Here is a 144,179-nt window from a genome sequence, read left to right as displayed (position 1 = left end):
TCCCTTCTCTCTTCCTGTTCTGCCCACCTCCTCCCCTTTGATTCTGTTGCTATCACACCTACACTTGCTCTGCAGTGACCTCCTGGCTCTCTAGAAGCCTTGGAAGGGAGCGGCTGTAGCTCAGTGTTTGAGTGCCTGCTTCTCATGTTTGAGGTCCCGGGTTTGATCCTCAGTACCTCCTAAAAACAAACAAATGGGGAAAACAATCAAGCAAACAAACAAAAACCAACTCTCAAACTCTCCTTGGGGAGCAGATGTGGCTCAGTGGTTGAACACCTGCTTGCCATGTTTGAGGTCCTGGGTTCAATCCCCAATACCCCTAAAAAATAAAACAAAAGCCCTTTAGTGTGGCCTAGGTTAATGACTGACTTGCCTGGCTCACACTGTGGAGGGCCCACTTGGCTCCTGGTGAGCAGGGATTCACCAGCACTCTCTTCTCTGTTTCACTGAAATGCCCTTTCCTCACTTCTCAGTCAAAGGTGCTTCTCAAGACTTTGCTTAAAAGCCATGTCCTCAAAGATGTGCTTTCCAGTGTTCCCAGGAAGAATTAGCCCACTCCTTTCTCTGGGCTCCCCTGATACTCTATGTACACGTGGAACATTGTGCTTATCACATTATTATGATAATAATCCAGAACTTATCTTAATGGACCTAGACCCATGCAGGTCATCAGGGCTTGCTTCCTAAGCGGCTGAGCAGTGAATGGAGGCTCTCTGGCTTTCACTCAGACAAGGATTTTGTTGTTGTTGTTGTTAATATAAAAAGTAAGTTCATGTAGGTGGGAGATTCAAATTTTATTTCTCGTGATTTAAATATATACAGTTGAATATAAATTAAAGGCCAGCTTGCACACCAAAGCCAAGTCCTTTGGGTGGTTCAGTCAAAGAGGTAGGAACTCCAGCTGGGGGAAGTGGACTTGGCCCAGTGGTTAGGGCGTCCGTTTACCACATGGGAGGTCCATGGTTCAAACCCTGGGTCTCCTTGACCCGTGTGGAGCTGGCCCATGCGCAGTGCTGATGTGCGCAAGGAGTGCCGTGCCACGCAGGGGTGTCCCCCGCATAGGGGAGCCCCACGCGCAAGGAGTGCGCCCGGTAAGGAGAGCCGCCCAGAGTGAAAGAAGGTGCAGCCTGCCCAGGAATGGAGCCGCACACATGGAGAGCTGACACAACAAGATGACGCAACAAAAAGAAACACAGATTCCCATGCTGCTGACAACAACAGAGGTGGACAAAGAAGAACATGCAGCGAATGGACACAGAGAACAGACAACTGGGGCGGGGGGAAGGGGAGAGAAATAAAATAAATAAATCTTAAAAAAAAAAAGAAACACAGATTCCTGGTGCCGCTGATAAGGATGCAGGAGGTCACAGAAGAACACGCAGTGAATGGACACAGAGAGCAGACAACTGGGGATGGGGAGGGAAGAGGAGAGAGAGAGAGAAAAAAAAAAAGAACTCCGGCTGGCTCATAAAAGAAGTGTCCATTCCATGGCCCAGGTTTTGGAATTTTGCTAGCCTTGAGCTCATTGATAATTTCTTCAGTATCCTTTGGAGTCAGATCTTCATGGTTGTTTCCATTTCATTTGAACCGTCGGTGCATTCTGGGTTCCAGATGCTGATAACCTAAGGGACTCTAACCACAAATTGCACCATCAGTAACAGAACAAAGTTTAGAAATGTGCGACTCCTAACGAGGCTGAGGTTCCTCCTTCCTGGCTGGGTGATTCAAACCCCTGAGGTGTATTTATGGCCTTGTTACCCCTGATTACCTTATTAATTATTTTATATCCTGCACACTTTGACACTCTTTCTCAACGTCACCTGAACTTAGGAATTAGTCTCCCTACCTAGAGTGGCGCGCTGAGTGGTAGTCCCAGGTGATAATCACCACAGGTCCCTCTGCAACTTGTTACTAGTTATAAATAGGGAGAAGCTTCGCAGTGTTCATGATACGTGTTGTTCAAACCCAATACGTAGTCCTTACAGAGTCCTTACAATACGTAGTCCTTACAGAGAGAATAATACAACCCTTACTCCCATTGTTTATCTGAGCATTCCCTTTTCATTGCTTAATCTTCTAGATACTGACCTGTGAAAGCATAGAAATCATGTAAGGACAGGTTAGATCTTATCCAAGGGTTGTTCCCCCCCCCCCCCCCCCTCCGCTGGCTATGCCAGGAAGAGCTCATTATAGGAGCTCTGGTCCCATGGCACGGCCTCTAAAGATGGTGCAGGGCCAAGTGAGGCTCCAGCAAATGCTGGAAAGTCTAACAGTTGTCAGGGGTATAAAACTTAGGCAAAGTACCCAGGTCTCCACTTGAGATGCATGGCCCAAAACACAAATGATGACCAGCATTATCTTATAACTAACTGACAATAATTTGATAGTCAGAAATCAGAACTAGCTTTGGTTTAGAGATGGGGATATCTACCACCTTCTGAACAGCAGCGTGACAATGCCCCACAGGAAGGATTTCAATGATTCTGGTTTTTTAAAAATATTTTTTGGTGCCCTCAAAATATTTTATTGGCATTCAAGCCTTATTAATTCTGTATAGAGACAAGGAAAACAACATTAAACATTTTGACCAAGACCACAAGAAGGAGGGACTTTGCAGGTAGGTAGCCTTCCAGCTTGAAAAGGCAATGTTTTATATGGCAGGGGCAGGATTCTGTTTCCTGCAGAGCAGCTAGAAGTGCCAGTTGGGTTGTTGTGGCCAAGGTCATGGGTTGTGTGCCCAGCTGGCTCATTTAGCCTCACACAGAGAAAAATGAGACTGTTTCACCCTCATCCCTACCATGACACAGGGTTTCACAAATACATGTCATTGGTGCTTCAGGCAATCAAACTTTGTTGAATATCTCCTAGATGCCAGGCTCTGTGCTTGGTGCTGGAAATACAGAAATTAAAGACACAGGCTTTCCCTCAAGAAGCTTAGAGTTTACTAGTGGAGACAAACAGATACAGTGTGATAAGGACTTTGTTAAGGTATGCACAGGTGTGAATGGAGCCAGGTGAAGCATCTCTCCCTCAGAACGGAGGCTGGAGTCAGCAGAAGTTTCTAGAAATCTCCTGATCATGCAAGTCTTGAAAACTAGTTAGCCAGGCTGGTTGGAGCTGGCCAAGAGGAAAGGCATTCCAGGAAGAGAGGCCCGTGTGTACAGGAATGCATTGTTTGAAGCGGTCTAGCGTATCTGGGAAATAGCAATGACACAGCATGGTGGGAGCTTAGCCAGACAACGTGAGGTGGGAGAGGCAGGCAGCGTCCAAACTGAGGGTGATTTTGGGCATCTCACTGATGAGCTCCACTTTATGCTGACTGTTTTAATGAGCCATGAAGGATTTTGAATTGGGGTGGGTGTATATTTCATAAAGATCCCTTAAGAAATCATATGGAAGAGGAATAGGAGGTGAGCAAGCATGGATGCAGAGGTCCAGGGGGTTGTTAGGAGAGGGTAGGGGGAAAATGTCAGAAAGGGATAGAGGATATCACTGAGGTTCAAGTCCGTCCAGTGTCATGGAAGGCCTTCTGTGTGCAGACACCATGCAAAATGTTCACACATTATCTAAAATCATCCCCATACCAACACCAGGAGAAGGGAATCAGCTCTTCTCATTTTATAGATGGTAAAGCTGAGCTGTGTGCCACACAGTTCATAAATGTTGGGGCAGGGGCTTGAACTCAGCCTAAAGATTAACTCCAGAGCCGGAGTCTAACTTCTCTGACACATTGCCCTTTTGTTGAGGATTGGCCTCATCCAGAATGCAGAATTAGACCTCTTCTAAGAGACTGAATTTTCAAACTGGGTACCTCACAGATTTTCTCCATTATGTAGTGATTAGAAAAGGGATTCTCTGTATTACAAGCCAACAATTGGTAAGAATTCCAGAAGTGGCTTGTCTAAGACTACATTCTCCATCTTTTGACCAGCTAGGACACGACAGTGAAATTCTTGTTTTTAGTTTTTTGGTGTTTTTTTTTTTTAAGATTTATTTTATTTATTTCTCTCCCCTTCCCCCCGCTGTCTGCTCTCTGTGTCCATTTGCTGTGTGTTCTTCTGTGTCTGCTTGCATTCTTGTCATGCAGCACCGGGAAACTGTGTCAACACAAATATTTGTGCTTTTTTTGTTGTGTCATCTTGCTGCATCAGCTCTCCACGTGTGCGATGCCACTCCTGGGCGGGCTGTGTTTTTTCGCATGGGGTGGCTCTCCTTGTGGGGTGCACTCCTTGCACGTGGGGCACCCCTATGCAGGGGACACCCCTGTGCATGGTAGCGCCACGCATGGGCCAGCTCACCATACGGGTATTGAACCCTGGACTCTCCATATGGTAGGTGGACGCTCTATCAGCTGAGCCACAACCGCTTCCCAGAAATTCTTGTTTACTAAATGGAGCTGGGATTGGGAAAGCTCAAGAACAAGATAGAGTGATAACTCCTTCATATTCTGATTGTGTCTAGCAAATCTCTTCTTTGAGAAGTTGTCATGCCATGCTGCACCCCCACCCCATCAAGGGCTGCAGTGGAAGCAGCCATGATACAAAGTGACCCAGATCACAAGCTGGGCCAAGGCTTTGGGATGGCATACTAGAAGGGAGTTGGTGAAGGCACTTTTTCCAATGGGTGAAGCGACAAGATGAACTAGTCAGGAGTGGTTGGTGGGTAGGTTTTCTACCATGGTGAGAATACTGGACTTCAGAGAGAAGTAGGATGTTCACCTCCTGTATCAAGAAGCAGAGATGTCATCCATTCTGGGGGACAGTTTGGTGGTTTCTCAAAAAGTTAGCTATACATTTGCCATATGACCCAGCAATTCCACTGCTGGGTATATACCCAGAGGAACAGAAAATAAGGACACAAACTGATATATGCACACCAATGTTCATAGCAGCATTATTCACTATTGCCAGAAGTTGGAATCAACCCAAATGCCCATCAACAGATGAATGGATAAATAAAATGTGGTATATACATACAATGGAATACTACTCAGCTATAAGAAGGAATACAGTACAAACACATGGGATAACATGGATGAATCTTGAGGACCTTATGTTGAGTGAAGCCAGCCAGGCACTGAAAGACAAATACTACATGACCTCTCTGATATGAAACAAGCAAACCAAGCTGCCTCAGAGAACTAGAGACAGGAAGATAGGCTTAAAGGAACTTTGGTGGGGAGAGGAAGGTTGCAAGCTGACGCCTATATGGGTGAAGTCTATGATAAGCTGGAGGTTAGTATTTGTACAGGGAAGAGATAAGACGGGGGCATAAGGATACCATTGGGCAGAGCTTTGCAGGCTTGAGGGGGGCTAGGGTTGGGAAGATGGGTCAGATGGCCCAAGGAATTGAGGGGAGGGCCGGGGGAACAGTTGAATATGGGAGAATCTCAGGTATATGGTTGAAACTATAAGGTTGAGAAAACTCTTTAGAAAATATAATAAGGAAGGATCACATGTTTAAGGTGCTCAAGAGGCGGGGGGCATCTGGCACAGGGGCAGGCTGAAAAAAAAGAAAAAGAAGCAGAGATGGAACCTGTGGCAGTTTGAGATTATTTTATGAATCCCCAAAAGAGAAAGATTATGTTTGTAAACTGTTCTACTCTTCTGCGTGCAATAACCTTTTATTGCATTAAATTCAGCTGAGGGGTCTTTCATTAGATTACCTGATAAAATCCCTTTAGGGATTCGGATTGGACTATGTCAGTGGGGTGTGACTCAGGTTGAGTCCCCGCCCCCTTCCTGAGTCTGATATAAACAGACTCCCACAGAGACAGAGGGATAAAAGGGAGCTGTCATATTTGATCCAGCAATGTGAGAGAGAGGGGATTGTTTAAGCATGAAGTAGGCAGCTCATGAGATCAGCTCTGCTATATGGCTAGTAGCTTACAGCTGAACTTGGGAAGAAAGCAGAACAGCCGAAATTGACAAAGGAGACCCAGAAAGAGACAAGCCCTATGCCTGGTTGTGCAAAGCTGAGCACTAAGAGACGGTAGATTCTGGAGGGGAAGGCTGAAACCCCTGCAGAGACTGGTGGCCATCTTGCTTCACCATGTGGGATCAAGAGTAACTGACTTCCATGAGAAAGCCTCTCTTCTGATGCCTCGATCTGGACTCTTCACAGCCTTGGGACTGGGAGCTTTTAACCCAAATAAATACTCTTTATAAAATCCAACACATTTCTGGTACTTTGCATTGGCAGCCTTTTGGTAAACTAAAATAGAGCTGCAAGTTTTAAGTAGTTTGTGAGGTATAGCTCTAGGCCAGCCTTTCCTAAGACTAGGCTCTGATTCATTCTTGGAGTCCATTAATTCCCTTGATACCTTTCTAATACATTCTTTGCTTAAGCTAATTTGAGTTTGGTCCTAACTAATTCAACTTTTCCATTCCAAATCCTCTGAATAATAATTGGCTCCCAGTTTCAAAAGGAGAATGATTTGGGGGGAGATAAAAGATGATCACTATTGTAATAAGTCCGCCTCAGTGTGGGCAGCTACATATGAGGTCTCAAACAGAGAATCAGTAAGAACAAATGTCTGTGCCTGGTCTGTTTCCTGCTGTTTTTCAAAAAGTGGCTCTACTGGAGGGTGGCTCATTAGTCCCTGTAGCCTGACGGCGAAGATGAGGTGACCTCTTCTGTTCTCTGGGTTGTAGCTGGATATCTGAAAGAGGTGGGATTCTAGAGAGAGTCAAGTAACTGTCCTTTCTGGTTGCATTTTTGTCCAATCCTCTGTGTGGAAAGCTAGAACATGCTTACCTGTAGGACTCACTGGTGCCCTTTTGCTGGGGTGTGGTCATGGAGAAGCTCAAGGGCTAACACAAGTCCCCTGCTGATGTGAAAAGCAAGAAAACAGAATTATATCATATTCTCCCAGCACCCAGGAATAAGGTACAAAGCCCAAAGGGTCTTAGGCAATCTAGAGCAGAATGGAGAAAGGAATCAGAGCCAAGTGGGAAACAATGGTGGGCAATCTAAGAAAGTGACTGATTGCCAATGGGACTGGCAAGCCCAGACTCACTTTGAGTGGTCTCTGACCTGTGTGTTGAGGTGAATTTATTTAAATTAAAATGCTGGTTTCAGGTGGACAATTCCAGTAACCCCTCAAAGATGAAGTTATGTAATGTAGAATGAACCTTGCATGGGCTGGGGTGGGGGGGAAGAGGGAGGACCTGGTGTGTGCACACAGTGGAGACGAAGGGAAGGGCTGCAAATTAACCAGATTAACACATATGCCCAAACCTGGTAAGCCCTCACCTTCCCCCTTCTTAGCTCTGGAAGCTACATAGCCATGAAATGGAACACAGTCCAATAGAGTTCTGTTCCATGTTGATTTATGTTAAAGCAACAGATAGGGAATTTAATACAACATCTTTATTTATCCAAACATTTGGCTAGTGTGGGTGAAGATAACAAGCTTTATCTGGGCTCTCTGTGGAGGCTTGCCATGACATGAATAGACATAGTCACCCAAAAGAATGATTGTGTTCTAATAGCTGTCTGGCACTCACTAATCAAGTCAGTTGAATAAATAATGCTTTTCTCTGACACTCACTATATCAGGCATGGTGTCTGTATGTCTTTCTCTTCTCTCAGTCAAAGGAGGAATTTTTTTTTTCCACTCAAGAAATGGTTGTTGAATCAGCCAAACTGGGACGCTGAGCAACTTTCTTGTGAAGAAGTGAGTGGAGGGGGCAGCAGGTTGACCCAAAAGTGATAGGAATCAAATTGGGGGATTTGGCCACCAAAAGAAAGTCAAAGGAAGCTAGTGGGAGGTGGCTGAGGAACTTACCCAGCGAGCCCTCAATCCCATGTAGAAAGCAGTCCAAAGCTTGGCTCCTTAGCTGCAGAGATGGCTGTTTCAGAAATTGAATCAGAGGGAAGGTTTGGACACATAAGGAAGGCAAAGTTTTTGCACTGCCTAGAAGTTGAAAGTTACCCCTTTGTTTCTGTGGGGGTGAGCAATGGAGAGTGCATCAGAGGCCATGGTCAGCTCCTTCTCTGTTGGCTATGAAGAAATAATGGGTGGTCAGTGATTCAACAGACACCCACTTCTCTTCCCCTTTCCTCCAAAAGTAGGATGTGGTACAGTCCTCCAGGTCTTCCCTCTACCTAGCCACAGTGCCACATAGTGCCAGAGCGATCTTTCCAGCCTCCAGATCCTGTCAGGTTCCTGACTCGAAGCCTTTGGGGGTCCTCTTCTGTTACAAGACAGTTCTAAACTTCAAGCTGCTGTTCACGGCTCACCCCAGGGTGGCCGCACCGGCCTCCCCAGTCTCAGCAACCAGCCACGGTCAGTGCCCACATCACAGAAGGCTCTGGCCTTCCTGGATGTGTTGGGTACGTGCTCTGCCCTGCACCCCCATTGCCTCTCGGTGCACTTGATTAAGACCCATCCATCCTTTAAAACCCAGCACAGAGAGTGTCTCTGAGAAGCCATCTCTGATGCTCCTGACCCTTTGCCCAGTGAGCCCACTCCCCTTTGGGATTCCCTTTGCCCATCGACATCCCTTTATTATCTTAGGCAGTCCTTAAAATGACACTGAAATGCCCTAATCCACCCCCATGCTCCCCCAGTCCTCATTAGGTTGTGAGTGAAAATGAGGTCACATTTACAGTTAAGCTAGGATAATGGCAGGACCTCAACCTTCCGCCGAGTGTCTTTCAGTGGGTCTTCAGGTGAGTTCTCAGGGTCATTGCCATGCTGCAGTAACTTCCCTGAGGTTCTGGAAATGCCACAGCTTCTGTGGCCCCAGGCGATGCTGATGTCTGGGTACAACTCCAGCCCAGAGAACACAGGCTTGTCCTTAATTCTATATCCCTGAAGGTTATGGGAAAACAGGAAGGAAAAATAGACCAGAGAAACTTCTCCCTGGCTTCTAGATGTGGCTGCTCTTGGTGCCCCAGGCACAGATCTTTTCCTATGTTTCCTTACAGGGGCTTCCCTGCTCACCCTGCTGGGGCCTCCCTGGTCAGAGCAGCTTCTCTCACCACCACTGGCAAGGCCATCTAGCTGTAACTCTAGGGGGCACGGTTTTCATAAAATACAAGATGACAGGCACTTGTATGTGCAATAAGTGAGCCCTGGTGCACCTCTCTCCCAGGCTTCTCAGGGCACGGGCTTGAGAGCAGGGGTCTTAACAAAGGGTCTGTGAGTTTGAAATGAAATTCAAAAACACATTATTCTTGTGGGGATGTGTTGGTGCAGGTGTGATCTATTTATTAAATAATACACAGGCTAGGGTGGGCTTAGTAAGGGGTCCATGGTTTTCACCTGACTGGAGAAGGGATCCGTGGGCCAATAAAGGTTAAGAACCTCTGCCCTAGAGAGTAAGCCCAGAAAGGCCGGGAAGTTCTTGCCTCTCTCCTGTCAAAGCCCTCCTCCCAAGCTGTCACTGAATATTTTAGTGTCTGCCTCTTCCCGGTATCATTGACAATGGGATGTCTACTTCCTCAGACGACAGGAAGTGGGGGTGCCTATGGGCTCTAAATATTGAGTAAATGTGTACAATCCATGATCAACTCCTCTTACACAATTATGCATTTACATGTCGGTCTCTCCAACTAGACTGTGTACTTACTACCTGAGGGCAGGGACTAGGTCTTTTTCATCTTTATATCCCCCAAAGCCTGCACAGTTAGTAATTGGTGAGCGAACGGATGAACAGATGAATGAAACTTAATAATGGCATTAGCTTTAGGAGGCCCAAAGTCATCAGCGGGTGAGTTCTGAAAACTCCAGATCTCCAGGTCTTGGTCTTCTCCTGCCATTTCTTCTGTGACTCCCCTAAGGATCCTTGTCACTGGTTCCTCCTAATCTGCCCCTTTTACCTCCTCAGCTAGGCCCAGAATGGCTTAGTCCAGTGCTAAGAAAAGAGCAGACTTAAAAATGTGCTGATGCCCAGCGCCTGCCCAGACCAGCTAAGCCCAGCGAGCAGCTGAGGTTGTGAAGCTCTACCCAGGGCCACTGGAAAGGTCCGCATGGCACATGCCCGAGGCGGCAGTCTTTTCAAAAGCATGGCTTGGCGCCCACGGTCTCAGTAGATGCCGGAAGTCCAGAGCGGGTTGATAAACAGCAGGAAGGGAATGAAAAAAATCTCCATGCCGTGGATGAGGGCCTGCCCTTATCCTTTAGTTTAATTGGCATTGGTGTCCTCCCACGAGGTCACGCTGAGGTTGTTAGCTGACTATCCAAGGGCCTGGCCCGCTTTGGAGGGCAGCTGGGTAATTGCATAATAATCAGGGCCCCGCGGCCGTACCCTGGGGCTGGCCGGGCTGGCTTCTGAGCATCTAGGGCAACTTCATTTTGACTTCTCAGCTGCCACTGCAGCTGTGAACCTCTGGAGCTCTGAACCTCTGGAAAACTACTCATTAACTCTGCATCAGTGCTGTCTTCTCTCCAGCGGCCTGCTGCCAGGCTGGCAGAGGCTTAATGAAAGACCCTTCACCTTTTGAAAGGAGCGCTTTAACTGGGTTCTGTCCAGAGAAGTCAAGTCAAACAGCAGCTAAGTATCGATTAATTCCCAGGATGGTAGAATGTTGGAGATGGACTCTGCCACGTCACCTAGAGCAGAGGTTCTCATCTGGTAGCATAGTACTGAGTGGGGGTAGCTTGGTGAGGAACGCTTGCCTCACCCAGACCAGGTCCCTGGTTCAATTCTCAGTATCTCTTCAGAGAATGACCCAGTGGGATGTCAGGCACCCAGCTGGTACCTTGTGACAGGAACTTAGAGACTGAGATTTTATTTAGAAAATAAAATGAAATAAAAATAAAAAGTACTGATAGGCGGGCTGACTAAATCAGCATCTGCAGAGGTGGGGCTCAGGCGCTGGTGTTTTCAAGGCCCCCTGGGTGATGCCAGCGTGGAGTCGGGGTTGAGAAGCATTCACTCACTAATATTGCTTTATTTTCCATATGAGGAAATTAGGAGAGAGGTGTCTGGGGCAATTCTGAGCTGCTGACCCTGCTTGGGTGTCCAGGGTGTGTGAGGAGCCAGAGCAAAATGGCAGTCAAGTCTGCTCTTTCCGGCCAGAGATCAAGCAGTCATTTGCCTGCTCCCTGGCCTTCAGTTTCCTCCCTGGACTTGCATTTCAAGTCCAATTTCAGAGGGTACAGTCTCTATCTTCTCCTAATTTACAGATCAATAGGTGAGCCAGCCCCAGAGTGCCTTGCCCTGGGCCACTCAGCAAGGGGCTGTGTCCAGGCCCCCCCCCCCCCCCCGTGGGCTCCCCCTGCAGGCTCCCCCCGCAGCCATCTGCTGAAGCTTGAGCTCTCACGGAGGCTGGCAGGAGGATGGTCCACATCTAGTCCTGGTTCAAAGCTGGAAGCTGGGGACACTTAAAACCACATCAGGGGAAACGGACTTGGCCCAGTGGTTAGGGCGTCCGTCTACCACATGGGAGGTCCGCGGTTCAAACCCCGGGCCTCCTTGACCCGTGTGGAGCTGGCCCATGCGCAGTGCTGATGCGCGCAAGGAGTGCCCTGCTACACAGGGGTGTCCCCTGCGTAGGGGAGCCCCACGCGCAAGGAGTGCGCCCCCGTAAGGAAAGCCGCCCAGCGCGGAAGAAAGTGCAGCCTGCCCAGGAATGGTGCCACCCACACTTCCTGTGCCGCTGACGACAACAGAAGCAGACAAAGAAACAAGATGCAGCAAATAGACACCGAGAACAGACAACCGGGGGAGGGGGGGAATTAAATAAATGAATAAATCTAAAAAAAAACAAAAAACAAAAAACCACATCAGGTGGAATGGGAGAGAAGTGAAAAATGTTGGGATTGGTTGACCTGCTTTCATTTTGTAGGTGCTAAATTGTCCAGATGATTCTATGGGGATGGGTGGTGGAAGGGAAGGAGGTAGGACAGGGCTTGGATTAGGGTGAAGCGAGCGAGGGGTCTAAATTTAAGGAGGGGCTCACTTTCCAGGTCATGTTCCTGCCCCCTTAAATTTTGTGCCGCAGGCCCCTCATGTGCCTCATGCTAGACCTGACTCCCAGGCAGGAGGAGGGAGGGGTGGGGAGGAAGGAAAAAAGTATTTTAGCTGAAGAGCTAAATCTAGAGTTTTTTCCAAGTTAAATAGTTGGAAAGCCGATATGTGAGTCTCAGCTTGTCTCAGGCACTGAGTCGAGCTCAAAGGGCAGAGACCTTGCAAGAGGCTGAGATGGTAGTTGGGAGGGCCCCAGAGAGCCTGAGGCAGCTCTGAGGCAAGTTCGACTTTTCTCCCTTCTGACAGCGGCCCTCTCAGGCCTCCACCACTTCACCAGCCTCCTAGAGCCTCTGGGCGAAAGAGGTCTACAGAGAGGCAAAGAACAGAGATGCCTCCTCCGCAGCAAGGCTAAGTGTGTCCTGTGTGTGTGTGTGTGTGTGCCTTTGGCTTGAGAACTTGTTTCAGAAATAGACTTGGTTCCTGAGGCTTCGTATTGCACCCAGCGGGCAGGGCAAAGAGTGTAACTTCAGGCCTAGGGAAAGCCTCTCCTCTCATGTCTGGAAATGCTCAACCTCTGGGTCCTCTCTGGTCCCAGAGTCCAAAATTCGAGCTTCACACTCTTGTCAAATGTGAAAAGCAAATTCCTGAACCATCTCCAGAGACTGGAATGCCCACAGATCCTGCCCACCTTCCAACAACCACACATCCTTCCAGACCCCAGGCTCACCTCTTCCGAGATGCACGGCCAGGCCTGTCTGATCCGGGGACACGCTCTTGTTACATCTGCATCTGGCAATGATACTACAGGGTTACCCTGTGACATTTCCTGTGCTGTTATGTTAAAATGCATTAATGCTCAAGGCAACGTGGATCCTGGAAGAGACCACGGCCAGCAGTGGGAAAACGGTAAAATCTGAACAAGTCTGTAGTATTGTACAGTGTTGATTTCTTCATTTTAACAAAAGACGCCAACATTGGAGGAAATTGGGTGAAGGGTACGCAGGAACTCTTTCTACTATCTTTGCAACTTTTCCATAAATCTAAAATTATTCCAAAATTTAAAAATATTTTTAAAAACGTATTAATATTTTGTCCTATAGTGAAGTTGAAAGACTGGGCCCAATCACTTACCAGCTGAGGGCCCTTGGGCAAATAAGTTAACCTGCATCTGTTTGCCTGGTTAGAAAGGGGGTAAAACCTATGTGGTCAGAATTGCTACTTGTCCACCAAAACCCGTTTTCCCCTTCTGCTGCTGCTCTAGAACCTCACTGCCCACCTTGCAGTTAATTGTGGTCAGATGACTATTTTGGCCTATGGCCCATACCCGACCAGACTCAGGAGTTAAAGGAGTTAAAGGAGTCAGTGGCGGTGGACTTGGCGTGGGTTTGGATTAGAGCAGTGCTTTAGCCCTTGGTGATATTCAGTCACCTGGGAGCTTTAAAAACGCCCTATGTCCCCATGCGCAGTGCTGATGCGCGCAAGGAGTGCCGCGCCACACAGGGGTGTCCCCCGCGTAGGGGTGTCCCCTGCGTAGGGGTGTCCCCCGCGTAGGGGAGCCCCACGCGCAAGGAGTGCACCCATAAGGAGAGCCGCCCAGCGCGAAGGAGGGAGCAGCCTGCCGAGGAATGGCGCCGCCCACACTTCCCGTACTGCTGATGACAACAGAAGCGGACAAAGAAACAAGACGCAGCAAAAAGACACAGAAAACAGACAACCGGGGGAGGGGAGGGGAATTAAATAAATAAAAATAAATCTTTAAAAAAAATAAAAAAATAAAAGCGCCCTATGTCTATGCCCTGGAACAATGAAATCGGAATCTCTGGGGACACGACCATGGCAGTCATAGTTTTCCAAGCTCCCCAGGGGACTCCAGTAGGTACCAATATTGAGAACCAGTGGACTAGATGGTCTGTAAGATTCCCTCCCAGCCTGAGCTGCTGCATAGTGCAAAGCCCATGTTTGGGGGCTTTAGAATGTGTTTCAACACCAATCAGTAACAGTGTGTTTAGGAATTCAAAACGTACTGAACAGTCTTGAAGTCACACACTGAAGGGCTGACTTAGGAGGATTTGGAAATGTTTGTTTCCTCACTCTGACCCCTTTCCAATCTTTCCTCACTCTCTTCTCCTTTGTGCACAGAGCCAGTATAATTTTCAAAATGGAGGGAATCACCAGACTTCGGAACCATCTCTTTTTTCAGGATTGGGAGAAGTAATTAAATCAGCTCCAGGGAGCTTCAGGCAATAGAGAGAAAGGAGATTAGTGGGGTCAAGAAAGAATTTTCACTACAACAAATTTTACTACTTAGAAAAATATGCAAGCTAGTTGTAAACATTTGGAAAACAGAGAAAAGGACAAAAAGTAAAATTTAAATCATTCATAATTGCACCTTCAGAAATAGGAACTATTATACTTTGGTACATTTATTTCCTTTTTTATTTACATAAAAGGAGGATGACAGTGAGTATAATGTTATGTGCCCTGCTTTGCCACTTTTTTTAAAAAATTCATTTTTTAAAAATATTACATTCAAAAATTATGAGGTCCCCATTCACTCCCCTCCCCCCCCACCTCACCACTCCCCCCACAGCAACACTTTCCCCCATCATCATGACACATCCATTGTATTCGGTGAATACATCTTTGGGCATCGCTGCACCTCATGGTCAGTGGTCCATATCACAGCCCACACTCTCCCACATTCCATCCAGTGGGCCATGGGAGGATCTACAATGTCCGGTAATTGTCCCTGCAGCACCACCCAGGACAACTCCAAGTCCCGAAAATGCCTCCACATCTCATCTCTTCCTCCCATTCCCCGTGCTTTGCCACTTAATGGTGATGTTTTGCCTTAAATATTGCAGAAACCCTAATTTAAGCAACTGCATAATACTTTATCATATGTTGTTCCAAAACATATTAACTGTTTTTATAAGTATCATTACATGTTTTCTTTTCAAATTTACTTTTATAAATGGATATCTTTGGCCAAAGTGCCTTTAAAAATTGCCTTTCCATGTGTATTTGTGTGTGTGTGCGTGTGTGTGGTTGAGGCACCTTCAGAAAACTGAGGACTTGTTTTCATGTACAACAAAAAGCTGCTCGTGTGTATTATTTGGGAAAGTCCTACATGTTTTCTTAGAGAAGTCTGGAGCCCCTAACAAATACCAAGGATTTCCTTCTATTCATTTCATATATTTTGGTCCAAAGATTTCAAAATTCCATCCCCACCCTGGCTATTTCCTAGGACTGTGAGAGAAAAAGAACATGATTTTTTTAAAGAGCAGGGATTATTTTCTTTTCTTGGCATGTTTCCCTACAAAGTACTATGTACACTTAAAGTTATGAATAAAAAATGACACAAATTTAGATCTTATGGGGGAGGGCTCTTGCCTGCTGTCTTCCTAGGGCCCAGTGCGACTGGTTTGCTCACATGCCTATGAATCGAGGCTGGTTTGTGCTTTGAGTTAGGACCAAAACGAGATTAAGCATACAATACTTTGGTTGTTACAAATGACACTTTTTTTTTTTAAGGAAGAAGATGAGGAAAGGTGAAGAGCAGGAGAATGAAAAAAAGAAGAGAGATGTGGTATTGAGGGCCCCAAAAAGGACTAGAGCTCAATCTAATATGCATCGGCATCCCCTGGGGATCTTGTTAAAAAGCCGGCCTTGATTCAGTTAGGTCTGGAGTGGAGCCTGAGACTCTGCATTTCCAACCTAGCATGGTTTGCACAATTTTAGAAAGAGTACGAAGGCCCTCTCCGTCCTGGCTGCTGTCCTTACGTCCTGGTTCTCTCTCACACTGATCATCTCCCCCATCACTAACGATGCTTTTCTGTGCTTCATGCTAACAATGGGGAAACTTTTATGCAGCTCCCCTCAAAAGTTCCTCCAGGAGCTTCTCCTATCATGATTTTTGATTTCTCAATCTCGATCCCAGTCCTTCCGTGGCTTGACTCACTCATTCATTCAATTCTTTTGCCATTCTCACTCCGCCAAACCTAGTTATATTTCTCTGGACATTTTAATGCAAGTCCTTGCATCTGATCATACGTTCATCTTTTCTTCTGGGTCTCACCTCAGAACAAAATTTTAAATGTATCTCCTACAGGCTGGTGAGTTTAGATTAGACTAAATTTGTAGCTTTGGTGGACAGCTTTTGTTCAGTGCCAGACTGTTTCATTATGAATTGACTTTCACCACAATATCTGCTTTCTAGACAGTCTGGAGGAAGACCTGTTTTCCCAAGAACACACTTTCTATGTCACCGTGGAAAACAGGCATTTCAGACTTGCAGTCAAGGAAAGCTTTTAAAATTCCCTTTGGATGATACCAGTCCCCAAGTTTTCCCAACTCAGAATCTCAAGGCTTATTGTCCAAATATTTGTTTCTTTCTCCTGAAAACAATCATCTGGGTGTGAATCACTGGCCACACATCTCAATGTCTAAGACCATCCTCTTACCCACTGGGGACCAGCCGAGAGTGACTAAACTGACAGAACTGGAACAAAACTTTCTAGCTCTAAGTGTGTGTTTAACTCATAAAACCTTAAAGCTGCTTTTGGCGATAACTCCATTAGATCGTTCCATGGTGTGTCGATTCGTAAATGAAACAGTATTATTCAAAAGTTGGCTTTTGAAGCATTCTCCCCAATGGAACTTTCTATTAACTGCTATTTGCACAAATTATGGTGTAATGGTAAATGGTGTTTTGAATGATGAGCCTGAAGCAATTGCAGTAGTGCTTTCTGAATCACCAGAGAAAGATGCCATTTATGCCCTGTAGTTTTTGGTGTTAAATATATTTAAGTGCTCATTCTTGGGAAACTGGCCATTTATGGCTATAATACCTTACATTGGCAGATCATTTTATAAGTTTTCCAGTGTTTTAGATAAGAAAGCATTATGACACACATTTTAAAGCGGAAGGAACTGAAGGAAAGTGACTTGTTCAGAGTGCATAGGCAGTAGTTAGTGGGAAAGCCAGGACAAAATCCCAGGCCTACTGCTTTCTTTTACGGTCATTCTTTATTGGATTAAATGGAATACCCTGCCAAGTAAAGTCAATGAATGTAATCCCAGGTCTAGTGTGCCTATAAACTAATGAGACAAATTTGATTTTACCCCCGTACACACCCTCTGACAGAATTTCCACTTCCTTTAAAGTGATTTACCTGGGGAAGAGGCATACCTCTTACTTCATTTTTCTTCTCAGGCTATTTATGAGTTAACAAGAAAAAAGAAATGGTTGTTATTTCAGTCACAACACTTTCAATTCGATTGGATCCCACAAACATCAGGTAAGTACCCGTCGTGTGTCATGCACAATGCTGGGTGTTGGAGTATGAAGCCCTGGAGAGCTTTAGAGACTTGTGAAATAGGTGAGTTTCATGGAGTGGGGCTGAGGCCACTGTAGCGGCCCAAGGAGGGAATGGCCAAGGAGGAGGTTCATGGGGAGGTGGGGAGAATGCTGCAGCAAGCTTGGAGCTGAGCCTTAAAGATGACCAGGTGGTTCCCAGGTGTGGGAAGGGTGGGGATTGTCCCACCATCAAGCTGGCATCTGGTTACCACAGGTGAGTGTTTGGAGGTCATGTCAAGAGACAGGGCTGGGTCAGGCTCTGTGCTTCACACTAATGGCCCCATTTGACAAGAGGGAGCCAGGGAAGGGGTTTGAGTAGGAAAGCCACTGTGAGTGTAATATTTGGCAATTCCAGGTTTTAGCCCTCATGAGGGTACCTTTCTCCTCTTCTCTCACTGGTTACCCTTGCGCCCTGACCAGATGTACTTCGTGCTCCTCCAGGTTCATTACCAGCCAGCTCCCACAAAGTGCCTGGGAGCCGTCCTAGTCAGGGCCTGCTCTGACCACACAGACGGTACGATCTCAGGCCCCAAATCAAATTACCCATTTAATCATGTGATTCACTCACCAGACTTGATCTCAGTGGTTAATCACATTTCTTTACAGTCAAGACCAAAGAAGAGGGGACTTTCCACTAAACAAAACCAAGTGTGAATCTCTGTTCTAGAAACTTAGACCTGTCCTCGGCCCTTCAGGAATGGCGAGTTTTAGAGATCAGTAGATTAAGTAAATGATTTCCAGAGAAAGTCTTTTATTTGCTTTTTGACTGGCTGTTGACCAGCAGATAAACTACCACTAAAAATAGAAATATCCAGAGTCAGTCTTCCTTCTCCTTTGGGGCTTGGGCCTCCTACCACAGGCTCTTAGAGGAAGAGAAAGGTCCAGACCCGCTTGATGCCTAAACGACCTCCTCCTTGGCCATGCCCCACAGGGCCATGTCAGGAGCAGCTTCAGACCCTCTCCTAAGGGGACAATTTCCCCGGGCTCTGCTCCCACCTTTGTCTTTCTGCTTGGCCTCCCCAGCATCCACCCAAGCCGCTGAAGCCACCATACCACTACTCTTCAAGCTGCCCCTCAGTTTATAATCTGCCTGGCTTGGCGCAGGGTGTTTCATGACAGAGCCTCTAGGATCACCCCCCTCTGCTCCGGGCAGAACTCTTGGAGGTCAAGGGACACTCTGCTCTCATCCGGCCACTTGCTGTCCACTCCTGTCTGGCTCAGCAGGGAAATGGTCATGCCACATCTGTGAGCCATTATGTGAATAACATGAACAGTCTCAATGATTTTTGCTTACCTGAGGATCACCCAGTACACTAACAATGTTTATGAATATAAAATCACCTGCGATTTGTGGAGTACATATGAGTTGTATTTATTTCATAGGTATTCAGGGTTCTACAAACTCTATCATTTCAATCTGCTAATTTTTTTTTTAAGATGGTCCCAGGGATTGAACCCAGGACCTCATACATGGGAAGCAAGTGCTCAAACACTTGAGCTACATCTGCTCCCAATCTGCTAAATTTTTAAAGTAGAAAGATTCCTGCCCCCACCCCCTATTGGGGCAGCACAATATTTTATAATTTAAAAACTATACAAATACAATTCTTATCAACTTGTACTCCCTTCACTGATACTTTAATTACCTTTGATTCTTCCTTTGAAGAGTGAAAAATTTTAAGCCACATGGTTCATATTTCTTTTGAGCCTTTTGTCTTATGCCTTTTTCGTTTTTGCCGATATTTTTAGAGAAAGCTATTAAAAACTGTTGTATCAGTGCTGGGGACTCCCAGAGGGGAGGTGGGAGTGAGTTGCAACCAATGGTGAATCGCGCGCAGAGGGAAGCTAACTGGGAGGGAATGGCTACCACGCTGCACCCCAGGAGGGGTCCCATGGACCAAAGCACGGGGCTCAGGAGAAGGAGCCAACCTGAGTCAGATCCAGGCTGGGCTGGTCTCTGGAGGATTCTTTCTGGGCTGAGCAGGTAAGGCACAGTGGTGGGATCATTGAGGAGAGTTTGGGGTGCCTTATACGTAGCCAAAAAGTTTATTAGGGTCCATCCCTCTTTGTCCTGGGGAAGTCTCTGTCCTGAGAAAGAGACTAGAATGGACAGGGCTCCAGCCAATAGAACCAGAGTTCTGGGATGGATTCTGGTATCAGTGGGGAGCTGGAGAGGGAATTGGAACCAGAAACCATGGTGGAGGACAGTCAGGAAGATGGGCCGTATGACGTGGCTTGCAATATGTCAACGTTTCTATGGACAACCAGAGGAAGATTCATTCTTTCTGAAAAAACTGGACACTGGGAATGGAAGGCTCCATGTGCCCTTATGTGCCTCCCATTGCATCAGGGCCCAGGCAGGAGGGAGCCTACAGATCTCAGAGAGCTCTTTTGTTCCTATTTGGAAGAGCTTTCCATTCCTCTTCCCAACCATTCACTCTACATTTCCTATAGTCACTTTACAGTTTCCAAAGCAATTTCCTATGTCCTGACTGAAACGGAATCTGACACCAGTCTAGTAGGATCAAGGTCAAGTAACTTTACCAAAGTCACACAGTTAATCCTGTTATTTTGCACTCAACTCAAGTTCAGGGCTACTCATATTCTGAGATCAGTTCAAGGAAGTCTAGAGAAAGCTGCTAGCTCAGGTTGTCCGGGGTTCTGGATGAAGCCATGTTGTGACTCCCCTCAAGTCAGAGTCAGACACTGTAAAGCCTTAGCTGGGTGAGTCGCCAGGACACCCCCGCCCCCTTCTTTGGTACCCAGACTCCGATGGGCTTTTCCAATCTCCTATAGCCAGAATCTGCAGTGTGCCAGGGCACCCTGCCCCTCCCTCTCTTTTGTGGAAGGGGCCAGTGGACTGGTTATCTCTAAATTCCTCATTGCCGAGGGTCTGGGAGAGCAAGCACTTGGGTGATGAATAGTTCCTTCCTGCTCCACATTTCCTTTCACTCCATGTTGTTCCTCCTTCATGAGGAATTTCTTGCGTGTCCTTTTTGATGATTTAAAATTATGTCTTTCTTAGCGTTGGTGGTCTCACCATGGTGATTACCCTGCTGAGAGTTGTTGCTTTCTGTGGGACGTGGAAGTCAATCTCCACACCACACGCGGGAGTGCTAAAAGGCAATGGTGGGTTCATTTCAAGTCACAAACTGAGTCAGAGGTGAAACAGATACAGGCTCTAAATCTCTTTACGCCTCAAGTCTGTCCGTCTCTAAAATGACTGACAACATTGCTGAACTTGGCGTCCTCTTCTCAGCCAGAGCAAAGAACGAGTAATAAGTCTCCTGCAAGTGGCAATGCCAAAATATGATCAAAATCTCTTTGTTTGGTCACTTCTCATTGTTTGGTCTCCTTTCTAACATCCAAAGCAAACATTTCAGAGGAGACACTTAGGCGTGGCTGGTCACAGTGTATTCAGCGTTAACGCCTTCACCTCCCACTCATTTATTCCAAAGGAACTCATTACTCTTCATCTATGGACTTTGTACCGAAGCCATGGTGAGCCTCAGACCAGGCTCCGGTGATGGAGTGAGAATACACATCTTTGCAGTAGCCTGAGAGTTGCCTGTGGTGGGTCTCAGAGCCCCATGGCTTTATTAATTAATTAATTAATTATGTATTTATCCCCCCCTCCCCATTGGTTTGCGCTCACTGTCTGCTTGTCTTCTTTTTAGGAGGCACGGAGAACGAACCCAGGACCTCCCATGTGGGAGTGAGGCACCCAATTAGTTGAGCCGCATCTGCTCCCTGCTTGTTCTCTCATTGTGTCTCCTCGTTGTGTCTCCCAGTTGCGTCAGCTCCTTGTGCCAGTCCCTTGCGTCAGCTCCTTATCTTGCTTGACTTCTTTAGGAGAAACTGGAATCCAACCAGGGCCTCCCATGAGTTATTACTTAAATCATAGCTGCTTCCCGCCCCATGACTTTTTGACTGTGCTTGAAAATAGACCTTGCAGGCTCTGAGGTAGTGAATAAGCAATACTCTTCTTACCATTTTATGCCTTAGGTCGTTTCCCCTAGAAGCAGAGCCTCGGATGCCCGTGGCTAAGTGGGGCAGTGCGCTGGAAGGGAGTGAGGGAAGCAGACTGAGGCAGGGGGAAAGAGCTGAGCAAGGCGCTGACTCTATCTTCATTCTGATGCAAAAGGGAATCTGGGGTCTGAATTGCACCGCGGAGCTGCTCCCACCTTCAGGCAAGTGCCAGGCGCTCTGCCGAGGGAGCCGCCTCCACCCGCCAGACACTGGTTGGCTGCCCGGTGTGGGGGTGGGGGCTCCCGCGCAGCTGGGGCGATGCTCTGGGGAAGGGACCAGCTGTGAGCGCGTCGCCGTCATCGGGACCGGGCCCCCCGCGGGGTCCACCCACCTGCCGGGGACAAAGAGCATCCCCACCGGGCCTGGCCTGCGGCAAGGCTGAGGTCTTGGCGACGCCTGTCGCGTTCTGGCTTCCTGCTACTAGGCAGGGCAGGTGTCATCAGGGGCGTGGGCCAGATTTGTGGGTGCTGACACTTGCTACAATTATAGAAGTCGACTTGAAGTAAAAGCACACAAAATTGTTCTAAATTAGTTCACGGCCTGTGGGAGTGGCATCCTCCTCTCTGGTGCTTGAGCTCCGTTGTGCAGAAGAGTGTAAGTGAAATTGCCCAAAGACAAATCTTTGGGAAGGTTTATGGGAAATGGCTGGCGCTAGAACTCTTCCGCCTGGTGGTCCAGAGCCCGCCCCTGTGCTCACTCTGTACAGAGGACTGCTGTTAGGTCTGCTGTGAGGAACAGAAGATAATAAATGGGAACGTGCTTTGTAAGCGCTCCCTGAAGTGCCATGTGGCTGGAAGGCATTATGATTAAATAATTAATCTGTGAGGTGAGATGTCGCCCACTTGAATAATTTGGGCAAAGGTGATCTTTATTTTTTTCTCTCCTGAGTTTTCCACACAGACTTTCTAGGTTTGCACACTGCTGTTTTACCATCCCTGTCCTGACACAAAATTGCAAGCTTTCAAACTGGCAGGTGTAAGCTACCAATAATCTCCTAGGCTGGTGGCCACTTGCCTGAGCATGTAAAAAAGGGAGGCTTTACCATAGAGAATAGAAGTATTCCTCCTTGTCATCCTACTAGCATGAATAATTAATGAATGCTCAATGTTTTTTGTTTGTTTTTTTATTTGTTTTTGTCTTTAATTTAGGAGGTACTGGGGCTTGAACCCGGGACATCATACATGTGAAGCAGGCACTCAGTCACAGAGCTACACCTGCTCCCCTCAAGGGTTCCTAAGAGGCAAGGCTGAGGAGATAAGCCACGTGAGGGAGGACTCCTGACTTCATGGAGCAGAGCAATGCTAGAGTGTCCAACAGGCACAGCTCACTGTAGGTTCTGGATGCTACTGCTTATCCCCATCAAGGCTTCCCTCACTACGTTTTCATCAGCCATGTGGTGAAGGGGCCCTCCAGCCCCCTGAAGATTACTGGATCTCATTTGGTTGGGATTATGGTGATCTCTTTGGTTCTTCTCTGCGGGCTGAGCAGCTAGCTATATTGAATTTGGGGACAGCTGCTCAATGAAAGAATTGAAGAGTTTTGTTGAAAAAACCCTTCTTTCATGGCTGAGGCCAGATCTTGGTTGGCCTATGTCTGCTAACAGAGGACATTCTATGCTTAGCTCCTTTGAGCTGTAAGGTCTATGGAGATTAAAGGCATGAGGACTTAAGAATTTCTTATTTACGTCACTGGCCCGCCCGTCTTGCATGATTAACATGCTATTTCTGCATCACTTCCTATCCCTTGTTAGCTTTCACACCAGTCAGGCCCTTTTTTAAAAGTGACTCTCAGTTCCTGGAGAGGTGGAGGAGGGGGTGGCGCATGCCGGCATTCTCTCTCATTTACACTTAGATTATAGAACCACTTTCCGCTTGGCCTTGGAGAAGGTTCTTCAGGACCGTGAATGGTGGGCATGGATGGGGAAGTGAGCATGGGTATGCGCTCATGGGTCAGATGAGGCACAGAAGGCAAGGAGACTGGGTTTTCAAGATCCTGAGATTTTAGGACCTGTTGACTTGAAATATGGTTTTTATTGTCCAGGCTATCCATTGGAAATCAATTCCTTGAAACAGGAGGGCGTCATTCACTGAGGCTAAAATGGGGGCCAAAGAGGGAAACACATCTCCTCAGCTTTCCTTCTTTCTCTCTCTTTTAAAATACATCCCAGAATTCTAGGTCAAGAGCTGCAAACAGAACTCTGAAGATTTGGAACTTTAGAGAAGCAATATCCCTGAAGCCAGTTCAGGGAACTCCAGTATTAGAATGTGTGTTGTTTAGACCTTTGCCTCTGGTGTGTGACACTGCTTGCTATGCTGAAAAAGAACAGGGAGAAAACAAATGGATTTCCTCCTTCTGTTAAATGGCACAAAAAGTTGGGATGTGAATTAGAAGGCCTGGACTTTAGAATTCAAGGGAATCCTTGAGGGGGGTAAATCCCACTGAACTGGAAACTGTGAGAAAGGAATTTTGCCTGTCATATTCACAGACATATCCCTTGACGAACAGTAGGTGCTTTATACATACCTGTCATATGAAACGTGTGGCTAAATGAAAGGCATGTCCACAGAAGCTCAGATCCAGAGATTTGCTTCTGGGCTGGGGTCAGTCCTCTTGAAGTTCTGGGGTCTGGGTTGGCAGTCCTTGGGAGGTGTTCTCTGGGATTTGGGAGTCTGGGCAGACTATTTCCCCAGGGCAGCCTTTCTAGAACCACAGATGCAGGGATCCATCCAGAAGAATATGTGGCTGGATTCTGAAGGCTGCTTGTAAGAATGCATTAAATCCCACAAGATAGCATGATTGTTCAAAGAAATATATCTATTCTTGGTATTAAGCCCAGAATGAAACTTCTCCTGAGGATCTTTATTAAGAGGGTCTGAGATGGTGAATAAGCAATGGCCTCCACCGCATCCATGCAGGAGACACCATGGAGACATTCTATGGCTCTTTCTTATGGCAGCATTCAGTAGAGGTGGATGATGGTTTCCAGAAGTTTGATTAGAAATCATGAGGCTCAACCTTTGATGTCACTGAAGAGGTGGCTCCCTCTCTGTTTTGTCCATCCCTTCTGCCTTGCTGACTCATTGTGTGATTTACCCTCTAAGAGCGATTGGCTACCCTGAAGAGACTTCATTCTTGGATTATTCTGAAAGCAGCACTAGAAAATTCACCACACATGTCTATGCATTTAAGCCTCCTCTTGGCCCATTACTCATCCTGAAAGATGCTGGATCTAAAAGACCATTCCACTTGGATGGAGCCAAAAGAAGTTAAATAGATCTGCCACTTTCTTAACAAAATGATGGGAAATGCAAGAAAAAACAGCTGAGCAACAGCCACCCAGTTTGTTACTGGTGCCCTTTGTATTGATGTAAATTTGGGACAACCACTGCTCAAAAAAGAAATGGGACAGGACCTGGTCCCATGGAAACATAAGTTTTCATTCTGTCAGGTGTGTTTTGCCTGGTGAGGCAGGGGCTTGGAAAAGCCAGTTGTTGAAAACAAACACTTCTAAAATTCTCAAGCCCATGGGGAGTCTTTCGATTTTCTAATGGAGCAGCAAAAAATAAAAAATAAAAAAATAAAAAAAAAATTCAGACCTACCATTTGTTGTTTAAAGTCCCAGAATCTAGAGCCAGAATGATTAGGGATGCTGGCAGAGTTGCAGGGATAAAGCTCTCTCTCAAGACCTTGTTCTGTTCCAGGGAGCCTTCCAGTTCTGTCTGTATGTGCGGCGAGAGACCATGTAATTCCAACAGCTTGAGACTGTGCAATTCCAACACCCACGAGAGCCTGCCAACCTTGAAAAAAACTGCCTTCTTCTTTAACCTGGTCCTGCTGGTCCTCAAAACAAAGAACCACTTCTTGGGCCACATTCTGCTGGTTTTAGAGCTATATAATCCACCCACCTAATTGGCACAGGTGGCTAAGCAGGTGCGCTTTTCTCATTTGTGGACAGAACTTCTGAGCTATTTGGGTTTTAGCTTTTTCTCCCCCTCAAGTGTAACAAAGGAGAGGACAGAGGATATGACCAATGTTGTACATCTCCAGTGACGGTGGCGCCAGAAGTGACCTGAGACTCCAGCATGGCAAACGTAGATGATGTTTGCAGAAGAGCCTCCTGCCAGGACAGTGGTGGACGCTAGGAACGCATTCCTGGTCCCCGGGGGCCGTGGGGGGAGGCCAGGCAGCTCCGGTTTCTCCTTTGAAGTGGACCGCACTGCCTCTACGTTATGAACTAAGGGGTGCCAGGGAAGTTCTGGCCCTACATTTTTATCTTTTAAATATATCCACGGTTAGGATTTGGTTTCTTATTGAAAGCTTCTGGGTCTTAGAGACTACCGGGTTAAAATGTACCTTGTGTGTGGTTTTCACCTTAAGCATGACCAGTTTTCTAGTAGTGCCACTAGCAAGGAGGGAAAGACTGCAGGGAAGGGCGCTCGGGTGGGGTCAGGCTTGGACTAGAGGAGAGGAAGAGATGGGGTTGAAATGGAAGAACATGTGTCATCTGGGGACAGCACTGCCTCCCAGGGCCAGCAGGAAGACAAAACTACGCCCCAGGGTCCCCTCTGTGCCTCCCGCAGTTAAGGATCTAGGCAGGTTGAGGAAGGAAATGGAGGAGAAAGAAAGAAGAGGAGACAAGAAAGGAGAGGGGGAGAAAGAGAAGGCTTCAGGTGCGGAGGCTGGGGTCTAGCCTCGGCAAGGTCGTTGGGGGGCATGCCCAGCTGCGCCCCAGCTATCGGCTGCCAACCCGGGTGTGGATGTGTCTGAAGGGGTGGACACAGGTGTGGTGAGGGGGAAGTGGCCCTGGCCTGGACGACGGGGTTCTAATTCCGGTTCTGCAGTTTCTGGCCAGTTGGTGGACCTCTTCCGGTTCTGGTCCGCAACAGGAAGGAGTTGGCCTCAGGGTATCAAAGCTTGCTTCCACCTGGAGCAGCTCTCCAGTTGTGAAATGCTAAGGATTTTGAAAGCTCAGCGGTTCCCCAGGGTAGAGATCCAGAGCTCACCAGAGGACATCTGGATGGACCCAAGGGGAGACGGTGGAAGTGCGGCCTAGTTCCCCAGGCTGAACCTTGCGGTTGGTAGAAAGCTTATAGGAAAGTGCTTGGAAGCGGCTTGTCTTAATTCCTTTCTTTAACCTTGAGATAAGAATGCTTTTGTTTGAGTCTCAAGTTATGTAACTCACTTTTATTAAAACCCTCCCTGACTGCTTTATATTCAACTTTTTAGCTGCCCTGGTTTGGGCTTTAATTGAACAGGCGGCCTTGTGTTTATGCTAATTTTCCCTCCTGCTCTTTCGGAATCTTGACAGGTTAATCCCTTCGGTTTGTTTATAAACACTGAGACCAGCTCCACAGTGGAGCCGCCTGACAAATGGCCTACGGCTGTGTGGGAGGGCTTTGCTTCTAGGCCAGGACTTTAGGCAGTTTCCAGGGGAGCAAGCCCCAGCCAAGCCAGAGCTTCAAACCTGCCTCTTCCCCAAGCCCGCTGCCCTCTAGGCAGCCAGATAATTTTGTTCTTTGTTGAGCAACAAATAGGGCAAGATTCAGGTACCATTTACTCCTTTTAAGAGAGGCCAGTCCCTGACACCCCGCTCAAAGTAGCTCCTTCCCCCAACCCACAGTCCTTTTAAAACTGTCTTCATAACATTTACGCCTATTTGAAAAATCATTTAATCTTCTTGTTTTTCTTCATCATACCTGTCTTGCCCCATCTGGCACTGCAGTGTGAGCTCCCCCAGAACCAGGCCCTGCCTGCTCTGTCCACTGCTATCCAGCAGTGTCCACAACCAGGCCTTGTGTGGGGCAGGGGTACAATCCTGCCATGAACAGCCATTTACCAAGCGCCTAGTATGTGCTAGGTGTTGGGCATGCCGGGACGGAGGTATGTGGCAACGTTAGAAGTTTCCTCGTGCTCTTTCCTGGTAAGGATTTGGGAGGATTCTCAGGTCACTGATTTACTCCTTGACATTGTGCTCCTGGGCTGGGGACGTGAGCGTGTAGGAGATGATTTAAGGTGAGCAAGACATGTTCTCAAGGAATTCACCTGTCTGGTGGGGGTGTGGGCTGCAGCAGGAGGGCAGACAAGCAAACAGATGAATTGAAGTCAGTAAGATAGTGCCTTACTAGCGTGATGTACGCATGTTTGTTTTTTTTTAAGATTTATTTTTTATTTATTTCTCTCCCCTTCATACCCCGCCCGCCCCCCATCTGCTCTCTGAGTCCCTTTGCTGTGTGTTCTTCTGTGTTCGCTTGCATTCTTATGAGTGGCACTTGGGAATCTGTGCTCTTTTTGTTGCATCATCTCGCTGCGTCCGCTCTCCATGTGTGCAGCGCCATTCCTGGGCAGGCTGCACTTTTTTCGCCTGGGGTGACACTCCTTGCGGGGCGCACTCCTTGCGCGTGGGGCTTTCCTACGTGGGGGACAGCCCTGCATGCCACAGTACTCCTTGCACGTATCAGCACTGCACATGGGCCAGCTCACCACATGGGTCAGGAGGCCCTGGGTTTGAACCCTGGACCTCCAGGTGGTAGACGGATGCTCTATCAGTTGAGCCAAATCCACTTCCCTGTACACAGTGTTAAAGGAATCCAAGGAGGAGGATGAGAAGACTTCAGCTGTACAGAGCATTAGGGGTCAGTGGGAGTCTGACAGGAGGAAAAGAGGTGGATGAGCATCCAGGGCACAGGGAACAACATGTGCAAAAGCACGGAGCCAGGAGGTTTGTGTGTTGCAAGAACTGGGCGAAGTTTGTGACTCTTTACACAGGTGTGGGGAAGGCAGTGGAGGTGTTGGAAGGAGGCGCTTGCTGAAGGATGCCGGTTGAGTTGGGGCCGGATGGCAGAAAGTCCGCTCCTGGACCTAGTTAGAAGAGAAGTTGTGAGTAGGGGCGAGCATGGAAACATGAGCCCTGGGAGGCATGTGTAAAACCCACAGGTCCCGATGTGCGGCTGAAATTCTGATTACAGACGTGTGCAATGGCATTTGGGTGCTTCAGGCATGGGGGCAGGCTTGGGGGAATCCTTTAAAAAAAAAGAGAGAAATTTGATTACAAGATTGCTGGCTGCCTCCCAGGGCCATAGAAGTCGCCTGTGTAGGTGAGGGGCTCTTAGCTTCACAAGATGCCACCTCTGGAACCACTGCACGACATTTTTCCAAAAGGCTGCAAGTCAGAAGGAAGGCCCGGTTTTATGATCTCGCAGCCATTTCCCTGGGACAGACACTTCTGCTGCCAGCTCTGCCTCTGCTGTAAACAGGTCTACCTACACCCTGACCCGGCTCCCCAGCCTGAGCCCCAAGGCTCTTTCAGTCTGGCTCCCGCCCCCTTCTGACCTTTTCTCTCCCCTCTCTCCCTGCTCCCGCCACACTGGCTTTCTGCCTGGTCCTCATTCACGTCAAGCTCCCTCCTACCTCAGCAGCACAGCTCGCTGGGTCTTCTGTTTGGAATGCGCTTTCCCCAGAACTTCCTCCTCCCCCTTGTGACGCAGCTCACACGCCACCTTCCACGAGGTTCTCAGGGAGGTCTTCTCTGATCACCTGATCTCAAGAAGCCTCCTAGTCACTTGGTTTTGTAATCTTCATAGCACTTCTCACGAACCCTAACCATCTTATTTCTTGTTTGCTGTTTTATGATCCTCTCCCATAGGTAAGCTGTTTGAGAGCAGGGACCTCATTTGTCTTGTTCACTCTGTCTCCAGCATCTGGAACGGTCCAGACAGACATTCATTCTAAAAAGAACCCAACAGAGTTCACTGCTAGCATTCCCTCACAATTTCAGTGTATATTTGTATAGCATTTTCTAGGTTTCAAAATAATTTTACATACATAATCTCATTTTTACCTCCAAACAACCCAGTGAGATATGTAGGAGAGGAACTGTTATGTCCCCATTTTAAAGATGAGTAAATTATTAGCCATCTGGGAAATACAAATCAACCACAATGAGATACCATTTCACACTTATTAGAATGACTGCTGTTAAAATTTTTTAAAAAAGGAAAATAACAAGTGTCAGGGAGGAAGTGGAAAATAGGATCATTCGTTCATGTCGGTGGGAGTGTAAAATGGTGCAACTGCTGTGGAACACAGTTTGGTGATTCCTCGGAAAGTTAAATATAGAGTTACCATAGGACCAGGAAATCCCACTTCTAGGTGTATCTCCTAAAGAACTGAAAGCATAAACTCAAACAGATATTTACACACTGATGTTCATAGCAGCGTTATTCACAATTGCCAAAAGATGGAAGCAAGCAACAGATAAATAAAATGTGTATATCCAGGCAAGGGAATATTATTCAACCATAAAAAGGAATGAAGTTCTGATACATGTGACAACATGGATGAAGACATCATGTTGAGTGAAATAATCCAGCCATGAAAGAACAAATATTGTGTGATCTCACTGGTATGAATTAATTAGAGTGAGCAAATTCACAGGGTCTCACAGTAGATTATAGGCTACCAGAGACCAAGGCAGGGGTAGGGGATGAGGAATTTATGCTTAATTGCCACAGAATTTCTGTTTGTGGTGATTGAAAAGTATATTTGAATGTGGTTAAAAGGGGAAATTTTAGGATGTATATATGTTACTGGAATAAAAAAAATTTTAAATCCCATAGTACTGAAAAACACAAGTGGTGAACCCTATTGTAAACTATGACAATAATTAATAGTATAATTATAATAATAATGTTTCATCAATTGTAATAAAAGTACAACACTAATGTAGAGTGTTAATAATAGGGAAAACTGTGTGTTTGGAGGGGAGGTATATGAGAACTCTGTACTTTCTGCATGATTTTTCTGTAAACCTACAACTTCTCTAATAAAAATTAATTTTAAAATATTAATTACATTTGTCACTGAAATTCTTATTAAAATATCCAAAGAGCCTTCAGAAAATAAAATTTAGAGTACATTTTTCATTTAGAGATTTTTATTAACAATATAAAAAGTGAAAACTAATGTGGTAGATATAGTTTTGTTTTTTTTTAAAGATTTATTTATTTATTTCTCTCCTCTTCCCTACCTTCCCCCCCAGTTGTCTACTTTCTGTGTCCATCTGCTGTGTGTTCTTCTGTGACCGCTTCTATCCTTATCAGCGGCACTGGGAATCTGTGTTTCTTTTTTGTTGCATCATCTTGTTGTGTCAGGTCTCCATGTATGTGGCGCCATTCTTGGGCAGGCTGCACTTTCTTTCGGACTGGGTGGCTCTCCTTATGGGGTGCACTCCTTGCCCGTGGGGCTCCCCTACACAGGGGAAACCCCTGTGTGGCAGGGCACTTCCTGCGTGCATCAGCACTGCACATGGGCCAGTTCCACATGGGTCAAGGAGGCCTGGGGTTTGAACCGCAGACCTTCCATGTGGTAGGCAGATGCCCTATCCATTGGGCCAAGTCTGCTTCCTGATATAGTTTTTAAGAAAGTATTTTTATTATTTGAGAGTTAATTACTATTTGTGATTTTTTAAATCTATTTTTGTTATTTTCAAAAAAAATGTAAATTGAGATTCAGAGAGGTAGGGTGATGCCTAAATTTATGTAGTTAATAAGCAACAGTGCCTGGTCTTCCATCAAGACCAACTCTCTTTCCATTCTGGCTCATATTCCTAAGTCTTAATATTTCTTCTGGAGTCTCAGAGCAAAAGAATCCATCCCTCCAAGGAATGCGACTGTACCGCCCCCCCTCCCCCCCATTGCCCTGAGGGAGACAGAAAAGAGGGATTGGCCTGGACAGGAAGGTTCCTGAGAGACAGCCCAACTTTCACCTGTGGGCCAAAGAATCAAATTAATCATTAAATAGTGATAATGAGTAAGCTTGGACAATAACACAACATACTCCCTATGTGTGATATAATTTTGTTACTTATTGTGGAATGCTGAGAGACTTGAATTTTCATTTTGATTTAATGTCAAAAGCATTGACTGCTGTTGCAATTTCTCATACTTCATCCTTTAAGGCAAATCTATTAGACGGTGAGCAAAGAATGAGAGCCAACCTTGATGTTTTTAAAAATAGTGGTGTATTAGTCAGCCAAAGGGGTGCTGATGCAAAGTATCAGAAATCTGTTGGCTTTTATAAAGGGTATTTATTTGGGTAGAAGCTTGCAAAGAGTCCGACTCAAGGTTGCTTTCTTACCAAAGTAAGTTACCACGTGTTGAAACAAGATGGCTGCTGATCTCTGCCTGGTCTCTCAGGGCTTCCTCTATCAGTCTCTGGCATCGGGCTCGTTTCTTTCTGGGCCTTCTCAGCTGCTGAGGTGCTCTGTTCTCTTCAGATGCAAACTATCAGGTGAATGGCTCATCTCTCCACAGGTGTAAGATCAGACATGACAGATCTCTCTCTCTCTTCTTGTGTCTCCCGGATCAAAACTGACAAAGTTGTCTCCTCTTTAATGTGTGTCTTTTTTTTAAAAAAAAGATTTATTTTTTTCCCCCATCCCCACCCCTGTTGTTTTGCTCTCGCTGTCTGCTCTCTGTGTCCATTTGTTGTGTGTTCTTCTGTGTCTGCTTGTCTTCTCTTTAGGTAGCACCAGGAATGGATCCTGGGACCTTCCAGAGTGGGCGAGAGGTGCTCAATCTCTTGTGCCACCTCAGCTCCCTGGTCTGCTGCACCTCTTATTATCTCTCCTCTGTCTCTCTTTTTGTTGTGTCATGTTGCTGCGCCAGCTCTCTGTGCCAGCCAGGACTCCTGCATGGGCCAGGATTCTGTGTGGGCCAGCATGCCTTTCACCAGGAGTGCCCAGGAATTGAACCCTGGACCTCCTATATGGTAGATGGGAGCCCAATTGCTTGAGCCACATTTGCATCCCACGTATGTCTTCTTGAGGGAGTGTCCACTTATATCAGCCCACCAAGGGGGCGGGGACTCAACCAGAGTCAAACCCCATTGAAATGATTGAATCAAAAGTCCTAAATTGATTTCATCAAGTAAACTTAAAACCTTTGAATTTAGTGCAATCAAAGTATACCACACCCAGAGGAATAGATTAGTTCACAAACATAAATCTTTCTCTTTTTGGGATTCATAAATAATCTCAAACCGCCACAAGCGGTAATGAAAATAATGGTATCCTAAATTCTCTAGAGAATCAATGACAGAACAGGGAGTTCAAAGAAATTTCAAGTCTTAGTCAAAGACTATTGGAAGCCAATTTCTATAACTCTTCTAGGCTTCAATTCTCTCATTAACAGAAATCTTTAGGAAATATTGATCTATTTGTAATACATGAATGTGACCCTTTTGTGGATTTTTAAATTGACAAATAGCATACATTTAAAAGTGTGCAAATCACATAGAGGTCATTGAATTTTCACAAAGTGAAGACAGGCATGAAAGCAGCTCCTAGATTGAAAAAAAAAAATAGGTCATTACCAGCACCCCAGAAGTTTCATCCCAATAACTACCTTCCTCAACCAAAGGTATCAACTCTGCTGACTTCTACCATCATAGATTTGTTTTGGCTGCTATTGAGCTTTTGTACTGTGCCTGGTTCTTTTGCTCCACATTATGTTGGTGAGACTTATTCATATTGTTGGTTATAGTTACAGTATGTTTATTCTCACTGCTCTAGAGCATCTTATTGCCCGAATATACCACAATTTGTTTATCCATTCCACTATTGTTGGTTGTTTGGGCAGTTTCCAATTTATTGTATTATGAATAGTGTTGCTGTAGGCATTCGTGTACACACCATTCGCTACAAATATGTGTGTATTTCTGTTGGGTATCAATCCAGGAGTAGAATTGGTGAACCGTAGGATATACATATATTCATCGATACTGCCAGTTGTCCCATCATTGATGTATAAGAAGTCCATTGATCCACATTCTTGTTAACACTTGGTTTTATCTCTTTTCTCGTTTTAGCTAGGCTTGAATGTGACCCATGATAGATTTTAATACCTTTAAACTACACTTAATTTAATTTATTATAATTTAGTAAATATACTTGTGGAATGGTACATAAGGAAGCTGAGCCATAACCTACTGCCTAGAAAGAGATGAGACTAACTTTAGTGCCTAAATATAGTCCTGTCTTGTGTGGTCTCTAATTCCTTCATATGTATAGGTTCAAAATAAGAAGGGAAACTTCTTGTTGTAGGCTCCTTTTTAGTTGTCATAGCCCTTAGCAAAGTGCTGGGCACAGAGTAGGTGCCAGTAAGAGCTGATTAGATTGGGCTGAACTTAGAGAGGCAAACCCACCAGAGTCTGTGGTGTGTCTCTGTTCACAGTTCCCTCCCTAATCATCCCATTTTCAGGCACTTCCTAGGGTGATGAAAGTACTAGGAGAGAGGAAATCTAGAAAATATCCAACTCCTTTATGTTCCCCAAAAGTCTACATTTCTCATGCAGAAAATCTTCAGGTAGAATGAGTGCTTCTCTTTTCAATGTGATTTTCCTGGGGCATGTTCCTTAGATTAGCAGAAAGGGGAACAGACAGAATGTCTCATCCGGGGTTGTCAGGAGAGAGCATTGTTTGTCTTCTCCATGCTTATTGCACTAGTCTGATTTCCCTGTAGCTGGATCCAGTTTAACAGAAATTTCTCCAAAAGCCATAGTAAATGCTAGGATACTTAATTCCCCCTTTTTCTTTTGCTGATATATTTTGCCTATCTTAATTTTTAAATAACTGTTTCTGTCATTTATCAGCTAAAGGATCTGTATTCAATTACACATTTCACATGTAGAATTGTGTTGTGCTATGGACGTTTTTTGTTCATATTAAATATTGGCTATTTCTGGATTGACATACTGGGACGAAAACCTTGAATTTTTTTTTTTCAGGTACGGGAGATGGGGGATTGAACCTGGGACCTCATATGTGGGCAGCTGGTGCTCAACCACTGAGCCACATTAGCTCCCCTGAGTTGGGTTTTATAATTTGTTTTGTTTGTTGTTTGTTTTTGTATATTTTGCCCAGGAGGCACTGGGAACCGAACCTGGGATCACTGTGTGGGAAGCAGGCACTCAGCTGCTTGAGCCAAATCCACTCCCTGAAAAGCTAGTACATTTTAATTGCTCTGATTTAGTCTGGAATTAGGCATTTACAGAAAACAATTGGTAGAAATATCCCTCTTGGCCTTTCTTTCAGATTTGGACACTGACATTCAGCAAGGAAGATGGGTTTTAATGGACATGATCATGAGTTGCAAAATAAAGGAGAAAAAAATGGACCTTGAGAAGCATGTATAGAGAAATGATTTTTCTAAAAAGTCTATTAGGGCCAGATTCCACACTCTGTCTGGGCTACCTACCATCAGGCATATTGAGGTGGTGTGTGTGTGTGTGTGTGTGTGTGTGTGTGTGTGTGTGTAGGAGATGGTGGAAGAAATCCTAAATGTCTGAAAAAAAATAATGTGGTAAGATCCAGAAAGCAAATCAGATGGTAATCGTTTATTCAGTTACAGGAAAGATTTGTTCTGCAAGCTGAAATCATGATCAGCAGGTAATCAGATCTAGTGCACTGGGGCCTCTTAAGACACAGAGATTGTTGTAGACTAGACCAAGAAACAAGGAATGTTTGAGTGTCTCCTCTTTCCTGCCTATCAGGGCTGGCCAGCTTCCCAAGATTTGTGGTGAGAGGGAGGAAAGCTTTGTGTTTCAGAATGTTTCTACTCTGATGATGGCCTCATGCCTCAGATCTCTTGATAGGTCCTTCCCACCATAAATGTATTTTCTGTCCAATCTCAGAACGAACTGTCTAGAACTCTTAGGTTGATTGAATTCAGGCCCATTAGGCAACTCCATGGGTATTTTCAGTTAGGTAGACAGGGGCATGGACTCAAATGCTTGCGGTGGGCCAGGCAGGTAACATGAATGGAACTATTTCTTGACAAAGGAGGAGCTGCTATTCAACTCCAGAGATGGCCACCATGCGGCTAAGCTGGCCCAGAGTTACATTTTTTCAAGAAAATCCAGAAATCCAGATTTTTATAAATGTGTATAACTTTCTGATTTTTAAATGTTGGTCATTAATTTAAAAAATTTTAAAAAGTCACTTTGCAGGCCAAACGAAACAAATCTGTAGGTCTCATTCAGACTCCCAACCTGTGGAACTCCAAGTTAAACTGATTTTTTTAGGGGGAAAACTCTAGTGCTTATTCAAGTTCTTTCAGGTTGGGGAGGGGATATATTACAAAGGTATGTATAGGAATAAGATAAAATGGAATCTCAATCATGCAACAAGTGAAGGACAGGAACAGCCACCTGACTAGTTCTTAGTGAGAACTGTAAGGTCCTCTGTCATTATAGAGGGTTTAAGTTATGCTCTTCAATTGGTGCATTTTTTTTTTTTATCACAAGACACACATGACTCTTTAATTTCTCTGGTAATTTCAGAAATCTTGACTGGGTCTCATGGTTTCCCATCTGCTCCTAGACTCTTGTAGAAGGGCCTTCATTACTTCTCCTATGCTCAAATGGGAGCCTTTTCCTCATGGCACGTGGAAGGCTGGAGCAGAGGAGGAGTTGCTGTGAGGTCAAGGCATGTTTGGATGTCAAACCCATGGATCTTATCTACAGCAGATTTTATGGACTACTTACTTGTTGGCCGTTCCTTCTTTATTTACTGCTAACAATTCTCTAGTTTTGCTCAGGTATCAAGTAGCTTCAGAGAAGCTGGTCCAAGTGTAGGGTGGAACTTGATTGCATCAAAGCAATGATGGCAAGTCCATTTTCCATGCCAGAGATTAGTTTAGGAATGGGTACATATTGTGATTCTGAGCAATGAGGCGGATGGAAAGTATGGAGGAAGGTGGCTACTGGGAAGTTTTTCTTCCTCATTTAACAGGGCTTCAAGGGAGAAGGAAACAGATCCTTTTTTTTTTTTTTGAAGTCCTGGGGATTGAACCCAGGGCTTTATATGTGGGAAGCTGGTGCTCAAACAGTGAGCTACATCTACTTCCTAATGAGAGTTGGGTTTTCTTTTAAGATTTAGTTTTTTTATTTCTCTCCCTTTCCCCCGCCCCCAACCCCAGTTGTCTGCTCTCTGTGTCCATTTGCTGTGGGTTCTTCTGTGACCACTTCTATCCTTATCAGTGGCACCGGGAATCTGTTTCCTTTTGTTGCATCATCTTGTTGTGTCATTTCTCTGTGTGTGCGGTGCCATTCTTGGGCAGGCTGCACTTTCCTTCCCACTGGGCGGCTCTCCTTTCGGAGCACACTCCTTGCGTGTGGGGCTCCCCTACGCGGGGGACACCCCTGTGTGGCACAGCACTCCTTGCGCACATCAGCACTGCACATGGGCCAGCTCCACCTGGGTCAAGGAGGCCCGGGGTTTGAACCGCAGACCTCCCATGTGGTAGGCAGAGGCCCTATCCATTGGGCCAAGTCCGCTTCCCAGAGTTGGCTTTTTTGTTTGTTTTGGTTTTTTTTTAGAAAGTACTAGGGATCTAACCCAGGACTTTGTACATGGGAAGTAGGCACTCAACCACTGAGCTACATCTGCTCCCCAATGAGAGTTGGGGTTTTTTGTTTGTTTGCTTTGTTTTTAGGAGGTACTGGGGATTGAACCCAGGGCTTTGTATATGGGAAGTAGGCTCTCAACCACAGAACTACATCCGTTTCCCCAAGAGATCCTCTTTTGCTTACACCATTGTGTCTTATGGGGCATTTAAAACTTTGGCAGACATTTTGCAATATGGAGGATAAATGCGTGGACAAAAGTCAAAGTATGGAGAGTTGGGGGAAATGCAAGCTGGGGTGATGTAGGGACTTGCCTATCTGAGGGGCCACAGGAGAAAAGGGTTAGCCATGTCATCCTTGATCAGAAAGGTGGTCAGCACCATGAAAGCCCCAGGGGCCCTTGGTCCCTATGGTCGAGCTGTGTTAGTCGACTGCACCATTTATATTTCAGGGTAGCTAGGCATGCACCCTTCAAGTGGACGGCTTCTGCCAAGAGGGGTGATGGAAGAAGGTAAATAAGCTCTTAAAAACATGGCTGAAATTCTGAAAGCTGTGGGCTGTGATTCACTAATGTGCTAAAAACAACGGTTTTGCTGGCTGACATAAATTATTTCAGTGCTGTCAATGAGATCTACAAACAGTATTTCAGGAGCAATTTTCCTGCTACAGCTGCTTATCAGGTTGCTGCTCTGCCCAGAGGGGGCTGTGTTGAGATTGAAGCAGAAGCTGTCCAAGGACCTCTGGCAGCAGCATGACGATGAATGGGCCCAGTCTTGTTTAGCCTAGAATTCTCATAATACTTCAATTACTGTATTAATTTTTACAATTGATGTCGGGAAGTGTCAGTTTACTAAAATATCTGAAGTCTTATTATGTAAGTACCACATAATAGGTACTTGCACGATAAATATGGGGACTTGAACATGAATTGAAGATTAGATGATGAATCCAATTATGGATAAGTTACATTTATGCACACTGATATTACTAAATGTGAAAGAAAATACACTCATTACAGTTACTCAAACAGATAAAAGTAAAAGGAAACAAACAAAAAGTCAACCTATGGAGGATAGAAAAGCAGAAAGTTGGACAAAATCCAAGTGCCTTAATGTTATCACTAAGTGGTGAATTAACCAACCCTGGAATCATCCTACTTTGAATTTACTGTTATATGAGATACTACATTTACCTTTTTTGTTGGCAATATTTTTGGTTCAGTTTTCTGTTACTTTCAGCCTAAAGCATCTTAACTGAAACATATTATTCCACTTAGAATATTGCAGTCACTTACCTTTCCCCCTCAAAATTAGACTGGGTCCACAAAGTGCTCACTAGAGGGAGTCTGCGTGTTTTGTTTTGTTTTTTTCTTTTTTAGGAGGTAACAGGGATTGAACCCAAGACCCAATACATATGAAGTAGGCATTCAATAACTAAGTACACCTGCTCTGCAGCCTACGTGTTTTAATGTTGCCCTTTATGCTCAAGGAAGACCCCTCTGAAAGTTCCGACTGTCTACGAGTGGAAGAACCAGCTGGAAGCTTGTGGGTGTGCTCCCAGGTCTCACTGGCAGGAGAGGGAAACTGTCTTGGGTATCCATGGAGGACTGGTGGATTGTACCCAACACTACCCTGAGATATACTGCCTGGGGAATCTGGGACAGTCTTAGATTTAAATCACCCATGCTCATTGGACTGCACATGATCTAAATCATTCTGCAAAGGATCTGTGATCCTACAGAGTTGACTTTTGACATGATCACTATTTGCAAGCCCACTGCAGACCCCCTTTGGCTCAGCCTGCCTGATCCCCAGCTCATTGTAGATCACTGCCTCTGTAGATCTGTGCCTTCCCAACAGTACTTCCCAAGTCTCTCCTCTATTTTAATAATTGCCCCTTATATTGTCCTTACGCCTTTCCTTCTCTGCATTCTCCCCACATCCCTGCCTCTCAAGGGGAAATAGCTCGTCAGATTGTTTTAGTGAATTTGGAGAGGATAGACTAGAAGCTATCTTATTTTTCATTTCCTTTATTTTTAATTTGTTAGAATTCATTCTTCTTTTTAATCACTGAGTTTCAGTTTTTACAAATACTCTTAGAACAATTCAGGTAACTAAGGTTTTGGGGGAGAACAGTTCTTGCACATAAAGAACTCTATTACATGCTCCATTTTTCTGCAAATAACTCTATTGGTTGGATTAACAAACTGTTACAGAGACAAAGTGTTGTTTTTTTAAGCCATAAATCACTATATTTATGTTTACAAAAACCAGGAATAAACATGCATTTTTCCTTTATTAGGAGGACTTAAATAGATGTTTAAACATTAAGGCAGTGATGATTCTAAAACATAATGAAATTCTAAGTTAAGTCTTTGTTTTGAAACCCATATTCATAGGCAACTGTGAGCAAAGCAAACTGTTTCATCTACTAAAGTGAGCTCATCTGCCCAGGATATATGGTCTTTACCCATTATCAACATCACATCTATCTAATGCATGTAATATGAATTAGTAACAGCACCACCTTTTCCTCCCATTGCTAGGTTCATTTCCTTTAGTTCTGTCTTGCTTGTGGAGATTAAAAAACATCATTTTTTAGTGAAACAGATTCAGATTCTTCAGAATCATACGGGACTCTAAGGCATTCCATTTATTTATTTATTTTTGGCTTCTGAATTTTTGTTGCCTGATTTCTCTTTTTCCCCCCTTGACCCACAGTAGGGATATTTCTTGATTATATTCAGCCTTTTCCCACTCGGATAATTCTAACTTCCTTTTAGTCACTCTTTCCCATTCCTGATCCTCACAACTAGCTCCTTTATCCTATAATCCCTCTTCTCTTGTTTTTTCACGAGAGTTCCGTTATTTTTCTCCCACCTCCCCAAAGCTCTGCATGTGTACCTGGAACTGCAGTTGTTTCCCAGAACTCCCCTGACTTCATTTTGGGAAAGAGCCATGTATCTGTCTTACGCATATAGTGCTTAATTGCCATCATTTTCAGCTCCCTACCTAGCAGTTACCAACTCCCCAGTCCTCATACAAGCATTATGAAAGATTCTGAAACCATCCTGGGAAAAGGTTTCCTTGTTCAAGTACTGGATGAAAAGATTTCGTGTTCTTTCATACAACTGCAATGTTTATAATGAAAGTTAAGCTGCTTATTTGTATGAACTTCCCATAGTTTTCCTTCACTGACCAGAATGTGGCAAGTCCTATCAGTCAGCATCAATTTAAAAATGAGATAACAAAATGAAATAAAACAAAACAAAACAAGGGAAGCAGATGTGGCTCCCACCTACTACATGGGGGGGTCCCTGGTTTGGTTCCCAGTGCCTCCTAAAGAAGACAGTGAGCTGGCATGACAGGAACACATGGCAAGTTGACGCAACAAGAGACACAAGAAGAAAAAACATAATGAGAAACACAACAAAGCAGGGAGCAGAGGTTCCTGGTGCCTCCTAAAGAAACAGGGAAGACACAGCAAGTGAAAACAATGGGGGGCGCGGGCAGAGAGAAATAAATAAAATAAGTCTTTAAAACAAAACCAAAAACCCTGAATATTTGTGAGAGGAGAGCCTCATTACAGGATATAGGATGTTGTTGGTCTTGACCTTAAATATGAGCTAAAATAATAATAAATAAAATAATAATAATAAAATAATGAGCTAAAATCTAAAAATGCTGATTTCCCAGATGGACATATACATTTTTGGTTCTGCACACTTAAAATAAGAACGGGAAGAAAATCTTTAATTCATGCTGAAGTGTCTAACATCTGTCATAGGGCAATTTTGCCCTGCTGTGCTGGGGCCAAAATACAACTTTTACCCAGGATATTAGCAACCATTGTTATCACTAAGGTACAAAGTTTAGTATTGGGCAGGTCAAACATCCAAGGTATTTTGGGGAAGGACAGGCAGGTTTAGTTGAGACCAGAGCCTGAGAGGTGAATGTTGGAGGAGAGGAAAAGCTTCTGTTCCTGCCTATCCACTTGGCAGGTGTCAGAGCACCACCTCCACTCCGCATTAGATGGCTGGGCCCAGAAACAGAGGAACTGACTTCATGAGAGACTTTGAGGCATTCCCAGCAAGGGGTGAGAGTCAGGAGCTCAAAATTGTTCACTAGAGACTTCGGGAATCTTGAGACACAAGCAGAGCCATTTAGCAATAAAGGGTGGCAGGGCCGTTTGGAGGCTGATCTCAGCTGCCTCTGCCTGGAGTTCTTCTCAGCTGTGGTGTCCAGTGGAGCTTCCAGGAGCGTCAGCAGCCTGCACACTTGGCACAGACCTGGCTCTTCTGTGGGCAGCGAGGCTGTGGCTCTGTCTTCAAGAAGCTCTGAGGAAAGCAGATGCTGATGGGGGTGAGGGTGGAGGGAGCTGGCAAGATTGGCTGGAAGAGATATACATTTAATATCAATACTTGCTCAAGAAAAAGTCAACCCACTGGCCAATAAATGAGAATGGTATGTTGCACCCGCTTTAGTTTTGAAATGAAAATAAAGGAAGGTTAAATGCATTTTCTTTTTTTTTAAAGATTTATTTATTTTATTTCTCTCCCCTTCTCCCCATTCCTCCCTGCCCCAGTTGTCTGTTCTCTGTGTCTATTTGCTGTGTCGTCTTCTTTGTTCGCTTCTGTTGCTGTCAGTGCCACGGGAATCTGTATTTCTTTTTGTTGCATCATCTTGTTGTGTCAGCTCTCCGTGTGTACAGTGCCATTCCTGGACAGGCTGCACTTTTCTTTCGCACTGGGTGGCTCTCCTTAGCGGTGCACTCCTTTCGCGTGGGGCTCCCCTACACGGGGGACACCCCTGCGTGGCAGGGCACTCCTTGCGCGCATCAGCACTGCGCATGGGCCAGCTCTGCACGGGTCAAGGAGGCCCGGGGTTTGAACCGCGGACCTCCCATGTGGTTGACGGACGCCCTAACCACTGGGTTAAGTCTGCTTTCCTAAATGCATTTTCAAAGGCTCTTATCAGAGTCAGAATTGGAATCTGAAGTTCTTGCTGCTTTGTTTTCTGAGGTATCCGCATCAGGCACGGGGATTTCTGTGGATTACATTCCATGGATGAAAACACCCTATGCTAAACAGTGACAGCTTTGGTCTGCTCCTAGGTAGGTAGTCTCTATATGCTTGCGCTCCTCATCCCTTGCCCCTCCCCTGGTCTAGATTTAACTTTCTGAGGAATTGCCAACCTGTCTTCTACAGAGGCTGCACCATTTTACATTCCCACCAACAGAATGAATGTTCTCATTGTGCCACATCCTCCCCAACACTTGTTATTTTCCTTTTTAAATTTTTTTACAGTAGTCATGCTAATGAGTGTGAAATGGTAGCTCATTCTGGTTTTGATTTATATTTCCCTAATGGCTAATTCACTCGTCTTTAAAATGGGGACATAAAGGCTCTCTCCTTCATATCACACTGGGTTGTTTTGAGGTAGAAATGAGATTATGTATGTAAAAGTATTTTGAAATCTAGAAAGTGCTGTACAAATATATACTGGAGTAGAGTGGACTGCTAGCAGTGAACTCTGTAGGGTTCTTTTAAGAATGAATGTCTGTCTGAACCATTCCAGATACTGGAGATAGATTCAACAAGACAAATGAGGTCCCTGCTCTCAAGCAGCTTACCTAGAGGAAGAAGAAGATCATAAAACAGCAAACAAGAAATGCTTGAGCGGCTCCAGAGGCTTCTGAAATGGGCAAAATGAGCAGAGAATGTGCAGTGTAGTGTCCATAGAGTGGTGGTGACAAACGTGCAATGCTTCTCCCACAATAGGCATCTCTCCCCTGAAGCAATTTGGGTTCTGGATTTGAGAAGCAGACTACACTGAATTCTATGTGCTAGAACAGCAATTGCTTTTCTTCTGAAATCTGCCAATGGAACTCTATATATAGATATTTGAGCATGGCCTTTGACTCAAAAATGGAGAGAGGGGGAAACGGACTTGGCCCAGTGGTTAGGGCGTCCGTCTACCACATGGGAGGTCTGCGGTTCAAACCCCGGGCCTCCTTGACCCATGTGGAGCTGGCCCAAGCGCAGTGCTGATGCGCACAAGGAGTGCCGCGCCACGCAGGGGTGTCCCCCACGTAGAGGAGCCCCACGCACAAGGAGTGCGCCCCGTAAGGAGAGCCGCCCAGCGCGAAAGAAAGTGCAGCCTGCCCAGGAATGGCGCCGCCCACACTTCCTGTGCCGTGGACAACAGAAGCGGACAAAGAAACAAGACGCAGCAAATAGACACAGAGAACAGACAAGGGGCGGGGGGAGCGGAACTAAATAAATCTTTAAAAAAAAAAAAAATGGAGAGAGGGCAACTCTTGGGATTGCTGGTTCTTTTGAAGGGCCATAAACCCTAACTCAAGGAAGGGACTTGTGATGGAAGTGAACCGGGGAACCTTGAGGAGCTATTGATATCACACACCTGGAACTCCTCAAGCTACTGGGGGCAACAAGGCTTAGTAGGTCAGAGTGTGAACTTGAGCGTCCTGCCTATGGGTTCAAAGCCCAGCTCCAGGTTTACAATCCAGGCAGCCCTGGGCTAATTATTCAACTTTCCAGACTTCAGTTTTCTCAGTGGTGGAATGCCCAGGGTCAGAGGTTAAAAGTGTCTAAACAGGGCCCAGCACCAGCAGTATTGGATAGCACAGGAAAAGTAATGTTTGAAACGTATGGGCATTCAATGAGCCAGTAACTCGTTTATGAAAAATTCTTCCACTCACTAGATGTGTAAAAATGTAAACAGAGGATTTGGATCTCATCAAAGGAGACAGGATCTCCTGTCAGGAATATACTTCATGAGGCAGCATACATAATTACAAATGTGCCATGCATTTTCAGTCCAAAGAGTATAAGAGTCACTGAAAGGAACTTGATATGCCTTAAACCTGAAGCTGCTACAGAAAAGAAACTGATAGAGGTTTTCCTGAATTTGGCAATCATCCTAAAAATTCATATGACCTCAGTAATAAAATGTTATGAAGCTGAAAGAGGCTATTCTAAATTTTCAATAAATAAAACTTTAAAAAATTATGCTAGAGAAAAAACTAAATTGTCTTTCTGTTCTCTTCAGAAAATTATATCACAAAATTGGTGTACCATGAAAAGTCACTAGAAGAGTAAAAAGCCAACAAATTTGACAAAAAAACAAGTATTAGGGAGGTATGCCATGCAATGTAGTTAATCAATACAAAATATTGCTATTTTTCTGTCTGCTTGTGATGTTTGTGATATGTGCTGGCTTTATAATATTTGTGATTTGTTGATATTTTCTTCCTTCTAAACAAATATTCACATTCATATCTAATTTTGATTCATAATTTGTTTTCTCAAGAAGTTCCCCAAATTTGAAGATGCTTTAGGCCCTACAAATTCTGGATCTCTTCCTGATGGGAACTGCCTGGTCCATAGTGTAACTTACAAGGGCCATCAATGGATATTTGGGCATGTCCATGGGAACACATCCTGGGTGAATGCCATCTCTCATTTATATTATCGTCAAACAAAACAAAACAAAACAAAACAAAACAAAAAGAACAACCCTCTAAACAACAGAAGCAATCAGATGCCTTTACCAAAGAGTGACTACCATGATCCCGAATTCAGTGTTTATAATTGTCACAAATTTGTTCATACTTCTGCTACATGTGTAAGTTTATGAATTAGTATTGCACCATGTGAACATGTTCTGGTTATCTATTGCTTTATATAGCTCATTACCTCCAAACATAATATCTTGAATCAACAACCACTTTATGGTATCTTGAATACCTTACCTTCTTGGAGGGGGATCAGGAAAAGCTTTGTGGATAAATATTTGCTGGAGGGAACAGGTGGCACCAGGTGCTGATATCTCAGCCTAAGCAAAGAAATGTTAGGGGAACCTTAGAGAAGGTGTGCATTCTGAGCATATACTCGAAGGCACACCCCGTGGATGTAGGTGTGGGGGATGGCTGGAGCTGGGGGGAGGAAAGTTTTGAAGTGAGGAGCAGATGTCTATGAAAGATCTATGAAGAACTAAATGTCACAGTATAATCCAGATGAAACTGTTCTAGGGGCGGTGAATCCAAGGATTAAAAAGGTTACAGCAGGGACAATTAGTGCTAAGAGCATTGTCAAGGTGGAGTGTTTCTGCCTCTGCACCAGCCAGTCAGGTTTTAGGAGAGTGGAGTTCAGCTTAGGTGTGAGATGGGAAGAAACCACTTGGCTGTTCTCCAGTTACAAAGAAAACAGTTTGATTGTAGTAAGGTCAAGGTAGATACTGTCCTAATCTTAAAAGGGGCCAAGATAGGCAGTTCCTTCTATAAAGGATGGATTTCCCACTAACTTCCAAGACATTTCCTGAGGGTGCGGATGTTTTGGGGGGGATGTTGGAAGTGGTCTGGCTTGAGGTGGATATCACTTATTATCCTCCTTTCAGGGGAGGCTAAAGCACGTGGCTGTGCTTGCTTTCAGCTATGAGCACGTTTTCTGGACCAAGATGCCTACATTTTCACTCCCTGGTTATTATTTTTGAAAAACTGTTATAGAATATTATATAGTTCCTAAAGAGGTTTTGCCAGCATTCTTTTTTAAGGATAATTTTAATTTAAAAACCCAGTCTCTGTCTACTTTTCCTAATGTACACAAGCCAGTCTAGTTTATGAATTTGGAATATTTTGCTCCCACTACTGAACTACTTTAGTGACTACAAGACACCTCTGAAGTCTGCATGAGTCAGTCATTCAGGCAGCCGTCCCTGGGATCTCAGTGAGGGCTGCAAGCTCTCCTCGGCCTGGATTGGGGGTGTGTGCGGCTCCACTCCTGGAAATCTCGTTACTTAGTGGTCTCTAAAATGGTTCTTATGATAGAGGTTTCCGGGCTTGGCCTCAAGGCCAGTGTGTTGTCAGGAGATGCACAGACAGACCTGGGTTCAAATCTCAGCTCCTCGATTTACGAAGTCCTGTGACTTTGAACAAATGATGCAAGCTTCTGATGTAATTTACATTATTTTACAAGGAGCCCCATTTTCTTCCTTTGGAAAAGGATGACGATGCGCAAGAAGCTAATATCCTTTGCCTCATAGAGGTATTTTGTAGAGAACATGAAATTATGACCAGGTAAATGAATCGGCGTTTCTGCCCTTTCATCCCTTTTAGGACTTGAGAGAGCTGCCTCGCTGGAGCAATGGTAACGAAGGCTCTCCTTTACTGCCACTTTGCCAGCCACTGGGCTACGTGCTTTATCTACAGTATCTGCAATCATCATGACAAAAAGTGCTTGGAAGAGACCTCTGCTCTACGGCAGAGGAAACTGAGGGTCAGAGAAGTAAATTAACGTCCTCAAAGTCATAAAGCCAAGTGGCGGAGCTGGGGTCTAAACTCCAGAGCTGGTCTCCTTTTCACTAAGCCACACTGACGCTCAGGTATACCAGGTCATGTTATTGTCCCTGAGGATGAGTATGGGTTAGAAGGGTCAATATTTACCTCTTACATTCCTGAGGGACAGTGACCCTTGTTCTGGAGAAAAATGGGCACATACTATTCAGCAGCAAGCCTAGGTGGAAATGCATCTGCCCACAGCACTCCAGCTGGAGCAACCGTCTTTTTCAAGAGGTCCCCAGTGCCCAATAGAAGACCAACACAGACAAGCTGGAGTGGCATGCACCCATGTCCAGGCTCCTACATGAACGCTGGTCTCAGACCTTGATGGTTGTTTTTGTTTGTTTGTTTGTTTTTTCTTAGGTGCTAGAGCCAGGGATTGAACCTGGGACCTCATATGTGAAAGGTTTCTCTCAAGCACTGAGCCACATCGGCTTCCCCGAGTTATTTTTTTGTTTGTTTTGCTTGTTGTACATTTTTGTTTTTATTTTTTAGGAGGCACCAGGAACCGAACCTAGGACCTCACATGTGGGAGGCAGGAGCTCAACTGCTTGAGCCACCTCCGCTCTGTGGTGTTTGACTTGATCTTCCTTAGCAGGTATAACTCGATGACCCTGGCTCACCAGCTTTGGATATAAATGAAGTCTCCCTGCCAATCGATAACCTAGAGTTCCTATTTTTGTCCATTTCTACTGCACAGGGAACTCTCATTTCCCTCTCTCCCCTCAAAAAAGTTCCTCTCTGGCTCCCCCACCCCCCTGAAAATGTTTAATTCTGAAGGAAGTCTCACATGTGGAAAATCGGTTTGCTGTTTCTGGGATTAATCAATGGCCACTACCCTTGGGATCAATGACAGGACTGTGAGAGTCCCTCATGAGAAAGCAGGTGACTGGGTCAAGGGCCCTGTTTCCTAGTGCCCCCATCACTGCCTGGTCTCCAAGACGCACGCCCCAGCCGTTTCCTGCTTTTTGTTGCCGGGCTCAGAAGCAACTCTGTGCCCAGAACTCCAGAGTCTCATTCATCTTCTCAGTCATTCTTGCACAAGAACAAGCTCATCTTTACTAGAAGGAGCATCAGTTTGCAAGCATGGTGTGGTTCAAATGGTAATTCTGGAAAAAAAAATCACGGAAAAGATAACAAGGGCTGCAGAGATGCATTCTGCCTCCAACATAGGCAACATTTTTTTTTCTGAGAGGGCAATTTATCTCATTGGGCTATAGCAATATCCAACACCTTTTCTAGCGTGATCACAGCTTCCTATTTGTTTACGTGTTCCCAACCCTAACCCCACCCCATACATCTGATTTCCCCCAAATCAAGGAGCTGCTTCCACCAATGGGCATCAAAATCTCTCCCTCTTACAGGACAGCTATTTCTTCTGCCTTAGTCCATTTCTATGACCGTTAAAATGATCGTAGGGCAGATTTCAGTTAGTTTTCATACTTTGGGTACCTTGAAGTATCCTTTCTCCATAGAAAACTTGTAAGAAAGAATTATCTCCCTGAGATACAACAGTGGAAGGCTTTCTTTCGAGATCTTTGCCGTATTTCTCAGCAGCCAACTTTTTTTTTTTTTTTTTTAATAGGGGTTTGACTCATCTTGATTCAGGTGGAGTGTGTCTGGGAACCAAGCTGGGCAGAATACCAAAAAGGGAAAGAGAAAGAAAAGCAAACCATATGGAGTAGTAAAACAGATGGATAGATTTGGATTCCTTAAAATTGAAGGCAGAGTGAGGGAAGCCATAAGGTGTCTCTTTACTTATAAACTGTCTGAATCTTCTAAAAGAATACCTACACTAAATAGTAGAGGCGGAAATGACTTAGATGAACCTTACAGTTAATAAGAATTTAGGTAGCTTTATTGTTGTTGTTGACTATATTAACTTTAATTTAGCAAACGGACTATGCTGTCCTGTTTATAAACTATTTCTTATCTTTAAGTATCTCTGCATGCTTTTGTAGTAAGTAAATAATAGTGCATTATATCTTTGTGCAATTATTCTTTTTTCTTTATGTGGTGTTCTTCAGGCAAATAATAAAACAGAAAATGCCCTGACAAAGTGAGCTCTCCAAGTTCCATGTCACACAGAGATAAGGGGTATGTTACTTAACAAATTGATAAACAACCTGACAGTCTGCCGTTAATATGAAAGAGGGAGGAGGGTGATTGTTCTTTGGACTGAGGTTGTAGCTTGGGTCCTTGAGCTTAGAATCTTAGTTACCTCAAGATAATTGTCAAGAACAGGGATATGGTTGTTCTTTTGGGTTTTTGTGACAGAACTGCAATGAACTTTTTATTCTGTTTAAATATATTTGGATTGAGTCTGCGGCTTTTCTGTAAACCAGCTACAGTTTTCCTTTCTCTTAAGGGAAATTGAATGTTTCTAGAGCTCCTGAGAGGAGAGCTCTAAATGGTAGAGTAAATTTGAAATCAGAATCTTCTGGAAAATTTGGACTGTACAGCTGGATTATACACTGAGAGTTTTCCTTTTCTTTGAGAGACAGAGAATAGGCTGTGAAGATTATCCCAGGGTCATTTAGCTGTATTTTATATACAAGGTACAACTATATGCGAGAAATGGGCCTTGAGAGACTCTAGGTCATTAGTTGCTGTGTTGAAAATTTTCCAGAGAGATATTCTAACGAGTATAGCTAACTGTGCCAATGTCTCCTAAGATTTTTCCCAGGCAGGAAGTCATTTCCAATATCTAATTGAAATCTTTCCTCTTGAAACCTAGGCCTCCTTTTTATCACAGAAATTTATTAAAAGTCTAAATGAACCACTTGCAAAGTAATTTTTAAAAAGTTTATAAACAATATTGCAACACAACAGAAAATTTGGAAAATGGAAAATAATTCCCCCCCCCAACATCATCTTATCACCTTCCTTTAACAATTTTCCTCCCAATTTTTTCAGGTAAACACATGTTTTCACATGGTTGTAATTGACTTCTTTCCCCCTATTTGATGTTATTAATATTTTCCTCTATTGCTAAATATTAATGATAGCCATTTGTAATAATATTTGGAGTGTAAGTTTTGATTGATCTTTGATCCAATTAAAGAGATATTTTGCCTTTTAAAAGAAATGTTTTTTTAAGATGTTATAAAACCTTTTTTGCAAATATCAAATTTATAGACATTTTCAAGAATAAGAATAATACATAGAACAGCTATATATGCTTTATCCAGATTCAAATATATTACTATTTTGACCCATTTGCTTTATCCTTTGCTTTCTCTCTTTTTCCCTTCTTTCTCTCTCTCTCTCTAACATATTTTTCTGAGCTATTTGAGAGTAATTAATATATATCATAGCCTTTACCTCCAAATACTCTGGTATTTTGTAAAAGAAGAATATGCTCTTAAACATAGTACAGTTATCACTTCAGAAAAGTTAACATTGACATGCTACTTTTATCTAATCTACCATCCATATTCCAATTTTGCCAATGGACTCCATAGTGGTTTTTGTTTGTTTGTTTGTTTTTGAGGTACTGGGCTGGGGAGTGAACTTGGGACATCACATGTGGGAAGCCGGCTTACTACTGAGCCACCTTAGCGCCCCCTAGTTGGGTTTTTGATGGTTTTGCTTGTTGATTTTTTTTTTTTTTTTTTTAAATTAAGGAGGCACCAGGAAACAAACCCAGGACCTCCCATGTGGGAAGCAGGCGCTGGACTGCTTGAGCCACATGTGCTGCCTCAATAGTATTCCTTTTTTTTTTTTTTTTTAAAAAAAAACAACTTTATCTTGTACATTTAATAATTGAAAATATAAACAGTAATTAAAAAAGAAAAAGAAAACACAGTTGAATAAAAACATACATTTCTTAATTAAATGTTCTGGATACATATAAATTTTTTTTGAATCATATAATATGTTACACAATATATTTGTTCATAGTAACACAGTCATACACTATTTGTCCTTTTGTGTCTGGCTTGCTTCACTCAACATAATGTCCTCCAGGTTCATCCATGCTGTCATATACTTAACAACTTCATCTCTTCTTACTGCTGCATAATATTCCATTGTGTGAATACACTACAGTTTGTTTATCCACTCATCGGTTGATAGACACCTGGGTTGTTTCCAACTTTTGGCAATCATGAATAATGCTGCTATGAACACCGGTGTGCAGATGTCTGTTTGTGTCACTGCTCTCAGTTCTTCTGGGTACATACCCAGTAGTGGTATTGCAGGGTCACAGGGCAGGTTCAATAATGTTCTTTACAGCGTTTTCTGTCTCCAGTACAGGATCCAATCTAGGATCAGATTTTGCAGTTGTTTGTTATATCCTGTTGTCTCCTTCAATCTAGAAAGATTCCCACAGCCTTTCTCTGTCTTTTATGACTTTGATGCTTTGAAGAATACAATCCCTTAAAAAAAAAAGAATAAGAATGTTTCTCGTATTAGGCTGTCTGAGCTTTCCCCATGATTTGATTCAGGGAATGCATTCCCGACCTGAATACTATATAAGTGATGCTGTGTCTCGCTCAGCGCATCTTATGTACAGGCATATGATGTCCATCCGCCTCCTCATTGGTGACTAGTCAAGGTAATTCTACTTTCTACGTTTATAGTTTCTATATTTTTCCCTTGCAATTGATAAGCAAACACGGGAAGAAACTTTAAGACATGCAAATATTCTGCTCTTCATTTCTCTCCACCCCCCTCTGATTTACCATCCGTTGATAATTATTGTCCGAAATTGTCTTTACTATGATGGTTGCAACTTGATGTCTTTTCACCTCCAGCTCTGCCGCCTCATTAACCAGTGGACTCAGCATTCCACTGTAAACAAGGGTCCTCCCTTCACTCCTATTTTAATACTGATTTATTTATCTATTTATTATCCCCGTGGGCTCACAGATTTCTATTTCTCTGATGATTTATAACTCATTATGGCTCTAATTATTTTGGTGCTCAAATTGTCCCAAATCTGGCCAGTGGGAGCCCCTAAAAACTGACTTCTCTGTCTTTGTGACATGCCCCATCATATTTTTGAGAACTTCCTTCATTTCTTAATGCAACATATGCTCTTTTGCATTTTGCTTCTTTCATTTGAGAATATGTCTTCAAAAATTACTTCATATCAGTTAATAGAGCTCTCCCTCATTTTTTTACAGCTGCAAAGTTCTCCATCGTGAGAATTTTCAGTTTATTTAACCAATCATTTATGCTTGAATATTGAAATAGTTTCCAATATTTTGCAACTGAAAATAATACTGCAATGAATAATCGTGTGCACACGTATTTTTTTGTGTTGTTAAAGTTGTATCTTCAGGGCAAATGCCCAGAAGTGGGATTGGTGGGTTGTATAGTAAATGCAAATGAGGTTTGTCGAAAATTGCAAAATTCCTTTCCTTAGGGGTTATACTATTTTGCATTTCATGAGCAAAGTAGGAGAGTGCCTGTCTTCCCCCACATCCTGGCAGACAGAATGTAAATGTAAACTTTTGAATTTTTGCCAACCTGATGGTGTCTCTGCGTTGCTTCAACTTGAATTTCTCTTATTATGGGTGAAAAGGAACATTTTTTCAAACCCTTGAAGAGCCATTTTATAACTCTTTTTGTGAATTGCGTTTGATACTTTTTTTTCCTATATGATTTTAAAGCCTTAAAAGTTGTTTTTTTAGGCAGAAATAGCTTTTAATACAATCTATGTAACTGGAGTACCTGTTGTGGATCGGCTATGGATTCTGCCCTCCAGGAATTTACAGTATCTAAGCTGAACACTGTCACAGTGGCTGTGAGCACTCTGAAGCCAGACTGTCTGGGTTGAAATGCCAGCCTTGCTACTTAGGCAAGTCACTTTACCTCTCAGTGCCTCAGTTTCTCCATCTGAAAGATGAGAAAGTAATAGCATCCATATCTTAGGATTGGTGTGAGATTTAAATGAGTCAATATATGTAAAGTACTTTGAACAGTTCCTGGAACAGTAAATACTCCATAAATGTTAGCTATTTAACAGTCAAGAAAATGCTCTCAATATATTATTTGATTTGATTCCAGAAGAATCCTATATTATACTTAGTTACCAAAAACGAGGATCTGAAAGTTTAAAAACATATTGCAATTCATTCATTTATCCATTGGTTCTACAGATTTTTACTGAGACACTGCTATGCACTAGACACTGGCCCAGGCCCTAGAAATTCACCTGAACGGGACAGATCTCTGAGTTCCTGGAGTGCACTCTCTGGTGGTGGAGGCGTGGTTGGGGTGAAGGTATGGAAAGGGACAAAAAACAAGGAAACCAATTTTGTCTGTCTTGTTCATCATCACTTGCCTCTTCAGTGCCCGCAAGAGTGTCAGGCTTCATTTGTTAAAGGATGGAAGGAATGAATGACTAAGTGGTGACAAATGAGACTGGATAAGTAGGCAGGACTGCAATCAGGAACGACCTTGCCAACTATTCTGAAGAGTTTGGATTTCATCCTGAGGGGAGAAATCACATGATCAGATCTGCAGCTAAGAAAACTCAAGCTGGAGGCTGTGTGCAGCACCCGCAGGAGAAGGGTGAAAAGCAGAGGTTGTTCCAATGTCTAGTGGAGAGGATGAGGGCCTGAAACCAGGAGGAGGCTGAGGGGATGGTGAGAGGTGAGCTGGAGAGAGATTTAGAAGTCAGAATTGACTTCAGATGGTGACTTGCTGGGTGTGGAGGGGAGAGGAGGAAGTCGAGTGTTACACTGAAGTTTTTAACCTGGTATCAGAAATTTGCTGTGAAAAGAAATGAGAGAGGGAATGCTGCCTGGGGAAAATGGAGGAAGCCTTTTTAAACATACTGATTTGAGGTTTATCTCGGAGGCTACTTGTACAGTGCCCTGGGCAGGTCCACAGCTTCCAACTACAGGGAATAAAGAGTAGAGAGTTTGAAGCTATGGCAGAGATTGCATCCAAACGTCAATGGCACCGATGTTTTTAAAGAGCTCAGGCAGAATGAAAGGCTGTGAAATTTAGACTTGAGCAAGACAGCGATGTGAACACATGGACACCTGTCTTAATGAGATCGGAGAAAAGGAATAGCTAATGACGCTGGTGATGTGGTAAAGATCTAAGAGAACAGGATCCAGGTTTCACAGAAGCCTCCACAGGCTGACATTTCTTTAAAAAGGTGACCTGCGCTTCCTACAGGATGGCACTGGATCCCCACAAGGAGGCTCACACAGTTAGGAAAGGACCTGCTGCAATTCACACCCTGATTAGAGTGCTTTTTCTGGCTTGCCCTTGCAGGGAGGGTCTAGTTAATAAGAGAGGGGGAGGGCGTCTTAATTAGGTGGGGAGAGGGCTAATGCAAAGAAACTATAGGATGGTGTCCGGAGGGGAAGCAACGTTAGGGACTTGGGTGAGGAAAGAAAAGATCAAGAGGAAAACCAGCGCACACGCGGCAAAAGGGAGGGTCGTGGAGGAGGCGATGGGAAAAGGAGGGAAGGCAAGGGGTGTGAAAGCTCCCTCACGGGCAGGGCACCAGTCCACGTCACGATTCTAATGAAGAGAACTGGGTTCCTCAGTTGGGAAGGGGAGGCACTTAGCTCTCTGGAGATCCCTTCTGTGTTTACACAGACCAGACGAGCGCTAAGGAGGTGTGAGACCCGCCTCAGGGAACCGGGGGTGTGAGACGGTAACGGTGGGGATAGCCCCCATTCCACCGAGTAGTGAAAGGCCAAGGAAAGCGAGGGGCAGGCAGCGGGCAGAGCGGAGGCGGCGGGAGCGCCCCGGAAGGCGGGGCGGGGGGCGGAAAATAGGTGCCGGCTGGGGGAGGCGCTAGGACCCGCCCGCCGCCCCGCCGGCTCCCGGGAGGTTGATAAAGCGGCGGCGGCGTTTGACGTCAGTGGGGAGTTAATTTTAAATCGGTACAAGATGGCGGAGGGGGACGAGGCAGCGCGGAGGCAGCAGCCGCAGCAGGGGCTGCGGCGCCGGCGGCGGTCCAGCGACCCGAGCAGCGCGGTTAACCACGTCTCGTCCACGACCTCCCTAGGTAGGCGCCGGCGGGGCAGAGGCGGCACGGCCCGGGCGGGGAGAGGGCGCGGGCCGCTCGGGCTGGCGGACACCGGCCGCAGACGGCGGGGTCGTCGTGCGCGGCTCGCCCAGCCCTCCTCTCGCCGCCGCCGCCGCTGGCCCGGCCTAGCCCCCGCCGGGCGCAGCCTGAGCAGCGGGCCGCGGCTCCCGCCGCGGTCGGGCGGAGCGGCGGCCGGCGGGACTGCGCCGAGCCCGGCCCCCTGCCCGCCCGCCGCGTGGCTGCAGCCGGGTCCGCCGCGGCGTCCGCCCCGACCTGAGGGGGCGGCCTTGAGCCCCCTTGACGCGCGGAGGTCGGCTGCGGGGCCGCTCCTCCCGGCGAGTCCCCGGCGCGGCGGGTCACCCGGCGGGCACTGGCTGCCCTCGGTTCCCAGCGCGGAGAGGGAGGAAGGAGCAGCCGGGCCGAGATGGGGGACAAGGGGGGGCGCGGAGCGCTCGGGGGGAGCGGACGCCTCGCTGCCGGGCGGGAAGCTCTCCCCGCGCTCGTCCTGGAGGGACCTTAGCCCGCAGGCCAGGGCTGCGCCCGGGGGCTCGCGTCCCGGCGCGCTCGGGCCGCGGAACCTATTCACGCGGGTTGCGCGTGGCTAGGGTTGCAAGTCCAGATTGAGTTGTCAAACTGGAGATATGAGCCGTTTAATCTCTGATACGATAGTAAGGCCCGATGCCACCGAAAGTGCCTGTGGTATGAAGTCACCTGATCCTCCGCTCCTGAAGGTTTTGCTGAGTGTGAGCGCCTACTGTACGTTTACAGGGAGCGCCCCTGCCCCCTCGAAGGGCCTTTGCGCTGGTAGCAGATTTGTGTGTCCCTCTCAGTCATGACACCCCTATTTTTAGGAGGTGTTTGATCTTTCACTGTTTGATCTTTGTGGTGTGAGTTAAACGCCTGAAAGCCTGATTGAGAATTTTGGTAGTACTTAAAGGCATAAAGTTTTTTCACAGGCTTTTAAATAGTAAAAGCTTTACGGGTAGTTAAGTACGGCCACAGCATAGGTGAATTCACTAAATATGATCTTGTGTTTTCAGATCTGTTTTCGTAATCTGTTAAATGTTTTACGAAATGAAATTTAGAACATTTTTGATAAAATGCTGACAATGAGGACTCAGGTTAATGGAAAACTTTATGTGAGGTATACTTCATCATTGGTAGCCCTTGAACATGCTGAACATATGTCAGAGGTGAAGACAGATTGTAGAGTTTTGTAAAGGAAAAAAAAAAAAGGAAATAAAGCCTATTTTATTACTGTCTGCCAACCAAAGCACTTGACAACTGTTTTTACAATATTAGCAGAACATTGCAGGAAAAAATAACTACCAGAGAAGAGATGCTTTTGCCTTAGTGTCTGTGATTGCTGGTTGGAATTCAAAAGTAATTGTTTCCCTTAGCTCTGTTGGACCTTAAGGAAGGGTATGCGTGTGCTTTTTATTTCATTTTTAATTTTTATTTAAGGTAACCGTTTTTAGATGTTCCAAAATGTTTTAATACTTGCCTTATATAAGGAGAGGCATAATGTGACTCCATGGTTATGCACATCCTTTTTGTGCAGTGGTTCACTGAGATGAGACTCTTGAGACTGTTTTTAAGGAGGGTCCTCCATTTATTATCTGTTGGCTACTTGTAGGTTTTTGTTTTTTTATTTTTTTACTTTTTGGAGTTAAATCTTCGCTTCTTAGCCTTTCCTGTCGAATGCCTACCTACCACAGTTCCTTTCCCTGCTAATTTGCTCTGAGTCATCTATTACTGCATTAAAAACCAAATAAGCTGTTAGGATTTTTACTTAAAATAGAGCATACAGGTTGTAAATGAGTAAAGCAAAAATAATCCCTACTCATTTACAGCCTGTGTGGAAACTCTTTTTCTGTCCTGCTTTCTGGAAAAGAAAGTTGAAGAGCTGAGTTGGGGTGAGTCAGGTGCCACTCCAATAGTTTAGTCATAGGAAGATGCTTTGTGTTCCTACTCCTTTAGTAATGTATGATCCTTATAAAACACTTAAGCACGTTTACATTTTAATGGTTTTGTCGGTGATAGCAATCATAAATGTGTTTAAATCTGTTTAATCAAATGTTTTTGGAATTGTTCAAAATTATGTATTTGGGGAAGAAGAGGTTGCCTTATATTAAAGAAATATTGATTATATAGACGTAAGCCCATGAAGGAAAATGAGATTCTGGCCTCATTGAGTTGAGTGCAAGTTGAGTGCGTGTCAGTGCACTTTGGAACTTGGTTTTAGTTTATGATTGTATTGTAACTTTAGAGCAAAGTTTTTGAATATTTGTAAGTAAAAGTAACATTTTGGAATTGTTAGAGCTTTTCTGAAAAATGCTTTTCCACCTGCCTACCATAGGTAGTTTTAAACTCAGGCAATTGCTGAGTAACTAGAAGATCGATTGACAACTAGCCTGATGTTGGAGTTCAAGACACACTTTTAAAATCTTAGGACTTAATAGCAAGATGCACTTAAAAAATTGTTTATGTCCACTTGGAAGACCTGTTTGACACACAATTTTAAGCAAAGCCATTTGGCACATCTCAGAGTCAAGAGCCAGAAATATAAGGGATCAGAGTAGAAGTTAACCTTTTTTTTTGGTAATGGTATTTTATTATAGTGCATCTTTACAGAAGTAGGGTTCCTCCCTTCTGCCCACTAGGGATAGGTGCAGAGAAAGCTTTTTTTTTTTTTTTTTTAAGTGTAATTTTATGCTTTTGTAGCCTTCTTGGGTTTTTAAAGCCTAGGTGTGTTATTTACATAATTACAAAATTTGGATATTGTTTAACTTTAGGAATATAGATGTAAATATAGAGTAATGGAACTTGATCCTGTAATTAATACATTACTCATTTCTTTCTATCCTTTACTCTTCCTTACCACACATATATATAAGAACACTTGGGAGTTTTCTTCAAAGCCTTCAAAATGGATAGCCAGGAGAAAGCACCAACCTGGAGATATGATATGATAGCAATAATGCCAGTCGTTATAGATGACTGGGGAAAACTTTGTTGAAGAAAGTCTGAAATCATAGTAATGAGGAAAAGAGAAAATGGAACAGTTAAAAAGTTAAAATAGGGCAAGTCACTAAGTGGAGTAGAAAATTTTTAAGAAGGGAAAAGGTAGATATTAGTGAAAGAATTAAAACAAATTTGTTTCTGGACTTGGGGAAGTTTGTCATCTTCAGAATTCCAAGTTGAAATAACTACTTTACAAATCATCTTTGAAGTTATTGGTAAACATACTTCTGTGTTCGTATATATACATAAATCACTAAAGTTGGATAGTGTTTTGTAAAAATGTGTGTATTTAAGTAGTTACCTTTACTACCTCATTTTGGGTAAATGGCTGTTTTATAGGTAGTTGTTTTTTTGAGCAGATGATATCTACTAGAAACAACTTTAAATCATGAAGGGCTAAATGCATCTTCTGTTTTCCCAAGGAGGTATGTACTTCTGATTTACTTTGGGTGCTGGTCTTCTGGCCAGTACAAGTAGAATCCAGGGGATTCCCTTATTAACCTACCAGCTTAATAAAAATTATTCAAATAAATTGTATTTCTGTGATTGTCACCAAAATAACCAGTTATTGACTAGCTGGATATCCTGCTGGCCAGTCATTCTAATAACTTGGTAAACTATATAACTGATGAAAGATGCTTATCTAGAATATTACATTTGCACAATGCTGTGAATGTCGGGGCAAAGTTTCTTTAATCAGAGAGAGGCAAGATAGTGTAGTGGAAAAAGAACAAAGAATCTAAAATTGAGTGACTTTACTTAAGCTCCTGAGCTTGGAAGACTGCACCTAAAATAAACATCATAATCCCATAGCAAGACTATTGTGGGAAACAAATGAGATGATAAGATGCAAGTGTTTTATAAACTGTAAAGCTGTCTGTATATAAGATCTTGTAACATATTTGCAAGAATGTACCGTTTTGACTACTTGTGCTATTATAGAAGTGTATTTTTGTCAATAGAAAGTTTCTTCTGATTTTTTTCTGCCTGTAATAAGGATAGAAATCAATTTGGGAGGTGTAGTGGGCTTGTTTTTAACTTTACTTGGAAACTGCTGTTAATATTAAAGTTCATGATGTTGTTATTGTATTAAATGTGACGAAAGCGCTTAACCCAGCGTTCAACATTCTCTTGGTGGTATTTATAATGTGTGGTTATTTAAGAAGAGGCTTTGAAATAAAAATTAATTTTTTAAGTAGGTGAATTGAGCGGCCTTTGCTCAGTTTTAAAAATATGATATAAATATGCATTTATGGTTCTCGGTTACCTCCATTTTAATAAACATGCGTTTTAGGAAATCACTTAATCATGTGGCAAAATAGTCTTCTGGAGTTGTTTACTTTATTTCAATTATAGGATTCAATCTAAGTTAATTTTTTAGTTTAAGATTATGGTGGTTTCCAAGTAGTGCTTTGGCTTTTCAGGAGTAAATTTGCAAAACCTAACTTGGGTCTCTTGTGCACAGAAATGTCTAAAAAATGGTTGACTTGAAATTACACTAGCAGTGAATCCCATAAAACCCTTTTTATTAATTTTTTCATGCAATTGTTTATGGTAGAGTCATGGGTAGTGATTTGAACTACAAAATATATATCCCCGCCGGCCCCCCCACGGCTTGCTTGTCTGCTCTCTGTGTCTATTTGCTGTGCGTTCTTCTTTGTGTCTGTATTTTTTAAAAAAAATTTTTATTATTTATTTCCTGCCCCCTTTGTGGCTTGCTTGTTGTCTGCTCTCTCTGTCCATTCGCTGTGTGCTCTTCTGTGTTGCGTCACCTTGCCGAGTCGGCTCTCTGTGGCGCTTGCTGGCCGGGCGGCACTCTGACGGTGCTTCTGGGCTGGCTTCTGGGCTGGCGGCTCTCAGCAGTGTGCGGGCGAGCCTGCCTTCACAAGGAGGCCCTGCGAACCCAGGGCCTCCCATACGGTAGATGGGAGCCCAGCTGCTTGAGCCACAGCCGCTTCCCTGAACTAGATACTATTTTAACCAAAAATTTTACCTTCGGAGTGGATTTGGAATGGATACTTGGATTCTGATACTAGCTCTGTAACTTTTGTCCATAGCATTTATCCTTTCCTGGTCTTGTATTCCATATGTGAATATGTGGTTAATACCTGTCCTAGCAAAATTGCAGGTCTCTTTTTTGAGTAGTAAAGAAATATTATTACTATCTATGAAGACACTTTAGAGACTCTAAGTGTGGTGCTTTGAGTGCTCTTTTCATATCTGAATGACATAAACGTTGAATTAAGTTCACTTATCAGAACAGTGGGAAGGGGGCTGATTTTTTTTTTCCTTCCAATTCTCACAGATCCTTTATTTGAAATATTTATTTTGAGGGAGAAAGTGTGGGGTAGTACATTTAGTTGTCTTGGTTTTGAATTAACTATAGTTCATAGTTTACAGTAGGGCTCACTGGTTGTACAGTTTCATGTTTTTTTTTTTAATTGAATTTTACATAAACAACCGAAAATTTTCCATTTTAACTTCTTTCAAATATACATTTCAGTGGTGATAATTAACATTCACAATGTTGTACTACCATCACCACCATCCATTACTAAAATTTTTCCGTTACTCCAAACAGAAACACTACCAATTAAGCATTCACTCCCCATTTCCTACCCTCACCACAGCCCCTGGTAACTTGTATTCTAGTGTCTGACTCTGTGAATTTGCTTATTCTGATTCTTTCATATCAGTGAAATCATATAGTGTTTGTCTTTTATTTATTTGTTTCTCCCCCCTCCCCGCATTGTCTGCTCTGTATCCATTTGCTGTGTGTTCTTCTGTGTCTGCTTGAGTTCTCATTAGGTGGCTCTGGGAACCAATCCTGGGACTTTCTGGAGTGGGAGAGAGGTGAGCCTTCTCTTGTGCCACCTCAGTTCCCTGGTCTGCTACGCCTCCCATTATCTCTCCTCTTTGTCTCTCTTTGTTGTGTCATCTTGCTGCACTAGCGCTCCTTGTGGGCCAGCTCGCCACATGCGCCAGCTTGCGAGGCCCTGGGCATGGAACCCTGGACTTCCTGTATGGTAGACGGGAGCCCAATTGCTTGAAATCTGTTTCCCCTGTGGTAATTTTGTACCTGACTTTCTGAGGAACCACCCAAACTGTTTTCTACGGTGGCTACAGGGGGGATGAATTTTGAAAAAGTTGGAGAGAAATTTTGACAGGATAATCACTCGAGTTCTTTGATTTTTTTGAAGACATTATTAAAGCTTCAGAAATTGCTGTTTTCTTTTCATCCAGACTTGAATTTTTAAATAGATATGACAATATGCTGGCTGTGTGGAGTTTTTTTGTTTACAGTTGAGAAGTTTTTTATTGCAGGAAAATGGTAGTGTACTTGGATGTTGTTTCTCAAAAAAACAACAACTAAATTCTGAAGTAGGCTAGAAGTTCTTGGGAAGGTTGGGCCATATAGCTGACACCAATGTCTTTTTTTTTTTTTTTTTAATTTTATTTATTTCTCTCCCCTTCTCCCCCCCACCCCCATTTGTCTGCTCCCTGTGTCCATCTGCTGTGTGTTCTTCTTTGTCTGCTCACATTCTTGTCAGTGACACTGGGAATCTGTGTTCCTTTTTGTTGCATCATCTTGCTGTGTCAGCTCTCCATGTGTGCGGCATCACTCCTGGGCAGGCTATGCTTTTTTTGTGCGGGGCGGCTCTCCTTGTGGGGCGCACTCCTTTTGCGTGGGGCTCCTCTACACAGGGGATACCCCTGCATGACATGGCACTCCTTGCACACATCAGCACTGTGTGTGGGCCAGCTCACCACATGGGTCAGGAGGCCCTGGGTTTGAACCCTGGACCTCCCATGTGGTAGGCAGATGCTCTATCCATTGAGCCAAATCTGCTTCCCCCAAATGTCTTGTTATAACTGGATATTAAGTTAGAAATTTACTGCCTTTAAGTTACAGCTAAACTTGTGAATAAGCAGGACTTTTGATCATAGCTCTTAATGTAATATGTATAATGTGGTAGTTCGTACTTTGTCCTATATATATATATTTAATTTCAAAAGCAATAAGTTTGGGTAGACACTTTGGAAAATACAGATAAAATAACAAAGAAGAAAAAAATCATACGAACTAGTGGTAATCACTGCTAACATTTTAGTAGATATCTTTTTAAAAATGCATAATTTCCTAAATTGGAATCTTACTGTAACTTTTAAAATCTTATTTTTCATTTCATATTATGGGCATTTTCCCATGTGGTTTAATCTCTACAAATTGATTTTTTTAAAATGGCAATATAGTATTTAATCTCCCTTTTTGGATATTGGTTGTTTTCTTGTGCATAACACTGGATAAACATCTTTGTAGATAAATTTTGACATTTGGGCTAGATTTTAAATGTAGTTTGCTGTGCCATATGATGTGTACATATTTAAGACTGAAGGCACATTACCAGATCATTCAGAAAGGTTGTATCCATTCTGTCCCCATTAGGGTAGGTTGGTGCCTGTTTACAAATATCCTTTCTTACAGTGGGTGTTGTCATTTAAAAATAAATTCCAATTATAGATAAAAATGGGCATCTCACAGTTAGCATTTCTTTCATTACTCATGTTGAAAGTTTAATATGGTAATTAAAAATGTGAATTCCTTTTATTAATTGTGTGGTTTTTTTTTTTTTTTGTATTTTTTGACTGTTTCTCAATTAGTGCTTTTTATATTGTGTAAAAGTCCTTTGGCATGCAGGAAGTAGTTTCATATATGCTTTTTAATTTTGTACCTTTTTTTTGTGTGTGTGGGAATAGTGTATATTTTTAAAGCTGAATAGTTTCATATAAGTTTTTTTTAATTAGCAACTTTTCACTTACTAACTTGGTGCTAGTTTCTTTTGGGTCTTCAGGTGAGATATTGGAGTACTTTTTTTTTTTTTTTTGGTGTGTGCACTCCATTTTCATCTCATTATATCATCATTACATGGGGTGAATGTACTAGCAACTTATCCTGATCCCGCCCCTGCCCCAATTTGTTACATTTTATCTACCTGGGAGGATGCTTTTTTTGTCTCTTTTTGGCACTATCCTCTTCTTTTTTTTTTTCTTTTTTTGATTTTCTTTCTTTCTTTCTTTCCCCTTCCCCCCCTCCACCGTGGTTGTCTGTTCTCTGTGTCTATTTACTGCATCTTCTTTGTCCGCTTCTGTTGTTGTCAGCGGCACGGGAATCTGTGTTTCTTTTTGTTGCGTCATCTGTCAGTTCTCCATGTGTGTGGCACCATTTCCGGGCAGGCTGCACTTTCTTTTGCGCTGGGCGGCTCTCCTTATGGGGCGCACTCCTTGCGTGTGGGGCTCCCCTACGCGGGGGACACCCCTGCGTGGCAGGGCACTCCTTGTGCACATCAGCACTGCGTATGGGCCAGCTCCACACGGGTCAAGGAGGCCCAGGGTTTGAACCGCGGACCTCCCATGTGGTAGATGGACGCCCTAACCACTGGGCCAAGTCTGCCGCCTATTCTCTTCTTTTTACAGCTTCTCTCCTAGCAGAAATGTTGCCTGTATAGAGCCAAATCTGAGATTTGAGTATAGTTTTTTTTCCTTCCTTTTTTTTCCTTTTCTTTTTTAATTGCTGCCATAACAAGTTATCTGAGGTAGGGAGATGAGGCAAGATGGAACTTAACATCTTATTTCCAGAGTCTTGGCAGATACCTTTTTGAGATTTGCATGAAAACTCTATTTCTAAATTTAAGCTTGGGTCCTTGTGCTCATTTTATTTTTGCTTATGACTCCTTTGAGATCTGCTCTTATCCCAAAATTCATAGTTTGTCTATGGGTTTAGTATTTTTTAACTCTTCAGAGTTGATTTTTGAGGCAGAAAGGGAGGGAGTGATTAAACTACTTGCCTGAGTCAAGGAAACCTACCTTACTCCTGTGTTACAGAACTTTGGAGGTATGTACCAAAAATACTTTCTGAAACAGAAATATAGTACATTGTTGCTTTGTAAAACTTATGAGAAGGGAAGAGAAATAGCCTTCACAAAAAAATAAGAAATAAGTTTGTGTTGTATGTTGCCTACTCCAAATAAGGGTAGATTTTAGAACTAGCTCATGCTTGCATCCCTTTCCATTTTTGCTGTCATCTCCTGACTTTGGACCTTTCACTTTTTTTTTTTTTTTTTTTTTTTACCACGAAGCTCTCCAGTTGCCTTGTATCTGGTTTCTCTGTTTTTAGACTCTCATTACAGTTATTACTAATCACTTTCAGCTTAGCTCTGCAACCCAACTTTGATCCCATCATTCCTTTGCTTAAAATTTTTCAGTGGCTCTTCACAGGGTTAATTTATGCCCAGCTATCCTTAGCTAAACATTTAAGGTTAGCCTCAGTTGAGCTTCAGGGTCCAGAGAGGTACAGCCTTCACAATGATAACCCTAGTTTAAATAATCCAATATAGCCTTTAAAATTTTTTTTTACTCAAATAGCATTTGCTTATCACTGCCCTTTGATACTTGCTTGTGTAAGAACCTTTACAGGAAAGACTATTATTAGTGAATTGTACACTTCACTAGTATCTAGTGTAGAGTCAAGCACAGGCAGATAATACTTAGACAATAATTAGCCTCGCTCTCTAATTATCAGTTTGAAGTAGTAAATAGGTCGGGAGCTTTCCTCATTATTCATGACACATTGTATAGGTATACCATTAATGCATATGAAACAATTGCACATATATTTATATACATACACACACATCTTGCTAAAGATGGACAAAAATAATTTTATTGCATCGTGTCTTAAGAATTTGCAGTTTAAAACTTGCTCTTCTGAAAAGTTTATGAAGAAAAAAATTTTGTTCCCCAAATGTGATTTGGCATAGTCTCATTTGTTGGCTATAAATGATTAAGTTTTGAGAAGGAAGGTTTTAGAAAAACTAAATGGAAAAAATAGCTTAGCTGTGTGCTGAGGTTTGTTATAAAAATGAAAATTACTCCCCACCCCCCTTTTAAACAAATTGTACAGTTTTTGGTAACGTTTTTCAGCTTTCTAGAAATCTTGAATTCAGCTCTGAGTTTATATAACAAACCATACTCATTTGGTAGTAGAGATGTAGTTTGCATAGTTGGGAGAGCATGACTTACAGCGTCACAAGACCTGAGTGTGCATCCTGACTTGATTACTTACCAAATCTGTATTTGCAAATTGCTTAATCTGAACTTCATTGCCCTCCTTTATAAAAATAAGGATACTCATAGCTATCCCACAAAGTGAGTTTGAGGATTAAAGAGATAATATATGGTTATTAGCCCATAGTAGGTACTCTAAATAAAATTTTTTTCCCTCTTCTACAGTAAAAGGTATAAAACCTAAAATTATTTTGTAGAGTAAATTATTAGAGGAATGAGAAAGTTACTAAAAATGTTTCACCTCTTGTTCCAGATAATTTTCTTTCAGTTCTCTGCTCAAATTTTTCTTTTTAGAGAAGCCTTCCTTGACCATTCCTTTATAAAATGCCAACTCCTGCTTCTATTTCCTTTAACCTGTTCTACTTTCTACATAGCACTTAATACCAGATGTTGTCATATATTTGTTTTCTATCTTCGTACCTTTAGAATTTAAGCTACTAAGGGCAACATTTTTTTGTTTGTTTTGATTACCACTGAATCTGTAGTTCCTAGAACTATGTTGTAAGTAGCCAGTGAATATTTGTTGAGGGAATATAGCCGTATGCATCCCCACTTATAGGAATGTTTACTTGATTGAAAGGCAGTGGTTCTCAAAGAGTAGTCTTTCCAGCCCATGTATCAGAATTACCTTGGTGGTGGTAGGTGAAGTGCTTTTTAAAATACAGCTTTCTGGGTCTCATACCTGATGAGCTGAATCAAACTCTGGAGGTGAAGGGCCAAGAATCTGCATTCTAAGCAAGCCACCTAGGTGGTTCTTAAACTTTAATGTGTATAGTACACACTGTTTTATAGTATGGCTATTAAATATTGAAAGTATAGCTCAATTTAGATCCATATATAATCACATTACAGATGGATTGACCACCTTCTCTGGCCAAGTAGTCCCCCCTCCCGTTAATCTGTCAAGTAATGGTTGTTATGTTATCTGTAGTTGTGATTATTTTGGTCACTTGTTTTTGTTCTAAATTCAGTTTACTCTAGTACACTAATAGCCTAGGAATCTCAATTATCAGGTATTGGTCAACTGACTGCTTTCACACAAATTAAAACCCCTAAACTCCCCACATTCTCTACTTGTCATTTTTTTACTCACAATGATAAATATCTGGATTTATGTAAAGGGAAAGCATCTTCTGAAAATATAGGTTGATAGGAGTCTCTGTACTTTATGGTTATGCCACTGGGAAACAAGGATTGGTCTTTAAAAGAATTACCCTGTAACGTTGAAAGCTCTTTGGTTTAGTGGAAACTCATGGGCTTCATATAATCTGGATAGAAATTTTGATGCATTCACTACTTTTTAGCTGTAGCATCTTAGAATTTATTTTTTTAACTTCTTTGATCATGTTTCCTCTCTGTGAAGTAGGAATAATAGTTAAGTTATGGGATTATTGAAAGGATTACTATCACAGTGCCTGGTATAAAGTCATAGAGTCGCTCAATAAATAGTTCTCTGTGGAAGTACAGTCTGAAACAACTAAATTGTTTCACTAAAAACAATGATAACATATTTCAAACTTCCAAAGAATTACAGAGAAAAAGATAATAGATGCCCATGTTCCCATTGCATAGATGTTAATATATAATATTTGCCATATATGTTTTAAATCCTTTTTTAGAGAAATATGGAAGTTCTCCCAATGTCTTTTCTCTTTTCGTCTTCCCTCCTTCTCCTAGATATCAATCTGTCCTGAAGTTGGTATGTGCATTTCCTGATTTTTCAATAGTTTTAAACATATGTATATATTCGTAAGCAATGTTGTATTGTGCAGTGTTTTTAAAAGTTAGTTTTTAAAAGTTAGTAAGTGAAAAAAAGTGTTAGTAAATGGATCAAACTATGTATTTTTCTATGACTTGAATTTTTTTCACTTGACTTTGGTTTTGAGGTTTATTCATGTGTAAATGTTTAAATCTTAATTTTAATTCTTTTTTTAAAAAGAATCACAGTTTATTCAACTGTGAATATTGAGGTTGTTCCAGTTTTTCCTTTTTTTGCAGTTGCAAACAGTACTTCAGTGAACAGGGAATCCTGTCTCTGTTTCCCTATGTGTAGGTGCAAGAATTATCCTAGAATATAATAACTTACCTAAAAACTATTACATTTAAAAAATTGTAGTATTGTGTACTCTTTAAAAAATCTGGACCACAGAACTTTTTTGTACACCCCTCCTTTCCTAAAAAAAGTACATAAGACAGATGCAGTAAACACCCTTTTTCTGTTAGGGATTGGGGTGAGATTTTCAGCAAGACTTTCCTTTAGAAGAAAATGGGAAAAGAACTTTAGTTGAGGACTTTTAAGTTGCGGAGCCAAAATAAAATTTGTTTCTGTATTTCTGCCTTGTTGCTTAGAGTCCCTTGAGCCATGTACACTTCAAATTTGATGGCAAGCTTTGGGAAAAATACTTAAGAGTTTATACATTTAAAATCTATTTTATGTTTTTCTTCATCTATTTAGATAAATGCATAAAAGCATTTTTTTGCCTCAATGTTCTTTAACTGTGAACAACAAAAATTCTGCGACATCAGTGCTGGTTACTATGGAAACAGGGAAGATTTCAGATGGTAAATATGTGAATTTTTAGGGGAAACAACTCTTTATCTCCAGATTTGATAGTCAGGAAAGAAGAAGCCCCCTCACCCCCTGCCCCCATCTTAAAACCATTTCTTACAGCCTGGATGATTTAGGATGTTCTTCTGTTGGCTGAAGGGGCAGGGTTAATGAGGGGAAAGTATTTTATAACTGACATTGTTATTAGGACGTTTTGTGGGGTCTTTAGCATTTTGTTTTTTCAATTTGTGTTGTACTACTTTTCTGTGAGAGAAATTTTACTTCATAAATTCTTTTTTTCCCCTCAAAGGATATGCAAGGAGGAGAGTTTATTAAGAAACAAGAAAAGAGATAAGTCCACAATCTGAGACATGGACTGTGGGCATGCTACAGGATGAGTTGTGCATGTGGGGCCCAGGTTGAGCTTTTAAGACCTTTCCTCTTCCCCTTTCCTCATGTTGGGGAGGGGCCCCAGCTGTGTGCTGTTCTGATTGGTTGCCCTGCCTGTTAGCTCTAGGGGCTTAATGATGAGGCCTTTTGTTTGGGGTTATCCGGGATTTCCCTTTGACCTGGAAAGAGTTCCAAATGGGACCTCATGGCCAGGGTCTTGGGGTCTTTCTGGCTTTGTTTGTAGTAGCAGGGGGTTTCTGGGCAGGGCCTCAGATGTCTTCCCTATACTAACCAACCTCAACTACCCCCTCAGAGAGTTTACACCTTTATTCTTAAGGGGGTGCTGAAGGGCGATGGTCATTCTTCTCTAGCTGCTTCCTATTGGTTAGGGGCAGAACTCCCTGCCTGACAGTATAAAACTCCCTGGCTATTCAGTTGAGGTTGAGGGAAGATGGGTCTGGCAACGTGGTTGGAACTAGATGAAATCCCTGCATGACTAATATCTTGTTCTGGAAGAAATAAACTTAGTTTTAATTTTTGTTTTTTAAAGATTTATTTTTTATTTATTTCTCTCCCTTTCCCCCACTCCCACCCCATTGTCTGCTCTCTTATGTCCATTTGCTGTGTGTTCTTTTGTGTCTATTTGGATTCTCGTCAGGTGGCATGGGAATCCATTTTGCTTTTTTTTGTTGTTGTGTCATCTTGCTGCATCAGCTCTCCATGTGTGCAGTGCCATTCCTGGGTGGGCTACGCTTTTTGTGTGGGGTGGCTCTCCTTGCAGGGTGCACTCCTTGCACATGGGCACCCTACATGGGGGACACTCGTGCGTGGCATGGCACTCCTTGCACATGGGCACCCCTACATAGGGGACACTCGTGCGTGGCATGGCACTCCTTGCGCACAGCAGCACTGCATGTGGGCCAGCTCACCACAGGGGCCAGGAGTCCCTGAGTTTGAACCATGGACCTCCTATATGGTAGGTGGACACTCTTATCGGTTGAGCCACATCTGCTTCCCAACTTAGTTTTAATTTAGACGATACATTGATCCATTAAAAGGATGAAGATGGTGGTAAGCAGGCCTACAAAGTAGGGGGTGGGGGCAGCCATGACATACTGGGCCATAGGAGTGAGAAAGACCAGGTGCCTTCAGGGGCTGCATCCTCTCAAGTTGATGGGAAACAGCATTCTTCTTTGAGTTCTTTTATGCTGTTGGTTAACTCTAGGGAGATAGACTTGCTGGATTTGGTATAAATTGCCCACCCCAGTTTCCATGGCATTGGTTATGTCTAAGACAACTAGGAGAGATAGGAGGAGAGGCACTACCCTAGACATAAACTCATAAAGACAGTATAGGCAACAACAAGACAAGCATATGGCAAGCAAAATACAGTACTTAAGAGAGCCATTCCTTTATCTTATAGGTACATTTATTAAATACTTAGAAAATGAGTTAAGTTTACCAGGACTTTTAACATGTTCAATATCCCTCTGCATATGATCTCGAATAGAAGAGCTATTATGTTCATTAGGTATATAGGTACAGCACTTAAACTAATCAGTGTACAAAGCAATGCACAAGTTCTTCTTTGAGCTGCAGTTAATAGATCTCAGCTCCAGGTTTGCAGTACCATACATGTTGTCTCTCCATGGGAGCCTATAAATTCTTAACATTATTTTAAAAGAACAAATATTGATGAATTAAAATGTTTTCTTGTAGTATCTAGTTGGCTAATAGCTGCTTTTCTCCTTCAAAAAACCTTTTATTGAAGTCCAGCTTTGTGTCTTTGTTTTTTTTTTAGATTTATTTTATTTATCTCTCTCCCCTTCCTCCCCCCCACCCCCGCCCCAGTTGTCTTTTCTCTGTGTCCATTTGCTGGGTGTTCTTTTTGTCCGCTTCTTTTGTTGTGAGCAGCACGGGAATCTGTGTTTCTCTGTTGAGTCATCTTGCTGTGTCAACTCTCCGTGTGTGTGGCACCATTCCTGGGCAGCTGCATTTTCTTTCGCGCTGGGCGGCTCTCCTTATGGGGCACACTCCTTGTGCGTGGGGCTCCCCTGCTCGGGGGGCACCCCTGTGTGGCAGGGCACTCCTTGAGCGCATCAGCAGGGCGCGTGGGCCAGCTCCACACGGGTCAAGGAGGCCCAGGGTTTGAACCGCGGACCTGCCATGTGGTAGGTGGACGCCCTATCCACTGGGCCAAGTCTGCTTCCCTGTCTCTTTGTTAGTATTCTTTTCCCTGACTACATCAGTCTGGGAGGACTAGGGCCAGCACTGGTGTGAAAGCTCACCTAGGTGACTGGTGATCACCCAGACCAATGGTTTTCTATCCTAGTTGTATATCATGTTAACATTTTAAAGTGTTTTTTACATCTTTCCTTTTTAAGTAGAGATTATCTTATGTACCCTGCCTCTATTTTTCACTTTATGTAGAATCCTCAATAGCTGGGCTAGAGTGATTAAGAGTATTAAGATTCTCAGAAAGAATGGAGATTATAGTTTAGTTTAAAATTTTTTTGACCTTTTATCAGTGTGAGAAGCTCGTTAACTTTGGTGTACCTTGACAGTGGCAGAGTTGGTACATAGAACTTTTCATAACATTGTCAGGTTACTTACTAAAGATAATTTTTTAGATATAGTAATTTTTTCAAAACTGCTGTTAGTATCTGAGATTTAAAGGGCTATGAAAGATAAGTACCTTACCTGAGATTAAAATTAAAGGGGAAGGCAGAGAATCAGCTAGCTGGTGTGCCGTGTGATTATATCCATTTGTAGAAGTGAAACATGCAGAGTTCCTAATGATTTAAAATTAGGTTACACCTAGACTCCTGTTTTACGTTGTAACCCATGTTGCTTCTCTTGTTGACAGAGAAGTAGTTTCTATGTTTGGAGAAAATTTACCAAAAATCTACTAAAGTATGAACTATAATAATGAAATGATATTCTGGCAGCCAAGATCTGTTTGTTTCAGTAAAAAAAGAGCCAACCAAAAAAATCTGGCTAAAGGCGATTTAAATCTGTTTTAAATAGGTAATTTAAAACAACATTCTGCTATTTTCAATTCCTGTGCCCTTGGTTTCTTACATGGTGTATGCCATAGTTCTCCTAGTAAGGGATGAGGCTACAAGAGAATCTTGTCTTATATTACTATTACCTGGGCCTCTGAAAAGCATGTGAAGCTGAAGTGGTGGCCTGTGAAACCTGGATTCTTCTTTCACTTTGAAATATTCCTTAACTTCTCCAGGCATCAGATTTCTTATCTCTAAAATGATCAAGTTAGATGGAATAGCAGCAGTTGATAATTAGTAAAGCCTTACCATATGCTGGGTGCTGTTTTAAGCACTTGCATGTATTAAGTAATTTAATCCTTAAGAATAACTCTTTAAGGTAGGTACTGTCTCATTTACAGATGAGGAAACTAAGGCACAGAGAGGTAAGGTCTTAGCCAGTAAGTGGTAGAGCCCAGATTCAGACCTAGGTTTATCTGAATGAGATCCTGAACCTTTAGATAGGTTTTACTTAGTGCCTCCCAGCCAGTAAGGTATCAGATTTCATAATCATTTCTGCATATGACAGGCATATTCTGATCATCGATTTTTGACCTTTAAACATTCTGCTGGGCACTGTTTGTCATCTCTTAAGAAGATAGTAATGTGTATGGTTTTAGGAAATTAGAACTATTCATAATCAGAATTTACAAAAGGTTTAAAACTTTTTAGGGACAAGGCTTGGATTTGGTTTCTAAGTACTCATATTTATTTGCCTAAAGCTACAGAAATAGTATGGTACAGATTTTAATTTTGGTGCTTTAGAATTTTGACACATTCACAAGTAGCCTGTTTTTTGTAAGCTATCTAGGCACAGGAATAGTGTTATTGTTACTATGTACGTTTTATATTAGTTAGGTTCTTTTTTTCTTTTTTTAAAATTAAAGTTAATAGATCACAAGGAATGTTACATTAAAAAACATAAAAAAACAAAAAACATAAGAGGTTCCCATATAACCCACTCCCCACCCACACCACTTCATTTTTGTAAATTGTAATTTTTTTTGAAGATATATACTTCAATTAAAAAAAGTTACACTAGAAAATACAAGAGGTTCCTGTACACTCCCCTACCCCCTCACCACACTCCTCCCACACCAACAACCTCCCTCATCATTGTGGCACACTCATCACACTTGGTGAACACATTTTGGGGCACTGCTGCACTACACAGATAATAGTTTATCCTGTAGTTCGCACTGTCCTCCAGTACATTCAGTGGGTTATGGCAGGATATATAAAGTCCAGCATCTGACCCTGCAATATCATTAAGGACAACTCAAAATCCCACATCACCTCTCTTCTACCCTCTCCCTGCCCTCAGCAACTACTGTGGCCACTTTCTCCACCTTGATGCTAAAATTTCTTCTATTACTCATCATAATAGTTTTATAGTAGAATATCAGTAAGTCCACTCTAGTAGATGTTTTATTCCTCCATCCTGTGGATCCTGGGATGGTGATGTCCTTTCCACCTCTAGATCAAGAGGGGGCTTAGATTCCACATGGATGATATTAGTTAGGTTCTTGCTCCCGTTAAAAGCAAAAGGAAAGAGCAATAGAATTTCACTTTAGTTATTTAAATTAAAGGAAAATCTGAATTATGGACATTTTAAAAGAAATATAATAGATTACTTCCAAGTTCTTAGAGAAACTGAAGCTAATGTTTTCAAGGAAGTTTTTGATGCATGTATGTGTTTGAAGGGTGAATTTCTTAGTCATTAGGAACAAGACATCATCGTTCTTATGTGCTCTATCTTAAATACCTTGAGAAATGTGTACTTCTAAATAGAATACTTGCCTAACAATTATTTAGCAACTTTTTAAAAAGGTAAGAATAAACTTCAATTCTGTTAAAATGGAATTTCTAAACTGTGAGTCCAGTTTAATGAAGTGTAATTGTACTCCGATGGGAATCTTGGTTGGATGGGTCCAGGAAGTGATTTTTAAGGGATAATAACTTCCTTTCCTGTTTAATGAAACTTTTAATTTAAATATTTTCTTACTAGGTATTACTTCTGGGACACATTCAGTATAGAAATATTGTTGACCCCTTCCTTCCCTTTGTTTTAAATTTGACTTCACTCCCTCTCCTCTCCTCACCCCTAACCTATTTTCTTTATTTTGGTTCTCTTACGCTTCTAGATTTGCTTCATAATAAGAAATAGTGTTGCAACATCTCTTTAGGGATTAGGAACAAAGTTATGATGGAAGACTGGAAGTCACTATACTTTTGCAAATCCTGATTAGAATTGTAGAATTGTCTATGGAAATAGCTTCATATATATAGCATGTACAGCACTGAATTCTTTTTTTTCAGTTACAGAAACCATCTTTTACTTTTTTGCCAGTGGCCTCCTTGCATAGAAATGATAAAAATTCAGAGGGATTATGGTGGTACATGGAGGTGGCTTAGGCATCTTTTGCCTTAACATCACTAGAAACTACATGAAATAAATGAATAACTGTAAAATATCAATACTGAACACCTGTAAAATATCATGACCCTCATTACCTCATCTTTCCTAGAAACAGTAGTGTTGGCATTGCCTTGGAGTTAGTTAGAAATTCAGTCTCAGGCCCCATCCCAGATTTATCGAATGTGAATCTGCATTTTAACAAGATCTTTAGGTAATTTGGATGCATGTTTAAAGTTTATGAAGCACTTCTGTACAGGAAATAACACTAAATCAGAAAGCCTGACCCAGTTCTTCCTCTAACCTAGTGGTCTAGTCATCTGTTTACCTTATCTTTAAAATGAGGGAATTAGGCTACATGATCTCTGAAGCCCAGCAAGTAGTATGTTAGGTTTAATTTTTTTAAGTATTGGATCTAATTTTTAAGCAGATGTACTAGTACTTGAATGTCCTCATGTATCTTGACAAGCTATGGTATTCTAGGGAGTACATGCATATTCTGTTGATGCATAAAACATTTTTAGGCCTTAAAAAATGTAGCCTCCTCTCTCCCCAATATAAAATGCCATCTCTAAAATTCTTTCAGAAAATTAGTATTAGTAAATTTATAATAACATTTTCTTTTTTAACCAAAATATCTTGGCATGATGAAATGCTTGTATTCATAGGAATTCATCCTCAAGGAAGTAAATCTGTCAACATTGGAGACACTTAAAATTATGTTTTCAAGAGAAAATATTTAAACTTGAATTTGAGCAGTGTCAGAATTGATGGACAACCACAGATTTTCCTTACTGTAATTTTAATGGGCAATTACTGAAGGGGACAATGCTAATTAGTATTAGAATATTTTTGTTCTAGAAAGTGTTTAATACATTGGTTGTATATTGCTTTATTTGCTCACTTAATAAATGAAAGTGTTAAGAGGAATAGGCTGGGTTTGATTTTTTTAAAAATCTGCTTTATTGAGATGTAATTTACATAAAGAAAAAGTCACTGATTTTTATAAGTAGTCTGATGATATTTGACAAATGTATAGTTCTGTAAATGCCATAATTATGATATAAAACATTTCCATTATCTCACAAAGTTCCCTTGTGGACTTTTCATCCTTTACTTCACATTCTGACAAGTACTGATCTTCCTTTTCTATCTGCTTTTTCTAGAATTTCATATAAATGGAATCATACAGAATAATATTTTGTGTGTGGCTTCTTTAAATTAGCATAATGCTTTCTCCTTTATCTGTGGTGTGTGTCAGTAATTTGTATCTTTTCATTGCTGAGTAGCAGTAGTCTGTTGTACCGATTTGGTATAAATAGTTTGAATTGTTTTTGTGACTCTTAGGGACTAGCATGTTTAAGTATTTTTGTTGTATTTTTAATTTCTCTTTTAAATATCTAGGACTGCAGCTGCTGGGTTGTATAGTAAGCGTAAGTTTAACTTAAAAATAAGGTATTGCCAAAAAGTTTTTCAAAGTGGTTGTATCATTTTATCTTCTCACCAGAAATATCAAGGTGCTAATTTCTCCCTACCAACTCTTTTGCCAGTTAAGAAGTTTTTTTTTAAATTATTTGAAATTAATTTTAATGTTTAATTTTTATTTTTTAGGAGGTACTGGGGGTTGATCCTGGGACCTTGTAGATGGGAAGCAGGCACTGAAACCACAGAGCTACATATGCTCCCCAGTCTTTTTAATTTTAACTAGTCTGGTCAATGTGTGTAGTGTATCTCATTAATAACATCTCATTGTGGTATTAATTTGTATCTCCCTAACTTGTAGCGATGCTGAATACTTTTTCATGTCATTGTCTGGTCTTGATATCAGAGTAATAATACTGGCTTCATAAAATGAACTGTGAAATATCCCCTTCTCTTGTATCCTGAAAAGTTTCTGTAAAATTGGTGTCACTTTTTCCTTCAATATTTATGGTAGTATTCACCAGTGAAACCATCTGGACCTAGAGTTTTCTTTGTAAGGTTTTTAATGGATTTTATTTTAAACTTGATACTTTTTAGTTTTCCCTACTAAAGAGTGAGTACCATTTTTTAATCAGCCAATTCATAATAAATTTCTTGTGGTAGAACTGTGGTTTCCAGATTTTAGAAGGCAATAGTTGTGTGTTTAGAACTTTATTTCTGGGGAATGGGTTGAATGGAATGGTGTGGTGGGGAGAGAATTTTAGAATCACCAACCTTGTGTATTTTGAAAATATTTTTTTGGGAGGGGGTCATCCATGGCACCCTTCTGCTCCTCCCAGCCGCTAAAATATGTAAATAGAAAAAGGTTGAGAAACATATTTGAGAGATGAAACTCTTGCCTCTGGCTTGTGTCTCCATCTTTTGTATCTAAATCTACTTCATCCTCCAACAAACCTTTTATTTGCATCACCATTTTAAAAAAACACTATTTATTATGAAAATTTTCAATTATGTACACAAAAGTGAAAAGAACAAACATAAGGAACCCCTTATGTAATCCACATACAACAGTTATCAACATATGGCCACGTTGTTTCATCTGCTCCCCTAGTCAGCCTCGTACCATATTATTTTTCAGCAAATAGCAGATCTTTATGAATGTTTTAGCGTAACCACAGTACTTTCATCATACTAGAAAATAATTCCTTAGTACCAGATACCAGAGTTCAAATTTTCCTGATTGTTTCAAATATTTCTTAGTTGATTTGCTTGAATAAGGTCCACACATTACATGGTTAATATGTCCCTTAAGTAAGTCTCTTTGCTTGAGGTTCTCTTCCCCACTCCCCCGTTGGTTGTTGCAGTTTATTTGTTCTAGAAACTGATTTGTTTTCCCAATAGAATTTCCCACGTTCAGGATTTTGCTGACTGCGTCTCTGTGGTGGTATTTAACATGTTTCTCTTTCCTGTATTTTCTCCCTTGTGATTAGATCTAGAGGCTTGATCAGATTTAAGCATTTAAAAATTTTTCCTCTATAAGTATATCATAGGTGGTATTTTATCCTTCCTGGTACATTACATCAGGAACCACAAAATATCTGATCATTTCTTTGTGAATTTAAGATTGATCCAGGTGTGGTTAGGGTTAGAGATTGAGCTGTTCATTTTAATTGACCCCATCAGCTGTCACCAAGTAGTTTAATAGCTATTGTGCATTGCTGCCTTCTTGAAGTCCCCATTTCTAGGGAATGAAGACTACCTGGGCTCTATTTATGGAGTACCTCAAACCTTATTACTTAATTGGTTCTAGGTAATAGTCTTAAGTCACATCATTAGTTCTTAAAAGTGCATTATTACTAATTGGGATTCTGTTCAAGGAAATTATTATTATGTTCCATAAAGTCATATTTGATCGAAAGATAGATGAAAAGAAAATTGAACACATTTTACAGATCTTTATTAAGAACAGAAAGCAGATAATAAATTATACTGTTTTAATAATGATTTTGTTTAATATCAGTACAGTGTTTTTAGGTATTTTTCTCTTGTCAGATTGGCTGAATTAATTGGTTGGGACAATGCTTAGAATTCTTATTCTTATAAGTGCAAAATAAAGCTTGGAAAGTAAGGATACTGCTTTTCCTTGGTGAAAGGAAGTTTATATCATTCCAAAGGCCTTACATTTATTTCCAAAATTATTGTCTTTTGATTCATATTTTCCTTGTTGATTCTCTAAAACTTGGATAGTAAATGTTGGAGGAGAAGTATGTTTCTTTGGTGATCCCTTGCTTCTTCCACTTTGAAAGTGTTTTGTTGCTGATTTCCTTTGAGTGATATCCTAACAATTCAGTGTAGTTTGCTTTGGAACCAGGTGTTATTGCTCTTTTTTTCTTGGCACTGTAGCTTTGTGAATATATTCACATTCCAAAAAACTGTTTTGTTGATGGTGATCTCAAATCATAATTCTTTCTTAACTTATAGTTAACTTTATGGAAAATGGCACTTAAATGTTCTACTGAATTTTAATGCCAGTCTTCTTCTTAAACCTCACAAACCATCATTTGAGCTAAAAACCTATTCCATTGATATCTCACTTGTCCAGTTTTTAAGCATTTTGAAGATTACACAGTGCTTCTAAGAAAATCATTACTTTGGTTCAGAGTTCAATGGATTTCCTTCATTTACTGATATATTCATTCTGTCATGTTTCCCACATCATTAATCATCCTGTCACATATAACAAAAATTACTGGTAATTGTACTGACCTGGAGATCAGTTGTGTTTCTTCGTCCTTCACAACTCTGCATTGTTGAATATGATAGTTTGAAAAATGGAAGATATCCATGCTCCTTTATTCCTGGCTTCTGTGGACTTAAAATGTCATGCTTATTTCTAGAGTGATAATTTTTCTCACTTTTTAAAATTTGACATTTGGTGAATTACTTTTTCTAATTTCAAAATTAAAGCAAAAAGTTTCAAAATTTGAAGGAAATTTGTATAATGCAAAGAGCAGAGTGCATATTTGTGCTAAAAAGCACAACTCCAGATTGTTAACTGGGTTATCAACTCAGCTAATTAGCCAGTGATCCTTAGTTAAAAGTTGGTCATCATCAATGGGAGAAAATATTTGGAAATCATGTATTTGAAAAGGGTTTAATATCCATGATATATAAAAAGATGCTACAACTCAAAAATAAAAAGACAAATGACCTAGTTAAAAAATGGGCAAAAGAATTGAATAGAAATTTGTTCAAAGAAGAAATACAAATGTCAAAAAAACACATGAATAAATGTTCACTTCATTAGTGATTGAGGAAATGCACGTCAAATGTACAATGAGATATCATTTCACACCTATTAAAATGGCCACTGTTAAAAAGTTGGAAAACTACAAGTGTTGGAGAGGATGTGGAGAGATAGGAACACATAGTCACTGTTAGTGAGAATGTAGACTAGTATAACCCCTGTGGAGGACAGTTTTGCAGTTCCTAAAGAAGCTGAATAGAGGTTTGCCACATGACCTGGCAATACCACTACTGGTATATACCCAGAACTGAGAACAGTGACATGGACAGACCTCTTCACACTGATGTTCATAGTGGCATTATTCATGATTGCCAAAAGTTGGAAACAACCTAGGTATCCATCAACCAGTGAATGGATAAACAAACTTTGGTATATTCAAAAGGTGTAATATTATGCAGCTGTGAGAAGAAATGAAGTCGTAAAGTATATAGCAGCATGGATGAACCTGGAGGACATTGTGTTGAGTGAATCAAGCCAGACACAAAAAGACAAATACTGTGTGATTGTGCTACTGTGAACTAAATATATTGTGCAATCTCATGGAGTTAACTTGAATATGGGTCACAAGAAAATAGAATGAGATTAGAGAATGGAAAGCGGAGGGTTAACTTGTGCAGAACTGGTAAAAAAAAGTTTGTTAATCCTTGGAAATGAATAGAAAGGGTAAAAACCAAAATAATGTTAGTAACTAGCAGTACTGTTATGTGGGTATGAAAGGGGTTTAAAGGGAAAGTCTAAGGTCATGTCATGTATATTACTAAAATAAAAGCTAAAAAATGTAACATGGGACCGTAGAGCATAGTAAAACCGCATATAAAATATGAATATGGTTAAAATTGCATATATAGGACCAGCTTTCCAAACTGAGCAAATATATTTTAATAATATGAGATGTTAATATCAGACCAAAAAGACCATTATGCTAAGTGAAAGAAACCAGACACAAAGGACTATATTTTGTATGGATTCCATTTATATAAAATGTAAATATAAATCAATATATAAAAATAAAATTAGTAGTTATGTATGGCTGGGGAAGGACTGCTGAGGGGTGTGGAGTTTTTCTTTTTGGAGTAATTGTTCTAAAATTTTTTGTGGTGATGAATGAACAACATTGTGAATTTACTAATAGCCATTGATTATATACTTAGGATAGATCTTATGGTATGTAAATATATCTCAATAAAACTTCTTAATAAACAAACAAACAAACAAACAAATAAATGTTCAAGAATAGCTAGAAATAGCAGCTGTGTACAGCAGGGGAAGCATAGAGAGAGTGAGAGGTGAAGAATTTTCTTGTCTATTTATTATTATTGAAATAATGAAAATGCTCTAATAATATTGAACTGATGAATGCACAACTGTATGATTATACCAGATACCACTGATTGTACATTTTGGGTGGATTGTATGCTTTGCTAATATCTATCGATAAAATTGATTGGTTTTTTAAAAAGTTGGTCAGTTTTTACAGTGTCAAATTTGAATTTTCGTCATTATTGTTGGAGTCTTAATTATGATTAAAATCATAAAGTCAGAGGTGGGGGCTGTTGAAAGTATAGCAATTTCAATTTGAGGCTTTGCCTATTTGTACTTACAGGTAGTGATGGGGGCTAACCACATTTGTTCTCTGTAGTTTGTTTACAGCTAGATCCAATTTTTCATCACCATTCAGTTGAGAACCACATTGTTCCTATGGGAAAAACACAATTTGCTTTATACTGTTAAAATTGAAAGCTATATTTTTGACTGTGGGTTCTTTAGGAAGTAAATCATAGATACATTATAAAGCAATTATGCAGCAACTTATAAACCTTTTTTGATTAGTTTTCAGAATTATGTACTGTGTGCATGGGACCCTAGTATACTGTGAAATATGCAGCCAGCACATAACTCTGAATTCAGAAGCAAGTGGGACTGGTGTTGAGTGAGTGATATGGACTTTTTTTGTTGGTAGAACTGAATTCTTTCTTCCCCTTTCTCATTTCTACCTAGCGAGTTCATTTTATCGTATGGTCTCTGGGTTGTTTATATTTCATTATCATCTATAAACGTAGCTTTAGGACAGTGCCAGACAAACATATGATACGGTGTTAAAAAATACATATATCACACAAAAAAATATTTGTAACATATTGTGACCAGATGGGCCTCAAAAATTCAGAGATTAAAACAAAAAAGTTTTCAGTGGAAAATAAGTGGGTGAATAGTATATTTTTATGGGCTGAGTCTAATTTGGTAACAGCTTGATTGTGCCTGGTTCATTGCCTGTTCAGATGAGAGGATTTTTGTGTTTTATAGCATTAATAACCAGGAGAAGCTATTAAAACCCATGGTTATTTTATTTTTCATCAGGCAATTTTTAAGGTTTTTATCTAGTTTTTTTTTTTTTGGTACATATAAACTGCTTTATTGTGATAAATGTACAGTAGCTAGATTTCACCTGCATATACATTTTTTCCATTTTGTGCTCTATGGTCTGAAAAAAAGCTTTTTAAATTGTATAAGATTTATGTCTACTGTAAACATTGCTTAATTTTCTTGCTCTTGGTTAAAGTTTTGTTGAAAACTATTGAATATTGCCATCTCTACAGTGTATTGGATGGCTTCTGTTGTCAGCTTGTTCTCTTGGGCTACCAATGTATCATCATCTTTTCCCCAAAGGAAGAGAGGTCATCTTTAGGTATCTTTCAGCTTTGACCTTGAAATGCCCATTTTGGGGCTGTAGTAGGAAGAGCTGACTTGAAACAGTGAATCAGGAAAATCTGCTGAAGGGCTGTAATCTGCTTATCCCTCTGCTCTTTTTTGCGGGGCATGAAGGGGTAGGGGAGACTGAAGAATGGAAATAAGATCCCTAATTCTCTTGTTTTTCATACACGGGATATAATTTGTTTAAAATCTTAGGATGTAAATGCTTAAATTTAAAGACTTAGTTTTAGAGAGTTAATCACCAAATCTTAATATTTATAAGTGTTCTAATGAAATTTCCATGTAATTCTCTTTTATTCTAGTGCCTGTAGCATTTTTCAGTGAATAAAGTACCTTTTCTATATCTAGTTCAAATTTGATTGAGAAATCACCGTGGGGAATAAATGAATTCTGTCATTATTATTCTCTAGTGTACCTTTGAAATACATTTGCCACTCTTTGCTTTAAAAATCTGTAGGTGATGGTGACAAGTGTGTGGGCACGTGCTGCCAGTTTACCTGAGGTGACTACCTTTATCCATGCTAAGGAACAAAGCCTGGCCAGATGATAGCCATAGCCAACTAATCTAGGTGAAATTTCAAATTAACAATAGTTTCCTGCTCAGTGGGGTTTTTTTTTTTTCCTTCTTCAAAAGACCAGCTAATGCTTTCCACAGTTCCTTTACAAAAAGGACAAGATTATTTGTTGGTTTTTACAGAAGTGCCAATCTCCAAATTCAGGCATTTTGATATTCTGGCGTCTATTAATGCTTTATTACTTGGTAGAACTTCAAGATTTTTATTGTAATGTTGTGATAAGTATTCTTGAGTTGCTAGTATTTTCTCAAATTGTTTCTTTCTCTTCTAACTATGCCATTATCAAATTTTCTTGTACAGTAGGTAAGGGCAGGTACAGGGCTTTTGAGTTTAAATTTCATTCATTCAGCAACATTTTATTAAACATCTTTGTAAGCAACAGGATGATTGGGATCCTTATTCTTGTGGAGCACACGTTCTATGGAGAGAGAGATAGAAGGTACACATATAAATAAATGAAAAAAGGTTATGTCAGATATTGATAAGAGAGAGAGAAACCTGTTTGGGTAGAGTGGTGGCGAAGGAATCTGTAATTCAGAAGGATTTGGTTGGGGAAGATAACATTTGAGCTGAGTCTTCAATGATGGAGAAGTAAGCCATGTACTGACTTGGGTCAGAGCATTCTGGATAGATATTCTAAGGTAGAAAACAGGTTTGGCCTACTCAAGGAACAGCAAGAAGGCCAGAATGCCTGGATCTTTGGGAATGAACAGGAGAGTGTTTCAGTTGAGTGAGATCAGAGGGGAGGCAGAGGCCAGATCATGTAGGACCATGATGAGGATATCATGGAGATCATGATGAGGAACTTGGGTTTTGTAGTTGTTCTTATTGTTTGTTTTTCTGGTTGGAGTGGGAAACTAATTGAGGGTTTTAACTAGAAGAATGGCAAGCTAGGAGGGTTGATAATAACTAATTGCATAAGTATATAAATGATGGATGAGCTAAAATGGAGGAGTGTAGGAGAAAGTAAATCTGGTCAGGAACCTCAGGAAAGCCTCCTGAAGAAGTGACAGTTAAGCTGAGATTTGAGGAATGAGTTTGAATTTATTGGAACAACAACATAGGAAAGTGTATTCCAGGCAGAACATTAGCATGAATGAAGTCTGAGTCTTTTAGAAAGAGGTTAATAGTATATAAGCATCTGAAAGAAGGCTTGGTATCTTTAGTTGAAGGAAAAGGGAGTAGCATCAAATGAAGCAGGAGAGGTTGGCATTGTGTGCAGGGATCTTATAAGTTGTGTAGGGTTTTTAATCATTAACCTCTGGGACAGGATTGATGATTAAATCCCACTTGATCAAATTTGCATATAATGGTGTATTATTTAGTGGCTATTCTGTGGAGATTGAATTTAAGGGAGGGGTCAAGAATTCTAAAGAAGGGAGACCATCAGTTAGGAAACTGGTACCACATGTAGGTGAGAGAGAATGGTTGGTGATGGGAACAGGGATGGTATTAGTGGAGACTCTGAAATGAGGACAAATTCAAGAACTTGGTTATTGATTAAATTTAATAAGGAAAAAGAGAGATGGGTCAAGGATAGCCTCCAGTTTCTGCCTGAGCAAATGGGTGGAGGTGATGTCAGTGCATAGTTACACTAGTCAATTGAAATGTACTGTATTATAGAGTTTTGGCATTTCAGAATATAAATAAATGCTTTGCCTGTGGGATTGAATATTTTTAAATTACTGTAATCATAATAGCAATAACCTGTACTGTTCATTATGTGCCAAGCATTTAATCCTTGTCTCCTATGAGGCAGATACTGTTAACTGTCCTCATTTTATAGATGAGAAAACTGAGGCATGAGAGGAGCTTAACTTCTCTTAACAAGCTTAAAGCCACCCAGGCAGTTTTGCTCCAGAGTTCATGATTTTAACCACTAATTGATGTTGGGTGCTTGTAATTACACTATTACGTAATTCTTTTTTAACATTTATCTGGACTTATTGATATAAGAATTTGGAATTTACTATGATGTACCTTTCCTGGAAAATTTACTTTTTTGTGTATACAAATAGCATTCCCAGCCATATCTGTTTACCATTGAAACAATGATAATATCCTTTAATTAAATATTGATTGCTTTTATGCCCAAGGATTCTTTTTTGAAGTTGCTTGCTCTTTATATCGCGTTGTTACTTTTTGCAGCATGTTTTAAAATAGTGTTGTTGATTTTGTTATCTTTATCTACAGATAAAGATACCTTGTGATGTAGAGGTAAGGGCTGTAGTAGTCTTTGCAAATCAGATGACCTAGGTGGTGTTCTCTGTAAAAAAAGATAAAAAATGTGTTAGTATAGGTATGGAATCTTTGGGTAGTGGTTATGTGGGTAAAGTATCGTTGGGCTGTTGAGTAATGTAACATAGTATCAATCCTCAGTGGATTGACTCTCAGCTGGGAGAGTTGAGGCAGTCATTTCATTAAACACAGTAGATATTAAATGTCTTATTATATTGAAAGCTGGAACTGAGTAGACAGGCTCAATGATGGTCTCCTACAGATTTTGATGTGGGAGAGGGTAAGGTCCCAGGAGTAACTTGCTGTTGTGTGAGTTCAGGCAATTGGCAGAGAAGGAAGCCAAACAAGGTGCTTCAGAAATTTGCATCTGGTGTTTACATTTTCTGTGGTTATTTCTTCATCACTGTTAAGTAAAGTTTTATCTTATTTTGGTGTGCTGTGGTGAACAAAGGAAGGGTTTGGTGTTTAATCTTGAGATAGTGGTTGTGGTGTTGGGTAAGGAAGAGCCCCAGAAGAAGATGAAACTAGAGGATGTAACTCTATACCTTACTGACCATTCTTCTAGTGTTTTTCACTAAAACATTAATTCTGTGCTTTCCTTTTAATAGGGGAGGCTATTTTACTATGTTACTCTTACTATACTGGGGACTCATTAGCTTTATCATAAATGCCTTTTGGAAGCATCTTTGTTCCCTAACTTTGTCATTTAAGTTCCAGAACGGGAGATTAATTAATATATATATTCATAAATATTTTAATTTTTGCAACTTTTGAGTTATTTTCTAGGTGATGTCTACAGGGAAAGTAGGTATCTGAAGTTTATTTTTCACCTCCGAATCTAGTTTATGTGTGTATACAGCAGTAAAAGTAGTTTACAGAATAAGGCAGCGCCCCAAAACAGCTACTGTTCACATTTAGCTTTTAAGACTTAATTGCGATCAAGGCAAAATTAGTATTATTCCTTATCTGTATACATGGTAGGAAATCTTAATGGAATTCTTGACCCTTTTACCAAGGAGTGAGAAATCCAATATGTACTTAAATATCACTTTTTGTTAACTATTCTCAAATGAATTTATTCTTTGAGATTTTGCTTTAGTTGTGGTCCTTCAGGGCAAGTTTGTAGTGCAGGAATTAAAGTAACCTTTTTCTCTTTTTTTAAATTTTAGGTGAGAATTATGAAGATGATGAGCTAGTTAACTCTGATGAGGTTATGAAGAAACCATGTCCAGTGCAGATTGTTCTTGCTCATGAAGATGACCATAACTTTGAGCTTGATGAAGAAGCTTTGGAGCAGATATTGCTACAGGAGCACATTCGGGATCTTAACATAGTAGTGGTATCCGTGGCAGGAGCTTTTCGTAAAGGGAAATCATTTCTCCTGGACTTCATGCTTAGATATATGTATAACAAGGTGAATAGTGTCTTTTATAAATTGAACCCAATTAGGAACAAAAAACTACCAAACAATCCTGGTTAAAAAAAAAAAAACTGTCCAAAAGACCAGTATGTACTTTAATTTTACAGAAATACAATTGTTTCTAAAGCTTTTCATTTAAAGCAAATTTAAATTTGTTGTGCCTCTTGATTCTTCATCTCCATAATTCCTTTATGCATGTAATATGTATTGATGCATATGATTGAGCATCTCTATTCTAGGCATTGTAGCTCAAGTCCAAAGCATATTGAGTATACACTGAAAGTTCTCTGAAGTACTGTTCATTTTCTCCCCCTTTTTGTGATTTCTTCACACCGTCCCCTTCTTGATCATCTTTAAACATTTTAAAGTAGGCTGGTGGAGACCTTGTAAAAACACACGTTACTCCATTAAGTTACCTCAGTGGTTTACTCTTACTCCCTGAGGTAGAGTCCCGTTCTTTAAAGTGGCTTTTATGATCTCTGATCCTATCTCTTGTCTTTGTATTTCAGGTGTACTGTAATTTTTTCAGTTTCCTGAGTGTTTCCTGCTTTCCACAAAGCAGGCCTTGCTGTACCCTTGGCCAGTCTTTTCAATGGACACTTTCCCTGCCTTGTAAAACTATGTTAGGTCTTCTAACCAAATCTCAGGATACAAGTACTGTGTTTTATTGATGTTACTCTAGTTGCTAATCTTCCTGGCTGGTTTAAGCTCTGTTAAGACTGGGTCTTACCTTACTTGCTATCTCTTCAGCACCCAGCACAATTGGATTTTACTAGACCCTTATTGTCTATTTTGACTGATGAATCTCCATTCCTTGGCATATTTTTACTTTTTGATGGTACCAATTAATTGTCATTTCCCCCTATTCCTTGCTGGCATTCTTCCCTGACAAAAAGCAAAGCATTTTTTTCACTTGCATCAGAATGTTTTCCTAACAGTTGAATGTTGGGCTGAGGGAAGGAATTGGAAATTCCGAAGTGGAGTGCTTACTGGGGTGTAGTGGGGGCAGGGTTTAGAGGGGACTTTTGACATTCAGAAGCCACATGACACTGGAAATAGCACTTTGACAGAATTGTGTAATTGTCTAAACACTTGTCAGGGTGCTTACTTTTATAAGTTCTGTTTAAGTCTGGAATTGGGGATGCATCTGCGTTGTGATAATGAATTTGGTAAACATTCTCATTTGGCTTTCTGGAAAACTTTTTGGTAAATTTTTCATGCTCAGGTATGCCTGAGTATCAAGAATGTAGTTCATATTAACGAACAGTTTTTTACATAAGTGTTTTAAAGTTTTTCAGTTTAGATGTAATTATTTACCAGAGTTTTACAACCAAAGTAGAGAAATGTATAAAATAGTGGCAGATTCTTTAAAAAAAGTCTGCACGTTAAAAGATGTTGAAGTTCTCTAACTCCTTAAGTTAGTTTGTTTATATTTTATCTATCTTTGAGCTGTTCATGGCAAATGCATTTGGTTACAAGTAGGTCACTGATCAGTAGGATTTTAGAAGGGGAAGGAAATTTAGATCACTTGTCTAGGAAGGACAGATATGTTTCACCTCAGGTGCTATTTCTGATTCCATTTCTGATATTTTAGTAGTCTCTGTTCAGGGGAGAGTAGCATCCCACACATGTCATCCATTTGCCGTCTCTGAATTAATAGAATTTCCCCTCTCCTGGGAGAGAGATTGAAGCCACTGAAAGATTACGATTGCTTAAGGTTGCAGAGTTAATGGCTTCTAACTTTGAAATGATATCTTTATTAATTTTCATTCATAAGGTTTCCGTATTGAGTTCTTGATATAAACCATCTTATTCTGATCAAAAATTTCATTAAGTGGTGTGTGAGTTTTAGCTTAGCACACTTCTGCTTATACTGGTTTAATGTTGGGTCATGCTTTTCCTGGGAGATGAAAATAAATAAGAAATAACAATGGAATAGATTTCTGTTTATTTAATTGATCCATGTGCCTGCAAAGGTGGGATGCTAGCTGAAAAGTGTAAGGAAAGAAATAGCGGCTTTTATGGACTTTGTCTTTTGTATTGGGACCCAAGTCGTTTTTAGTATACAGTTCATGTTGTGATTGGTTGTCTTTTGAGTTTTGTTTTAAACTCTCTTTAGGTTTCCCCTCCATCTTTCTCTTTTGAGGCAAGAGTATTCATAGATGATGGTGATGTTTTTGAATCTTTACAAAATGCCAGCTCATTGCTTGTTAAGTATTTAACAGGTATTCCTCTTAGTAGTAATAATAACCCTATCAGTAATATTAGTGTTTCAACTTGAAGAAATGAGGCCCAAAGTAAGTGGAAAGTCTGAGGTTTCAGACAAGGCAGTTGGTCCCAAAGCCTTTATTCTAAAAACTACTCTGCCAAATGATCTTTAGTCATTTTCTCTATTTCTAGTATGTAAAATATACCTGTATTATAAAATATACCTACACTGAATTGTTCTTTTTTACATGTTTACTTTCCAGTGTTTGCTTCAGAAGGAATAGGCTGATGGGAGGATTTTCTTTATTTATGAGCTAGAGCAAGTATGGTAACTTCATGCTGCCCATTGCTATCTGTACTTAATGAATAGAGTCTTTGCTGTCTTTTCATCCTCAAGAGTTTGGACTCCATTTATAACATAATTGATAAAGGCATTTTAAGGGGAACTATCCTCCATATAGCTTTTATTCTTTACTATTTAAAGAGCTGCTCCCAGACCTGTTGCCAGAAGTCAGGAGCAAAAACTCAGTTAAGGATTCTATATGCTATTACATACAACTTGCCAAAAGCACAAATATCTTAGACTGAGGCCTATGTGGTGTCAAGCCTGATACTGCCTTCTTCTCCAAGGCATCTGAGATGTATGATTTTGGAAGATGTGTGACTCCGTGAAGAAAAACTTGATTCATTTCATGTTCTTGTCCAGGAAAGAAATATATTTGGAGGAAGAACAGTATTTTATGTTTCTTCCTAGAGTCATTTTATTATTTATTTTTTATCATCGTATAGCTAACATATACTAAAGTGGATAAATTTTACTGTAGCCAGTGAATTTTTATATATGTGCATCTTTATAACCACTGCCACTCATATCAAGAAATAGAACATTTCAAGCACTCTAGAAGGCTCCTTCATTCCCTTTTCCAGTCATTATTACTATCTTTGTTTTCAACTGCCACCCTTATTTCCATTTATATCACCAATCACCACAGATTAGTTTTCTGCTTTTGAACTTCATGTAAATGTAATCATAAAGTATGTACTCCTGTGTCTGGCTTCTTTCACTTAGAATTAAGTCTGAGAGATTTATCTATGTTGTTACATGTATCAGTTCCTTTTTACTACTGAGTGGTATTTCGTTGAGTGAATATATCACAATTTATCTACCCATACTTATGTAGATAGACATACAAATTTCTAGTTTTAGTCTATTTTTAATAAAACTGCTATGAACATTCTTGCACAAATCTTGGTGACATAGCACTTACTTTTATTGGGTTTATATCCGGGAGTAGAATTGCTTGGTCACAGAATCAATACCTATTTAATTTTAGGAGGTACTGCCAAATTTTTTTCCAAAGTGTTTTTTATTTTTTACCAATTTGTATCTCCAAAAGCAATGGAAGAGACTAACAGTTGTTCTGCTTCTTGCAAACACTTAGTTTTGTCAGTCTTTTCAATTTTAACCATTTTGATAGGTGTGTATTTTGTTAATTTCAAATTGTTATACTCTAAACAGATTAATTTGCTCATAAAATTGCCAGATTTAGTGAAGAACTTGAGCTTATTCATTTAATTATTACTACTGATTTTGCTTTTGACTTTCACTTTTGTTACAAATGAAACATTGTATGTAACTATTATATAGCAAGTGACTGAAATCTTAAATTTTATACTGTTATAATTTTTGCATATGCTAGAAACAGGCAAAAAATTTGACCAGGATATTAAGAGTCAAAGAAAATAAAAGCTAAGGGGATTGGATACAGGGATTGTGTGGACTATGCAGATAACCTTCTTTCTGTTAGTATGTTGTATTTTTTCCCCCTGAGATGCTGATTTCTGGGTTAAGACTAACTTTCCCTTCTTCCATATGCAGGTTTAAATTTAACAGGAGTAATTTCAATTAGAAAAACTTTTCATTACATGCTGGCTAAGCTAGAGAAATCAGAAACAGATTAGATGGAGGAGGCTACAATGTATTGTTAAAAGTCCTTGTTGCAGTGTTATAGGTGGGATCTTCCAGGTGCACATTCACCTTGCATTCCTGGCTCTTGCCTGAAAATGTTGTCATTTGTAGCTTTAAGCCCAAATATATGCTCTTTATGTACTGCCTGTTTCGTAATATCATCAAAAGTTATGGTACCTATGTCATCACTTATTTTTATTTTGGGATTTTAGATTTGAGAGAATAGAAATTGTTTGTTCCAGTTAATCTTTTTCTAATGTCTTTATTGAAAATTAAAATTTATTAGAATCTAAAGTAACTGATTTTTGTTTAGGCATATCTCAAGTAATAAACACAAACACTGACTTGAAATTTAGAACATATAGGAATTTTATGGTTTTGTATAATTTAAGTTCCTCTTATGTTAGCAGTTCTTGGAGGAGAAATACTTTTGAAGTAATAACTCCCTCCCATCCTCCTCCCCCTGGAATATTTTCTATTCAACTCAAGAGTTTTAGTTTAGAATTTCTTTGTTCTCCCTCTGAAAAAAATTTTTTCTACACATTTCTTTAATAGAATAAAATTTTTATTAGATGCTTTGGAGAATATATCTTAATGTTTTCATCAAGAAGCAAGTTTAAGCCATAGGATTTATGCCACAGGGCACTAGTGTGTGGATATTTAACAAACCTTCAGGGGCAGGTTTTGAATGATTGGGAATCTGTTAAACCTTTTCACTAAGGGTATTTGTCTTTTTGTTTTTCCTTTAACAGTTTTATCAAGATAATTCTTATACTCTACAGTTAATCCATTTAAACTGTATGATTCAGTGGTTTTATTTTTAAATTTTTAAAAATTGAAGTATATCATTCATACACGAACATACATAAACAATGAGTATATAGGAAAAGTTGTAAATTTACAAAATAAACATGCATAACATACAAGGATCCCAACACCTTGCTTTGTTGTAAAGCATTCGTTATAAACTATGCAAGAGCATTGTCAAAATATTACTACTAACTATAGTCCACATCTTACATTTGGTGTATTTTTCCCCCAACCCACCCTATTATTATTTTTTAAATATATTTTTATTACAGAGGTTGTGAACTTATAAAACAATCATGCACATAAGTAGAATTCCTATATAGCACCCTTTCACCAACACACCACACCATGGGAATATTTGTTACAGGTTATGATATAGTATCAGACCATTACCAACCATGGGCCATTACCCCGCCCCCCCCCATTATCAACACAGTACATCTTTGATATTTATGAAGAATATTACAGTATTGCTGTTAACCACAGTCCGTAGGTCACACCAAATGTATTTTTTCCCATGCTTCTCCACATTCCTATCACCCTGCAAAAGTAATGTACATCGCTTTAGCTCACAGAAAGACACTCTGTATCTGTACCATTCTCATCCACCTCTGGGTTCACTGTGTTAATTCAGTCCCTAGATTATTCTCCAGCTTTTTTTCAATTGACATTTACATCACTAGACTACCCTTTTCAGCCACAACCCCATGTATAAACTAGCTGCTACTCACTATAATGTGTTACCATCAACTCCATTTACACATTTTTATAGTCAAGTTATTATAACGTCTTACATTAAGTATCAGTAGTTCTTCTCCACTCTCCTCTTATTTTCTAATAACCTATACTCTAGGTTTTATAATGAAACCATGTAATATTTGTCATTTTGTGTCTGGCTTACTTCACTTAGCATAATGTCTTCAAGATTTATGCATGTTATCATATGTGTCCCAATTTCATTTCTTCGTTTCTTCTTACTGTAGCATAGTTTTACCATTGTATGTATATACCACATTTTGTTTATCCATTCATTGGTTGACAGACACTTAACGTTGTTTCGATCTTTTGGCAATTGTGAATAACGCTGCCTTGAACTTTGGTGTGCAGATGTTTGTTCATGTCACTGTATTTAGTTCTTCTGGATATATTCCTTAGAGGAATAGCTGGATCATATGGCAGTTCTATATTTAGCTTCCTGAGGAACCGCCAAACTATCTTCCTCAGAAGCTGCACCATTTTACAATCCCACCAACACTGAAAGAGTGTTCCTATTTCTCCACATCCTCTCCAGCACTTATTGTTTCCTGTTTTTTAAATAATGGCCATTCTGTGTGATATGAGATATCTCATTGTCATTTTGATTTGGATTTCCCTAACAGCTAGTACAGAACATTTTTTCATGTGCTTTTTGGCCGTTTGTATTTCTTCTTTGGAGAAATGTCTATTTAAATCTTTTGCCCATTTTTTAATTGGATTGCTTTCTCTTTTATTATTGTGTTGTATTATCTCTTTATATAGAATGGAAATTAAACCCTTTATTGGATATGCGGTTTCCAAATATTTTCTCCCATTGAGTGGGCTGCACTTTCACCTTCTTGATAAAGCCCTTTGAATCACAGAAGTGCTTAATTTTGAGTCGGTCCCATTTATCCATGTATTCTTTTGTGGTCTGTGCTTTCAGTGTAATAATAAGAATCCACCACCTATGACCAGGTCTTAAAGATGTTTCCCTTCATCATCTTCTAGTAGTTTTATGGTTCTTTCTTTTATATTTAGGTCTTTGATCCATTTTGAGTTAATTTTTGTATACGATGTGAGATAGGGGTCTTCTTTCTTTCTTTTTGGCTATGGATATCCATCCGGTTCTCTCAGCACCATTTGTTGAATAGACTGTTCTGTCCCAGATGGGTGGGTTTGACAGGCTTGTCAAAAATCACTTGACCACAAATGTGAGGGTCTGTTTCTGAACCATCAGTTCATTTCCCTTGGTCTATGTATCTGTCTACCAGTACCATGCTGTTTTTACCTCTGTAGCTAGGTAATATGATTTAAAGTCTGGAAGTGAGAGTCCTCCAACTTTGCTTTTCCTTTTTAAGATGTTTCTGGCTATTTGTGGCACCTTACCCTTCCAAATAAATTTGATGATTGTGTTTTCCATTTGTTTAAAAAATGCTGGTGGAATTTTTATTGGGATTGCATTGACTTTCTATATCAATTTGGCTATAATTGACATCTTAATGATATTTAGTTTTCCAAAGCATGAGCATGGAATGTTCTTCCAATTATTTAGTCTTTTTTGTTTTTTTTTTAACAATACATTGTAGTTTTCTGAATACAAGTTCTTTGCATCCTTGGTTAAATTTATTCCTAAATATTTGATTCTTTTAGTTGCTATTGTAAGTGGCATTTTTTTCCTGACTTTCTCCTCAGATTGTTCATTACATTTGTATAGAAGCACCATTGGTTTTTGTGTAATGAACTTGTATCCAGACACTCTACTAAATTCATTTATTACCTCCAGCAGCTTTGTTGTTGATTTTTTGGGGTTTTCTAGATATAGGTTCATAACATCTGGAAATAGCGAAAGTTTTACTTATTTCTTTTTTATTTTTATACCTTTTATTTCTTTGTCTTGTCTGAGTGCTCTAGCTAGAACCTCTAGCACTATACTGAACAACAGTGGTGACAGTGGACATCCTTGTCTTGTTCCTGATCTTATCAGGAAAGCTTTCAGTCTTTCACCACTGAGTACAAAGTTAGCTGTCGGATTTTCATATATGGTCTTTATCACGTTGGGAAAGTTTCCTTCAATTCTTATCTTGTATTTTTCAAAGAACCAACTTCTAGTTTTGCTAATTCTATTTTTTTTTTCCAATTTCATTTATTTCTGCTTTGATCTTTGTTATTTCATTCCTTCTGCTTGCTTTGGGATTAGTTTGCTGTTCTTTTTTTAGCTCCTCCAGCTGTATTGTTAGGTCATTGATTTTAGCTCTTCTTTTTTATTGTGAGCATTGAGGGCTATAAATTTCTCTCTCAGCTCTTCCTTAGCTGCATCTCATAGGTTCTGATATGTTGTGTTCTCATTTTCTTTCATCTAACATATTTATTGATTTCTCTAGAAATTTCTTCTTTTACCCACTGATTATTTGAGTGTGTTGTTTAATCTTCATATATTTATGAATTTTCCCTTTTTCTGTCTCTTGTTGATTTCCAGCTTTATGCCATTATGATTAGAGAAAGTGCTATGTATAGTTTTGGTCTTGTTGAATTTTTTGAGATCTGCTTTGTGACCCAGCATATGGTCTATACTGGAGAAAGATCCATGAGCACTTGAAAAGAATGTATTTTCTGCTGTTTTGGGGTACAGTGTTCTGTATATGTTCATTAAGTTTAGTCTATTTTTTATATTATTCAGGCTTTCTGTTTATTGATCCCCTCTGCCCATATGTTCTGTCCAATGCTGAGAGTAGTTTATTGGAGTCTCCTGTTATTTTAGAGATATCTGTTTCTTCCTTTAGTTTTGCCAGTATTTGTCTCATGTATCTTGGGGCATCCTGGTTAGGTGCATATACATTTATAACTAATTTCTTCCTGGTGAATTGCCCTTTTACTAATATGTAATGTCCTTCCTTGTCTCTAATAACAGTCTTGCTTTTAAAGTCTATTTCATGTAAGTATAGCTACTCTAGCATTTTTTTGGTTACTGCATGCATGGAGTATCTTTTTCCAACCTTTCACTTTCAATATGTTGGTATCCTTGGGCCTAAGGTGAATCTCTTGCAGATGGCATATAGATGGCTTATATTTTCCTATCCATTCTGGCAGTCTGTGTCTTTTCACTGGGGAGTTTAGTCCATTAACATTCAATGTTATTACTATAAAGACAGTTCTTATTTCACCCATTTCGACCTTTAGGTTTTATCTGTCATATTTTATTTTCACCACCCCTTTGACACTTTCAGTTACTTTTACTGACATAATCTTCATTTCAGACTCTTTTCCAAGCCTTTCCTGCCTTTTCAGCCGTAACTCTTGCTTTAGAATTTCCTGAAAAGCCAGTCTCTTTGTTATAAACTCTCTCAGTGTCCGTTTATCTATGAATATTCTAAACTCACCCTCATCTTTAAAAGACAGTCTTTCTGGATCTAAGTTTTTCCCTTGCAGTATTTTAAATATGTCATACCACTGCCTTCTTGCCTCTATGGTTTCTGAAGAGACATCGGGACTTATTTTATTGGGTATACTTTATATGTTATGCATTGCTTTTCTGTTGCTGCTTTCAGGATTCTCTCTTTGTCCTTGGCATTTGAAATTCTGATTAGTATGTGTCTCGGAGTTGGCCTATTCAGATTTATTTGGTTGGGAATATGTTATGCTTACTGGATAACGTATTAGATATCTACGTCTTTCAATAGGGTTGGGAAAATTTCTGCTCTTATTTCTTCAAATATTCCTTCTGCCCATTTTCTCTTCTCTTCTCCTTTTGGGACACCCATGGCATGTGTGTTTGCACATGTCTTGCTGTCATTTAGTTCCCTGAGACCCTGTTCAAGTTTTTCCATTCTTCATCTATTCATATGTTTATTTTTGGAGGCCTTATATTCAAGCTCACTGATCCTTTCTTCTGCCTCAAATCTGCTGTTCTGTGCCTCCAGTGATTTTTTTTTTTTTAAAGCCAGTAAAAAGAATTTATTGGGAGATGGGGGAAAAGAACAGAGCTTGATGAGAAATGGGAGAGAAGGACAGAAATATGCACCAAGATTTGGTGTGGGCTCCTCTAGGCAGAGAATAGGCTTGCAAATGCTAAGGGGAGGGGCCACCACTGGTATTCTTTACCCCACCAGTGGTGAAGGCCAGGTGAGGCTTGTTTGGAATATCTGGGCCCTCCCCTCAGCCCGGTAAGAATCCCAGCTGGGACCTCGGGGTCAAGGTCATGGTCTCCACAGGGTCTCATGCCATGTTGTCTGTTAGCCTCCAGTGTATTTTTAATTTCATTTATTGCACCTTTCTTTTTTTGTTAAAGATCCATTTTTTATTTCTCTCCCTCCCCCCCCCCCCCAGTTGTCTGCTCTCTGTGTCCATTTGCTGCATGTTCCTCTGTGTACACTTGTATTCTTGTCAGTGGCACTGAGAAATTGTGTCTTTTTTTTGTTGTGTCATTTTGCTGCATCAGCCCTCTGTGTGTGTGGCACCACTCCTGGGCAGGTTGCACTTTTTTCGCTCAGGGCTGCTCTCCTTACGGGGTGCACTCCTTGCGCGTGGGGCTCCCCTACGTGGGGGACACCCTTGCATGGCATGGCACTCCTTGCGCGCATCAGCACTGTGCGTGGGCCAGCTCACCACACGGGTCAGGAGGCCCCAGGTTTGAATCCTGGACCTCCCATGTGATAGGCAGATGCTCCATCCATTGAGCCAAATCTGCTTCCCTGTTGCACCTTTCATTCCCATAAGATCTGCTATTTTTCTATGTATGCTTTAATTCTTCTTTGTGCTTGCTCAGTGTCTTCTTAATATCCTTAATCTCTTTAGCCATTTCACTGAATTTATTAAGATTTGTTTGAACATCTATGATTAGTTGTCTCAGTTCCTTTATGTCATCTGGAGGCTTTTTCCTTTAATTGGACCATATCTTCCTGTTTCTTGGTATGGATTGTAATTTTTTCTCGATGTCTTGGAATCTGGCTTACTAGATGTGTGTAATCTGGCTGCAGTACTCTTATTAGTTTAGGGCTTTCTTGCCCTTTCTCCCTTGCTGGTTGTGTTGTAGGAGCTGAGTATATAGTTGGTGCTGTAAGCTGTGGAGGCTGAAGCTGCCCACATTGCCCCAGGGACTGAGGAAGCTTGTACCACTTTTCTTCTCTGCCAGGTTGAGGGACAGAGCCACAGCCATGTGTAATAAGCCAAGTTGTATAGGACAAGACTGTCTGTAGTTGCCTGGAGAGACTGACAAAGCTTCATACCCCTTCCTCCCTTACCTGGGGCAGGGATGGAGCTGCAGGAGTGAGCAGCAGTCTATGTCGTGTGGGTCCAAAATGACTGCGTTTGCCCAGGTAGACTGACATTGCATCCACCACCCCCTCCTCCCCTCTGCCAGGGGCGGGGATGGACCTTCTGGGGTGCCCAACAATCTAATCCATGAGAACCAAGTATACCTGCAGTTACCCTGAGAAGCTGAGGCGGTATGGTCCCTTCTATCCCTAAAGGGGTTGAAATGGAACCACCAGTGTCCAACAGTTCATTCCATGTAGGCTGTTCGGTCTCTGTGGGCTAGAAGCACCTGCCTTTACCCAGAGGCTGAAGAAACACAGTCCCTCTCTTGTGAAGCCACTTGTGCCCAACAGTTGAGTTTGTGCAGGCCAGAGTGCCTGCCATTGCCCTGAGAGGCTGAGGAAATACCAACCCCCTCCTATCCTATGGGGTAGCAGAGGTAGAGATGGAATAGAAGGTACTCAACAAACCAGTTCATATGGACTGAAAATGCCTGCATTTGCCTGGAAAGGCCAAGGAAACATAGCTTCTCTTCTTTCCTATTAGGGTGTGGGGATGGGGCCCCAGGTGTCTGACTATTCAGTCTTTGCCAGCCAAAAGCACCTGCAGTTACCTGGAGAGACTGGTGCAGTTCCCCCCAGCTTCCTCCCTGCCAGAGGTGGGACTGGAACCTAGGCTAGGGCTGCAGTCCGATCTTGGTGGAAAGAAGCCAGTCCCTAACTTCAGTGTGATTTTCCATTAGCTCCACTTACCCTCATGCCAGGGGTGGAGTTAAAATGGTGGCTACCGGCCTCTTTCTGACTTAGGTTCAAACTTTAGCTGTTGTTAGAATTATACTTTAGCCAGCTGAGTTAACTAATCAGTAGCTGAAGTTGGTGGCCACCTGTCTTCTTCCTCTTTTGTTTATGGGAGCTTCCAACTCCAGCCATGGAATAGCTCCTAAAGCTGCTTGTGCCGTGGGCCCTGGCCTACTCTCAAATCTTCTCTGCAGGTGAACAGTCTTCTCCTTCCATATTTTCAAGGATGTAGCTGGATACTTTTTTGGTCTCCTGGGGCCCCCAAACAGGTACTTTAGGTAGCCATCTTACCCCTCCTCCCAGTGTTTTTATTTTATTCATGGATAATGTGCAGCTATCACTACAGTCAATTTTAGAATATCTTCATCACCACAAAAAGAAACTGCATATCCTTCAGCTGCTCTTCCCAGTGATCCCAGCTCTAAGCAGCTCTAATCTACTTTCTGTCTCTATAGATTTGCTTATTTTAGATATTTCATATAAATAGAATGATAAATGTTGTTTTGTGGCTGGCTTCTTTCACTTAGCATAATACTTTGTGTTTCATCCATGTTGTATCGTCATTCTTTTTTATGGCTGAATAGGATTCCATTGTGTGTGTGTGTGTGTGTATATGTGTATGCTCCATTTTGTTTATCCATTAATCCATTGTTGGACATTGGCTTATTTTTACCTTTTGGCTATTACGAATAATGCCAAACTGAAGAACTGCCAGACTGTTTCCAAAGGGCTGCACCATTTTATATTCCCATCAGTAGTGTTAAAGGGTTCTAATTTTTCAACATCTTTATCAACACTTGTTATTATCTGAGTTTTTGCTTCTAGTCATCTATTTAGTTTCTTGCCTGCTAAAATAAATACCATGCAGTAGGTTGGCTTAACCAGTGAGAATTTATTGGCTCATAGTTTTGATGTTAGGTTAGGAGAAGGACAAAATCAAGGCATCATCAAGGTGATGCTTTCTCCCAGAAGATTGCAGTGTTCTGGGACTGACTGCTGGTGGTCCTGGGTTCTTGGCTTTTCTGTCACATGACAGTGCACATGGTGGCCTTTCCTGGCTTCTTTGGTTTTTGTTGACTTTTAGCTTCTGGCTGTTCCCTGTGGCTTTCTCTTTCTCTCTGGCCTTTCCTATAAGGCCTTCAGTAATAGGATGAAGACTTATCCAGATTCATTTGGACCACACCTTAACTGAAGTAACATCATCAAAAGGTCTGTTTACAATGGGTTCACATCCACAGGGATGGATTAAGTTAAGAACATAGCTCCAGCCACCACACCATTCTAGGGTGTTAAGTGGTACTTCACTATGTTTTTGATTTGCATTTTCCTGATGGCTGTGTTAAGCATCTTTTAATGTGCTTATTGACCATTAGTATATCCATGGAGATTTATTAGGATAGATCAGATCCTTTGTCCCTGTTTAAGCTGGGCTTATTTGTCTTTTTTTTTTTTTTAAAGATTTATTTATTTATTTAATTCCCCCCCCTCCCGTGGTTGTCTGTTCTTGGTCTATTTGCTGCGTCTTGTTTCTTTGTCCGCTTCTGTTGTTGTCAGTGGCACGGGAAGTGTGGGCGGTGCCATTCCTGGGCAGGCTGCTCTCTCTTTTCACGCTGGGCGGCTCTCCTCACAGGCGCACTCCTTGCGCGTGGGGCTCCCCCACGCGGGGGACACCCTTGCGTGGCACGGCACTCCTTGCGTGCATCAGCGCTGCGCATGGCCAGCTCCACACGGGTCAGGGAGGTCCGGGGCTTGAACCGTGGACCTCCCATATGGTAGACGGATGCCCTAACCACTGGGCCAAAGTCCGTTTCCCTGTCTTTTTATTTTTGAGTAATAAGAGTTCTTTATATATTTTAAATACAAGTCCTTTATTAGACATGTAATGTTACAGATATTCTCTCATTCTGTGGATTGTTGTCTTTTTGCTTTTTTGATAGTGATCTTTGAAGTACAAAAGTTTTTAATTTTGATGAGGTCCAGTTTGTCTATTTTTTCTTTGGTTGCTTATACTTTTGGTGTCATATCTAAGAATCCAGTGCCATATCTGAAGTCATGAAGATTTATCACTGTTTCCTTTTAGGAGTTTTATAATTTTGACCCTTATAATTAGGTCTTTCCTCCATTTTGAGTTAATTTTTATATATGGTGTGAGACAAGGGTCCAATTTCATTCTTTTGCCTATGGCAGTCCAGTGTCTCAGCACCATTGGTTGAAAAGGCTTCTTTCCCCAGACAGGCCAGGGCACCCTTGTCAAAAGTCAGTTCACCATAGACACTTGGATTTACTTCTGTACTCTCAGTTCTATTCCATTAATCTATACGTCTATCCTTATGACAATACTGTTTTGATTACTATTGCATTGTAGTAATTTTAAAAATATGGAAGTGATAGTCCTCCCATTTTGTTCTTTTCAAGATTGTTTTGGGTCTTGTGGGTCCCTTGAGTTTTTATAATAATTTTAGAATAGCTTGTGTGGGATTCTGATCTTGAGTGCATTGAATCTGTAGATCACTTTGGGGACTCTTGCCACCTTAATAGTATTGTCATCTGATCTATGAACATGGGATGTTTTCCCATTTATATAGATCTTTAATTTCTTCCAAAAAGTGTTTTATGGTTTTCATAGTAGAAGTTTTGAACTTTGTTAAATTTATTCCTAAGTAGTTTATTTTCTTCTATGCTAATTTCATTTTTGGATTGTTCATTGCAAGTATATAGAAATACAATTGATTTCTGTATATTGATCTTGTATCCTGCAACCTTGCTGAACTTGTTTGTTCTAATAGTTTCTTTGTAGATTACTTAGATTTTTCTGTGATCATGTCATCAGCAAATAGAGATGGTTTTAATTCTTCCTTTCCAATCTGGATGCCTTTTATTTCTTTTTCTTGTCTAATTGACCTGGCCAGAACCTCCAAGTACAAAGCTGAGTAGAAGTGGCAAGTGGGCATTCTTTCCTTGTTAGTTTCCTCAGGGGGAAAACATCTAGTTTCTCAATTTTAAGTATGATATTAGCTGTAGGTGTTCTTTATCAGATTGAGGAAATTTATCTCTGCCTAGGAGTTTGTTAGGAGTTTTTAATCATGATTGTGTTTAGAGGTTATCAGAGGCATTTTCTGCATCCATTGATAGGACTGTGTAATTTTTCTTCTTTAACCTTTAATGTAATGGATTATGTTAATTGATTTTCAGCTGTCGAGCCAGTTTTGCATTCTGGAATAAATCCCTTTTTGTCATAGTGTACAATTATTTTTATATATTGTTGGTTTCGATTTGCTAATATTTTGCTGAGGATTTTTGCACCTATGTTCATCAGAGATGTTGGTCTGTAGTTTTCCTTTCTTTAAATATCTTTATCTTGTTTTGATATTAGTGTAATGCTGGCCTCATAGAATGAATTAGGAAGTATTCCCTGTGCTTCTGTTTTCTGGAAGCATGTAGAAAATTGGTATTAAATCTTCCTTAAATTGTTTGGTGGAATTCACCAGTGAAACCATCTGAACCTGGTTATTTCTTTTCTGGAAGGTTTTTAGTTACTCATTCAATTTCTTTAATAGATATAGGCCTGTGCATGTTAGCTTTTTTCCCTTGTGTGAGTTTTGATAGCTTGTGTCTTTTAAGGAATGGTCCATTTCAACTAAGTTATCAAATTTGTGGGGTACAGTTATTCATAATATTCCTTTATTGTCCTTTTAATGTTCACAGGATTAATAACTACTACTCTTTGATTTCGTATTTTAGTAATTTATGCTTTCTTTCTTTGTATTTGGTGTCTAGTTTAATTCCAATGTGGTCTGAGAGCATACTTTGTATGACTTAATTTTAAATTTGTCAAGATGTATTTTATGGCACAGAATTGGGTCTATTTTGGTGAATGTTCTGTGTGAGCTTCAGAAGAATACATATTATGGTATTGTTGAATAAAGTATTTTATAAATATCAGTTAGACCCAGTTTATTGATGATGCTATTTAGTTAAGCTACATCCATGTTGATTTTTTTTGTCTGCTGGATCTGTCAGTTACTGATAGAAGGGTGTTGAAGTTTCCAACTCTAATGTAGATTTGTTTAGTACTCCTTGCAGTTCTCTCACTTTCTGCCTCTCACATTTTGAAACTATTGTTAGGTACATCCACATTATGAATTGCTGTGTTTTCTTGGAAATTTATGTAATTCTTCTCTTTACTCCTTATAATTTTCCTTTTTCTGAAATCTGCTTTGTCTGAAATTAATATAGCTACCTTGGTTCTTTTCATTAGAACATGGTATTTCTTTCTCCATCCCTTTACTTAATAAAATAACCTTTCGTGTCTTTGTGTATAAAGTAGATTCCTTGTAGACAATATATAGTGGGTTCTTGTTTTTTAATCCATTCTGATAGATTCTGTCTTTTAATTGATAATTACCATTCACATTTAAAGTGATTATTGATATAGTTGGATTAATATCTACAAAGTTTTTTGTTTGTTACACTTGTTCTGTTTCTTTTTTATATTTCCCCCTCTTTCTCTGCCTTCGCTGGGTTAATTGAGCATTTTATATGATTCTGTTTTCTCTACTTCCTTAGCATGTCTGTTATACTTCTTTTAAAATAATTTTAGTGATCTAGAGTTTGCAGTACACATTTACAACTAATTTTGAGTCTACTTTCAAATAACACTGTACTGCTTCATGGGTATATAGGTACCTTTATTCCCAGTTCTTCCCTCCTGTCCTGTCCCTTATAACATTGTTGTCATTTCACTTATCCATAATCACCCAGTATGCTGCTTTTATTACTTTGAGCTATCTATTAGATCAATTAAGAATAAAAATAAAATATTCTATCTTTATCTTTTCATCTTTTCCTTCTCTGATATTCTTCCTTTCTATATAGATCTAAGTTTCTAATCTGTATTATTTTCCTTTTTTTTAAAAAAAAAAAATTATTTATTTTTCTCCCTTCTCCTCCCACCCTGCTGTTTTTGCTGTCTGTGTTGTCTTCTCTTCTCATTTTCTCTTCTCTAGGATTCACCAGGATTCCATCCTGGAGACCTCTGATAGGGAGAGAGATTCCCTGTCAGTGGTGCCACCTCAGTTCTTGGTTTCTGCTGTACTTCACCCTGACTTGTCTCTTTTTTGTTGCGTCATCATCTTGCTGTGTGACTCACTTGTGCAGGCACTGGGTCACCATGCGGGCACTCGCATGGGTGCTGGGTTGCCACACAGGCACACTTTCTCTTCTTCTTTTTCACCAGGAGGCCCCAGGGATCGAACCCATGTCCTCCCATATGGTAGGCAAAAGCTCTATCACTTGATCCATATCCACTTCCCTTATTTTCCTTTTCTATCAAGAATTTCTTTTAACATTTCTTGCAAGACAGGTCTACTGTGAGAAATTCCCTCAATTTTGTTTGTCTGAGAAACTTTTTTTTTTCTTCCTTCACTTTCAAAGTATAATTTCACTGGATACTGAATTCTAGATTGGTAGTTTTTCTTTCAGTACATTTAATATTTCACACCACTCTCTTTTTGCTTCCATGGTTTCTAGTAAGAATTCTGATCTAAATCTTATTCTTGTTCCTCTATAGCTAGTGGTTTTTTGTTCTTTGTAAACTCTGGCTTCTTTTCAAGATTTTCTCTTTGCCTTTGGTTTTCTGCAGTTTGAAAATGATATGTCTAGATGGAGTTTTTTTGTTTTTTATCCTGTTTTGTGTTCTCCGAGTTTCCTGAATTTGTGGTTTGGTGTCTGTTATTAATTTTGAAAAATTCTCAGCCATTATTACTTGAAATGTTTCTTCTGCTCCTTTCTCTTCTCCTTTTGATATTCCCTCTTCATATGTGTTACACTTTTGGAAATTCTTACAGTTCTTAGATATTCCGTCCCCCTTGCCCCCTTCTTTTTTCCCTTGCATTTCAGTTTGGGCAATTTCTATCAACATATCTTCAAGTTTACTGATTATTTCTTTGGCCATGTCCAGTCTTTTGTTGAGCCCATCAAAGGCTTTCATTTCTGTTACAGTGTTTTTGATTTCTAACGGTTCTTTTGATTCTTAGAATTTTCCTTTTTTTTTTTGCTTACACTTACTCATCTGTTCTTGTCTACTTTTTCCATTTGTGTCTATAACATATTAATCTGATTATTCTAAAATCTATTGTGTCATTTCTGAGTCTCATTCTCATGCTAGTTTTTTTTCCTTACCTTTTAGTGTGCCTTATAATTTTTTTGTTGAAAGCAGACATGGGATATTGGATAATAGGAATTTAGGTGATTAGTCTTTGAGTGTGTGGTTTTATGTTACTCTGCCCAGGAACTGGGCTGTGTTTAATGTTTCCTGTAGCTTTAGGTGACAGAGGCTTCAGTGTTTTCTAGTTTCCTTAATTTTTGCCCCCCTCCGTTGTTGTCTTTGGGCTTCCCTAAGACCTCCTTCCTAAATAGACTCAATCTTCCACTTGTAATCCTCTGCTATTGTCTGGATGTGGTAGTAATGTGTAGGGAGGGAGAAGTGTTGAGAAGTGTTTTTATAATCTTAACAATTAAATCTCAGTTTTTAGTAGGCCTGAGTCCCTGTGACCTTAAGAAGGGCTTCTTACTTTTTTTTTTTTTTTACTCCCCTTATTTGAGACAGGAAGTCTAGAAGCAGTTGTAGTTGGCTAATTGCCTTTTCCCAGGGTCAGCTAAGGCTCTGGTAGTTTGTGCTGGAGGATTGGTCTTTGTAATGGGGCGTATTTCAAAATGGTTACTTTTTGCTATCCTATATGAGATTTATGAGGGAATTTTTCTCAGATTTCCAGCTTGAGAACCTGGTGAGGCTTTTGGAGGTAAACCCCACAGAAGTGTTGGAGCCCATTAAGACTGGGCTTTCAGGAGTTTTTAACTCTGAAGCTAGTCCACGCTCAATCTCCCGCAATGGGTGGGTGTCTTTTTCTCCTAGCCATAATGAGTTAAGGCTTCTGGATGGACTTCATGCCCCAGGTGACCCACAGGTGAAGGAAGCAGCCTACCTACAAACAGGGAGAGGGCCTGCTCTGACACAGGTGGGCCTTGCTGGACCAGTAAGTCTGTTTAAAGTTTGCCTAGTTCTTTCATTTTGTTGCTAGGGAATGTTACTGTTCCTTTGGTGTAATAAGAACTTTTTCTTTACTATTTAGAGTAGGTAAGGACTCTCTTATTGTTGATAATTATGTTATGTAGGTTAGTCTTTTTGGCTACTGCTTAAGTTTATTTGCTGCAGTATATGACTATATATTTTCAGGTTCCTTTTGCAGTTGAGATTTATTTTTAAAGATATATTCCTCTCCTTTTAACTTTATTTCAAATGTGGAGGAATAAAATCACTTTTGGAATTCTGAGGTTTGAGGCTTTTTGGTCACCACAGTAGTAAGTAGTACCAGATTAATATTTTTCAAGTTCTTCTGTTTGCGTTTAGTAACTTATATGACAACTGAAAGGGAGAAGACCTTTTGCTGTTATCAGTAGGGCTGCCTCTAGAACCTATTAGAATGCTCCTCGAGGATAGGGATATTTGTTCTTGTTTAATGCTGTATCCCTGGAACCTAGAACAGTGTTGGCACCTGGTAGGGGTTCAATAAACATTTGTCAAATGAACCAATGAATATGTTTTATGAAAGCTATCAGACAGTGTTCAATATTTTGGAAAAATGACAGACTTCTTAATTTTAAAAAATCAGATGATCTAGATTCTATGATTTAACTTATCTTTTATCCTTTTATAGAATAGTCAATAATATGATCATATCTGGAATATATGATCAGTCTTTAGCATTTCCATTACAGGTAAATTAAGATGAGAAGATACATAGTCAATAGATTGTTTTGAGACCCTGATTCTTTTTTCAAAGTGTCTTTAGCACATGATTTCAGTTATCTATGTTTTTTAAAATTTGTTTTTACCATGTTATCCATGCAATTGTATTAATTTTTCTAGGAATAATAAAAGTGATCATATTTTTTTCCTAACATTTCTCTTACCTGTGCTCAAAAGGGAACACATTGAAACATATAATTACAATTTATAATTTACTCATTCATTGAATAAATATTTTGAGTCCTTAACTGCAGGCTAGGCACTATTCTTCATGCTGGGAATAACTGAGAATAAAGCAGACAAAATGCCTTTCTTCATGGGTTTTATATTCTCATGGGAGAAAAAAGAAACAGGTTAAATAATAAAATATAGAGTAAAAACAGATTTCTCAAAGAGGATAGATTCTCTTAAGTTATTTATATAGGTTGAACGTTTTAAAAATAAGCAATTAATTAAATACCAGATTTCTTTGACATTGTTGGAGGATAAGATGTCACATGTGAAAGCCTAAAACAGTGGAAGGCACTTTGGTAGCAGTGATTTGGTATACAAAGATGATTGAGTTTATAGCTTTTGCTCTCAAGAGAATTATAATAACTGCATTGCAAAGCCATAGTAAAATAACTACATGCAGTATCAATAATATCCTTTTAAGAGTTCAGAAAAATTGGAATTTCTCAACTTTTGGCTCAGACTAGGTATTGGACACATAGAACAAAGGTATAGATATGTTAAAAATGTAAATTATTGGGGGAATGGTGACCTTTTTGGTATGGATGTTAGAAACAGGAAGGTTGGCGTTTGTGTGCATGCGCATGCGTGTTGGGGATGCCTTAAGAGAATGTCATGAACAGACATGAAAAGTAGGTTAAAAGATAGATTGTTACACAGCAGATCTCCAGATGGTACTCTTGGTAATGGTGTGCCACAAATGACTAGGACAGTGGCATATTTAATTGTCTTGTTGAGAAAATTAAATTAAGTATATGAGAAGGATGAGTTGGAAAGTACAGTAATGAGGAGAAAAGAGACTGGTTTGGAGCATCTAAAATATTGTTTGTAGGCAGAGTCACCTGTTGGACTTCTCCAGGAGGTGCCATTAATCCTCTGGATCCTGTGAGGGGTGCCTTCTGAACCACAAGTCCATAATGTGAATGGAGGTGTGCCATGTCGCATCCTTGTGACCAATGGCGTAATGAGGGCCTTAAGTTAAAGGCATTGAAAACTGAAGAAGAAATGAATCCAAGAGAACTTTGTAATTGATAGGATTGATAACCTACTGGGAATATTATTTTGTAATATAATGTACTATTTATAATATTTAATTATAAAAGTTTAGCCCTGGAGAGCAGATATAGTTCAGTGGTTGGGTGTTTGTTTCCCATGTACGAGGTCCCAAATTCAATCCCTGTACCTCTTAAAAAACAAAACAAAACAAAACAAAAATCATTTAGCCCCATGGTTATTTTATTGTAGAAAATTTAAAAAGTAAATAGAGTAGTCTAATGACCCCTGTGTACCTAGAAATGTCTTGCTTGTCTTGTTTTATCTACTTTCCTCCTCATTCTTCCTTCCCTGCCCCACTGGGATATTTTAAAGCATATCCCAGGCATATCTTTTTACCATAAACACTTGAGTATCTAACAGATAAAGACTCTTTTGTTGTTGTTGTTATTAACACACCCACAATGCTATAATCACACCACACAATCATCTTTACCCAGATTTAATCTGGGTTCAGATTTCCTTGTAGGTTTTAAGTCTTTTTTTTTTAAACAATTGGGTTGTTTCGATCAGGTTCCAAACAAGTTTTGTGATTATTTTTAGTTTATATTTTTAAAGAGAAAATTAAGGAGCATGAAAAACTTTTATTGTAAGCTATTTTAACAGTTATGCTGTCTTTACAGTAGCCTGTGTGGAACTTAGTTTTGCTTATCTGTACAAAGGAGATGTCACAATAGCAAGTATCTGTATTTTATGACTTTTAAACATTATAGGGAATCTTTCCATTAAGGGGAGAAAATATGTGTGCCCCTACTTATCTACTTAGAGAGTGGAAGTGTGAGCAGATTTGCGAAGTTTGAAGGTTTGGATGTGGAAGAGATGGAATCTCTATAAGGCATAGACCTCACCCCCCTCACCCACCCCCAGAAGGGATTAGGACGGCTTTTGTTACAACTTTAATGTTGCACAGTATATTTTACCTTACTGGACTTTAGCTTTCTTATCTGCAAAATTAGGACTTGGTAATAAAGTTCCTTTTAGTTCTTAATTTTGTGTGTGTTTTATTTTACCTTTATGCTTGACTTTTTAACAGGATTCCCAAAGTTGGCTTGGTGGAAACAATGAACCATTGACTGGCTTTACATGGCGAGGTGGTTGCGAGAGAGAAACAACTGGCATTCAAGTCTGGAATGAAGTATTTGTAATTGACAGACCTAATGGAACAAAAGTAAAATTCTTTTTTTTTGGTTTACTATTTTTTTTCTTCTTTATTCTTAAGCTATTTTCTGATTTTAAAAATCAAAACAACACAACTACTAATGTTTGATAACTTTAACATGGGTTTTTATATAAAAATATGTGAGATATTTAATTAAAAGTATTATATCTTACTGACTTTAATATAATAGTCACTTTTGGTGGTGAATATTTTACTTAGTATTTTAAAATTAGTATTTTTAATTCCTAGGTGGCTGTGCTGCTAATGGATACCCAGGGTGCCTTTGATAGCCAGTCAACTATCAAAGACTGTGCAACCGTGTTTGCTCTGAGCACTATGACTAGCTCTGTCCAGGTGAGACCTGAAATTACGTGGTATATACTATTCAGATAATCTTAATACGTTTGCCTCTCCTCAAAACGACTTTTGATTGTGGGGGAGAAAACCCAGTAAGGATTAAAATTAGTGTTTATTTACATTTACATGTTTGCTTTTCTGGCTTACAAAGTGAAACTTACCCTTTGAGAAGTTACAGGGAAGCAATAAACCAATAGACAATTCCTTTGCTTTTTCAGCATGGAAGCTAATGCTTTTTTTTTTTAAGGTAAAGCAATTATTGCATGTTACTCTTAATTGAATTCAGTTATGTGATTGCCAGCTGTATATAGTAAAGGAGGTAATTTAGTTACTTTTTGGTTAAACCAACCAAATAAAAGAAACCAAGTAATTACTCTTGTCTTTATATTTTGACAACTGCTACTCCATTATCTGGTCTAATGGAGGTAGATACACAAGAATTAATTCATGTTTGTAAATTTGAAAGTAAAGCTTTTATAGTAAACTAAGGATTTATAGCACTTCCTTCATTTAGTAAATGGGAAAATCCCTTCTGTTTGCTTATTTTATATATGTATATATAAAACCTTACTTGGTGTTCTATTAAGTTCTAGTCTCTTCAAGCTCTAGACCATCTCCTTTCTGTATAATTTAGATAAACTTGACTGAATTAAACCACCCCATGTCTATTTGTACTTCTTTACTTTCTCTTTTCTGAGATCATCTGTCGTTGATACTTCTCTGGTTAAAAAGTGATTATTAAAATATGATGGTTAGACCAGGTCAGTGATTGTTTATCAAGAAATATATTTGCAAATATTAAAAAATGGGAAATGCTTATCTTCCTAATTAATTTCCTAAAATAAGAAATTTCCCCTGTCAACTGCATATTGTAGATGATACTTTGTATTTGGAATTTTTATAATACTTTCCAGTAATATCTAGAATATAAGACCAATCTTTTATAAATTCCTGTTTCCAAATCTCCTTCCTCAATTAAAGTATCCAGCTCTCAGTATGGAAAGAAGTTTGGAGTATTAATAGGAGCTAAAAGAGGAGTGCTTTATAGTTTGGGTTCTGTTTATTACAGAGTTGGCAGTATCTGTCTACTTGTAATATTTATTTTCCTTCTTTAAAGTCCAAAACTTTAGTCACCACCTACTAAGTGATACCGTTGGAAGCTCTCAAAAGCTTTGTTCTGTCTTTTTCTGATCTGGGCACAACTACTATTCTTTTGAGGCAAGCAGAAGCCACTTCTTTGTGTTTATGTTATCAAATCAACATCCCTTAGGTTAGCTGTCTGTAGGGTTGTTGGGCTTGTGTTAAATCATAATAAGGGAATTCTCTGTCCTAAAAGTTGTGTTCTCTTGTTGATACACTCTTGTTTATATATTCACCTTTTTGATAGTAGGAATTTTGGACAGTCACTTAAAACCACTCAGCCACTTTTTTTAAAGAAATTTTTTATTGTGGTGTAACATTATATACATTCAGTATTTGCCATTTTTACCACTCTCAAGTATACAATTCAGTGGTATTAATCACATTCACAATGTTGAGTCAGCCACTTTCTTATCTGTAAAATGAGGAATTTTCCTATCTCACATGTGGTTGTTATATGCAATCAGAAATGAGATTTAAATGAGATAATGCACAAGAAAGTGCTAATAACTAAGAAGATAAAAGATACTATTTATTACTGCTTTCTTTCTGACCTTTGAGGCTAGTTTGCTTTCCTTCCTTAAGATATCTGGCCAATAGGTCAATGACAATTGTCATTTATTCTCTCAACAATATTTATTAAGCACTTATTAAGTACAAAACAGTATGCTAAGTACTAATGATCTATAAAGAACACATCCCCTTATCTTTTTGCTGTTTGTAACTTGGCCCTGGAAACGAAAGGATCTGGACCTCTTTTCTAAAAGTTTAGGCCCACATAGGTAAGAAAGAAGAGATTGTCATGCTGTTAGATTTTAAGTTTAAATCTAGACTTTAATCACTTGGGTCATTAATTACTTTGTAAATACCCTGTGTGGAATTAGCCAGTAGCTGAGAATATAATTTTTGGTTTGCTGGCCCATAATGGTGTTTATATATTCTTGACCTTCAAGTGGCACAGCTTAGATTATCACTTATTTGTTGTTAGAACAAATTGTTCTATCTTTGGAGTAACCTTGTTTACTTAGACATAAGTTATTTCTTAGCAGAGGTGATGTATGTGGATGCCCACGCTTTTCTCCTGTGGCAGCCGAGGTCACCTTCTAAAGACTTGACTCAGAAGGCCTGGATCTAGTGAATCTTTTCTCCAGTTTCCCTTCCCTGAGGATTCTTAGACCCTTCATTATCAGCTCTGGTATATGTGCCTTGGAAAGCCTCCTTAAAAAGGGCAAGAGTGCCACCTACTGTTACTCTTTCAGCTACCAGAGGTAGACCTAAAATTTTCTGGTAAGTTATTTAGGCTGATGAGTTTACTCAAGAGTTGATTTTGTGTGGTCTATTAACTTTAAAAAAAGATAATTAAAAAAAAAAGTTGATATACCTGCTGAATAATAACTATTGTATTTTGAGTGTCAGATAAGACTTTATCTTTGAATTTATCTCTAGACCTAAATTGCTCCTCAAATTCACTGACTTAGAGAAATGATTATGGAAGAAATTCACTTTTTTTTTTGAAGGATCATGTCCTAACATTAAAGAAACTTTGAAAAGAGGAAAAGGAAACGTATTACATAATACACTTGTTTGTTATGTCTGTCACATATTGTATACCTTGTGTACATATTCATGATTTTTAAATAGTTTATCACCACTTCTTCCCCTTTAATGTTTCATCCTGAATATTGTTAGGAAAAAAGAATATTCTTTTTATGAGCCACTGATTAAGATAGTGGCTAAATGATTTATTTGGGCCAAGATACAAAATAGCCTTCATTTCCACACATAAAATTATATACCAAGTTGCAAAATCAGAATAAAATAGTAATAAAAACAAAATTTTGTTTTAATAGGTATATAATTTGTCTCAGAATATTCAAGAAGATGATCTTCAACACTTGCAAGTATGTATGTCTCAAAGAATATATGCAAGTTATTGAAAATTTAATTTCCACTTTATTGTGAATTTATACCTAGAAACCTGTAACAGTGTAACACAGTTGAATGTTAGATGGTTTTAAACTGATTTATGACTTAACTAGAAAAAATTTGTTATGTACACAGTGTGTTAGAAAGTCAAATGCTTAGCTTTCATATGATTTTAAAAGCTCTAATATCTGACGATCTGTTAGAACAGTTTTACAAATGTCTTCTTTCAATCTCTTTGGGACATTATTTTAAGTAACTTGATTTAACAGTTATTTACAGAGTATGGCCGGCTTGCAATGGAAGAAATCTACCAGAAACCATTTCAGGTAAATAAGTATTTTATCATTTTTTAAACCTGCCTGTGAAAAGTATTCAAGCCACCTCAGTTGTAACTTTGGACACACTAGGATATTACCACAAAAACCCATTTCCAGCAACAAATTTAGCAGAGTTGAAAGTACTCTACAGTAATGTCATCACCAATTTACTTACTAGTAGTAGGCTAACAATATTGATATATTGATTCTTAATATTTTTTCTTGGCTTTCTTAAGAGTGTAATGTTTCCCTTAATTAGATGTTATTTAATTCCAAGACTTAAGACAGTGGGGAATTTATGACAGTCTTATTAAATCTTTTTTATACATGCTAAACTATTATAAAATATTATGAGTTTCTTTTTTGTGATTTATTATGATTTGAGGTTAGTCCTGTCATTATTTTCATTTCATGTAGAAAATTCCCAGCATTTATATCGTATCTCCCTTCCCACCTCCCATCCCTATGTGGTATTTTTAAAAAATAAGTTAACATTAGTACTGTTTGACCAGGTGCAGTAGTAATAGGGGAGTATGACTCTCCTCTGCTGCTCCTCAGTGTCTGAAGCCCTTCCAGTATGGCAGCATTGCTGGTGGTTATGGGGTTAATGGGTTTACATGGTTTCTGCCACATTCTTTTCTTGCTGGTCTGGCTTAAGCGATCACTTCTATGAAATTCTTGGTCAGATTAGGGCTTCATTTCTTTTTATGGATAAGATAAAATATACTCTATTTGGCCTGTAGCAGTGCTTCTCAGCTGGTGATAATTTTGCTACCCAGGGGACATTTGGTATGTCTGGGGACATTTTTGATACTCACAACTTGGGGGTGAGGGGCAGTTGCTACTGGCTTCTAGTGCACAGGGGCCAGGAATGTTGTGAGGTCTATAATGCACAGGATAGCCACATACAACTAAGTGTTATCTGGCCCAAAATGTCAGGAGTGTTGAGGTTGAGAAACCTGAACCTATGCATTAAAAAAAATCTGTGAATATGGCCTCATTGACACTAAATCTATAATTATTCTAGAATTAGCTATCTAGATTTAATTGATCTTCAGTTATTCAATCTTAAACATTAAAATTATGTATATGCTCTGATACCCCTTTGGCTCATTTTAAAAAAATCTTTAGTTATTGCTTGTGGTGACTCATTATACATGATGGAGTTCTCAGATGGAGGCAACTGCTTGGTACAGGGGCTGGCAATATTGCTAGTATAGGTAGGCCCTTGGTGTGGATAATTATGAGCAGTACCATTTGGTCTACTATAACTTTTGACAAGGATTGCTTAGGCGAGTAAGAATGACTTTAATCATTAAAATAGTGATTTTTCATTTATGTAAGAAGTTATTTCTACCTTTTTTGTATATAGACATTAATGTTTTTGATTCGAGATTGGAGTTATCCTTATGAACATTCATATGGTTTGGAAGGTGGAAAACATTTCCTTGAAAAAAGATTACAGGTAAGCCCACATTTCCTTGGTGCATAAGCACCAAGCCAGGTGACGGGGTGGGCTGCCTGGACTGCTGCTTAGACTGTCAGTCTCTAAGTACCATTGAAATAAACTAGGAATCCCAGGTTACCACTGGTAACTCGATATATAGTTGGTGAAAGTAAATTGGTTCCACTCCTGCCAAAAAGGACAGTGCCCTTGAATAAATATTAAGGTATAAATACTTCTCTCCAGTGCCAATTGCCCTCTTAATAAATAAATATGAATAGATATTCAAAGGATAAAAGTTTGAAGGAGATGAATATTTTGACCTACCTGAATTACTTACATCTCTCCTGGCCCAACCGAGCTTCTGATCATTTGGGACAAGCTGGGTAATGTGCAGGCAGTGAACACAGATGATGTGAAACCCCCTTTAAAGGGCTGCTATCTCTCCTAAAATGATAGCATAAAGAGCCAGAAAATGGACATTAAACATTGTCTGGTTCAGCCTTCTTTTATACATAAAGAAATTGGAGCCCAGAAAAGTGACTTGCTTCTGGTCACTGAACTAATCTTTAATGACTGTGACTGGGACCCAAATATCCAGACTCCTGGCCCCTGCAATATGCCACATCAAGACATTCCTGAAAAATAACCTCACCAACATGATCCTTTGTCCTAAAGGTATGCTCCCATGGAAATACTCAGGGAAACCCACAGCTTAAATATTTATAGATTACTGTCTTTATATACACAAAGATACATTTTAAAAATCCTTTTATTCATAAGAGGGTTCTCGTGATTAATAAGATCCTTTGTTTGCCCATGGGCTGACACATATTACATGAATTATAGATATTTAAAGACTTGGGGTACAATATAATTTTCTTATTCATAAAATGAGATTAAAACCAATTCCTTCTTTGTTGAATTATTTGAAAGGGATTTCCAGACCCTGCTGTCAGAGATAATTTCAGCCACCAGGGTTTTCTCTAGTGGGTTCTGAAGAAATTAACACAAATCATGTAGCCAAACTTACAGTCTGAATTATGTACTCAAAGACAAGGTTTTTAAACTTCTTATATAAGTTTAGGATTTTCTTCCAGAAAATACATAGAAATCTCTCTTCCCAAACTCTCTTTTAACTAGTGTAAATCATAAATAGTCACATGGAGAGTGCCTTGAAATGCTAACAAATTTCTAAGCTTATTTGGACTGCATTGAAGATTTTTCAATTTAACTGTAATTTTTTCCTCAGGAGGTAATCTTTTTATTTGTATGCAAATTATATTTTGTTTTGTTTTCTTTTCTGAGTTAAAGTACTTTAAATGCAAACTCTTAATGTATTTACTGGTTTGTAAATCAAACCACAACTTGTTATTCAGATATTAGATATGTTGACTAATTATAACTTGTATTATTTGGTATTCCATGCAGCTTACTTTGGAAAAATATTTTCCTGGCTTTAGAAAAAGTAGGATCTTAATTATTGTTGGTAGTAATTTATATTGTCAAGAAAAACACATCTGGAGTAACATGAGTCAAGCATGCACATATGAGAGTGTGTGTGTTTTCTTTCTTTACTTTTTCTTTTCTTCTTTTCATGTCTTCACCCTGTCCTCTTCTGCCCTCAGGTAAAACAAAATCAACATGAAGAGCTACAGAATGTAAGGAAGCACATTCACAATTGTTTCTCAAATCTTGGTTGCTTCCTTTTGCCACATCCTGGTCTTAAAGTTGCAACTAATCCTAGTTTTGATGGGAGATTGAAAGGTGGGAGTTCCCATTCTTGCTAAAATGAGAACTTACTTTTTAGAGGTCAAAACTTTTTTAAAAATATATGTGATTACTTAAATTTTCTGTCTTAGCCTGGAAGACATTTTGAAGCATTGTGAATGATGTGTTTGTAATGCTCTGTGTTATCTTTCTAACTTTCCAGTGGTTTGTTTGCAACTGCCTAGCTTATCAGCTAACCTATCTTATAATATGCTCTGTTGCTCTGCACTGTAACGTCAATTATTTTGAAGGCTAAGAAGGGTTTTTTCACTATTACATCTTATCACAGTCTACTCAAAAGCTTTAATGTATTGATGCCATCAGCATTTATGTCTTTCTGTTTCAAGGGATAGTAGAATTTTAAAAAATGTTTAGGATTATTTTGAACATTACTGCAAAAGGTGAAAAAAACTCTAGTATTAAAATTTACTTACAATCTCATGAATTGTTTGCCTCTTTTGAAAAGTATAATGTAGTTAGCATTACTATTTGCTGTGGAACTTGTTTTTGTAATTCACAATTTGTTTTATGAATTATTGGAAGGAGTATGGGGGAGATGGGCTAGTAGATTAGGGGGGCTTTTTAATGTTTTTCCTAGGAAATATGGCAAGTTTGGATAAGCCTTTTTTTAAATGAGCCTAGTTTGGTAATAGTGTATACTCTTATTTTGTGAAATAGAATTTTATAAATTCTTACCAATGGAGATTTCTTTACTTTTTTTTTAATTGATTGATATGTTGAATGATTTCATGTCCACCAGATATTGATGATGACTTTAAACGAGAGCTTCGAAATCTGGTTCCATTGCTGCTTGCCCCTGAAAATTTGGTAGAAAAAGAAATAAGTGGATCTAAAGTTACATGTAGAGATCTTGTAGAGTACTTTAAGGTAAGCAAACTCTTAAATTAAATGGCTTTGTTTACATTAAAGAAATGTAGTTCACTTATGACTATTTCATCTAAATGTACAAGACATTTCTAGTCTTTATTTTAAAGCAAAAATAATAAAATTTATAATCTCTTTTCCTTTTTTTTCTTGAGCTGAAATAATTGAAGCTGATCAAAGTAAAATATTGGATTAAAATGTTTTCTAATGTATTTATTTGAAACATTAGCAGTATGGGAGAATTATGTATTTCTGTTCATGAAGTAGATAACATTTTATATGTAACGTTTAAATGTAAGATAGAATTTTTATGCAGTGTTTTATCCTAGAAGCCTTTCTCTAGGATATTATTTAGCAACGTACATACTTAATAATATTGAGTATAGGGTTAACTTAGTTGCAATGTAAGAAGAGAGTATAATTTTAAAGTCTAGAATTTCCTTTTAATGGTGTGAACTATTTCTATTTTTAACAGTTTTCTTTGGTCATGCAGAACATATCTCACCTATGTAATGATACTTCTGTCTTTTTAGGCTTACATTAAAATTTATCAAGGAGAGGAACTTCCACATCCAAAGTCCATGCTTCAGGTAGAGAGAGAGAGTTGTGTGAGTGTGTGTGTATGTGTGTGTGTGGTGTATGTACTTATTTATGAGGGAGAGAGATTCTTTGATTTTGAGATAATTGGCTGGAAATGGTGGGGTGGGAGGATTGAATTTTTTTCCTAGTACTTCTGTATATGCAAATAAATTATAGACATTTAAAGTAATACATGAGATGTGAGCTTTTATGTGACTTTTGTAACTGCACATTGCAGACCTGCATGTATAGGCCACCAGAAATAAAGAGTTCTTGGTAACTTCTCTTCAATTGCTCTAAGTATAGGAAAACTTCTGTTGCATAATGGTGGCTTAATGTGGGCATCTCTGAACTAATCATCTTTTCTATGTCTTTGAATAATGAATGTTGTTTGAATAAGACTTATTTTCTCTTGTTATTCATGATTTAGAACTGCTTCTGTTGTGTTTTTTTGTTTTGTTTTTGTTTTTTCTGCATACTTTTGTTTTTAATGGTATTCTTTGGGACAATATAGTGATACTTTTACAAATCTGTGCAGCTTTCCAGTTTTATGCTGAATTAAGGGTTTTTTCCTAATAAAACTCATAAGAAATTTTGGGGATTTGGAAATGTCTATTGTATAATATTTATTATGAGAGAGAATCATATGAGTAATTCTTTATTCTTTGCATCTGGAGGCTCAACACATTTTGGGGCTCTATCTATTTAATTTTTTGTCTATTTCCTGAACAAATATGATATTTTCTACAAACCCATTTTAACATGAGTCTAAGCAAAACAAAATTAGATGGGCAGTTTTATTAGAATTAATTTTATGTCATTTTTACTGACATAAGGAAAATGAGCCTGGAAAGGAAAACCAGGAGTTGATAATATTTTTCTCTGGTTCATTTCCAGACAAGTTAATTGTATGTAATTTATTGTGTTAATCAGAATTTATAGAATCACCAGTATTTTTTGCATTGTTACTTTTTTTTTTTTTTTAAGGCAACAGCTGAAGCTAATAATCTTGCTGCAGTAGCAGGAGCAAGAGATATCTATTGCAAAAGTATGGAACAGGTTTGTACTAAAATTTAAATTTAATGCTAGAATGGGATAGAGGATTTTTATATTTAAAATAATTGAGCTAATTTGTCTTCCTTATGTATTGTCATGTTACTTCATACCCTGATAACCTTTTATCATCTTTGCCAGAAATAAAAATTCTATTGCAAAGATATTTCACATGGTTAGAGCGTAGAGTCCTCGTGGCAAGTTATTAAATAAACTGTACTGAGATATTTTCTGACACAAGGTTCAAAGTGCTGTTATTAGTAGCCTCTTATATAAGTGACATTAGCTTAATGCCAATACCAGGTTCTCTGCTATGCTTTCTAACTCCTCAAACATTGAAATACCTTTTTTTACTGTGTTATCTTTTACCCACTCTCTTGGCAACAGTCTTCTTTTATTATGGTATATTGGTTGGTCATGTGAAGTAAGTACAGAGTGCGATGTAAATTTTTTTGGTCTTCAGTTTTACTGGTATTAGTCATATCTACGGAATTTTTTGCCTGATTGAGTTAAAAATATAAGAAATAAAGAGGTTATGAGTTTTATAAACGAGTTTAAAATTGTACCAGGTAGGTTTGACTTTGAACCTAAAACCTATGAGCAGGGAATATCTTCAAGTGCTAATTATTTTCTTGCATGTAATCTGTCCTACTATAATTCTGTCTGTACAGGTATGTGGTGGGGACAAGCCTTACATTGCACCTTCGGATCTGGAACGAAAACACCTGGATCTAAAAGAAGTGGCGATTAAACAGTTTCGTTCTGTAAAAAAAATGGGTGGAGATGAGTTCTGTCGTCGTTATCAGGACCAGCTTGAGGCTGAAATTGAAGAAACCTATGCAAATTTTATAAAGCACAATGATGGCAAAAATATCTTCTATGCTGCTCGTACGCCTGCCACACTGTTTGCGGTCATGTTTGCTATGTATATAATCTCAGGACTGACCGGCTTCATTGGCCTAAACTCTATAGCCGTCTTGTGTAACCTTGTCATGGGGTTAGCACTGACATCTCTTTGTACTTGGGCATATGTTAAATACTCTGGGGAGTTCAGAGAAATTGGAACAGTGATTGATCAGATTGCTGAAACACTATGGGAACAGGTTGGTATCTATCTTTTGGTTTTTCAGTGACTAATCTCATTATCCCCGTGATTTTTTTACCACCTTAATATTTGCATACCTACTTTTCCTTTATATGAGGAATATCAGGAGAATGTTTTCTGTTTGGTTAGGATGTAAAATCTGTATATAAAGAATGAATTGAAGGTTTTTTCTTTTAAAGTCATAATTATAATATTTTGGTTAGTCTAATCTATAATAGCCTCTGGATAGATTCCTAATCATAGACCTGATTATACCAGACACTGGGCAAGGTCAGAATCTCTTAGAGAAAAGACAGTAGAATCAGTAAAGTATTCATTAAAGTCAGGAAAAGAAATTTTGGAAGTGTAGTGCTTTAGGAAAGCAAAAGAAGTTTCTTAGTAATATCGGCAAGAAGCAATGCACTTATATTCCAGGAAAAATATTGGATGGTAGACAGACCTTCGTTATCTTTCATAAAGATAGTGATAATTTACTGATGTGTGTGTACTGCAAGGAAGCATCCTATAGGGATTTCTTTAACCAAAGAAACTGTTTGACCTCTCTGTACTGTGGAAATTACTAATGAACAAGCAAAACTCCACAAGCAAAGAATCAACTTCAATCATAATCTTTTACCTCAAACCAGAATTCAGAGTCAGTCTGTGAATTCTTCCCCGGCATGTATCTTCTAAGGAAAGCTGTGTTATATATCTGCCAACCGTGTGCTGGAACCGACCATGTGCAGAAAATTCCATATAAGGATGTTGTCATTAAAATGGTCATTGTGAAATAATTGAGCATCATGTAAAGGACCAGAATAAAAGCTGCACTTGTTACTGACGGACAGTATAATAGGTATTTTCAGATGACATTTCTGGCCGATGAAATATTGGGCTTATTTGAAGATATAGGATATAAAGTTCCATGTTTATTTTGGCTTTAAAATCAAAGACTGAAGAAACCAGTCATCTTTTGAAGAAGTTTAATTGTATATTGACATTATGTATAATAATGTGACCCACTTTATTAATTTGGATTTTGTATTTACTCTTTAGAGAAATGCTCTATATTTTCAGATCTAATTTGGAAGTTGACTTGTGTGGGCTTGTGGTTGGATATTTGTTAAGCTTAAATTTTGTCCTCTTAGGAAATCTCACTTCATGTTTCTTTGTAATCTTCTAACAGAAGATGGATTAAAAACTATTACAACCTTACTATTTAAAAAAAAATATTACCTAGAAATTTTGGACCATCATTAATTTTCTGCAATGTAAATTTCAATAGTTGTACACTGTGCTCTTTTGAAAAATATTTATCTTCTCTACAGCATTGATACTAGGGTTTTAGAAGTGCCTTTATTACAAAAACCAGTTAAATGAAGAATCTGAAGTGTGTAAAATTATTTTCAGTGTAGTCAAGGTAAGGTGATCACTAATCAGAGAAGGTCTGTGCAGTTTCAACAAACCTTGTCTAAATTTCTTTGCCTTTCTCTTTTCTTTTGCTTCAGAGGAGTCCCAGGAAGGTGAGAAACCTACTAAGTCTCAAATTCTTGTAGTCTTAAACTCTAACTTCAAGGCACTCTAAGTCATTCTCCTAACGAATCACTCCATGTTTTAGGTGTTTTCCAAACTGTTTGAAGTTACTAGACGTCGAATGGTTCATCGTGCTCTTTCATCAGCACAGCAACAGAGACTGTCATCCAACAATAACAAGAAGAAAAATTAGACAGTATTTTTAACTTTTTTCTCTATCTGAAGTGTTCACACTTACACATGTAGGACAATAAGCAGGACCGTCTGGGCCGGTCTGCATAAATGCTGTATACATACCAGATTTGATGCTGCATATAGGGTATGGAATTGCACATCCATCTCATAGGAATTGTCAATGGTTTGAATAGGAGGAAAGGGATTTTTGTTTCATTAAACAATGTCTAACTGTGTTATTTGTAGCCTCATAACTTTTTTTAGAGAAGCATCTTTTTATTTCCCACATTCCTGGTTATTTTCTTCATTGCTTTGAATTGAATTTTTATATCTATTTTTATATGTAACTCTTTTTTTACCTCATGTTTTTGTTTGTTTTGCACATTTCTCATACCACAGGTATTGAAGCCCCTGGGTGATAATTTGATGGAGGAAAACATAAGGCAGTCTGTAACAAACTCTATCAAAGCAGGCCTGACTGACCAGGTGTCTCATCATGCCAGATTAAAGACAGACTGACAGTTCATCTCCTCATGGACTCCACTCTCCCTTTTTTTCATGCTTGCTGTAAAATGAGAACTCAAATAAAAATAAACCAAAGTTTACAATCAACTGTAGAAGTAGTTTAGTATAACTGGCTTCACAGATGGCTGCCACAGAGTGTGAAAATTGTTTGTTGGTTTTAAGCATTCTTTTCATTGGCTCCTAAGACATGGAGATTGGCTGAGGAGCATTAGTTTCTCATGCACATTTGTGCCATGTTTAATTCTTTTTTTTTCTTTTCTTAATGTAATGTTAGTGAAATTTGTTTTATGTAAAAGGATATTTCAGGGAAATATTTTAAGAAATCTATCTAGAGTCTCTTTAAGAATATCCCATTGAAATTTTACTTTTTAGATAAGTTTTGAATCACTGTACCAAGAATCAGATTGGAATGACAATGAAGCCTTTTTTGAGCCACTACATTAAAAGTACATATTGCTTTATTGCCTTCAATACCAGTATTACATAAATGCATGTATCAGAAACTTCACAGACATTACATGACAACTCTTGAAGCTAAGAAAGTGATTCTGAGGTGTACATTTGTCTTGCCTTTTTAAATTTATAAACCTGCCCTAAAAGGAGATGCATATCTGGGAAACTGAACTGTCTTTTTTGCAGTTTAGCCTTCATGTACATAAAATATGCCATTAATTTTATTGGGGGATAAATTCCATCCAAAAATGTTGCCTACAGCTATGAGTTCAGAGTGTCTGTACAGTGTGTAGCTTTTATTTTCTAAAATCACAGATAGGGCATGTATATGAATTATAAATATATAAATACGATTTTGTATTAAAAGTTTTGTAGTTTATGGCAAAATCTGGTTCTGTGGTAGGCTAATAAGTACAGTCCCTGTGAAGGAATGTTTGTGGCTCATGTCAGTGTGTGAATGCATAGACAATTTGAAGTTTTTGATAAATTTGTGATATTTATCTTCCTTGAGCACTGCAATCTCACTCCCTCCCCTCCCCGCAGCCAAGGGAATTCATTGGGAATGTTTGTTGTGAAATTTTGTCCTCTGTTGCATTTTAAAGTTATTTCCTGTAATTTATTTTCAGTACATAATTAAAATTTGTTGTATATATAAAATGAAACTTGTGATTCTTTTTAAAGGAATTTTTCAAGTGTGTATTCTACTACATAAACCATATTTGTTTATACTGAAAAGAGCATGAGCAGGGAAACACCCGATTGAGAGCTCTAAGGTACTGTACCTCGAAGCTAAGCTTGTGAAAAGATATTTTTCTGTGTCTGTCTTTGTTAGGAAAAATTTGTGATTAGCCTAGGTGTAGCTGGGGATTTATTAATTTTTTTCTCCTTTTTTCTTTTTTCGTGGTATATGTAAGGCTAACATTTTTGTAATACTTTTATAGCCTTCTTTATGAACACCTAGTTTGGTTTTTAAGTGAAGAAACTTCAGATGTTGAGTTACATGCATGAAAAGCTCTAAATTTACCTAAGTTTATTTCTTTTGCTCCGTCAAATCCTGTTTTATATGGATTGTATTATTTCCATCTGTATTAAGTTGGTATCAAAATCATGTTTTTAAACATAAAGAATCCACCAGAAAAGTGTGTCTTTTCATTTCTCCTACCACCCTGTTTTATGAATTCTGTGGACTGTTTAACCCTGGTACCTCCTAAAAAAAAAGAAAAAGGTGGAGGGGAGGGTGTCACAGCAATATACATATATTAGCACTTTTTGTCCTCACAACAGTCTTGCAAAATAGGTGAGAAACTACTTTATCAAGTCTCAGGTAACTCAGACTTGCAAACTAGGACTTTACTACCTACTTGCAGAGTTTTGAAACAATACCAAGTTCCAGACACAGGAGTAGTAATATCTGTTAACTCAATGTGCAAATTTTGTCTTGGCTGTATACTGAAAAGCAGTAAAAGGTGGAGAAAACAAGATTTTTTACTAAATTAAGGTGAAAAATCACCCATAATATTACCCTTTAAGAAACAAAATAGTTTTGAAGCAAAAAGTGAGAAAAATACCTGACCTCATGATTGTACACCACATAGAAGCACTACTTAGTTTGATGTGTACGCTATTGAAGTCTTTCCTGTGCTTTTATTTATTTATTTATTTATTTATTTCTCTCCCCTTCACCCCCACCCCAGTTGTCTGTGCTCTGTTTGCTGTGTCTTCTTTGTCTGCTTCTGTTGTTGTCAGCAGCACGGGAATCTGTGTTTCTTTTTGTTGCATCATCTTGTGTGTCAGCTCTTCCATGTGTGTGGTGCCATTCCTGGGCAGGCTGCACTTTCTGTCGTGCTGGGCGGCTCTCCTTACGGGACACACTCCTTACGCTTGGGGCTCCCCCACACCAGGGACACCCTTACGTGGCACGGCACTCCCTGTGTGCATCAGCACTGCGCATGGGCCAGCTCCACACAGGTCAAGGAGGCCCCGGGTTTGAACCGCTGACCTCCCATGTGGTAGGTGGACGCCCTAACCACTGGGCCAACTCCGCCGCCCTCCTGTGCTTATTAGTAAGTCTGTTCCTACATAAAAAGTATTCTTATTTTAAACAAAAATAGAGTTATCCTGTACATGATAGTTTTTCATATGATATGGACATTTTTCCAGGTCATTAAGTAATTCTTCAACATCCACATGATTCTTCCAAGGGTGGGTGGGGTTTTGAGGCTATAACACTAGACCTCAAATCACTACTATGGGTTTTCTTACTTTTTTGAGACCATTTTTCCCCACCCACAGGGTTGGTGAATGAATCATTTAATAAAATGTGAAGATCATTTGGGAAAGTAGTACTAATGGGGGCAGAAAATTGTGTTCTCAATTTTGCTTGTTTTAAAGCTCAATTTGCTTGGCTCTATTTGACTAAAGGTCTGATAACTGAAGGTCCTGATGCTTGTCTCTTTTTTTTTGTAATTTGAGATATTTAAAAAATTTTTAATTTTATTGAGAAGTTATGTGGTAATCAGTAAACAACATGGTCATTTTGGCCACTAACAGGACAAGAAAGAAGTCATCTAAAAATGGTATAGTTTAGGTTTGCCAGGCACACAACATCAAGACTACCTGAAAACTTGCATAACCTAGAACTGAAAGAATACTTTAAAATTCTAGGAAAAGGAGATGAACCTTAAAAGTTAAAGTTGAGTTTTGATTCCAGTTCTACCACTTCTAACTTCATGTACTCAGGAAAACAGTTCTCTAACAAGTCGAGACTCAGGTTCTTCATAAAATGGGGTTAATAGCTTCCTTTCAGGATTGTTAGAAGAATTAGATGAGAATGTGTATCAAAATCTGGTAGACATTCTTTTATATCCTTTTTATGGGATTGATGATATTTGTTGAAGAAAAAAAGCATCTATGTTACAAATCATAGCTGCTTTTAACTTCATACCGTCTACTTCCTGAAGATAATAAACATGGAAAATTTTAGAGGATAGTGGTGATTACTAGTTTAGCTATAAAGGAAAACATCAGTAAATTCTCAGTTGGATTAAGCATCTTTGGATTTTTTACATTATCTTTTATTTTTGTGCATTGTAAATGCTCAGAATATTTTAACAGATGAGCTGAACTAGTCAACTTCATCCCATAAATACACTGCTTGCTGTAGATGAGCTAGGTGGTTTATTTAGCAACTGGGCTCCTAAATATCAGTGGTTACATTTCTCTCCCTTGGCCTTAAGATATAAGAAACCTCTGGTAACTAGCTTTGTGGGGGGCCAAGGGTGTAGGCTACCCTTACTGATTTGGATTGTCTTTAGAGCTATCCTGATGCAGCTTCCTATGTATCTGCCCATAAGCCTTCTCAGAATTGTATACAGCCTGTCAAACGAGGAAATAAGCCATTAAATTCAATGTATTCATAATAGGAATGAATGTTCACATGTAGAACAGAGAGGAGAGAGCAGTTCTTTCCGGGAGAATTGTTTTACAGAAATAAAAGTAAAAATGCACATTTAGCATCTGAACTAAATTCTGCCAGTGCCCCTGCAATGACGCTGGTACCCTGGTGTGGGTATTTTTAGCTCTGTTTTTATATACAAGTCATTTGAGGGTTACAGAGGTGGCCCACATTTACCAAGGGAAGTGGGGCTCTGGAATTAGAAGCCAAATCTGCTGGCTTCGGAGTGCAGCTAGCCATGTAGGCCTATGGTACCAACTCTCTGTGAAGGATAAATAGTCCTAAGTAGGCAGAAAAAAGGAAGAAAGAGGGAAAGAGAGGACCTCAGGGAGGAGCGCAGCGTGCTGTGGAAGCACTGATAAGGCTCTGGTGTAGGGTGTATGAAGGGTGGTAGTGGTGGATGTAGCAGTGGGAGACGGATTGTAAGGACAAACGGGCCAGATTGTGAAGGGTCTCAGGTTCTGTGCAGAGGGATTTGCCGTTTAATTTGTAGGTGTTAGGGGTACATGGATGACTCTTAGAAAAGCGGAGAGAATAGTTCAGCAATTTTAATAGTCGAGGGTAGTTTTACAAGGTATGCTTTTAAATCTAGAATTATCTGGACTGCTTGTTTTAAATGCATATTCTTGGTCCCTACCCGCATTGTATAATGAATTTAAATCTGCATTTCTAAAAGACTTCTCAGACAATTCTGATGTATTTTGAAGTTTAAGATCCAGTATTAGAAATGTTTCCTAATGGGTAGTAAGATTATAGATTTCTCCTGCTCTTTATTTCATTTCACTAGGGAATCAAGAAGCATATGAGATTTTCAGTGTTTATTGTTACTTCATCACGTTTTGCAGAGAAAAGAACCTCAGGAATAAATTGTATCATGTCTGTGTATATCAGCTGAGATTATACTCCTGTCAACAGTATAATCTTCAAAAAAAAATTAAACATGACTGTCTTAAAAATATACAATGAACGTGTATCAAATTTATTCAGCTTCCTTAATGAGGAAACTAATAAGATGGCAAAGCCTGTTCAAAGTAGAATTAGTGGAACAGGAGTTATATAGTGCATCAGGAAAAGCTTTTGAAACAAGTATCCTAAGTAATCTGAACCCTTAATACTAAATAGCACAGTTAAACATATCTACATCAGTAGGTTGTTCAAACTTTTGGTCTCAGGATCTGTTTACATTTAAAAATTGAGGGCCCCAGAATATCTGTCAATAAATATCTTCAATTTATTAGAAGTTAAAAATTAAAAATATGTTTTTAAATAAACTCATGTTAAAATTTTTGATGAAAACTTCAGAAATATTTTGAGAAAAGAATGGCATTTACACTTGTAAATGGAACACTGAATAAGCTTATCAGAGGACAGCAGGACAACGAATAGGCTTATCTGTTTATGTATTCATAGGTTGCTATATATATATATAGGTTGTGTGTGTGTGTGTGTGTGTGTGTATATATATATATATATATATAAAACAACTCTTATGGTGTGAATTCGTAGGGACTAGGTTCCAGTAGCTCAGGCTCTCTTCCCTTGGCTCTCATGAAGTGTGCTTCTCTGGGTGAGCATGCTGGCACTTCACTTGAATCCAGGTGACTTTCTCTTTGGCTTCCTTCTTTTTCTCATCATTTTCCTTGACACATTTTAGGACACTATCTTGGCCCTTAGAGTGCCTAATATGTTCAGTATGTACATTCTCTTGGCAATAATCTTGCCCCTAACCTGTTTGTTTACCATGATACCAACAGTGTGCTGGGTAACATTGTAGGTTTTTCAGGTTTTGCCTGGGCAACGTTTGTGGGACATTTCCTTTTGAACAGTGCCCATTCCCTTAATGACTATGATGTCACCTTTCTGTGGCCAAAGGAACAACTCCGTGTTTTATAAGAGGCCTAGAAGATATATAGTGGGTGCCTCTCCTCTTTCCATTTGTGTTCATCATCTTGGTGAATTACTGCAAGATCGTTCTGGCCTGAAGGCCTAGTATTTTCTTTTTTTTTAAAGGAGGTATTGGGGATTGAGCCCAGGACCTTGTACATGGGAAGCAGGCACTCAGCCACTGAGCTACGTCTGCTCCCCAGTGAATTGGTTGGTTTGTTTGAAGTTAGGAAGTACTGGGGATAGAACCCGGGACCTCATATATGGGAAGCAGGCACTCTACCACTTGAACTACATCTGCTCCCCCAAGTCTGTTTTAATTGAAGTATATGAAGATAACCTGGCCTCACACAGAGATGTAGTTGGAAAACAAAGGAAACAGTTTGCAAAATTCCTAAAAGCTTCTTGGGAACCCAAAGAGGTCTTTGGACCACACTTTGAGAACTGCTGCCCTAGATTAAGAAATACCCTCGGGTGGGCATGTTAAACAATGTCCTAGTATGACAATGAAGGTATAGCTGTTCTCTTGCTTTATTTCCAAGTTTTGGGTAATTTATCCAATTGGGTAATTTATGCTGGAAACCCTGGATGAGAGAGACTGAATTCTATCTGTGAATGGGAAATTGGGACTGTAAAATAAACTTTTTTAAAGCACTGCTTCCCCAAACAAAAACTTTTTCTCAGAATATGAATTGTGTGCAAGATATTTAAGAAGTGTAAAAACATCACCCTTAATAATTTGTATTTCTCAGAGATAAACATCGATAACATTTTTTAAAAAAGATTTATTTCTCTCCCCTTCCCCTGCCCCGTTGTCTGTTCTCTGTGTCTGTTTGCTGCGTCGTTGTCTTTGTCTACTTCTGTTGTCAGTGGCACGGGGATCTGTGTCTCTTTGTTGCGTCATCTTGTGTGTCAGCATCTTGTGTGGGCGGCGCCATTCCTGGGCAGGCTGCACTTTCTTTTGCGCTGGGCAGCTCTCCTTACGGGGCGCACTCCTTGCGCATGGGGATCCCCTACGCGGAAGACACCTCTGTGTGGCAGGGCACTCCTTGCGTGCATCAGCACTGTGCGTGGGCCAGCTCCATATGGGTCAAGGAGGCCCGGGGTTTGAACCGTGGACCTCCCATGTGGTAGACGGATACCCTAACCACTGGGCCAAGTCCTTTTCCCTCGATAACATTTATTTCTGTATTTCCCTCTGTAATCTGTCAGTGTGTAAACGTAAGTACATATTTGAAAGTTGAGTACAGTGCTATACATACTGTTTTAAAATCTGCAGTCTTTATTTAATATATCATGAGCCTTTTATCATGACAGTAAATCATATTCTAAGATTCTCTTAATGGATGCATTTTGTTATAATTTTATCCAGTTTCATCATGTTGCATATTCGATACTTCCACTTCAGAGGTGCCAATAATGCAGCAAGTAACCTTATACCTTCATCTGTATGCACATTTCTGATGATAATCAGGTTAGGATAAAATCCCAGAAATGGAATCACTGTCTTCTTGAGATCTTGTACTAATTTACACCTTAGACAGCAGTATTTGAAAATACCCCCCCCCCACCAGTGCTTCTAGAGGTCTAGGACCAACCCCATCATGCCTTAACTCATTTTACCCATTCTTCAACAGAAAACTAAGCCATTTATCCCATACTGCTTTGTACATCACCTAATCCAATGGTTCTCAATCTTACATGGGTATAAGGATCACAGGCCCTGGTTTCTACCTGCCTCGCCCTACCCGCCCCCCCTGCCTCCCCGGAGATTCTGATTCAGTTGACCTGGACTCATATCTCAGTAACTAGGCACAATAGCTACTCTAGCTAATCTAACTCCCATCTGCAACCTTTGCCTATCCTCCAAAACCCTTCCTCTGTGTCCTCATTTAGTGTATGTTATTAGCAAATTTGCCTAATAAAAGCTTTCTCTCTCTGCTTTCTCTTCATTGCTTACCTTAATTGAAATCTGGTTTCCTCTTCCACTCCACCAGTAGAATTAAGGCTGGTTTTCTTCCACACAATCTAAAGGGAGGTAAGATGTCCTTGTCCTCCACTGCTGATTTCAAATCTTTTTTCTTTTCTATTAAAAAACAGCATTGGGGGTGGGGGTGGGGGTGGGGGTGGGGAGCAGGTATAGCACCTGCCTCCCAGGTACCTGCTATAAACAAGCTTTTTAAAGTTTTTGGATTTCTCCATTCATAAACCCAACTTCCTATGGGTAGTCTTCCTCCCTGCTACTTTCCTGTCATTCATGATGACTAGCATCTGGCTTACAATTTTCCTCTTCTTGCTCCTTTTGTGGTCATTCTTGATAACCACATAGATGATCCATTCTGTACCATAACCTCTTCAGTTCCAGTGAACTCTTCCGCTCTATCTCCACCCACCCAGACCCTCCTACTTAGTCATAACCTCCTACCTACAACTGTACTGCCTTACAAATCTAGATTTCTAACAGTTCCTTATCATTTTTGATCCTTTTAATTCATTTGCTTCAGCATTCCCTCTCAAGCAATTATCTAGCCTCATTGAAACCTCATCCTTTGACCTTACTACTTTTCATACATGTCATCCTCATCATGTTCTCACATCCTTTCTTATCCAGCTTTTAGTGACCCCTCATGACAACCATTCCTTTATAAATGTCCTTGGTCCCTCTCTGTGGTACTCACACTGGTAAAGTCTAAATGGTTATAAATTTAACTCAGCTTACTGCACCTATACTCTAGCAGCTGAACGTTGTTGGAGAAAATCACAGAATCCTGCTCACTGCAGAATATTAAATTCCATCACTGCAAGTCTGAAATAACTATTCAGCCCTGCCAAACAACCCTAGTACATGTTTCTGGTAAATGGAAAGGATATTTTGCACATTTGTGTTCATCAGATTGTTAAAACCCTTTCCCTGTCGTATTTCTGTGCTTATGAGTTCACCTAATATCCCATAGAGAAAAATTCATGCAGTAAGATGAGAACTCTATTATCTTGCCACCACTGGTCTAACAGTGTACATCTAAATTTGCCAACATGATTCTATGCTCCTCTTGGTTATAATGGAAAATGCCCCTGTTTCTGTTAAGGGCTCCTCTTCCATGTGTGCTCTGGAACCCATCATCTTGGAGACTTTAGCTCTGCAAATATCCTTTTTTTCTTTTGTATCATCAAATTCTCTTCTGGATTGTTTCTTTTTACTCACAAACATTCCTTAATACCCAATTTAAAGCAAAACAAAAAACCTTCCTTTGGTCTGTACTTTCCAGTTACAGTTCTATTTCTTTGCCTCCTTCACAGTAAAATTTCATGAAAGTTTTGTTTACATACACTGTCTCTATGTTCTCACCTCAACTTGATCCAATTTGGCTTGTCCAACCACTTTAATAGTTCTTATTAAGATCACAAGAGACTTGTATCAAAGTTAAAGGTCAATCTAGTATCGTTTCTTAGCCTCTCAGCAGCATTTGACAGAGTTTACACACCTTCAGTGAAACATTGCTCTAGGTTTTCCTCATACTACACTTCTGGTTTTTTCTTCTACCTCATTGTTTTCTCTCACTGTCCTTTGCTGTGTCTTCCTCCTCTACCAGCCCTCTCAATGTTTGGGATGTCCCAATACCATGCCCTTATCACTTTCCCTTAGGTGATTGTGTGTAGTCTCATTCCATAAACACCATCTTTACGCTGATAACTATCAAATGTGTAGTGTAGCTCCCACCAAGAATTCTGTATCTTAACTACTTGGTGTTGCCATTTGGATGTCCATTTCAAACTTAACCTGGCTGGAACAGAACTACTGATTTCACTACACCACATTCAGTCTTTTTCTGTCTCAGTCAAAAATCTAGGCATTAACCCTCAAATCTTTCTCTTATTCCCCTCCTACAATCGATCACTAAGTGCATTGATTCTATTAGCACATATCCTGAATCCAGTTCCTCACTACTGCACTGGTGCAATGCTAGTCACAGGCTATCATCTCAGCAAGACTATTAGAACAGTCTTGTAACTAGCCCTATCCTCAGAGCAGCCAGACTGTCCTAAAGAGTAAATCAGGGAAGCGGACTTGGCCCAGTGGTTAGGGCGTCCGTCTACCACATGGGAGGTCCACGGTTCAAACCCGGGCCTCCTTGACCCGTGTGCAGCTGGCCCATGCGCAGTGCTGATGCGCACAAGGAGTGCCCTGCCACGCAGGGGTGTCCCCCGCATAGGAGGGCCCCATGCGCAAGGAGTGCACCCCATAGTGCAGCCTGCCCAAGAATGGTGCCACACACATGGAGAGCTGACACAGCAGGATGACACAACAAAAAGAAACACAGATTCCCTGTGCTGCTGATAAGGATAGAAGCGGTCACAGAAGAACACACAGCGAATGGGCACAGCAGACAGCTGGGGGCGGGGGGGGGGGGGAGGGGGAAGGGGAGAGAAATCTTTTTAAAAAAAAGTAAATCAGATAATGTTTTTGCTGCTTAACATTCTGCATTGTTTTTTCCCTTGGTGCTGGACTAAAACTCAAACTCCTTACCCCAGCCTTTGCATAGCCCTTTGATGTCATCTTTTTCTTCTTTCATAACAACTTGCTCCAGGCACACTGACCTTTCCCTTGATTAAACTTGTCTCAGGGTTTCTCTGCTCACTGTTTATTCTGCCAGGACCACTCTTTGACCAAATCTTCCTCTCATCACGCAGATTTCATCTCAAATGTTACCTCCTCAGAGAGACCTCCCCCATCCACCCTAGTCAAGCATCTCCTCCTTACTGCAGTCCCGTACATTAACCTACTTCAGCATCACGTCAGTACCTGAGGTTATCATACTTACTTTTTTAACATTGTATGCCTTCTTGTATTACTATGTTAGCGTCCAAAGGGCAGGGATTCTCTTTGTTCGCTGCCATATTTCTAGCTCTTAAAATAGTGCCTGGCATAGTCAGAAAGCAATAAATATGAACTCCCTGACTTGCCAAAACTCTAACACTTCTTTTAAACTTAGATTTCAGCTGTTGGGTAGAGCTAATGAATGGAATGATTGCCTATTTGTGCCACAGCAAATAGTCATGTAAACATCCTCTTGTCACAAACTTGGAGGTGCCTTTTACATAAATAAGTTAAATTCATCCTGGAAAGAATAGTCTTAAATCAACAATGCTAAACGAAGTATTTGGCAGACACCCTCCAGTGCTTAAAAAGACTCTATACTAATTAAGTGAAACCCTCCCAAATCTAACAAAGACCAGCAGGTAGAGTAATGGAGAATGGTTATCACTGAGGCTTCAGGGAGGAGAAAAGGAAGGAGAGAGAACCCTGGCAAGTTTCACCTTGGTTTGCCTCCAGTGCATTTGTCATGGGAGTTGATTCTCAGATGTCTGCAAACAGCCTTCCTGTGGAGTCAGGATCTCGTCTCTGCTGCTTGTGCTGTCAGGTGTATTTGTACCTGTGGCCTGCGTTTTTCCTGATCGAGGGAGAGTGGTACCAGATACAGGACGTTAAATGAGGACTTAATGAAAGAAGTCCATTGGGGGAAGACTTATGGAAATTTTCAAACAAAGTAGAAGAGTATAATGAACTTTCCGTATACCCGTTACCCAGTTGAGATAATTATCAACCCAAAACCAATCAGCCTACATTTATACACTCCCACTCCCCTTTCAGATTGGACTATTTTGAAGCAAATCCCAGATATATCATTTCAGTCATAAATACTTCCTTTCCCATGAGGACTCTTGGTTTTAGGAACCACAATACTTTTTTTTCTTCTCCCCTTACTCCCCCCCTCCCCCCCCCCCAGCTGTCTGCTCTCTGTGTCCATTCACTGTGTTCTTCTGTATCTGACTGTATTCTTGTCAGCGGGCCTGGAATCTGTGTCTCTTTTTGTTGTGTCATCTTGTTGCGTCAGCTCTCTGTGTGTGTGGCGCCACTCCTGGGCAGGCTGCACTTTTTTTCACACTGACCAGCTCTCCTATGGGGCGGCTCTCCTTACAGGGTTCACTCCTTGCATGTGGGGCTCCCCTATGTGGGGAATACCCCTGCATGGCACGGCACTCCCTGCATGCATCAGCACTGCACATAGGCCAGCTCATCACATGGGTCAGGAGGCCCTGGGTTTAAACCTTCCACCTCCCATATGGTAGGCGGATGCCCTATCCGTTGGGCCAAATCTGCTTCCCATACAATAGTGTTTTCATTCCTAAAAAAATAAAACAGGATTCAAATTTCCCCATTGTCTCAAAAATGTTTTCATATAGCCATGGTCCTTGACCACCCACTGCAAGAAGTTGAACCATTCATGGGAATTGCTTCTGTTGTGTGGCATAAGCTCTATCAATAAGCTCTATTGAGGCCTATCAAGTGTTGTGCCTCATTTTAGGTTGTAAGCGTTACAAGGTGCAGCAACTTGCCTTTTAGTTTGGAGGGATGTGCAATAATTTGCCTTGTTGTAGAGGGCTATCCCAAATTCTTCAGGCCATTAGATTTCCATAAAATTCTCTGAGAAAATGATGGCCTTTCAGAGTCTTCGTTTATTTTTTATTTTTAGGAAGGAAAAGAGGGTTTATTGGTTGACAGGACGCTGGCACTGTACAATCTCAAACCAGCCTCCCCAAACTGCAGACATTCTAATATTTTATGCTGTCAGGATGCTAATGGATAATGGGGGCAGAGCTGGACACAGGTTCCTTCAGTAATAAACATTAAGGGGTTGAACATGGTGGGGTGGGTACCAACCAGGGTGAGTTATAAAGTTACAGTCATTATCGGAGATCAAGGTTCTGGGACAGGAAAGTACAGAACAGAGGTCAGTCACAGGGTTTTCCACACGGATATTAAACAGGAGAGTGGAGTGGATACCATCACAATGGCAAGCACACACAAGGGTGAAACTAGTTCTGAAATAACCACAAACCAAGGTAAGTTCAGTCTAGAATTACCATCTCAATTGCAGGTACACAGAAGGAAGAGGCTAAGTTTTCAGTAACCATAAACAGGGGTGAGACTTATTTAGAATGACCCTAACAATAACAGGTCTAGGTTAAATCTAGTTTCCGGGATTTTGGATATTAACATTTTGCTATTTTTTATAATATAAAGGTATCTGTATAATAATTCTTAGCCCTTGGTTACAAAGGTTCAGTACAAGGCCTCATTTTTTAAGCTCTACTGGGGTTTCCTAGTACAACAATAGCAAAAGGGGTGCTGGATCTGATGGGGCAGGGCACTTTCGCCCTGAGCCTTTGGAAAGCTGTGCCTAACACTGGCCTGAAAACCCAGGAGTCCTGCCTTTTTCTTGCCTCCTCCCCTTTTCTCTCTGAAAATGAGTCCCCCAACCTCACCGTCAAGCTGTAAGTCTTTACCCTGGGCTGAGCACTCAGGAGGGGATTGCAGGATAGGTAGCTGGGCCTAGCTGGGAGCCACACTTAATTCCTGGTAGGGAAAACCTTTGCAGGACAGAAGGATGGGGTCTTTCAGAGTCTTTAAGCAAGACAAAACCAGCCTCACCAAGCAGGGAAGAAAGTCCTGTTTCTGCTCTCCACAGAGGCTCCGGAGACTGGGGTGGCAGTGGGACTGGGGGAGGAGGTGTTGGAAATTTGGGGGAAGTTGTCATCTGAGTCCTTCAGAAAGTCCCAATGCCACTGATCGGGGTTTTACTCTCATATAAGAGATTTGGCAAAGCAATCAGTTCAACCCTGGTCTTGTAACTGACATCTCTAATATTTAGTTTTGTCAGCCCAGGGGCTACATATTAATAGATTTGATTTTTTTGTACAGTCAAATATTCAGTGGTTTTCTGTCTGAGGCTTCAGCCAAGAATTTTGCCAATTTCTTTCTGTCTTTTAAAAATTAATTTTATATGTACACATTCCATACCCACCAACCATACATTCCTCTTTCCCCCATCAATTTCTTTTAAAGGCCCTCCAATACAGTTAGGAACAGCCATCGTATATGCCATAGGTGTCATATTCCCCCTGCTTATGATACTAGTATTTATAGCAGCAGCTACTGGGCCTGTCAAAACCTTAACTTCCATAGACACTTCCTTCTAGGTGATCACAAGTGATCATTTAAGTAGATATTTACTTAAATTACGTCATTGCATGCCATGGTCCTATCCTGCTATATTCTGCATTCACACCTAACCCATTTAGAAAACCAGTCTCAGAATTCCATTTCCTTGAGGGCTTGTTGTCTGAAACCAATTTCTGGTACTAATTACCATACTGGTTAGGGTGTTTAGTTGCAGATAACTTTAGTAAGTTTAAGTAGGAAGAAATGCAAGAGGTGATATTGGAAAGCTCTCATAGTCATTGGAAGGGTTGTTAGAGGACAGGCTGTCATCTCAAAGTACAGGGATAACTTCCAAATCTACACCACACCATTGACTTGGCAAGAGAACTACCACTAATCCTAGAACCATACTGCCTCTGCTACTGCTTGTGTCAGCAAAATGGATGCCCTGTTCACCACGTATTTTCTCACAAACGTTATTGCTTCCTAATCAAAGCCTCATGCTGGTGTGTTTTATTAAAAGAAGCTTAGTCATATGTCTGCACTCTTTTGAGAAGGGAGGCTTGGGAGTGTTATTTTGGATTCTTCATTGGAAAGGTGGGATTCATACTGTGAGGAAGTATCAAAATGTGCGGTTGATGTTCAAAAGATTTTAGGTAATTTTGAATGACGTGTTCATTTTAGTACTGGAGCAAGGATTTGAAGTTAGTCTGTCTCTCTCCAAAGACTGGACTCGTTTCACTCTTGGTTGTTGCATTTCTATTCTCCACCATTCCAGGATTAAGAAGGGCCATGGGCCCAAACCCTATTTTATATATTTTATATTTGGCTTTGATTCTCTTTAAGCTTAGAGAACTTAAAGTCACGCCACATCCCTTTAAAAAATTTTGTCTGTAGCCATACTTCTGGGAGCAGAAATCATCTCTTAGGTTTTAGTTGTATCTTTGTATCAGTTATTCCCAGAGATGCATAGCAATGCCTGTTTCCACTCTTCTCCTCAACTAGACATTTTGAAGAAGAAATCTGCCCTTCCACTTGGAATCGTCCCTACTTCTATCTGGCAGGTCTCTACCCATGTTTTCTGCTGGTAGTTTTAATTACTCTCTCTCTCAGCATTGAATCTTTGAGCAGGAACCTGAATAAAAAGCAATGAAGGACCACAAGTCTTTTTCGTAGCCCTTCAGAAACAAAAAAATGAAAACGTTTTCACAAGCTTGTGTTTACCTTGATGTACCATCCCATACCATGGCATGGTCATCCCTCTCTCTAGCTCTTCACTCGTTCACTTCCCCTTGCCTGAAATGCCTTCTTTTTTGTGTGTGACTCCAATTTGTATCCATTTTTCCCAAGCCAAATTGGAAAAGCATAAGTGGGATGAGGTTACAGCCTCCATCTTTGCTGCTGCTCTCTCAAAAACTCCATCCCTCTTCTTCCCTTCGGCCACCACTTGGACCCTGTTTCAAACGCAGAAAGGAAGGGCACTGGGCACATGCCTGCTCCAATCCAAGTCCCCCACCAGGGCCTTGCCCGGTGTGTCGGCACAAAAGTCATTGGAAGACGGACTGTCCTGAAAACCCTGTTTCCTGGAAAGTTCTTCCAGTGCACCATACATACCCAGAGCCAAAATCTTCCTTTCCAGACCTTCTTGGACTGACGAAAGATGACTGACGAGCTCGGGTTCAGAACGGCCCCACATCTCCATCAGTAAGTCTGAACCCAGGGTTAGTATCAAAGTTGGAGGTAAGCCCATCTCCTTTTTAATTAACATGGGGCTACATATTCAGTCCTCCTAGAATATTCAGAACCTTTATCCACTTCCTCCATCTCTATTGTGGGGGTTAATGCCATCTCCTCTTCTCCTTTAATCACCAAATCAGCTGTATGCTCATTAGAGGATTTCATATTTTTCCATCAGTTCCTTGTAATCTCTACTTGCCCTTCACCTCTTCTCAGCTGTAACATATTGTCCAAACTCCATTCCTTCCCCTCCTTCCCTCTCCCATCCTCTCAAACGAACTTCCTTCTCCTTTTATCCACTGATCCATACTTCCCCACTCCTGACGTCCCTCCCATACTGCAGACAGAAGTACATCCCCATGTCTGGAACGCTAGTTCCCCTTCAGTGGTGACACACCACCCCCTCGTCAGAATAATCTTAAAGAAACCCTCATCTTTCGCAAACATTACTTAGTTTCCCCTTTCCACTGGCATCCCACAAAGCCTAAAACCCACTCAATCATGACTATCCTCATTTCTTTATTTCTCCTCACCCCTGAAATCAATCCACCTACCCCTCCGAATACAACCGCTGATATTGCTACTGCTTCTCTTTAGTCCTTGTCTCTTACAGCTCCTCGTCCGATTCATATGCCAAATCGTACTATCAACAACTCAAAAATACATGAACAGCGTTTTCCTGCTGTGTGAACACCAACGCCAGCTTCTCCAGAAGGAGGAATCAGAATCCACAGGGCAAGACGGAAGGGAACCCCTCGCGGCCCCTTGACAGCAGGAAGTAGCTAGACGGAGCCAATGCCCCCCACCCCCCCCTTCCGTCCAGCCCAGCACCTTACACCCCTCCTTAGGAGTTAGGAATGTTAGAGGTCTCTCCCTTACAAGGTTTACAGTGATTAACAAACAGTGACTTGCATTCCTGTAACATAGAGCAGCGCCGTCCAGAGCCTACGTGCTCAGATACAGCTCATTTCCTCACAAGGATAGACATGGCACCGCCAGCCCCCCCACACCCCGAGACTCCTACCCCTAGCCACCACCCCCTAGCCATACAAGGGAAAAAATTCTCCTCTACCGTTCCCTGTTGGCCCTCAGCTCTTACCCAAGCCCCAACCCATGACCCCTGACTAAGCATTTTCCCGCCAATAGAGGTTCTGTATAAATTCACGATTATCTCTGCCAGGGGTGGGCTGAAGTCTATTCTTCAGACCCTCTCCATTGGGAGAGCTTCTCAATAAACTTTCTGCCTGCAATCGTCAGTTTCCATGTTCTGGTGAGTGCCGTTTTTCTCCAACAACATGCCACAGAAGTTGGCCAATTTCACTGTGTCCCTTCTGCAGGCTCCTGTCGCAGTTTTCTGTATCACATCCATGGGCATTAACTATACTCCCTTTAAATCTGTCCTACACATGCATATTGTGTGGATTTCCTCGTGAAGCCTAAGCTTCTCCAGGGCAGGTCCACAGGCCAATCAAAGGTTGAAATTCTAGCCCTAATACGACATTTCCAGATTTGATAAATTTATCTCTTTCTAAAGTTGGTGCCCATCTTCCCATCCTTGCCTTCACTAATCCTGAGAGATCTAAGGATAATCATTTGAGGGCTGGTGATAGCAGGGGTTGGCTAGAGAAAGATGGCATGGAGAATTCTCTGTGATCTCTCAACAAGTTCTGCTATCTTAGAGACCATTGATATTTTACTGCATGACTTTTAGATCTTTTTTAACCTCTTAGACCTATTTCTTGGCAGTAAGTTAGAAAAATATTTATGCTTAAATCTCAATATTCCAATTTTATTTTGTTTACTGCAGTGGAATTATTAGCGGGCACCAGGTTTTTGTTTTGCTAACAACACATGTCTGATTGGCATCAATTCCTTTTCAAACATTTATGAGCAAACCATTGTGAAATATTTGCATTGCTTTCCTCCCCTGTAGGCCTGTACACTCTCTTGGTATTATGCATATTCAAACAATATGTAAGTACTCCTTTCTTACCTGTGTGTTTATTCATCAGCACATATTTGAGTGCTCTGCTCTGTTCTAGGCACTGTGCTACATGCTGGGGACATGTGATGAATCACGTGCACAGTCCTCTGTGCCATGGTTTTTACTTTCTGGCTACAGGTGCCAGTGCATTCCAAATTTGGCTCTATCTCCTGCTGCTAGACCAGGATAGCCTGTCATTTACCTGGAGTACAGCAGGGGGCAGATTAAGTCCATCTTTTAAGTCATTTGTGGCAATCTAGTATGTCTGATGTAGCAGATTACATTTGTTCTTTTTTTTTTTTTAATTTTAATTTTTAAAAAATTTTATTTTTCTCTCTCTCTCTCTTTTTTTTTAAATGTTACATTAAAAAAATATAAGAGATCCCCACATACCCCTCCATCCCCCTCACCCCACTCCTCCCACATCGACAACCTCTTTCATCATCGTGGGGCATTCATTGCATTTGGTGAGTACATCTGGAGCACTGCTGCACCACATGGATAATGGTTTACATTGTAGTTTACACTGTTCCCCAGTCCATCCAGTGGGCCATGGCAGGACATACAGTGTCCAACATCTGTCCTTACAGTACCAGCCAGGACAACTCCAAGTCCTGAAAATTCCCCCACATCATATCTCTTCTTCCCTCTCCCTCCCCTCAGCAGCTACCGTGGCCACTTTCTCCACATCAATACTACAATTTCTTCCATTACTAATCACAATAGTTCCATCTTAGTTCAGTTTTGTTCAGCCTTTGAAGGAAACTCCTTGCTTATCTGATGTTGGGTACCCCTGATATCAAATCTAAGCAAAAGCCAACCTGCAAGTACATTTCATTTTTCAGAGTAAATATTTTTTCTGAAATAGTTGTTCAGGGAACTTGCTAAATAAAGGCATTCTCTTCTGAACACTTTTAAAAAATAAAGACTGTTAAATGATATCCTTTCCTTTAATATTTCCTGTAAATCTGAATTTTCATTTAGGTGTTTGCTTAAATTCAAGTGCAGCTGCATTTTTATTGTGGATGAGAGGATATTACCTATCATTCTCATTGGCAAATCCTGTCCCTATTTCGATGTAGTATCCCCTCTTACATTCTCAGCCTTTGAGAATGAATAAGAGGAAGTTTTCAGAAATATAGACAAAGCAAGTATATGAGTAGTGTTACATAATTTATGGCCACAAAAATGGTGTCAGCATGATGTTTGCAGGGGCAGGAGAGAGTAAAGGACCAGGGAAGTGAGGTCTTGTCTTTTGGGCAGAGGTCTCAAGAGAATATTCCAATTTTTGGCTTTTAAAATGCTATTTTATGTTTGCTGGGTGCTCTACAGCCATCAACATTCCTCTGAGGGATGAAAATAGACGTTAGTTAGAATTCCCGTTGAAAGGGAAAATCTCAGAGAGAGGAGAGGTCACCGACAGACACCTTCTGCTCCCTAGTACCTTGCCAGGTCTTTTTGCTTATCCGTGGCTTCCCTTCGTCCTCCTTTTCTAATGCTTTCTTCAGGACAATCACAAGAAAATTGCCCCAGCTCTCTCTGGCTACAGAGCCAGTGGCTGTGTAGATGTGGAGGGAGAAGGGGCTAAACAAATTTCTAGTGAATCGAATAGCCACTCGCACCTTATTATTTAGTTGAATTATTTATCTTCTCCACAGGTAGTCCTGTGAGGAGGGTCATGTTTGTTCTGGGCATCATTAACTTTCTAATGCCCATTACATTTTTTGTGTGTGTACCAATGCTTTAGAACATAAACAACACTCTTCCCATTGACCTCATTAAAAAAAGACTAAAGAGATGAATGAACATGGGTAACCCCAGCCATGATTTATTTGGTGATTGTGCATGTGTGTGAATGATATTTCAATCATCTGTTCCTAGTCTACCTCTGAATGTGAATATGATGAAATGTGGAGGCGATGAGTTGGAATAGCTAAGAAAATCTTTAAAATGTCTTCAAACTTGACCCTCCAATATTATGGATTCTTTAAATTAGAAGGGTTCAACTCCCCTCCCCCTGACATCCAATTCAGGAATTCTACAATGTCTCTAAAGAGAAATCACCCAGATTTTGTTGGAACACTCACTAAATCTTGAGGCAACCATTCCATTATTAGACTGTTCTCATTTCTTTTTGGGGGGTGTGTGTTAAAATATAGAAAAAGACAGAAAACAATGCAGTGGCATTTATATGCCCACTGCCTAAATGAGGAATTGTCATTTTTACATGAGCTATCCATTAGTTATGAATCATTCTCTATGGGTCTCACATTTTTGCACATCTGTGAGTGAAATATTGACAGTTCCTTGTTCTGGATTATCTTTTCAAGGATGTTTGTATAGCAAACAACCTTGGAAGACAGAGAGAGTCTCCCTTCAAAGCAAAGGGCAGATTTGCTTATAACCTTAGAAAATTAAGGTAGTGTTTCCATCTGGCATAGGCATGCTTGGTGCCCATTATAAAACAATTGGATTTCCTAAGCTCAGGGTTCCTCTCCTGAAATGCAGCCTATTGTGTGTGCAGGTTTCATCTGGCCCTCTTCACATGGCCCTGTGGGAATTGGGGCTTGGGGAATCAGTACAAAAATGCTGATACCTGGCTACTGTTTTTTTTTTGTTTGTTTTTTTTTAATTTTTTTATTTTTTATTGACTTTGTAATAATATTACATTAAAAATATATATGTGAGGTCCCATTCAACCCCACCCCCCCACCCCCCCTCTCCCCCCCCCCCCAACAACACTCGTTCCCATCATCATGACACATCCATTGGATTTGGTAAGTACATCTTTGGGCACCTCTGCACCTCATATACATTGGTTCACATCATGGCCCATACTCTCCTCTATTCCATCAAGTGGGCCCTGTGAGGATTTACAATGTCCGGTGATTACCTCTGAAGCACCATCCAGGGCAGCTCCATGTCCCAAAGACGCCTCCACCTCTCATCTCTTCCTGCCTTTCCCCATACCCTTTGTCCATTATGTCCACTTTTCCCAATCCAATGCCACCTCTTCTATGTGGACATTGGATTGGTTGTGTCCATTGCACCTCTATGTCAAGAGGAGGGTCAGATTCCACCTGGATGCTGGATGCAATCCTCCCATTTTCAGTTGTAATCACTCTAGGCTCCATGGTGTGGTGGTTGTCCTTCTTCAACTCCATCTTAGCTGAGTGTGGTAAGTCCAATAAATCAGATTGTAGGTGCTGGAGTCTGTTGAGGCTCAGGATCTGGCTATCACATTGTCAGTCCAGAGATTCAAATCCCCTAAATATATCTTAAACCCCAACATTAACTGCACCTCCAGCACATTAGCATGAAAGTCTTATGAAGGGAGATCCCATCTGAGTCCAGATTCATCACACATAAACACCATTTCCAAAGAGGGGCCATCTGCCCTGGTAGTTAACCCCATCGCTGGCTACTGTTACTACTTTTATCTTAGACCCAGGAGTCTTGTGCCAGCATTCATTACACTGTGGCAGGCCAACTTGTTAACTTTCAACTAGAGGAAAATTTCAGACCCTTCATGGTTCTTGACATACATTTTTACATAAAAAAGAGAGAAAACATTACTTACAAAGATGAAGCCACTTGTTTCTCTTCCCAGTTCCATTCCTCTGTCCCCAGAGAGAGCCATTATTTATGAACTGGTAGATTCCAGTTCATGTCTTATATGTTATTACTTACATATGAGTACATTTGAATTTAATTATACATTTTAAAATATTATATAAATTCCATCATATTGACACTTCTTTTTTCCATCCATATTTTTTTAAAGATTTATTTATTTATTTATTTATTTATTTATTTATTTCTCTTCCCTTCCCCCCACCCCAGTTGCTTGTTCTCTGTGTCTATTTGCTGCGTTTTCTTCTTTGTCCGCTTCTGTTGTTGTCAGTGGCACGGGAATCTGTGTTTCTTTTTGTTGCATTATCTTGTTGTGTCAGCTCTCCGTGTGTGCAGTGCCATTCTTGGGCAGGCTGCACTTTCTTTCATGCTGGGCAGCTTTCCTTACGGGGCGCACTCCTTGTGCGTGGGGCTCCCCTACGCGGGGGACACCCCTGCATGGCACGGCACTCCTTGCGCGCATCAGCACTGCGCACGGGCCAGCTCCACACGGGTCAAGGAGGCCCGGGGCTTGAACTGCGGACCTCCCATGTGGTAGACGGACACCCTAACCACTGGGCCAAGTCCGCTTCCCTCCATATTTTTTTGAGATCTAAATGTAGAGTTTATCATTTGAAACTGTTTTGTACTACTCTGTTATATGACTATACTACAATATATTTCTGCTGATGGACATTTAAGTTGCATTCAGTTTTCTCTATTACAAACAATATCCTTGTACATGTCTCCTGGTACCCAGGTGTCAGAGATTTTCTAGGAGATACACTTAAAAAGAATGGTTGGGTTGACAATTCTAAATACATCTCATCTTGCCTGATGATGGAAGTTTTAGTTGTATCAGGCCTGTTAATTATTAGGTGCTAGAAAGTTTTCTCTCACTTTTTAGAAAGCTCCTGCTCATTTTACTTAAGCCTGCCTTTCTGTGACCTTCCCACACCAGGCTGGTTCTGCCATCTGGAGCAATTCAGAATAAGCCGATTCATGAAAATTCTCCAAAACACTCATCTTCTTTCCAAACTAAAAAGTTTGGAAATCAGTCCTCAAATGATATAATTTCTAGATCCTAGTATGCTTTCCTATAGTTTATTTGATTTTAAAACATTTTCCCCAGAATGAAGCACGTCATACTTCAGATACTAATGGAAGTTTCAATTTTCAGTTCCCATAATCTAGACACTCTACACCCCAGGATCATAGTAGCATTTTTAGCAGTTTTATCACTTTATGATAAGCTTGTGGCCCCATGAGTTGCTGTCAAGCTTTTGAGCTGAAATTCAATAATTTATAGTTTTTCAAGATGAAATTTAATCATGTTGGTTGAAGTCCAACATCCCAGCTTGTCAAGAAAATTTGTGATTATCTATTTTTATTATCCACTCAATGTTCTATCCTCAGTTATGAATCATTTGGAATGTTTATTCAAAGAGAGATTATAAAATTACAGAAATTTGAAGAGGATCGCCTCTTTTTTTTGAGATTTGGAGAATGGGCTGAAAGATACTAAGTGTTTTAGCCTAGATCACACCTTGAGTTGGCTGCGTAGTTGAGATTTATATGCAGGGCATTTTCTACCATACATCCTTTTTTACCATGGCAAGGTAAATATGAAAAGGCCAGGGCCAGAGACAGAAACCTGGAACGTTATCCCAGAGACTCACCTTCCAAGTTGGCAAAAAGGTTGAGAGTATCATTCTTTAGGTGAGGAAAGAAGTGTTGTTCTGGTTGACCAAGATGGTAGTGTAAGATACTCCAGGTTGCTGTTTCCTCACAGGATCTGTGAACAACTAGCAAAACTTGGTGATCTTCCTCAAAACTGTGGAAAACAGTTAAAGGGTTGTATACCTGGACACATGCCAAATCAAGGAAACACAACTTTATAAATGGTAGGTGAAGCTCACAGTGCCCGTGCTGATCCCTTCCCACCCCCCTTCCTGGTACAATGCGGAGCCAGCCTGCACTCCTACTGTGGGACCTGGCCCTGTTCCAGAGAAAGCAGCGTAACCCCAATGCACATACTGCCTGTATGTCAGTGCCAATCTATTGGGTGGCAGCCTGAAAGACTGAACCAGGAAATTGATCTCTGCTTGCCCTCCCAGAACTTATCCTCCAGTTGGAAGCAACTTGCAGACAGCTGAAGCTGCGTGAAAAACAATTAAGTCGAAGTGGCCCTGGGGCAAAGGATTACCTGCATTAAGTCATATAGTAGAAACCTTAATGGTTTTTACAAAGCTGTATTTGACTTTTCTTGAGTAACTGAATTTCCTGAGTAATTGAACTGTTTGGATTTTGATTTTGATTTGAAGATTACAGGTACTTTAAAATAATGGAACCAATAATATTCTATAAAAGTTATATTTTAGTTATACTTTTTATTTAATCTTGGTAATTAATTGAATTAATCTTCTCTAATTCAATTAGAGAAGCTTCTTGATTTAACATTATGCTTTTGATAAATCTAGTGTGCTTATGAATGACAATGAGTATTTCCACTAGTGGTTATTTTTAAAAGAATGTATATGCATAACCATTTCATGAGGCAACATTTAATCCATTTATTAGGATGAACAAAGCCACTATTACTATGCATGCGTTATGTTAAAATAGTCATTTGAAATAAGAAAGAATATTCAGTCTTCTGTCTAGAGGGCACTAAATGTTTTAAATATTTGGATTTTTTTTTTGCACTAAATTGATATTGGGTTTTTGCTTGTAGTCAGAATCTAGCAAAATGAATTAATTAATACAATTTCTAATGTAAGTGACATTTGATCAGTGGCAAAATAAAGCCTAATGAATTTCTGTTTGGTCAAAATATAAGGATTTAGATTTTCTCTTCATTGTTGGCATAATTTTTTTTTTCATTATCCATGTTAAAAAGCATTGGGGGAAGCGGCTGTGGCTCAATCAGATGAGCCCCCATCTACCATATGGGAGGCCCTGGGTTGGCGTCCTGGGGCCTCCTTGTGAAAGCAGGCTCGCCTCCAAGACGCAGAGTGCTGTCCGGCCTGCAGATGCTGCAGAGCCCTACCCGGCCCACAGATACCGTGGAGAACCGACTCAGGAAGGTGACGCAACAAAAAGAAGGGAGACAAGTGAGAACACAGAAGAGCCCGCAGCGAATGGACACAGAGAGCAGATAGCAAGCAAGCCGCAAGTGGGGAGGGGAAATTAAATAAATAAATACAGACACAGAAGAATGTACAGTGAATGGACACAGAGAGCAGACAGCTTGCAAAAAGTCACAAGGGGGGGGGATAAAAAAAAAAGCATTGGTAGGGAGTAGAAGTAGCTCAGTGGTTGAGCACCTGTTTCCCATGTACAAGGTCTGGGGTTCAATCTCTGGTACTTCCTTAAAAAAAAGCATTGGTATTTTAAAGCATGATCTCACACACTTGTATATTGTGCTTTCCCTGAAGGTTTGTTTAAAAAATTCTGTTTTTAGAATTTGAAAAATTAAAAATAAGAAATAAGGCCACAGATTAAAAGCAGTTAAAGAATTATAAGAGAACATATTTTCTTCTATATTTCTCTAGCAATAAATGTGAATATCTGGAGGAAATGAATGATATCCTAGTAAGATAAAATCTAGCAATTTGATCCAAGAAGTCAGAGAAACCCAAACAGACCAATAGTTCTAGGAGAGATTGGAAAAGTACCTATATCTATCTTTTGAAAATATAAAAAGACTAAATGAGATTGCATTTTGTTTACCCTTAAAAGACCAGGTAATTCCTATTATTTAAACTATCTGAGGCCATAGAAAAAGGTGGAAATGGCTTACAATTCATTTTATGAAGATAGCATAATATATTAATACTTACCTTAATAAAGATAGAACAAAAAAGAAAACGATGGACAATACTTCCAAATACAGAAGCCAAGATTTCAAACAAATTAGCAAGTAAAATTTCATAGACTTATAAAAATAATGC

The 144,179-nt window shown here is 40.2% G+C and overlaps 1 protein-coding gene across 10 annotated transcripts; it reads left to right on the top strand.

Moving 5' to 3' along the window:
- Positions 1 to 52,544: 52,544 nt before the first annotated feature.
- Positions 52,545 to 120,692, top strand: ATL2 (atlastin GTPase 2). 10 transcript variants are annotated; one of them, XM_071208778.1, is made up of 14 exons: positions 53,559 to 53,654; positions 84,041 to 84,285; positions 106,188 to 106,322; positions 106,563 to 106,667; positions 109,661 to 109,711; positions 110,006 to 110,062; positions 111,426 to 111,518; positions 113,126 to 113,264; positions 114,028 to 114,155; positions 114,686 to 114,742; positions 115,719 to 115,790; positions 116,456 to 116,887; positions 118,377 to 118,391; positions 118,487 to 120,692. In XM_071208778.1, the coding sequence occupies exons 2-14, from the start codon at positions 84,085 to 84,087 to the stop codon at positions 118,592 to 118,594; spliced, it is 1,593 nt and encodes a 530-aa protein (XP_071064879.1). In that variant the 5' UTR covers positions 53,559 to 53,654; positions 84,041 to 84,084; the 3' UTR covers positions 118,595 to 120,692. The 10 variants fall into 10 exon arrangements, with proteins under 10 accessions (XP_058134401.1, XP_058134400.1, XP_071064879.1 ...); XM_058278412.1 differs by lacking the exon at positions 53,559 to 53,654 and adding an exon at positions 53,844 to 54,049; XM_004466018.4 differs by lacking the exon at positions 53,559 to 53,654 and adding an exon at positions 54,456 to 54,826.
- Positions 120,693 to 144,179: the final 23,487 nt, after the last annotated feature.

Source organism: Dasypus novemcinctus, chromosome 17 (assembly GCF_030445035.2).
Source record: "Dasypus novemcinctus isolate mDasNov1 chromosome 17, mDasNov1.1.hap2, whole genome shotgun sequence".
Lineage (NCBI taxonomy): Eukaryota > Metazoa > Chordata > Mammalia > Cingulata > Dasypodidae > Dasypus > Dasypus novemcinctus.
This window is presented reverse-complemented; position numbering and strand designations above follow the sequence as displayed.

Bases quoted from the DNA above. Each gene is read 5' to 3' on its own strand.
- ATL2 (XM_058278412.1), top strand. From the start codon at position 53,932: ATGGCGGAGGGGGACGAGGCAGCGCGGAGGCAGCAGCCGCAGCAGGGG. The intron at 111,519-113,125 runs GTAAGCCCACAT...TTCTGCCCTCAG, and splicing joins TCCTTGAAAAAAGATTACAG to GTAAAACAAAATCAACATGA. The intron at 113,265-114,027 runs GTGGGAGTTCCC...CATGTCCACCAG, and splicing joins TTTTGATGGGAGATTGAAAG to ATATTGATGATGACTTTAAA.